The sequence below is a fragment of the Sinohyriopsis cumingii genome, chromosome 10 (genome assembly GCF_028554795.1).
Source record: "Sinohyriopsis cumingii isolate HCF-2022 chromosome 10, ASM2855479v2, whole genome shotgun sequence".
Classification (NCBI taxonomy): Eukaryota; Metazoa; Mollusca; class Bivalvia; order Unionida; family Unionidae; genus Sinohyriopsis; species Sinohyriopsis cumingii.
This window is the reverse complement of record NC_142970.1, coordinates 20659347-20775219: the sequence shown is the minus strand read 5'-3', so window position 1 is coordinate 20775219 and position 115873 is coordinate 20659347. Positions and strand designations below refer to the sequence as shown.

Here is a 115873-nt window from a genome sequence, read left to right as displayed (position 1 = left end):
CTCCGTATAGTTGTTATGTGATCTTAGTGATTTTTTAAAGATCTTAGTAACTTTATTTGGTCTTAGAAGTGGTGTGTGATCTTAGAGGTGTTGCGTGATCTTAATGGTTTTATGTGATATTAGAGGTGTAGAGTGATGTTAGTGGTTGTATATGATCTTAGTAGCTTTATGTGATATTTACGTGGTCTTAGAGGTGGTGTGTGATCTGAGTAGGATTATGTGATCTTAGAGTGTTGTGCCATGTATAGGTGTTGTCTGATCTTAGTGGTTTTGTGTGATATTCGTAGTTTTATGTGGTCTTAGAGTTGGTGTGTGATTTAATCATGTAGGCGTGGAGTTAGTGGTGAGTATAAATAATGTAGATGGAGAGTTAAAGGTGGGAAAATGCTTCAGATTTGGAATTAGTGGGTGTAAATGGTGTTGATGAGAAAATCAGTTAAAGGGGTAAATAGTAAATTATATTAGTTAATTAGTGGTGGGTTTGAATGATGCTGATGAGGAGTTAGTGGGACGAGTAAATACAATGAACATGGAGTTCATGGTGGGTGAAAATGCTGTGGATGGGGAGTTAGTTGTGGGTTTGAATACTGTAAATGAGGAGTTGGTGGTGGGTTCAGAAACTATAGACGCCAGGTAGTGGTGTGTGTAAATAATGTAGATGGTGTGTGTGTGTGTGATTTGGATTTTTAAAGTAGCTTTAACAACTTGTCAGTCATATCGCTACGATGGCTGCAGTGTGACAGTTTATAGTGATGCCTAAGCATGGGGCATCATGCCACAAACATGTAGCATGATATCCCACCCAGTCACATTATCCTGAGGTTAACCTGACGCGAGGATGACCAGTCCAAACAGGAACCTCTTAATGCTGAGCTCCAAGCGAGGCAGTTGTTCGTATCATTTCTTGTAAGTCCTTGCAATGACTCGGCCGGAGTTCGAACCCACGACATCCCGCTTCTGAGGCGGATACTCTAACCTCTAGGCCACCGGAACGGTAGCTTGTGTGTTAGTGGTGAATATAATAATAGTGGAGGTTAGCAATACGTGTAAATACCAGTAATGATTGCTGCTAAAGAATATGCATCTACTCGTATTGATATTACAGTCACAGGTAATGATAATATAATATGTTTAATTTATAGTCGCATTTGCTAAAAATAAACAACTTTATATGCATTAAGTGACCTAGGTGTGAATTAAATGTAATTTAATATTTGAATATTTGGCTCACTGAGACTGTACAACTCTCTGTATCATCAGCAAATGTTTGAAACTTTAAAAACTCTGTGAATTTAATTACCTATGTATCGTCAACTGCACAACTCTCATAGAGTGTTTTTTGTCCTTTTTAGTAGATGTAGGACTCTGCATATTCAGTAAAATGTTATTACATTTATATGCATTGACTAAATAGGAATTTATATTTCATAAAAGTAAATGATAGACTGATACTTACAGAATATATATTAATCCCTTTAAATGCAACTTTCCCAAGTAAACCAGACTGTGTCCTCTGTAATGATTGTCTTGTCTACAAGAAAAGTCTTGTTATCATACACAAAACCATCCAATCATTGCATGACAACAAGCTACGTTATTAAGCGTTGATCTTATCTGGCAAGCTTTTGGCGTCTACAGACAAATACTAAAGTGGCTATTAAAATGGATTTAGTTACTACCACATGTTGTGTATCGTTGCTTACATTTTACCTGTTATACATGTAGTTATTATATAATACATGTATGACAGGTAAATTGTAAGCAACGATACCAGCACCTGCAGTTAAGACATGAATATCTCGCTCTTCAGGTTTACATGAGCAAACAATATGGCTGATGGAGAAAATAAATCTGAAAAGTAATTTCAAATAATAACTGAAATGTGTAGTGGTAGCTTGCAAGTATCCATGTGTAATAGTAGTTACCAAGGTCCATTGGTCTATCAAAGTATGACGGCAATTTATTGTACGTCGTGATTACAGAGATATCTGTTTAATTTTGCAAGGATTAACGTTACTGGGATCGCTAGAAACATATTAAGGGTATGTTAATACGGAATATTAAATACATATGTCAAAACAATGACAAAATGAACAAATGCTAATGATATAATTAAAACACTTATTTATACTTTCCTGAAAATTTCAACATAGTAAATCTGAGGTTTATTTAATATATATAAGTTTAAGTGTTGCGGAGGGCGTGAGCAAAATTTCTAAAAGTCCCTGACTTTTCTTGAAAGGGCACAAAAAACAATAGTTTGTGTTTATTTCTAGTCAAAGTGTACATACTGCACAGTGAACGTACGCAAGAACAAAATACGGCCAAATTGCTAGTGATAAAAGTCATTATTTTTATGTATGTGTACGCTGGGGTCTTTAGCAGGGAGAGGGGTGCCACAAAACCCGGAACCTCCATCACCACAACCCGATCCGGCCCTGATCTATTTTTCCTTGACCTTAATAAGAAACAACCATAATAAAAATTCTGTAAAATACAATGGATAAAATATTTATATAGGATAATACATTTTATTTGCTACAGTATGGATTACAAAACTGTTTACATTCGATGGAACACATGGCAGAACGTTTGGATTCAATTTAATAAGTTTGCATCACTATTCGAGGGAACCCGGTTTATATGAAATTGTCGTTTCTACCCTACTAGCTGTCCTTATTCTTTAAACACAAGTTCATATTCAGGAGAATTTAATTTTTAAACGAATAGAGAATCATAACATTAATATATGTATCTTTGATGTTATAATCAAGGCTACTATGCAATGACACTTTGGCGAAGTCAATTGAATCTTGCAAAACATTAGGGTTAATTAGACAAATAAGAAGAGAGAGAAGTAATCTCAGAGTATATTGTACTAAGTGAAACTGAACTAACTATGTAATAAAGTGCAAATTATTTCAGGACCATTGATTTTACAAACACTTTTTTCCGGGTTTATTTCAAAGTAGATGTACGGGTAAACTATAGTATGTCAATGGTATTAACGTTTTCCTTTATCAAATGAGAAGTAGTCTGGCTATTTACATTTAATTGTTTTGTCTCAATATGAAATAATCATTAAATGCACGCTGACATTATACTTTTAAAAATATAATTAATTATTAAAACCCTTTTTATGTTAAGTGTAAATTGTGTTTAGCGCTTTTTTATGTAATGTAAGATACATATCGGAAATACTTTTTCGTAGGGCTCTTGTATCCACATATCACTATCTCCCGTTACTATCAGACAATGTTGGTGTCCTATAAAATACAATATACTTAGAAGAACGTACAAAACGATTTCTTCACAATGTGGAAGATATAAACCCTGTGGATGAAGAACCCAATAGACAGGAGAAACTTATTAATAATAAATTTGATGAGGTATTCATTTAAAAAATAGAACAGAGGCCAGTGAAAGCATAGTGCAAAGATGTATAGAAAAAGGTTTGCCGTTTGGAAGTAAATTGTATTGCCATTTCGAACGAATATGCCATGTATGACCACATCTTAAAATGATGTAAAGGATGAGAAGAAGCAGTATTATGTCACCAAGCTGATAGAGATAAAACCTTACAGTGGAAAGACTCGAACTGGATATTTTACCACTTTAATAATGACCATACGAACCATAGGATACTCTGTGTATGTAATTGTATGTCATCCTTGTACATTAAAACAATGTATCTTAATGCCTTACAGCAAATATACAGATATTGATTGTATTCGCAATGGAGGACAATAAAAGCTGTTTCATTATTTTCAAACAAATGCCATTGGATATAATGAAGAAGTATATTGTTTTCCTACATGTTCATGCCAACGTTTGTTAAATGTATTTTTCTTTATTTTGTCTCAATGAATAAATTAAACAACTATATATAAATGTGACATTATTCGTAGTCATGCGTTCTGTGTGTGCGTGGAGTAGACATCGTCAAGAGAATATGGTTAGGGACAGACGATCGCCATCAACAAGCGTCCAGACCTGATGCAGATTTCAGGACTGAGTAGACATCGTCACTATTATTTGTTCAAGGACCCGAGGGAATTTGTCAGGTCCTGCTGTCATGACATCACAAGTTCAAGATCATGAAAAGAGTGAGAACGTCATACTATTCTTTAGCATACATTCTGTGAGACTATGTTGCAATAATAAAATATAATGTTTGCATCGGCAAATGTATTTTCTCATCATTTGGTTATGTCAGTAAGGAAACTAATTCGTTTAAAGAAAGAATGTGTCGCAACTCTAATATTCCATTCATAACACAATTAAAATATATATGTGTCTATAAAAAAGCTGAATCATAAATAGTGCATACAGTTAACTAAAATTTTATAATTTAATGGCTAAATATACTTTCTCAGTACGAAATAATTTTGCTGAGAAATTGCAGATATCTCTATATTTGTAATCAATTAAACTATTATGTTACCGTTTGCGAAATGGTACCATAATGTCAAGTCGTTGCCCTCTAAAAAATGCATGCATTAATTCTCAAGCACGTGGAAACAATGATACACTTTGATACTAGAATTTATATTATTCGCGTTTTGTACAAACATTTCTCTATCAGAAAATGCAAAAATGTTGATATCAAAATCTCAAGTCATAAGGTTGGATCTCCATGAACCGGTTCATATATATATATATATATATATATATATATATATATATATATATATATATATATATATATATATATGTATATATATATATATATATATATATATATATATATATATATATATATATATATATATATTGATTGCTAATTTAATGATTGTCCACATACATTTCCAACATCCCATTAATTTTTAGACTATGTTTATTGACACACACACACATACAGATATATATATATATATATATATATATATATATATATATATATATATATATATATATATATATATATATATATATATATATATGATGACTGACGATGGATACAAATATATTCATAATATGTGTACCCTATCCAGTCGTGGAACGAAACTTTAGTTCCGTAAACATGTATATTTGGTCAGCAGTACCATTCATCTATTATTGAAGATATACAGAATACAAACTGGGAAGTAAATGTTATACTGGAAGCATCTTAAATATGGCAAAAGCATCATCTACAACCTGGCCACATGACTGTATCTAAAAAAGGCTGTTATAACGCTAATTAAATACTGGATTATCATAGTAAATATAGGCCGTATGACATGCACTTTTGAAATCCAATCATATCCTACTGATACGGAACAGGCAAAGGGAATATTTGCCTAGACATAAAGGAATGTTCCAACACTACCTGCAAATATTCATTGCAATAAATTGGAATATCTCTTTAAAATCAATTATTTCAGAGTGTAAAGAAATCAAATAAGATCAAACAATTATTACTCATTTGATTGCTGAATTCTGCGAAAACTTTCTGAACCGAGTTACACTGTTTTATTTTTAAAAAATCCTTAATTTATACTAATATGTATTTCTGTGCATGGTTTGTTCCTTGTTATAAATATAACGTTATCACAAAAACACTGCATAAACCGTCATTGTACAATTTTTTCACATTCCATGTCTCAATCTTTTTCAAATATTAAAAGCGTATAAACTAGACTTTAAACAATGTTCTTAGCTCCTAAGGGCAGTGTTTAGTACGCAGAATTATTTGATGTTGGAAGGCTATATCAACCTACAGTTGGTGTTGCAATGAGCAGGACCATTCCATGCTGAGCAACGTTTGAATAATATTGCCCCAACAAGATCATGTACATTATATATCGATCTCAATGTGCATTATATTCCTTATTGTTAAAGTAGTGGAGTAATATCGAACATGTAGATTTAGCTAAAAAACGCCAGTGTGACTTTTCATTATAAAAAGGAAGGATAGTTACTTTGACATATTTATAACTAACATTGTATCCCTCTTGTTGTTTCGCCTCTCCAGTCTGTGTGTATGTTGTCCGATATTGTATTCCATCATTTGAAATAAATCAAATTCATTGATTTATGTATGCAAACAAACTACATGGACAGTCTACTAAAATAAGCTTCAAATCTAGTTACAACCAAGATGCTATTCGTTGGGAGGTCCAAATTACTTGAATATGATCTAAGTATACAGCTCTAAATTATTATGTTTCCCTCTGACTCAAGGACCAATAAACCTTAAAGCAAGAGCATACTAAGCATTTTACAATTTTATTTGTTAGATCACAGACATTTACAAATGCATCAGAGGTTTTAAATCAACTTACATTTTATGACTCAGGTAAAGAATGGTATTCGTCAGTATGTTTCGTACTCAATGTTTACTCGTCCTATAACATCCGTGTTCTACGTGGTTTATTACTCTGTGCAAGATTAAGTTCAAATACTCTTCTGTTAAAACAGGAAATGCATATATAATATATTAAGTTGAATAAGATCTCAGAAAAGAGCAGTTACTCTTGAAAGAAGAAAAGATCAATATATCCCGCTAAAATGTCAATGAAATATTTTTCGAAATAATGAAACGTTCATTTTTTCACGATGCAACTATTTTGCTACCAAGGTTTATATTGTTCTATCTACATTCTTGTTACTCAGTAATCTATGCAATTAATATATTTGATTTTATGTTCCACTCAATTCAGGTATGTATGTATGTATGTATGTATGTATGTATGTATGTATGTATGTATGTATGTATGTATGTATGTATGTATGTGTGTGTGTGTGTATGTATGTATGCATGTATGTATGTATGTATGTATGTATGTATGTATGTATGTGTGTATGTATGTGTGTATGTATGTATGTATGTATGAGCAGCAGAGGGGGCGAACATACCACTTGTCTGAAACATCATTTGCTTAAAATTACAAAATAAACAAAATAAGTTCACTGACGCTAAATCTCTAATTGAATTACTTTTTTTGTCGAAATGTTTGTTTACCCACAGGAGGTCCCATCCCCTCTGCTGCTATAAATGTATCCAAATATTTTATCAGGTTCAATACGATCTTGTTCAATGATCATGTACATTTATTGTTATAAACCTTTCTGGATTGATTGTGCTTGTGAAAATAAATTTCTGAATTTATTTATATCCATGTCACCGCTACACCAAGTTTGATGAATATTTCGCAGCGTATGCGTACCGACTCCATTAAACCTAACTAAAATATTACAGTTATCTCTGATCACTTTTGGTATTTGTGTGTATCGCTGAGTAACATAAATCACATCAGTGTGTTTATGTCTGCCACGTGAACAAATTCTGGCTGGATTTGATTGTTTGTACAGCATCACATCATCGTATACAACTAAGTTATTAATAAATCCGTTTAAAACATCAACATTTGGTGCTTCATCAATATCGGTTATAAACTCGATAACATCGTTATCTTCTCCCAATAATCTTGCGTTTTCATTAAAATCTTTAAATACATCTTAACAGTGATGATCATCAACGGATGATGCTACCAAATACAAGTTATCCCACTTTAACCATCTCATTATCAGATTAAGTAATAATTGCGTCTTACCCGATCCAGATGGACATATTATTATCATTCTGATGGAATCCGGTAGCGCAGGATGGTGTTTAACTGGGTCTTGTTTTCGTGTCGCTGAAAAATCAATTATATCCTTATTATAAATAATATGAATTTATATTGTTTACGTTGTAGAGCTAAAACTCCAACTAATGATCTTCTATCCACAACAACAAAAAATAAAAGAATAGCATACAGTGGAAGATGTGCAGAATGTAATAGGAAGACATTTTCGTTTTTACCCAAAAAAGACGGTGGTGATATTTTACATTAATGTCAATGTTCCCAGGAACCCCATGGGCTAAATACCCTGTAGAAAACGATCTACAAGGATATAATTATTGTGGTCCTGGTACTCGACTTGATATCAGGCTTGACAATCAGAATCAACCACAACCAGGTGAGTATCCTATAAATGATATTGATAAAGCATGTCACGTTCATGATGTGGCTTATAAAAATAAATATCTACAACATAGACATATTGCAGATGTGAAGTTGATTCATTCGCTAGATTCCACAAAAAATAAAAATATCAGAGAATCATTAGCTAATTGGTTAGTAAAATCTGCAATGAAAGGTAAACTCGTATTAGGAGCTGGTAATTAATTAAAAATGGAATCAATTTATTATAGTCCAAGGGGATACTGGAGGGATAGAGCAGAAATTAATAAACTCGCTCAAGCAGCAAAAGTCAAACATTCTACTGCTAAAGCGTGGTTATCCAAACAAGCAATATGGCAAATGTACCTACCATCACCGATTACTCGAACAACCAACATGAAATCTGTTAACGGAATTACCCCAAAAAAAATATACCCGTACAACGACGTGATTTTTCAGAGCAGCCAGTTCTGGGTAATAATACTGTTATATATTTATATGAAACCGGTGAACTTGAAGGTGGTAAAAAAAGGCGACTGATCCTATTTGGAGTATTACGACACACAATATATCTAACATAGTAAGATCTACTGGTAGACCCGCAATCTACAGAATGGATTCAACTGCTCCTCAACACGGTTTTACACCTGAACAATTGCAGGTGATTCATGAAGACACACAATTACCACCACAATTAATTAAATAGCACCGCTACGTCGATTACATTCAAGACAGGTCAACATCGGGTTTTATCGTGTATGGCCATGACGATTATCTTTTGTATCCGCGGTAAATTGTCTTGGATTATTACTCAAATACTGCCACAGCATTATACAATTACAGCTCGCACAGTGATTATTCTGCTGTTGTTTCAGCGCGCTGATGAAATCAGTGTCAAGATGAAAATCACGTTCATTTTTTATCGTAATGTTTATAACCATATAATTTTTTTATTATTATATCGCTGTCAGTATCATCATCATTGATCACTGGCTCGTTCATGATAATCCTTCGTAGTTGAGATATTCTTCTGACTCGAGACACTGCGAGATAAACCAAATCTGACCACTCGGTACGATCATCGACGATCCAAACAACTGTATCAGTAATAGTTAATCCTTGAGGTGAATGAATCGTCATCGCGTATCCTAGCGTCCACGGGGATTTATTTGTTCTCAGAGCATCTTCAACAACATTGACATCAACTGTGCCAATATCATTTAATACCAAATTATCTTAATCCTGCATCAATTGATCTATGATCATCAGTTATCTCCGAGTAATAATCAACGAATTGTTTTAACCAATTACGTGGAGATGATCCAACAAAAGGTGGTGGTTGACCGTGATCTCCACACATTATCGCAGCAGTATTTTTTGTTTAGAGCCAATCAATAAATGTTTTTAATGTTTCTAATTTTATTGTACATATTTCATCCAAAAACGATAATCCTCGGAATATATTTCTCTCCCATTCGATGAGGAGTCCATGCGTCACCCTTCCATCGAAAGAAGCTGTGATAGGTACACGACTGCACTCCTCGTTGTTTCATCTCTCGCGCGAGTCTATGTGTAGGTGTTAGTAAAATCACATCTGAATTCTGAAATAATTCGATTGCTCGAGTCGTCTAACAAGAAACTCCCGGTCCGTTCAGATAAACAATTTTTGTATGGTTATTGGATCGTACACCGATGGTGCAGAAGATAATTTTGATATCTGATTATTTATCAGGTAAATATCTTTAAACGCAATATCAGCTAATTCGGAATAATCGAGTATGTTTTCTTTTTTTTATTCTCCACGAACCCCACTGTGCACAAGTATCGATATGCGGTTGTTCTAGCAATCCTGAATATTTTGTGTTGATACAAAACGAATCCGTAGCAACTCTGACAGGAAAATTTAGAAACCTTATTTATCATCGATAATAGATTTATCGAAACATATGCGAGCATTGAATATCTTAAATGAGTATATTGAGGTAACTCACCGTCCATATAGCTCACAATTGTATCTAGTTTATTTCCATTTGGCTAGATAGCTATTTCTCGATTTATAAACATGTCTCTACTCGTTGTATCAGCGATTATAAAATCTAACTCAGCATCGTCCATGATCAATCTTGTACAATGTCAATGTCGTTTATGATCGTATGATCCTCCCTGAGTGAACTTGCCAATTATTTTTCTGCCAAGATCTTTCGTAATGTTATTATCGTAATCGGTTTTATCCTGGTTTTCATCATTAGAATATTCTTTTTGTTGTGGTAACCAAACATCGGTTTGTTTCCGATATGATATAATTGCTTCACTTACAATCAACAGTGTTAACATCACACAATCATGCATCGTAATAATACTATTGGTGCCCACATTTTTTCTAAAAAATGTTTTCCAAACCAAACATACCAAATTGGATAAAGTCCTTTAGACATTTCGAATGACTTGATACAAGCAAATCCAGTCAGGTCAAAATCCGGTAATGGTCCATTTATCGATACTCGTGTCATCTCGTGCTTCGGATGACCGAATCGCTCAAAGTACATAGAACAATTTCCGTATGCAAGAAAACTTCCCAGATAACACGCGACCAAATCAACTGAAACAACATCTTCATGATCGTATTTAGTATTCCATAGTCCGCCGTGTCCATATTCGACACAACTCGATATTATGTCATTGAGAAAATCAGACCGAGTTGGCTTCCACGGATTTTTCTTTCTAGCAAAATGAGTCGCAACTGACGGAACAGTAAAACAATTGCTCAATAGTTCGTCAGTATCATCAGTATATAGCAGTGCAAGATTTTTTATTTTCTCGTGAAGAAGATCTGTTCGATAAATAACGCCATTTGGTCTTACAAACTGATCAAACTTATTCTTTTCTTTCATATCTGACTCGTCGTTAGAACTCTGAAATAACCATACTGACACAGGATCGATTTTACTTATTTTGTTAATGAAATCAAACATATCTCCGCGATAGTATTTAACAGTTCGATCTCGTGGAAACACTGTTACTGCATTAGTCCAAACGTGTGCGTTATGATCAATAATTTCAATCGAAGCTCCATTTGATTTATATTTTGATTCATACAAAATCTCTCCTGTTATCGTCGCTACATTTATTGGAAATTTTAATCTTTTTCCTAACTCAGCGACATCTTTGATAAACGCTCCGGTATCTTTAACCATTTCTCCCCACGTGTTTATTATTTTACGTCTTTTATCTGTTAAACCGTTTCCACGAGTCGAAACGGTAAAATGTTCTGTTACTCGTTCAGCTACACTTCTTTATTTTTGAAAATTTCATCGACGCCATTTTATCAACGTTGGGTTTTTCATTTGTCACATCGATTCCACAAATAAAAGCAGTCACAGGATATGCTCGTTCATAATACGGTTTGTCAATACCTGTCAATAGACCTGGTTTGGAATCTTCACTTAGTACGACAGCTTTTTTATTACCGTGGACAGGATCATATTTGTCATGGATTATCCAATCGTCTGTTTCTGTCAACACGACATATTTTATTCTGAAAATATACTTTCGATTATCAAGGAATTTAATGATAGTTGTCGCTCGTTTGTTATTCATCGTAGCGTCGATGATATCTTTGTCGCGTATAATCTTGAACTTTGACCAGACATGAGATGCACCATCTGCGTGAAATTCTTTCTTGGCGTCGTGAATTTTATTAATCAAACTTTTGTTTTTCTTATTAACTAGATGTTTTATTGGTAAATCAGGAGATATTCTGTCGAGGTTGAATTTATCTCCGGTCAGGGGCTTTCGGGATAATCTATCGAATTAGTTCATATTATATTTCAGACAAGTATTTAAATAAAAAATATTATATATATATATATATATATATATATATATATATATATATATATATATATATACAATGTCTCAATGCAAATGGCTTATGGTGGGTTCATTGACTCGTTGTTATAAATCCTGTAAAAAGGAATTCTGCGGACAACACATGCAAAACGTTCACCGTGGAAGCTTAGGACCAATACCATGTCTGCGATGTGGTCCTGCAGTACGAATAAAAAAACACAATTGTGTGCGTGTTGTGGTGGTAAACGATACAGATAGCTTAAAAGATATTATGTCCAAAAAAAATGATGCCAATAACAACGCTATAAAATCCGTGGAGGATTATATAACTAATTTTTCAGACAAATTATGATTTAAAAAATGATATTATTGTATAATGGCGCAAAATAACTTTATTCCACATCCTATAATAACAAACTACGAATCAAATATCGATGGCATGATCAGAAATTGTCGATTGAAAAAACCAGTTGGTTATATTAATAATCATGGTTATCTATTGTTTACTGCTGGGAAGAAACCCTATCTCTGTCATCGATTTTTGTATGAATGTCACAAGGGGTTGGTCAAAGATGGTCTAGTGATCGATCATATTGACGGGAATCCTCAAAATAATAGTTTATCCAATCTTCAAACTGTCACACAGAGCGAAAATTCTGCACGGGGACGGACTGGTAAATATGAAAAAAGTTGCAAGGAGGGCGGTAAAATGTACAAACATAGAAACTAGCGAAGAAATTATATTTCAATCAATGAATTCAGCTGCGAAATATTTTGATTTTAACCGGCATGTGGTAAAATATGTCGGAGAAAATATAACCAAAACTAACTTTTCCAAGAAATATAAACAGAAAATTACCTTCCAATATTGTTAGTGAGATAAACTATCATCATTATCAAGTAATTACCATAAATTATATTTATTAATTATTTTTTAACCATTTATTATTTGGGTCCCAGCATGTCCCCCATAAACTAATGATTTTTCGATTATGCGAAAGGGAGATAATTATATCAATATAGCTTTCTTCGTAGATTTCCGATTTGTTTGGTCGTAATTAGTCAATTAATCATCTACATCGCAATTAATATCAATAATTATAGCAAAGAAAGATATTTATGGTTTCTAACTAACAAAATAGAAAAATACACGTATTTTACATCGTATAATATAGCGGGTTGTTTTTAGATCTGTTATGAGAAATCGAGGCAAAACACTGTTTTTTAATGCAGATATTTACAATCTGTTCAGAAATACAGAACTATTTAAACCGATCTGTGGTTGGTAAGACGTTTGATGGTGCCGTGGTAGTATGTAAATATATGTTATCAAGGCAGATACACGCTTTAGTGCAAGATATTTACAATCTGTTACGAAAAATCTTGGCAGAAAACACGCTGCTCATTTACATATTCAGAAACCGCTGTTTTATTATATCCATACAGAAATTTACAATATATTCGGAAACCGCTTTTTTATTATATCCATACTGAAATATACACAATCTATTCAGAACCGATCTGTAGCTATATAATAACTTCTGAAACATGTATTGTTAGTTGATCCGATAGCTGAATTGATAAGGTATCTGATCGTGATACTCACGGCCCCAGGATCGAATCCCATGACTGACAACGTTTGGTGGTTTACGCTTATTAGTAATTTTCATAATTAAATTGGGGCTCCGCCAAATTTCGGTTTGTTTCCGATATGATATAATTGCTTCACTTACAATCAACGATATTATTATTTTACAATCAAGTATATATCGTAATAGTACTATTGGTGCCCAGATTTCTTCTGAAAAATGCCTAGCGAACCAAAAATAACAAATCGTATGAAGATCTTTAGCAAACTTGAGTGATTCGACACAAGCAAATCCAGTCAGGTCAAAATCCTGTAATGATCCATGTATCGATATTAGTGACATTTCATGTGTCGGATGACCGAATCTTTTGAAGTATACAGAACAATCTTCGTATCCGAGAAAACCTCCCGGATAACATGCAAATATATCAACCGAAATAACATCTTTATGATCGTATTTAGTATTATATAGTCCACTGTGCCCGTATTCGACACAACTTGATAATATGTCATTGAGAAAATCAAATCTAGTTGGTTTCCAAGAATTTTTATTTCTAGCAAAATGAGCCGCAACTGACGGAATAGTGAAACAGGTGCTTAATAGTTCGTCAGTATCATCAGTATATTGCAGCGCAAGATTTTTCATTTTCTCGTGAGGAAGATCTGTTCGATAAATAATACCATTCGGTCTTGCAAACTGATCATATTTACTTTTTTCTTCCATATCTGATTCGTCGTTTTCAGAACTCTGAAATAAAAATACTGACACAGGATCATTTTTACTTATTTCGTATTTCATATTTGTCAAGGATAATAAAATTGCTTGTTTCTGTTAGCACGACAAATTTTATTCTGAAAAGATATTTGCGATTATCAATGTAGTTAATGATAGTTGCTGCTCGTTCGTCATTTATCGTAGCATCGATGACACCGTTGCCTATAATCTTGAACGTTGACCATGCATGAGATGCACCATCTGTGTGAAATTCTTTCTTGGCGCCGTGAATTTTATTAATCAAACTTTTATATTTCTCATCAACAAGATCTCGCATCGGTAGGTCGGAAGATATTCTGTCGAGATTAAATTTTTCTGCTTTCCAGGGCTAGATTCTGGATAATTCATCGAATTCGTTCATATTATATTTCAAACAAGTATTTAAATTAAAATATTTTATAAAATGTCTCGATGCAAACGGTTGATGATCGGTTCATTCACTCCTTGTAAGAAATCATGCAGAAAGAAATTCTGCTTCACCGTGGAAGCTTAGGATTAGTACCGTGCCTGCAATATGGTGTTGGATTAGAAGAAAAAACACAATTATGAGCAAATTGTGGTGGAAAATATATCGCGATCTTAAAACATATTGTGTTTAAAAAAGTAATGACAGTGACAGATTTATAAAATCCGTAGAGGACTGTCTGAATAAGTTTTCAGGCAAATTATGATTTAAACAAATACTATTATTATATAAATGGAGCAAAATACGAACAACACGTTTATAAAGCATCCTACAATACAGAATTACGAATCAAATCGTGATTGTGTGTTCAGAAATTGCACGTTGAAAAGAACCAGTTGGTGTCGTTAGTAATACTGGTTATGTAAGATTTACTGTTGGGAAGAAAAGATATCATTGTCATAGATTTTTTCGAATGTTTCTTTGGGATGATTAAAAATGGTCTTGTAATTAATCATATTGATGGAAATAAACTTAATATCAATCTATCCAATCTTCAGGCTATTGCAAAAAATGAGAATTCTACACGAGGAGGGACTGTTAATTATAGGACAATTGGGGCAGTAGGATTAAATCCTTAATACAGAGACTAGAAAAGAGAGAACTTTTCAATCAATAAATTCATCTGGCAAATACTTTAACATTCACCCGTATTCAATGCAAAAAGTAGCAAAAAGTATAACCAAATCCACTTTCTCTAAAAAATATGAACAAAAAGTCATCTTCCAACATCAATAATGGATATAAATTGTCAAGCCAGTAAGTAATTACCTCAAATTATATTTATTAACTATTTATTTATTTTTTTATTATTTTTGTCTGAAATTCACACTCACATACTACCTATTTTTCCGACTTGAGCGAAGGGAGATAATTCTGTAAACATATATTTCTCCGTATATTGTGATTGTTACCCTCGTAATTAGTCAATTAACCATCTACGTCGTAATTAATACCAGTAATGTAAAAGGTAGCAGGATATTTATGGTTTCTAACTTACAAATATTGTTACCGTGTATTGTTCGACTCGATTTTTCAAGTTCGTTTGCCATTCACGTGCTTGATTGTACCTGTAATGTTGCGATGCAACGTCGATTGAGGTACTCAGTATATTTGATACAGTAACACAATGAGGTGTTTCAGCTACAAATTCTAGACACCACCAGTAAGATGTTGCGGTTAGTTTCTTATTAGCTGCTTCCAGAATAAATATGTCTTCGCTTCCTTTATTTAATATGAGAGACACAACTCCAGAAAACGTGTCGGTGGAATGACGCCATGGATACGTTGTAAATATCTCTAATTTCGCAGCACTGAACACTGACAGCCTGTACACGCCAGTGACTGATGCGGTATATTTAATAGTTTTATTTTGCTGTGACCATGTTGCGAATCCAGATGATACTGTGCATACGATATTGATAATATGCCCGGGAGTTATTCCGGCTGGAATGTTAATCAAATTGGTTTTGTTAACAATCTCAGGAATTACACTTACCACATCTTCGAGTGTTTTTTTAATTGCGTCTAGGTTACTTTTGATATCAGAAAGTTTAATGTCAACGGTGTGCGGAGTGCCGAATAATTTATATATGGCTTCATCGGTTTTTTGAAAATTTCTTCGAAATCTTCCAAAAAGCGCCTACGTGCACATCATACTCGGTCCGCAACGTGGATAATTTACCATCTATGGTGCTGTAGCCGACGTTATACTCGGCCCGCAACGTGGATAATTTACCTTCTACTGTGCTGTAGTCGACGTCCACATATTTTTTCGTCGCGGCATCTTCGTCGCATGTTGGATCTCTTAACACTGTTTTCTTGTCTCCGTTCATGCCGAGTTCATCTGTCATTATGTCACCGGTATTTTTTAAGCGATTAGTAACACTTTTTGCAATTTCATTTCTGATTGTTGTAAATGATATACTTGAGTCTCTGATTCAACCGCCGTCAGTAAACACGGGAATGTTATCCGTGACCGCACCGAGTACTCGTTGAACTATATGATTCATTTGATGATGCTCGTTTTAAGTTTTCCGTATCGGTCCTGAAAAAGAACAACTTCATCTCGGTCAACTCGAGACAGGTTCATAATATCAGCTAGCTCATCTTTAGTCGCGTACTTCGACAGATCAATGTCATCTTTCTTTTTCTTGTGATTGATATAAGAAGATCTTCCGTAAATATCAATCATTATATAAGATCTAAGATCTGTTTAAAACGAAGCGGTTACTTGTATAATCATGCACGACTTTATGTGGTGCCGCGGAGGACTTTGATATAGCGTCGAGTACATTAATTACTTCACTGCCGCATATTGAGGGATCCGTCATTGTTTGTGTTGGTAGCGTTTAATACCAAACCCCTGAATGAAAAGGCGCGACATACTTGATAAACTCACGAGGTGGAGATAACCCGTACGAATAAAAAAACACGATTCCACGTGGATCAATTGCGTATGATACCCAATGAGTACCGGGTACTGAATTATCATCGATATCAATGATATCCATTTCAATATTGTTTGGTCGGTCCGCCAATTGATCTCGCATAAAAGCACCTCTGAAGTTTTTTATTTATAGTTGTTTAGCAGCATCAAGTAAATCAAAATTTGATGCTGGAATAATTAATGAAGTGTTCCTGGAAGTCTCAGAACTTCTTCCCAAGGAAATCCCGGTAATCTTAATCCGGTCCCTCTTTTTCCTAATATTCGCCCTGTTGCTTTCTATAATGCCATTTCAGCAGCGGTTCCAACAGCACCTAATGCGGCTGATTTTGTTACGGCAGGTGTGGCTGTGGCAATTAATGCTGGAATAGCCGAGAGAGCTGGAAACATACCACCGGTTTTAACTGAGTCTTTAATCGCACCTGCAGAGAGATTAAGTTTGAAGCCTGTTTTTGATTGTTTAGCGCTGTTGAAATGCATAATCTGACGTTATGATAATGATAATTTATTTTGACCACCCGTGATCTGATGTCGTTTTAGTGATATTTTGATTCGGCAGTTTTTTGCTGAATTTGATTGAAGGCTTTTAATCTGACCAGGAGTCAGACTGACACTAACGTGATGATATAGCATTTTATCATTATACTCGTGTTTTAAAATAGCATGATTAAAGATTTTCTACTGGTACATCAACGACTCTCATTCGAACCACTACCACCTTCAAGTAACATAGCTTTATCGCTGAGTATGACCGCGATTGCTCTGTAGAGGACACCACCACCTGGCGGGTCATTAACACGAGCTCAAAAGTGTATATCAACGACATATTGCTTGGATAAATCAAGATGATCCAGCGAAAAGTAATAAATCGGATACAGATTTATAAAATCTAGTTATGATATTTGCAGCCCAGTATCCACGTTTTGACCACGTTCCATAAATGACATCAACCGATGATATGCATGCGCTACGTGATTTTGATCAAAAATTAACAAACTATCTTCAGCTGGTTCTCGATGTCCATTTATCCGAAAGGAAACTTCATCAACTCCAAGTTTGTCAAATGTCATATGTGAACGTTCTTGATTATTCAACCGATTACTATTTTGCAGCGCAATAATATGTTTTGACGCAGAAACGCCTTGCTGTGATGCTATATGCCATGCAAAGATACATCCAACGGTACTTTGAGCAGCATCTGTGGTTACTGTTAACCGTGATAGCAATGATTTACCGCCTTGATCCGTAAAAGAGAGTAATTTATGTTCTTCAGCAGTAGATGGAATCATTACAGGCATCCACAGTGAAAGTTTCGTTATATTTACTTTGCCAGCAGCAACACCATTACCTCGCCAGATTGCATCATTATCATCACCTTTTCGTACGAGCACAACTGTGTGTTTAGCTCCAAAGATGACCTTTCTAACATTTCTGCAAAGTCCAAAGATGTGAGACCGTGGAATTGCACATGAAAAATTTATATTATCTCCTGACAACGCTGCTCAGCGTGTTGTAAATCCTATGTTGTAATTTGCATTAACGTCTCCTATACTATCAAAAGCAGCACCTGGTCTGACTGCGTGTTCAAAATGTTGTGGATCAGATGCAGTATTGTGTGAGGTCAATATTTTAATATATTGAACATGATCGGCGTGGTTAGTAGTATCCTTAGCAAACATCATTGTTGGACCGGCTGATCTTCTGTAATCATCAGAATATCTCATCATCGACATCATTCTGAATGGATTCAATATATTTTCCATCAATCATATAACAGTGCCATAATCCCGTTGTTGACAAAACCAACACGCAAATTGGCATCATATAGCGTGTTAGCATCAACATTCGTTACAAATTTGCCTTCTACTTCAATAAATGCATCAGCGGGCAAGAAATATCTACTTGTATCATGAACCTGTAATTCGATTCTCCTCCGCTGTTCTGGTTGTTTTGCTTCATATGAATAAAATTGATAATCACGTACTGATTCATCTTTGAGGATCGGTGCATCCATGTCAAATGCTGGGTTAGATATATTCTTGAACATTTTATTATAATTACCCATTTTTCCAAATGGTGTTCTAAATTATCGTTTTCTGACACGAAAGCCACTTCCTGCTTTGCAGTTATATTTATTTATGTTTCTTCAGATAATTCCGCTAGTTTTTGATTTGCGTCTTCATTTATTATTTTACTGACATTTGCAGGCAAAAATTCAGTGCTGGACAGTTTATTTGGTTTCTGCTGTTTTCTTCGTACTAATCGAGATAGTCTGTCCTTGACTGTCGAGAACGTTTTACTGGCAAGATAACCATTAGCGCCAGGAATTTTATCATGAACAGCCTCAATATCCTTCATCCCTAATTGTTTTGCAATCGGTAGTGCTTTTTGAACCATCCTTCTAAACAGACCTTGAACAACATCACAAAATCCATCTCCGTAAATTGTTTTGTAATTTGGCAGTCGTGTGTTTACTACCCTGACCATGATCGGTCCACGTTGAGCAGTGTGTATAATCATTTTTATATACTGATTAACTAATTGTTTAGACGCTGTGTTAATCATCAGTAATTTCATCAATAACGAAAATATAAATGCTGCGATCCATAATACCGCCAGTAAATAATCGTCGACAAATATCAGATATTTCATTAAGAATTTCTGAAGAATGATTTCCTGCACGTTTTCCTCCAATCAGTATTTCTAGTCGTTCTACGTCAGAAAGAACATTGTTAGGACAGGCAGTACGACGACTTCCCAGGCCACTTCCAGTAGCGCCAGGAGGATCATCGACAGGATATCTTTCTTCTCCTGTTGTTTACTTTCCATATCTCTAAATATTTCTTCTTTGTTTCCATTTTTTCTACTTTTTGTTTTATTTCTTCTGCCATGTGTTTCCTTTTCTCTCTAGATGGTTTCAACATCTCTTTCTGCGGTGAAGAAGATTATTGTTGTTCGATTTGTTACAGAGGTGGATGAAGCTGATTTGAAGGTTCCTGCTGGAGGAGTGCGGTGGAGAAGATTGTTGTTGTTCTGCTTGTTTCAGTCTCTCTCTATAAAGTCTTTGTACTTTGTCAAAAAGACCTATATATTCGAAATCATCATTTCTGGCTTGTTTTTTTTTTTTTTTTTTTTTTTTTTGTTTTTATATATACGATATATCCATTTAATAAGCTTATCATCTCTTACTTTTTCAAAACGGTGTTTGAAGATACTATATTTATCAAACATACTAATTGCTACTTTTTTTCAGGTAAATCATCTTCTTCAGTATTTAGAATTTCTCTTATAAATGTTTCATTAAATTTTTTGATTAATTCAGTGTTTCCTTTTATTGGTTTAGATGTAAGTTCTTTTTTCACGTCGGCGATTTCAGTACGAATTTTCCAGCTCCTTCAACTATTTCTACGCCGACGGGTGAAAGCTGAGCTGCAGCTACTTCAGTTGGAAGATCTCTATAAATCCCTTTTATTTTTTTAGTTCTTCCTGCTATTTTGTTATTCTGCGCATCGGTTTGTTTTAATACTTGAAGAATACCATTCTTCTTCTTTTCTTCTCCTCGTCCTCGTCATCTTCTTAATCCTCATCATCCTTAAAATCTCCCCATACAGCTTTTCTCAGTAATTGTTATAATGGGTTTAAATAACTGTTCTGTACCCGTAACAAATTCAACTTGGGATTCTTGACGTTCTTGCAATTTTTGTCTAACATAATCACGAACAGGTAGAATTGTTTTGATTGCTTTTAGTCTCTCTCGACCTAATCTGCAGTGTAAGATTCCTTAACTGGTGGCATTATTAATATGATAATTTTTAATTAATAGCAGCAGGGGGAAGGTTTCTCCGGTGGGTAAACAAAAATTTCGACCAAGAAATGTAATTCAATTAGATAAACTCTCGGCCAAGTTAGACGCTTTGATTTGGCGTCAGTGACCTTATTTGTTTTATTTTGTAATTTTAAGCAAATGACGTTTCAGACAAGTGGTCTGTTCGCCCCCTCTGCTGCTGTATGTATGTATGTACTCTTTACTTCAATCATTGTTATTATCATTATTATTATAACCAATTATCAAACAATCTTAACAAAGATTCACGGAGAAGGTCGCATACTCATTAAATGAATGGCTTCATAGATATATGTTTTTAAACATTTTCGAACCTCTGTCTCTAACAAGGTGTCTCGACAAGTCAAACTCTATCGACACTTAAATCTGAGTCATTTTAAAATGTGAACCATTGCTGCAATATGTGCAAGGAAAATTCGTGAAACTTAATACAACCTGCATGTACATGTCATGATTCAGTAATATAGAAAACCCAAGTACTAAGCCACGTGTTTTGTTTAAACCGATTAAACAATTTGCATCGACTATAAACAGTTTATCTTAGCCAACCTCTTCTTATAATCCAATTAGTTTTGGCAAACTCGAAGTCAGTGGTCCTCAAAATAGTTGTAATGACAACAAAATACTAAACCATTTGCGCCAATGCCCTTCCAAAACATTTTATGAAAACGAACACTATCTTGCGCACTGGTGCTGACATTGTCCTGGAAAACATCTGTTCCTCTAGACTTAGATTGTTTTACGTAAGCAAATTCTAGACCACTGTGTATATGAAAAATATTTTGCTATTCCGCTTGTATAGTGTGCATGCTGATTATTCAGATTGTTTTGTAGTTCAAACGGTTTAATGCAATTGCTTCTTTTAAAATTTGATCGTGTTTAATGTATGCCTGCAAATAATATTTATTTCTATATGCAACTGCATTAGATCATGCACAAGTCAACTTTTTACAAATTGATCCCCAACAATATTTCCAAAAATAGGAATTTATGATATTCGGATGACCAGCACCAGACATTCCTATTTTATTCACAAGCTTATAAATATGTATTAATCTACATATGTATTCTGACAGTTATTTTTTGTATTTCCATAAGGAACCTAATGATAATTAATACTGTAATTTGAAAAGCAGCACACAGTGAAGCTAGATACAAGTTTTAACATATCAAAACTGTACATTAACATTATGAGCGCTGCATAATTAATGACAATTGATTAAAGATATTATTCTGAAATTGAATGGACTTCTACTAATGTTTTCACTCGAGTTTAATTATATCCACCGTGAGTGTGAAGAAAATTCAAAATGCGGGACTACACTAAAACTGTACAAATCTACTTGACTTGAATTTTAGTCATGGACTCGATATATACATTTTAAATTTTGTAAATTTGTATATTCTTTGTTATTATCAGCTCTGCATGCAACTAATACAGTCAGTTATCCATCTGGAGATAACTGGATTGACAATATGTTACCAGCCATTATATATGATCCCTAATTGAGGTCGGTCGATATTGGGCAAGGGTATATACAATATCATTAAGGTCAGATCTCCACTGTCCTGGGTCCCTTATAGTCAAGTTCTGGTGTGTATTATTATAAAAATCGCTAATTTTGTCAGCCAATCAGATGAAGTCTTATATCGTCGAGTGTTGGAGACTGAGCAATGTAATTGAAGAGCATCATCGTGTTCAGAACGATTTGATTCGCTTTCAGATTTTAAAGCTGCATATCTATTGGCTAATGCAAAGTTCACGAGAATATGACCCCTAAACGCATGTTGTCAGTGGGATTTTGATTTAATCAGATTGAATTAGGTAAACCGTGTGTGTGTGTGGGGGGGGGGGGTGAATATTACTTTATGAAATACACATTACCACATTCTCTCTCTCTTGACAGAAGTCTTCCTGACAAGCTTTGGTCCCTTGAAGTTGCTTGTCTTTATATTCAGTATGGCATGTCTAAGATTTAACAAAAACAAAAACATTAAAGATAAATATACAAATCTTACTATCCTACGTCGCGATCATGTGAAAGGCTTTTATTTTGTTGTTTTTTGTTTTTTTTTTGTTGGCACTAGCCTTATGTGGCATTTATTTGCAACAATCTATCGAACTATTTAAAGGCATCTGAGCATGCAAGTTAACCGTCAAAGGTAAATACCAGTCTTTCGTTTCTCGAAATATTTCCTAATATAAATTAGCAGCAATAACATTGAATCGAATCGCATGTCACCGTCATGCAAACCACTTGTTTCAATTTACTCATATTTAATGCAATGACGAATTGTGAAAAATGTTTCAAACGTTATAACGCAGGATGGTTTGAACATATACTGAAACTTCAGTATATCACGTGTTGCAGTAAATGTGTTGAAAAGTGCCATTATAAATAAGGAAAGAACAATTGGTGGTGGTGAGGGTGGGAATCCAAAGACAGTTGCAGAATACTGTGCTTCGAATTTTGTGAAAATAAATATTCCAGCTCCCAAATTACTTAAAATATTCTTACTCTGATTTAACGAAGAAAATAACAATAGTATGTCCATTATATTAGTAAAAAAATAAACATTAACCTGGCATAAATGAAAACAAAATTTAACCCAGCTTGAACATAATCCCAGGCCCAATTCCCCCGCTACAAAGAAAATGAAATGTTCGGTTCATAACGAGATCTTGTAGACGGATCAGATGGTAATCACCTCTGTGGTTCTCGAAGATATGTTACACTTTGAGATGTTTCTCAGTTCTGTTGGCGAATTTGCGTTGTCATTTATGCCACATATATGACTCTGCAGCTTCTATATGCAGCACATTTGCATTGTTCCTTCTTTGTTTTAGTTGCAATTGAATTTGTGACTCAACACTGCGCATTGTTAATTATGAATGTGGAAAGCTTGATATATACTCCATTTTAACGTTATACCGATCAATCAATTTGTTTATATAAATAGCTGCCAGATGTGAACATAGCGTGCAGATAGGATGAAAGGTTGAGTTTTGAAGTTGTTCGATTAGATGATATTGTATTAAATATTGTATAATGAACGTCATTAAAAGTTTAGGATCTCGTAAACGTAGTCATGTTAGCTATCTTATAATTTACACCGATAGAAATTTAGGTTCTCGTAAACGATGTAATCTAAGATGTATGTTCTCGTAAACGATGTAATGTTATCTATCTTATAATTTACACAGTTAGAAATTTAGATTCGCGTCAACGATGTCATGTTATATATCTTATAATGTACATCGTTAGAAATGTGGGTTCTCGTAAACGATGTCATGTTAGCTATCTTATAATATACATCGTTAGAAATTTAGGTTCTCGAAAACGATGTCATGTTAGGAATGTTATAATGTACATCGCTAGAAATGTAGTTCTCGTAAACGATGTCATGTTTAGCAATCCTATAATGTACATGATGGCATCTTAGATTTATGTTCTTGTGAGCTATGTCATGTTAGCTATCATATTATGTACATCGTTAGAAATTAAAGATTTGATTTGACTGTAAAATATTAGCATTTGATAGTGTACAATTTAAAAGAATGTAGGGATCGATTGGACACTATCATATTTAGTTGTTGTGTGATGTATACTTTTCCATTGTTTAAAAAATATGCATTTCTATTATTCACAACATTTGTTTGAAATATGGAAACGGAATCAAATTTTTCAGAGTTTATTATCCCACTAAGTATTATGTTTGATAAACTTCTCTCTAGACACATGATTATTAGGCAATACAATTAATTAACTGTTAATACTAATATCCATCACCATGTACGGATATATCTTGTTACAGTGCTCATGTCGGCAAATGTTGATATTACCACAAGTATGTGATCTGTTTTAAAAGGCAATGACAACAATTCCCGATGAAGCCTCCTGTTCAGTTTGAGTCGAATTAACCACTTTTGTTAAAGAACTTTGAAATTACCTGTTCAATATGAGTATAATGAATTACTTTTGACACAAGGCAGTAAAGCCATGCCGATAATTGGATAATAGGCCGAACTTTTAGACACCCGATATTGAAAGCGCTGGGCAGAAGCCACCTAGAATTTCCTCACACAATTTATTCCATGTAAACCATTGATCCAGATAATATCAATGCGTTTTCAAGTGAATGTGTCACCCTTCACAACATAAAATTATGAAGGATTTTAAGTTTGATGTTCAAAATTTTAGATTTCATTCAAAGATAGAAGGAAAACAATCAGTAAGAGACTATACGAAATGTATGAATGCATACAATAAACGAGAAAGAGACTCAAACAAGAAATTAGCACAGAAAACACGTTAGAAAAATAACAGCATTAGAGGAGCATCAAAACAATATTGTTTCTAGAATGGATTGAAAAATGATATAAAACATTATATCATAGACATAATATATAGTTATGAACCTTTAAACAAAGTTGTTATTGATATAAAGATGGCACGTGTAGCACGGTGGTAGCATGTTTTTTTGCTCTTATGTTGTCCCTGGATCTTTCTATGGCTCCAGCATGAACGCTAACAAAGTGGTTTCTCCACTAAGGTTGTCGATTCTTCGGTTTTCCCAACACAATAAACCACCATACTGCACAATCTGTGTCATGTAAGCGCTTAGTACCAAGTTGTGGCAGCGCTCTAAAGATCTTATTCACTTCTAAGAGACTGGCGGGTGTAAGATGAATGTATTTACATCTGCAACAAGCACATTGAAGAGGCTGTTGGTATACCTCTACGTTACTTCATATAATATGGCAAAAAAAGTTTTGGATATTGTGTAGTGGAAATAACCAAGCACAAGTAGCACTGTATATTTTAGATTTCACATCAAAAGTAAAGCCAGACTCTAAACTCTCTAGCTCAAATTATGCACAACAATCCCACACCAAAATACATAGAATCAAAAGTTGTTTGACCACGTCATAAGATATACAAGGTCTTTTTAAAATAACCAGTATAACCAGTGAGAAAAAACGGGAATAATGTTTGGACTGAAAATCTAAACCGTATGCAAAATAAAACAATTAGAGCGCCACCTTGTGGTTTTGTTTTGTTTTGCTTTTATGACTATGGTAAATTAATATATGAGTCACGAAAGTGCGTTTTTTCAAGTTGGTGTTGTTGTTTTTAATTTTTGTCTTGGTATATTCACGAGATCGTTTGGGGGCTCTGAGCGACCGAGTGGTCTAAAGCGCTCCCAGATAACTGCCATCTCACTTCTGTCTGCGTGGGTTCTAATCTCGGGCTCGGTCAACGTGGTTATTTGGGAAGGAATGCCGGTAGCTTTACCTGCGTCGGTAGTTTTTTTCTGGGTTTTCCCATGGTTCGTCCTCGACCATTTATACTAGCCGCCATGTATAGCCTATATTGTGCTGAAAATTGGCGTTAAACCATATAATAACAACAACAACCATATCGTGTGGTTATGTCAATCGGTGGAAATGGAGTTACGAAGCTTTCCCAAGGACACGGCTGCTATTAACGTACCCGCTACGAGTGGATTACAAGTACGATGCCTGAGGTGAAATCGACCCAAAAAAGAAGTTAAAATATAGCACAATGATATCTAGTTTACTTTATCTCCATTTTTAAAACCAGATATATTAAAGAGATTGGCATACAAAAGTGCATACATATACATAAGACATATTAACAAACCAAATCTCGTAACAATGTACACATAGGTTTATCATCGAGAGTGAACTTTACTAAAATGTCATGATCATTTTCAGATAATATGTTTAGGTGGCCAGAGCAATCTCGTGGTCTTATCCGGTACGGTTATGCAGATTTGACGTAAAGCAAATCGAGTGTCCTACACGTCTTACATGAATAGAGACTTTGTCATTATTGATCGATACAGATAGATTTAAACATTATTATGTCATCACACGAGTATTTGATTTCAACTATACGATTTCCTCAAGTAAATTTAATAATAAATGGGTATCCATTGTTTTATGTTGCTGCATACTGATCTTTACTTAACTCCTGTGCCCTACGACTGCACGGTGGTGAATTAGCCGATAATAATCAACTTGTCTGACTAACAGCTGACATTAAACACCAAAATAGGCACATCACGAATCAAGCAATCACATTCTTCAAAAACTTGAATTTGATGTAAAACAGTAAATGGAATGAATGTGAATCACAAAACATGCACATGATACACTAGAGTGACTGTAAGCAATTTAATGTGCTCTCTCTCTCTCTCTCTTATTTTGCTAACTGTTTGAATAAGCATGTATAATAATGATGAGATAATATATCCTGTCACACAGTTGCAACATCCGGTTATTGTAGTATATCAGCTCTGTGTAAAGCTACCCAAACCTCGTGTAGCTTCTCGGATACGGCTTGGGATCTGTTCACGTTGGCCTTGATGATGCTGTGCTCATCATTTTATTTTTTTTTACGTAAGAAGTATGCATCCATCCACTCTGCAGTTAATGATAGGCTTCTGAAATATTTGTAAGCTACAATTTTTCTCTAATATATTGTCCTGAAGAGTCAACTAAATACACGTAGATTTGTCCAAATTGTAGTGATGACATCGGAACTAGGAGGCGCTTCAGTCTCGCCGATTATTATAATATACCCTCAGTCTTATCTTTAACTGGAAAATCGTTTCAGTTCTCTCTCTTGAGTAGCTGGTAGCGGTAACTACTACAGAGTGATATTTTGTCAATAAAGTACAACGAAATCTGTGACAACACGAAAACGTCAGACTCCTTTGGTAGCAGTTATATACTCACTGAATATAAATATCGTTGATATCGCTACCTGCAACAAGATCAATTGTTTTTATTACTGATACAATAAAGTATCAAACGTAATGTAGTATTAAAAAAATTTACTTGTATATTATACAGATGTGATGTGATTGTTTTCACTTAGAAGATTACGATCACCCCTCTGTATTTTTTTAAAACTTTTAAAATTTTTAAAGCTACCCACAGTGCAATCTTTTGTAGCATCCATCCCTCTGTATAAACAGTTTAATTTGTCTGTGATTTTATCATTACTTTACCCTGTTTTAGAAATAAGTTATAATCGTTATGACACCAAAAATGTCAGCACAATAGAACCATACAATAAAACAAAACAAAAAAATTAATAAATAAATAATACAAATAAAAATTATATACAGTACTGTATTTAACTTTTCATACGAAATATTAGAACAAATAACGTATTTTATGCAAACCTAGAATCATAAGAAATATTTTTTCATGAATTGGTCTGAGAAGATTATCATACAGATATGCATTAATAAGTAACAAGTACGTGGATATTCTCGCTACTATGTCCTTAGATTTTAATGGAAGAGAAAGGAGGTGGCAATTACCAATCCCTTTTGTTTTTCACTTTCACATGAATCAAACATGAATAAAGAAAAACAAATGGTCACATCATTTTTGGATTTAGCATACACCCATAATTGCAAATTCTGAGTAATTAAAACTGCAAAGTCTGGATTATCCAAGGCACATTTCCCTAAACTGACCTTTTATGCACCACACACATTTCCCTAAACTGTCCTTTTATGTACCACACACATTTGTAAATTACGCCTTAAGAGCTCTGATTATATTCAATAGCGACTGTTGCAAGATTTAACCCAAAAAAAACATTCAGTTACCGGAGTGTTATTCAATATATACACTGTCTAAAAATGTTCACTTTTGGTGAATTTTGTTGCAGACAATACTATAAGCTGTATGCACTTGCTGTACGTAAAACCAATGACAAAGATTATATTCTATTTGCTAATTTGTGGATGATTTGACCTCTAGAAAAAAATACTGTATTTTATGAATCTGAGATGAAAGTTTAAATTTGGCTTGTAATTCCTATTTTAAGTTGTAATTCTGGCCACATGAATATATTCCACCTATCCCTTCCTCTTTTCAGAAATGGATCATCCAAATTTGTAAGCCTAACCAGGACCACGAACAGGGTAGAAAAAATTCAGGGGCCCACAACGGTCAGATGGTTCACTGATTTAACAATTTGCAACTCTTGGGGATCTATTGGAAATATTTTCAAAGATCCCGCGTATCCTATCCTTATGGCATTTGCAAATATAGGTGGCACTTGTATATGGTCCTTTAAACAGAATCGCGTGAGAGTTGTGGGAGATGGTGATTACCATTTACGCATTTCAGAATGGACAAATTCTCTCGGGACCTTATTGATTGTAAGAGCCATATATATTCAAGTGGAACTTGTATTTACATATCGGCATAGTGAAATGCAGCTTTGATGGCTTTGTTTAAATAGAGATAAAAACTGAAGCATTCATAACTCATTCTATAAGAATAATATACTTGAAGATTGGTCGGTGAATACAATGCCCTCCTTAGTAATTGTGGAGGAAATAAAGCTGCGTTCGGGTGGTACAAAGATAAGATGGGCTTTATACACAACTCAAGAACACGCGTATGTTCAAACCGGGTACATTGTCATTAACTACATCAAAATATATTCTCTCTCTCTCTCTCTCTCTCTCTGGCACCTACTTACTACTTACGTAAAGAAACTGGCCTAAGGCAGGTCGATCCAAAATTGTACTTGTACCCCTTAATCTAATTAACATTATACTGTCGTGGGGTGATAGAAAGACCTGTACTGGGGTGATGCCAGTATAATCCCTACTTAACAGCTGGATGCTCTAATTCTAATGACTTGGGTGATTCCAAGATCTGTATGGTGGAGATCATAGTATTATGCCTATGTTAGAGCTGCGGTGCTCCTAGAAACTGCATAAGGAGTGTTGTTCCCAGCCTTCCTAGACCCATTATTCTAATATTCTACAAAACTGGGATGATAACGAGGTCTGTACTCGAGTGACGCCGCATAATTCCTACCGAGATATGGGCTGCTCCCAGAGGCTGGACATTTAGGGTGCTCTTCGATCATGAAGTATTTAATAAATCAGTAGGAGAAAGAGATATTAAAACAGGTGCTGAATGCTGAATGAGTAGCCCCAACGACAGTTAAGCCGATGACCGGATACATTTGTTTGTAACGTGCGTATGCCATATAATCAGTTAAGGTGGGGCCAAAGGATGGTAGTTAGTGTTTTAGTTCAAAACATAATCGCTGTAGGTGAAATGAGCACGTACATGTGGATCTTGACTGACTGAATCTAAACATTAACGTCCAGTGCCCAAAAGCCAGAATATTTTCTAAGCTCCAAGTTGGATTGGCTAGTAATACAATCATATACATAATTGTCTATTAGCTAAGTCTCCATTTTGATTGATAGATAGTGATGTCATAGTTACTACGAGTACGCACATTGGGTTGATCACATACATGAATAAATACATAAATAACTAACTGGATTAATTATTCAATGAAGTCCACCTTGATTGATCTTTCACAGAGTAAATTATTCATCGAAGTCAATTCTGATTTGCCATTGAATATATCCTTAATTTGGTAGAAGTTTGGTATGGTAGAGATCATGTCTGCAAACGCTGCCTCTTGTAGAATTGATCAAAACTGCTAATGGGTTTGCTGCCCAGCTTAACTTCATGGCCTCATCTCCATGTTAGCCAGATGTCAAAACAGACTGAAGGCAATATGTTTTTACCTTCCTATAAGTGTCCACTGTCTGATAATACCAAAGCCCTACTATTTAACACGTATGAATCAAGTACGATATTAATGCACACTATATTAACAATGTATACAGGTAACTATGCAGTGAGCCAAGGAGGTATGTAAGAAAAAGAGTTGGGTATAAATCACACTTAATACAATTTCAATCGGTATGGCGGATTGACCTTTTCAAAGTTGACTTCAGTCTGAAATCTCTCCAAAATTTTATTTACAGCCTGGCGTTGTTAATCTTCTGGCAAACATGAACTCAATCCGAAATCATTGGCTGACATATTTATCAAGACTAATTTACTTATGACAATCATTGCCTGACATATTTATCAAGACTAATTTACTTATGACAGTCATTGGCTGACATATTTATCAAGACTAATTTACTTATGACAATCTTTGAACTACATGGCTCAAAATGAAGTTGACACTTTTTCTCCTTTATGCACGCTAGTAAAAAAAATAATGATCCTGGCTGGTCAGACGGTGGGAATCGAACCATCAAACGTCTTTGATAAATTCCTAACAATCACACATAAAGGGAGACGGTTAGAACCTTACGTGTATGAAACTTTTATAATGGCATACACAAACAAAGGACCCATAGCTCACTGAGATGACTACGGTGTGCTCATATCTCTATATATCAAAAGTAACGTGTCATGCTCGTGGATGAAATGGCTATCCGTTTTGAAAGAAAAGTCAATATCATAAATTGTCTCAGGGTGTGAACGTCCATACCGCAATTAATTTTATATTACAGGAAAATTGAAAAACAAATAAGCTACTCTTCACAAAACTAAGCTGGTCACTTCTAACGTTTAAGATGAGACATGCCCTTCCAACGCTGACGTTGCAATTTTCAGGGGTAAATAAATGAGGTGAGTATGTAAACTTGCTGGGCAATTTTGTTAACTTGATACTCATTCGATAAAGGATTTTTGACAGTCGGACTCATTCGATAAAGGACTTTTGACCGTTTGACTCATTCGATAAAGGTCTTTTGACCGTTGGCTCGCATAAAATGAAGGACACGTAAGCTTTCGGCCTCATACGACAAATGACCTTTGACCTTTGGACATCATACAATAGAGAACTATTGACCGTTTGGTATAATACGATAAATGTCACTTAACGCTTGAGACTCATACGACGAAGGACTCTTGACCCTTGGACATCATAAGATAGAGGACCCTTAACCATTAGGCCTGATATGATAAATGATACTTAACCGCTGGGCCTTATAGGATGATGGACTCTTGATCGTTGAGTGTCTTAAGAAAAATAGCTCTTCATGTTTGAAACGCATAAAGTAAACGATTCTTGATGGTCATGTCTCATGCATTAATGACCCCTTGACCGTTTGGACCTCATACTACACAGGGCTCCAGACCTTTTGGATTCATCTAATAATCTTGACCGTCAGACCTTATAAGATGAAGGACTCTTGACCTTTTGGGCCTGAAAAGGTATACGACATTCAGCTGTTTAGCCTCTTAGATGAAATGCTCATGACCATTTCGGCCTTGTAAGGTAAAGAACTCTTAAAGGGAATGAATTCGTGACGGCTGGTACTTACACCAAAGCAGTCTTGACGATTGGAACTCATTAAATGTATGACTCGTGACCGTTGGGTCCCATACAAGAAAGAACATGGACTGCTTGATTTCTCAGCCAATATGAAACGTACATCACAACACACGTTTCCTATTACATATCTAAAAAATTCAGTCATAATACATTACTTCACAAAAGATATTTCAGCATGACTCTTAAAAGCGGGTGTAACTAAGGGTGGCATGGCCGTACAAAAACGTCCATTATACTTTACCGTAAAAATGATGACAAAACATTCATCATGTGTATCTGCATAGCGGGGATTTCATTAATCTCTCTCTCTCTCTCTCTCTATCTCTCTTTATATATATATATATATATATATATATATATATATATATATATATATATATATATATATATATACATACATACATACATACATGCATACATACATACATACATACATACATACGTATCAATACAATCAGGCGATCGGGTATGGAGACTAGACCATTTTGAGTCTAAACCCCTCTACAATAACCTGATTGTTTGTAGGTGACAGTCCTTGCATTTAAAATTTTATATTCTATTTTATGCTATACAGTTGGGATTCCGTACATAATATATTCGTAAAGCATACCAATACGCAGTAAGGTGAGATTTGGTGCATCTGATGTATGTAACATGGACACTTTTATAGCTGAGATTCCGTACATAATATATACGTAAAGCATACCAGTACGCAGTAAGGTGAGATTTGGTGCATCTGATGTACGTTACATGGACACTTTTATAGCTGAGATTCCGTACATAATATATACGTAAAGCATAACAGTACGCAGTAAGGTGAGATTTGTTGCATCTGATGTTTGTTATATAGACAATTTTACAGCTGATATTCCGTACATAATATATATGTAAAGTATACCAGTAAGTTGAGATTTGTTGCATCTGATGTATGTTACATGGACACTTTTATAGCTGAGATTCCGTACATAATATACATGTAAAGCATACCAGTACGCAGTAAGGTGAGATTTGGTGCATCTGATGTATGTTACATGGACACTTTTATAGCTGAGATTCCGTACATAATATACACGTAAAGCATACCAGTACGCAGTAAGGTGAGATTTGGTGCATCTGATGTCTGTTCATGGACACTTTTATAGCTGAATAAGATTTGTTTCGTACATATAACTGTATTTACCATGTGAGTGCTTAGGTGCAATGTACACCTCAATAAACACCCAAACATCATCATTTAAATCTATAATAAGAATATTTTCATTCGTCGGATGTCGGTACAGTGTTAGTTTTCGTTGTGAGGAGTAGCGTTACTGTCTCACCAAGGGCCCAACAGCACAGATTTGTATCGCCCTCCCCATTACTGTCATTTATATTATTCTGGTTGGGTCGGGCCCCACGTCGATCCAGTCACATTGCACGGCTCTACCTGCTACCATGGTACTTGCGCCACCGGTTATGAGCTGACATTTCGTATGTCAAATTTATGTGAAGCGTTACACGAACACTTTTTTCAGCCGAATAAGAGCTATTTTGTACGTCAGATATATGTTAAGTGTGACTATACGCTTTAAGATGACCTTTCCAATGTCAATGTATATAAAGCGTTGGTGTATGTTATAAACTGACATTGCGTAATTCAGATGTATCTAAAAAGATACCTTACACCGTATATTGATATTATATACGTCAGATGACTGTAAAGCATTATATAAACTCTTTTATAGCTGAATAAGAGACATGACGTATCTCAGATGAATGTAACACTTTACCTTAAAACCTTTGCCAATAGTGATGGGAAGCGGAATTTCTCTGGAATTAGATACAATCGAAGGTTCTCTTTCTGAAAACAATGGAGAAACGTTTGGTTTTTTCCCCAATGTTTTAAAGACATTAAAATGTGAAGAAAGCGGGTGTGAAAATTTCTCAATCAGTTCAAGCAGAATACAGTTATTTAGACCATGGGGACAGTGTGACATGAGAGTTCATTACACAGTGCACGCAGAATACAGTTATTTAGACCATGGGGACCGTATGATGTGAGAGTTTATTATACGGTTCACGCAAAACACAGTTATTTAGACCATGGAGACCGTGTGATAGGAGAGTTCATTATACAGTCCACGTATAATACAGTTATTTAGACCACGGGAACCGTGTGATATGAGAGTTCATTATAAAGTTCACGCAGAATACAGTTATTTAGATAAAGGGGACCGTTTGATGCGATAGTTCATTATACAGTTAACTTATAATTCAGTTATTTAGACCATGGGGACCAGAAGACTTACTAAGAGGAAGGCCTTTGATTAAAGATATTTCGTTAGGCGTTAGTTCTATATAACTTAAACTTGCATGGGTACGTAAAGGTAAAACAAGACGGTTAACATTTGTTTAATTTAAAACTGTATTGTTTCTTCTTCTGTCAAACAAAATCATTACATAATTCAGCATTGTGATCTTAATCTGTAATTATCGAACCATTACGTTGACGGTATGGAATAGAATCGCCCCTATAGCTCTTAAAACAAACGAACATAAAACTGTTTGCAGGTTGAGCCAGCTAAAGTTGTAATTTATCATTGTTGTAAATATTTGATATTGAAACGAATTCGTCTTCTCTAAAGGACGTAATAACACATTTGTTGTAAATCTAGTTTTCGAAGAGCTTAGAATTTGATTAGTCAAAATAAATATGTCATTCTAGGTCCACTTTAACAGATTATTCAATTGCTGTACTTGTTCAGATTGATTTTTCATTCATGCATACACATACACAGGGGTAATATTTAAATTCAGGACATGGAAACATTTCATACCATCTCTCCACAATTGAAGTAGTCGTTCATAAAATACAAACCCTGAGGTGGAAGGGAGAATATCCCAAGTTGTTTAAAGCAATAAGGCCATTTTATGTGGGATTTAAAATTGAGTTAAGCAGGTACAAATAATGAGTGGCTTTGGTAACGTGGGCATAGCATGGTAGAGGGTCCTTTATAACGTCAACCTGAGTTTGATGAATCTCCGAAACATGATTTACAACTTGATGGTGCTACTCTTCTGGTAAACAAAACAATTCAATCCACAATCTTTGCACGACATATTTATTTGACTTAAAATAGCCAGAGCGGCTGCCAGACATATGATAACCTTAACAGCTACATTCTGTCATAAACAACTGTATTTGTTGTGTGTTCCTTTCTGCTTTGTCTGGGTTTTTGTTTTTCTATTTGTAGCACTTTTAAGTCATGGACCTGGCAGATGAAAGAAGGTTTACATGAATACAAATTTATGACATTTTTATATTTTCTCCTTTCCTATATCCCTGTCAGCACAATGCAGATATACTTGATTCCGTACAGTTAATGGCACAGCCACATATGACGGTCAGATTGGATATGTTGTTGCCCAAGGACCACCATTGGTCACGATGGTGACAATCGAATCGGCAGCCTTCTAAACATCAACTACTTTTACTTTGATAGTAAGTAAAATAAATTGAATTAGTTGCCAACACTGACGAAACAAAGAGATAAATCTAAATCACACTTAAAACTATAAAGTTAGAAATATGCCTTGATTGACACATTACTAATTCCACTGTTTGGTGGGGGTGGGGTGTGAGAAGAATCAAATATTGAAATTAATAAAATTACAATTATATGATACACCTGGAATATTACCAGTATAAGACAGCGTATGTGGTTTATAGTCCATAGTTCATTACACACGTATTATCCATATAAGACAGTAGATGTGGTTTGCGATCCATATGTCATTACACACGTAGTATATGTGATTTACAACCCATAGTGCATTACACACGTACTACCTATATTAGACAGTATATGTGGTTTACAGTCGATAGTTCATTACACATGTATTACCTAGATGAGACATTATATGTGGTTTACAATCCATAGTTGATTACACATGTATTACCTAGATAAGACAGTATATGTATTTTACAATCCATAGTTTACCAAAGCAGTGTAATATATTCTGTGAAAATCACATTCCATTAATTTGAACGTCTTTTATTATGTACGTTTAAGTTAAACAGTTTGATGGATATGTTTTCTCAGCTACTATTCATTAACTATTTTTCAGTGGGACTATTTGAAGCCTACCACAACATATAAATTACACCGTATTAATCTTTGGATTTCCTTGATTAAGGTTGCATATCGATTCAAACATAACTGAAAATTCATGCACTAAGCATAAAAGCGTAATGAACTTTTATGCTATTTTTATACGTTGAAACGAGCTTTCTTTCCTAGAAAGTCATTACAATGTTACCGACAAAGCGAATATTAATTTTCAAAAATGAATATTTATTACTTATTTAATTTAACTAACCTTACTCTTTGTTTAAAAAGTTCAGTGTAAAAGTGTCTGGTATAGGTCATTGTAAAAGTGTCATTACAGGTCAGTCTAAATGTGTATTGTCATTGGCCGGTCTAAAATTGTATTGTCATAGGTCTGTCTAAAAGTGTATTGTCATAGGTCTGTCTAAAAGTGTATTGTCATAGGTCGGTCTAAAAGTGTATTGTCATAGGTCGGTCTAAAAGTGTATTGTCATAGGTCTGTCTAAAAGTGTATTGTCATAGGTCTGTCTAAAAGTGTATTGTCATAGGTCGGTCTAAAAGTGTATTGTCATAGGCCAGTCTAAGAGTGTGTTGCCATAGGTCGGTCTAAAAGTGTCTTGTCATTGCTCGGTCTAAAAGTGTATTGTCATAGGTCAGTCTAAAAGTATATTGTCAAAGGTCGGTCTAAAAGTGTATTGGCATAGGTCGGTCTAAAACTGTGTTGTCATAGGTCGGTCTAAAAGTGTATTGCCATAGGTCGGTCTAAAATTGTGATGTCATAGTCGGCCTAAAAGTGTGTTGCCATAGGTCAGTCTAAAAGTGTGTTGTCATAGGTTGGTCTAAAAGTGTCTTTTCATAGGTCAGTCTAAAAGTGTATTGTCATAGGTCGGTCTAAAAGTGTATTGTCATACGTCGGTCTAAAAGTGTCTTGTCATAGGTCGGTCTAAAAGTGTATTGTCATAGGTCGGTCTAAAAGTGTATTGTCATAGGTCTGTCTCAAAGTGTATTGTCATAGGTCGGTCTAAAAATGTCTTGTCATTGTTCAGTCTAAAAGTGTATTGTCATAGGTCAGTCTAAAAGTGTATTGTCATAGTTCAGTCTAAGAGTGTGTTGTCATAGGTCAGTCTCAAAGTGTATTGTCATATGTCGGTCTAAAAGTATATTGTCATAGGTCGGTCTAAAAGTGTATTGTCGTAGGTCAGTCTTAAAGTGTATTGTCATAGGTCGGTCTAAAAGTGTATTGTCATAGGTCGGTATAAAAATGTCTTGTCATAAGTCTGTCTAAAATTGTATTGTCATAGTTCAGTCTAAGAGTGTGTTGTCATAGGTCGGTCTAAAAGTGTATTGTGATAGTTCAGTCAAAAAGTGTGTTGTCATAGGTCGGTCTAAAAGTGTATTGTCATAGTTCAGTCTAAGAGTGTGTTGTAATAGGTCGGTCTAAAAGTGTATTGTTATAGTTCAGTCTAAAAGTGTCTTGTCATAGGTCAGTCTAAAAGTGTGTTGTCATAGGTCGCTCTAAAAGTGTATTGTCATAGGTCGGTCTAAAAGTGTATTGTCATAGGTCGGTCTAAAAGTGTCTTGTCATTGGTCGGTCTAAAATTGTATTGCCATAGTTCAGTTTAAGAGTGTGTTGTCATAGGTCGGTCTAAAAATGTATTGTCATAGGTCAGTCTAAAAGTGTATTGTCATAGGTCGGTCTAAAAGTGTATTGTCATAGGTCGGTCTAAAAGTGTCTTGTCATTCGTCAGTCTAAAAGTGTATTGTCATAGGTCGGTCTAAAAGTGTATTGCCATAGGTCGGTCTAAAAGTGTCTTGTCATTGGTCGGTCTAAAATTGTATTGCCATAGTTCAGTTTAAGAGTGTGTTGTCATAGGTCGGTCTAAAAATGTATTGTCATAGTTCAGTCTAAAAGTGTCTTTTCATAGGTCAGTCTAAAAGTGTATTGTCATAGGTCGCTCTAAAAGTGTATTGTCATAGGTCGGTCTAAAAGTGTCTTGTCATTGGTCGGTCTAAAAGTGTCTTGTCATAGGTCGCTCTAAAAGTGTATTGTCATAGGTCAGTCTAAAAGTGTATTGTCATAGGTCGGTCTAAAAGTGTCTTGTCATTGGTCGGTCTAAAATTGTATTGCCATAGTTCAGTTTAAGAGTGTGTTGTCATAGGTCGGTCTAAAAATGTATTGTCATAGTTCAGTCTAAAAGTGTCTTTTCATAGGTCAGTCTAAAAGTGTATTGTCATAGGTCGCTCTAAAAGTGTATTGTCATAGGTCGGTCTAAAATTGTATTGGCATAGGTCGGTCTAAAAGTGTCTTGTCATTCGTCAGTCTAAAAGTGTATTGTCATAGGTCGGTCTAAAAGTGTCTTGTCATTGGTCGGTCTAAAATTGTATTGCCATAGTTCAGTTTAAGAGTGTGTTGTCATAGGTCGGTCTAAAAATGTATTGTCATAGGTCGCTCTAAAAGTGTATTGTCATAGGTCGGTCTAAAGGTTTATTGGCATGGGTCTGCCTAAAATTGTCTTGGTGTAAGTCGGTCTTAGAGTGCAATCTTATACGTCGGTCTAATAGTTTACTGTAATAGGACGGTCTTAGTGCGTCTTGGTATAGGTCGGTCTAAAAGTGCCTTGCCATAGGTCGGTTTTAGTGTGTTTTGGTATTTGTCAGTGTAAAATAGTCTTGGTATAGGTCAGTGTAAAATATTATTTGCATATATCAGTGTAAAATAATCTTGGTATAAGTCAGTGTATAATAGTCTTAGTATAGGTCAGTTTACAATATTTTTGATAGATGTCAGTGTACAATAGTTTGGTATAGGTCAGTGTACAATATTATTGGTATATATCAGTGTACAATAGTCTTGGAATAGGTCAGTGTAAAATATTCTCGGTACATGTCAGTGTAAAATAGTCTTGCTATAGGTCTGTGTGAAATAGTCTTTGTATAGGTCAGTGTAAAATATTATTGGTATAGGCGGGTCAGTGTACAATAGTCTTGGCATAGGTCAGTGTACAATGTTCGTGGTGTACGTCAGTATAAAATATTCTTGGTATAAGTCAGTGTATAATAGTCTTGGCATAAGTCAGTGTTAATATAATCTATGCTGCGGTTTGCACCAAGACAAGAAAATCCCAATCAAGGGGTTACATTATTTGTCTCACCACTAGGAAAGCCTCGTAGGTAGGCCTGTGCTGTAGCCCCGCGACTTTGATTTATTTGTCTCGGTGCAAACCACAACGTAATTTGTTTTTCTCGCCCAATTATTTCCCCTCAAGTGAAAATAATTCGTCACTTTTGTAATATAGTTCACGCGCAAATGTTTGAAAACAGCCCATTAATACAGATACGTTAATGAGGGCTGTGATATGACGTTCCAAACAAATTAGACAATTTTTGCTCGTGACCCAAAACTATAACAACATGTAACGAATATTTTGTCATATGTCCTCAATTCCAAATAAATTCCAGCAAATACACCCTTCCCTCGCGAGGTGTCTTGATGAAGAGAAGAACAAAGTTTTCCTCGCGTAACCGAAGGCTGTCACGCTATGGAAGCGTGCCACGCTTGAGGTACGTTTTGAGATACATTAAATATGCAGTGTCTTGATATTACTATATTTAGTTACCTTGATGTATGCTTTGTTAAGTAATAATATATTTCTTTCACGATTCTTTGATTTTTAACATGTTTAATTCTTGTGAAGTCAGCTGCATTCCAACTCGCTATGTCATTTCAGTACCACACTCGCCAGTGTGGAGAATTTGAAATTCCGTCACGAGGCGGGATGAGTTATGCGTTTTCATTGGTTGACTGAGTTTTAAGTAGCTACCATATTTGTATATAAATACGTCTGAATCGACAGATGAGAGCGGCTCTGATATACATTGAAAGGCCGACTTAAGCGGTTGTAATAAAATAAACGAATCCTTAAAACATGGATATGTCAATGCTTCAGGTATCATTGAAGTTGGATTAAAACCAACCATAACAATATTAAATAAACTATAAATGTATCCTGTTTGGAAATACATTTCAAAGTACCATATGTCTCCATCTATGGAGACAAACTTCTAAACATCTTCTCTCCAATCCTGGGTAACAGTCCCAAAGAATATATAATATATGTAATAATATATGTATGTGCAAATAAGCAAAGTAAGGAAATTATTAACCTTATAAGCCACAAATATGAGATGTTTTGCAATGTATAAACTGTGGGGTAATATAAAGACTTGTAAACTTGTGTTTTTTTCCAGTATTGGGTGCATGTCAATACCCATAGATGGGTAAACCATATGTATATACACATATAATATGATTTTCTGTAGTGTGTGATTCCATTGTTTGTATATATAAAAATCTACTATATTTTATTTATCCTGACTTAGTTTTCTTTTGGTCAAGTGCTAGGCTGGGATGAACCTATTATTTTCTTATGAAAACGTTGACCTTATGTGGATCAAGAGAGCGTTACAAACATAAAACGTTTGATAGTATTGAGGTATTATCACATTTAGTAAATGAATGTTTATGATTTTAACAATAAATAATTCATAGTTATTGCAATAAACTGTTTCATTTTCATCAGTTCTAACGTATAAAATTTGGTAAATAAATAAACGACACTGGGTAAACAGTTCTAAGAAGGCCATAACGAATAGTTACCAATAGCATGAGTGACCCTGATTTGATTAATCATGGGTAATTAGAGATCTGTTTCACTATCGTATATTACTCTCCTTTTCTTTTGAGGAGGTAAACGGTTTGTGACATACCGGTATTGTAATTAATATTGATTGCAAATTTACCTCCGTGTATGAAACACCGTCCAAATAAATGTATGGATCCAACCCAGATGACATGATCCAAAGTAGTGTAATTATGGAGATTTTTGGATTTTTATTATTGTTCTAGGTCGCAACCTCTTTTCCCTAATGTTGTTGTGTTTGTTGTTGTTCAAGGGTTCAAAGCCATTTTTCATCAGGCTATGCATGGCGGTCAGTATTAATGGTGGAGGAAGAACCCGGGAAAGCCTCTGAAAGAACCACCTACCCACGAGAAACTACTGGCAAGCTTTCTCACATACCCACATTAACCGAATCCGATACTCGAACCCACGCAGACAGAGGTGTGATGGCAGCGATTTGTAACGGAGAGCGCTTTAGACTATTCCTCCACTCGGGGCTCCCTTTTCCCTAATGACTTGTGTTTATGTTATACATATGCAACCTGTCGACTATTAATATTAGTAGTCCATGAAATGAATATAGTCATACAGTGATGCAGAGCAGTGACCTACAAAACTACCATTGTCACATTACTCCCGGTGCGAGAGTTGCAATTACTGCATCTGACAGTCATTGCTGAGCATCGTCATTAATGATTTTACCGTAGCAACGTGTGGATGCTGTCGATGACTCGCACTGCAACTTGTTTGGCGACTGGTACAGTGCGCGAGTACAATTCAGAGAGCATATTTGGTACAAATATAAACACTCCACGATTAACGTCACGGAGTCTACTTTCATAATATGTCCCCTACAACACGCACAGGCCTCACATATCCACGTACTATTGTCATCATATTAAGTTAATAGCAGGTCGATCTCTAATATAATGTTGTTATCGTCATTGTTTCATATCGAAGATCTAAATCTTGTCTATCTTGATCTACACGGTTACACGAATATTTGTCAACCGATTATTTTGACATAGCTCTACAGTTGGGGAAGACCCAAACAGTATGTAACTCTGGACAACTACTTATGTCGTTTCAGATCTACGTTCATTAACAACACGGCTGTGGTCACCGAATACACTAATCTGCGTCGTTGAGTAAATTTTGAATACGTCAGGTACAGTATGACATTCAGTCCCAGATGTAATCGATGCAACCATAAATCGTAGAGTTTTAGAAATATCTTTGAGTTCACATTCACGTATATAAAAGTTTGAGTCTTTGACGGTCGACACCGAATTTGATTGTCGGAACCCATCATTGATTGAGGCAATATCATACGCACCTGTAGCAAGCTCAAACATATTCCAAATTCATCCATGATTGGGTGAAAAGAAACGTATTTTTTGAGGGCCGATGGCAAAACGGAGGTGCTATGGTATTAAGCCAGCTGTAGAACTCGCAGCGATGTCAGTGTGCGTGACTTCCCATCGGTAATATGCGTAGGAAACGTCACACTGAATTTCGGATTCGTTGATATGATTGTGATCATAGAGGTCTCGCTATGGGTTGTATTTTCAACAAAAAAAAAATGTTACATCACAGCAGAGATTTCACGTAATAAGTAACCTTATTGACTTCGGATGCGATGTTGCCAGTACGTATTGATCATACGAATGCTTCCAATCAATAAGTGATATCGTTAAGTTCTTCCATTTGCTCCATCAACTTTTTTGTTTGTAGTTCATGCTCCAGTTACTTCAATATTATTTTTTCGTGTATTATTGCATATGTGGATGGATGTGCCGGTTCTATACGACGTAGTCGCATTTATTGCTGCTGATACCACCGATATTCTTCTTCTTCATCAGGTGAGGTTTCATAAAGTCTTTCTTCGTCTGTATGTAGTCCTGAATCCCGTGAGGAAATTTCAGCAATTGGGTCGGTATATGTCTTGTTGGTCGCTGGCAATGCTTTTATCGTTCTTCATATGCATGTGGTCGTTTTCGATCAGTTTCCAAATGTGGTCTAAGTTGTCAAAATATAGTATTTTTGCCCTGGTATTTTGAATGTTTCGTTAGACTATTTCTTTCTTTGGCTGTTTTACCCCAGATTATTTGGGTTTTTCAGGTGGAAGCACAGGATAATGAGAATACTGCTATTTGGATGTCCAATACGGTTGCTACAACAACCTTATTGAAAATCGTGTTGTTGCTACTCTTCCAGGATATATAGCCATATCTTAACATATTGTTATCTCTACTCCTCTCCGAATGGACTACTATATCTAGAGGGGATTTTCACCAATAGACGCCTTATGAAAACTTGTTGATCCTAAATTAAAATGGTGACAATTATACATCCAATAAGGCTGGCATAACAACTATCTTAACAATATAGCTGTAACTACAAAACGGATGATCATTATGACACATGCTTTCGCGTAAAGACTGCTATTATGGATGATCATTATGACACATGCTTTCGCGTATAGATCGCAACTATGGATGGTCATTATACTGACATATGCTTTCACACGAAGACCGCTACATTAGATGATCATTATGACACATGCTTTCACATAAAGACCGCTACATCAGATGATCATTATGACACATGCTTTCACATAAAGACCGCTACAATGGATGATGATTATGACACATGCTTTCACGTAAAGACCGCTACATTAGATGATCATTATGACACATGCTTTCACGTAAAGACCACTACAATAGATGACCATTATGATACATGCTTTTACATAAAGTCCGCTACTATGGATGATCACTATGACACATGCTTTCATGTAGAGACCGCTACAGTGAATGATCATTATGACACATGCTTTCACATAAAGACAGCTACAATGGATGATCATTATGACACATGCTTTCAAAAAAAGACCGCTACAATGGATGATTCTTGTGACACATAATTTCACGTAGAGACCGCTACAATGGATGATCATTATGACACATGCTTTCGCGTATAGACCGCTACTATGGATGATCATTATTATGACATATGCTTTCACATAAAGACCGCTACAATGGATGATCATTATGATACATGCTTTCACATAAAGACCGCTACTATGGATGATCATTATTATGACATATGCTTTCACATAAAGACCGTTACAATGGACGATGATTATGATACATGCTTTCACATAAAGACCGCAACTATGGAAAATCATTATGACACATGCTTTCACATAAAGACAGCTACAATAGATGATCAGAATGATACATGCTTTCACATAAAGACCGCTACTATGGATGATCATTATGATACATGCTTTCAGGTAAAGACCGCTACAATGGATGATGATTATGACACATGCTTTCACATAAAGACCGCTACAATGGATGATGATTATGACACATGCTTTCACATAAAGACCGCTACAATGAATTATCATTATGACACATGCTTTCACAAAAAGACCGCTACTATGGGTGATCATTATGATACATGCTTTCACGTAAAGACGGTTACTGTTGTCCACTTTGTCCTAATTGAGGATGGTACCAAACTGACATCCAATAGGCTACCACAGCAGCTAATTTGAAAGTCGTATTACTAGTGAGAAATATCAGAAACTGTTTCAACACTCGCCAGTTTATGGTGAGAAAAAGTCTTATCTTGAGTTCGTGGAAATTATATTTGCTCAGAAGAGCTGTAGTCCTAGCGATCAGTTAAAACATAGCAAGATACCAAGACACTTGAATTAACATTAAAAATCTAAGACAGTTGGTATGCATATGGGGTATGCAATTTATATCTCAATAATCCAAAATGATGCAAATGGCAGGTAAAATGACCATTACGCCTTAATAAACCAATATATATATATATATATATATATATATATATATATATATATATATATATATATATATATATATATATATATATATATATGGATAGATAGATAGATATCGGTAACATCATTGTATAATGAATATGTGTGAATACGTACGAGTCACGAGTGTGCCTATATAGTGAATAATGCATGGAATACTGGAAAGAATATGAAAATACACGAAAAATTGGTAAATAAAATAAATGACAAACATACCTTTTTGGTAGCCCATTTACTGTCGCAGAAAGGTAAAATGATGTACGCTCGTGCATATAACACCCTTTAGGCGACCGGTCGCCGAATGGTTCATGTGTCGCCCAAAGTTGTAGTATATATCTCGCTCAGGTATAATTTATATTTGTCACCTAACAGTGTTATATACAACGGAATTTTGCTAATACGATTACCAGCGAGACGAAAACAAAGTGATTGCATGCGTTCGATGGTCTACATATCAGGGTATCGGGTGACTCTTTTAGTATACTTATTAAACGGGACTGGAGTAACTGGCCGTAATCCGGAATAGCGTAGTGGTTTTAATTCGAACTGTATAAAGTTTTAATCTCGAAGATACACGTGCTTATTTAGATATAGATCAATATAGTATATATTTTTGTAGGAGAGTGTTTTTTTTTTATTCATATTTTTTACCGTATATAGCATTCGTATTGAACATGAATTTCAGATGATTATAAATATTTTTTATATGCTAGTCTTCGAATCAGTGGATTTTCCATTTAAAATATTGTTTCATAATTCATTAGAGTCACTTATGAATTGGAGTCACGGGTGGCCGAGTGGTCTAAGGCGCTCACCTTTACTATATCACTTTGTAAACGACCCACGGTCCAATATGAAGAAACCGTACACAAAGGTCCCTCTTCCTGCAAGAGGTTTGTGGGTTGGCGGATTGTACGTTCTTTTAAGGTGTCCGCTTAATGAGGTTCTCGTTATCTAGAGGTTAAGCGCCCTCAATGTTATTGCCCGGTTCGAGTAAATATAAATATAAGTGGTGAAGCTTATATGTGGAATAGACAGACATCTGAGCAGATATATAGAACAGACCAGCGTACATTTGAACAACAATTGAATCAATTACATAAAACAACTGTGATAATACATTACATGAGGAATATACTCTGCTTCCAGAAATTAAACTTTCACCGAATTACAAAAACACAATTGTATTTAAATAAAGTAGCCGATCTGTTTTGCTAATAGAATAAGTTCATTATAGGATCGAGTGAACAATCGAAGTCAATGCCTTGTACAATTGTATTACCTGCTTCTCCGGTTCACTCCACTTCCACTGTAGCTGTTGCTTCGACTTCCCTCTGTGTTGCCACTTTCAATCCTCAACTCTTTTCGTGGCACATATATTCACAGATACATGGATCTCAGGGTAATACGTCTCACTATGATACGTCTCGGAATACGTCTCAGAGATAATACTCCAAAGGATACCTCAAAGAATACGTTTCAGAGATAATACGTCACATGAGCTATTTTCTCCCTTTGAGCTTTCAAGCGTTCATCGCTTCTGCCGCCAAATGTATTCCTCGGTTTTCCTCGACAACAGTCCTCTTGGACAAAAGTTTTACGAGAGAATTTCTCCCGTGTCTTCTTACATTTGTTTTCTCTTGCAGAAAAGCTTAGACTGATGTGAATTTCGATGAAGACAATATTGAATACCCAAAGAGTTTCATGTGAAAGACGCGCTCTTAATTTATTTTAACCAATCAGAACCAGATATATCTGTCGTTTTTTTCCAGGGGCGCCAAAAGTCGGGGCCATCTTGACCGTGTAGTTTGAGTAAAAGTGTTCTGGAATCTTTCAATTCTGACATTTACACTAATGAATTGAAGTTAGCTTTTGTCTCCACCATTCTTCTGTTGGCTAAATAAACTAATGTTGAATTAAGAATGAAATTCCCCCCACGAAAAGATATTATCGATCATGGCAGTATGGCGATTTGATACCCGCCTGTCCCGATAAATCTAATTAATTGTTCTCTTGCCCAAGTTAATGTGCAATTCATAGATCGCCAGAAATTTGCCCCTTTACACACTGACACTAACCGCATGGGGTCGAGTCTCGACCCTCCTTACATGGTAGTGTGAGAAAGCTTGGCAGTAACTTCCTGTGGGTCTGTGGTTCTTCCCGGGTTCTTATTCCACGACAAATACTGGCCGACATGTAGAGCCAAATAAAATGGTGGGATACATATACACATACACATACCAACCAATCAACCAACCATCCAATCAAATTAAAATGATTTTATTTTGCACCAATGTGATCGACAGACATTGATAACATTATGACCAAGAAATTTAAATATTATTTTTGTAATAGTCTCAGTTTAATGGTAAACATATCCACATATCACGAAGATGTATCAGGTTAGAATCCAGCAACCTACTTTTTATTTGTCTTTTTGATTTGTTTATTCAACGTTGAGTCATGAAAGAGAACTATGTTATTACTCAGCAGTGACCTTAGCAAACACGGGGACCGATTTGGGTCATTTTAGTGGGACCCTGTATTTACGCGAGGGTCCCCATATGAGAACGGCATTTGGAAATAAATATTTAAACAAGTTTTAAACGATATTGAACTTAAGATTGTCTTCCATCGATTTAAATTTTTCTCTCTATGGATATATTTTTAAAAATTACTAACGCGCAGGGCACCCGGGAATGGGCAGGAGAATTCTCCAATTTATATATTAAAGCAAGAATAACGCAAATCATGAAAGAAATAAGAACAGGAAATAGTAGGCATATGAAGAAAAAAAAAACTAAAATAGATAACGTTACCTTACCTAAGCCAACTCACATAATGGAAGCAACATTACACAAGTATATCACAGGGGGTGAGAGAACGCTTGGAATATACAGGTTTCGCACATCCCCAGGACTATAGGTCTTAATGCGAAAAACTTACAATATCAATTGAAATAACTGCAGCATTCAAACAACTCCATCAAGGCAAATCAATTGGTTTTGGTGATTTAACGACAGATTTATATATTTCTTTCACATATCTCTTAATTCCATTATTAAAGATATTATATGTTAATATTCTATTAAATAATGAAATGACGTCCACTATGAAACAAGGGGTAGAAACAATTGTGTATAAGGGGAAAGGAGACGTAAAAGATCTAATGAGATGGATATTGATATCGCTTTTAAATACAGACTATACAATACGTAGTAAGATCCTTGCTAACAGAAATTAAACATTTATCGGAAACATAATTACCATCATATTCAGAACAAAATTCTAACCGTAAAAACAGCGATTTAATTTTTTTGAAACTAAAGGAGAAGAGGGGACCTTGATTTTATAGATCAAGAAAAGGCTTTTGACACAATATAGTATAGTTACATAGATATAGTTTCTTTAATACGCACGACGAAATTTAATATAGAACGTTCAGCAAGACAGGATTGTTCCTTATCGATGATATTATAAATAGCAATAAAAGCCCTCCGAATAAAAATACATAACAATAAAAATATAAATGGAATTTAACTCCCAAACCTCGGAAAGGATCTAAAACTGATACATCGTGACTATACCAGTTTTACTTCCGATGCCTACACCTTCAAACATTAGGAAAGGAATATATGTACTTTGGGAAAATAATAGGACCTAAAATCAATCATGCAAAAGAACGGGCAATCAACCTATTCATATATAAACACCTACATTTGTATTTATGTGAGTCCACACTGCCAAATAAGAGGTCGCGAGTTCGAAACTTGCTGCGGCATCACAATTCTTTTAAAACTTTATTTTGTATTTCTATGTTCAAGCTTTTTTAAAGTCGCTGATCCCAATTATTTTACCTTTTTTCTTTTTTTTATTCCCGTCTTAGGACGGGCGGTTAACCTAGTAAATTAATACTGAGTGGTCCTGTCCGCCTGCAACACAGAAGTGGGAGGAGGAGGGGCGGGGAATGATGGTTGGGGGTTGGTGCATTTCCGAAAAATGCAGTCAGATATAACTCTTCCAGTAGAAGAGGGGGGCCATAAGATAGGAGCTGTACGGCTTCCCCGCCAGGAAGGGGAGGAAAGAAACACTCTGAATAACAATTTAAGAAATAGAAAAGGACAATAAAGGGCTCAGGTAAAAAATAACGGAATATTCTTACCTCGCTCGCTCCGCATAATTCGAATCTCGGGTTCGGCGAAAATATTTATTTGAGAAAGGTTGCCAGCAATTTCCAATTGTTCGGTGGATCTTCCCATGGGTTTCTCGGGTTGTTCCATCACAATATATACTGGCCGCCATGTTTAGCCTATCATGTGCTGTAAGTGGTGTTAAGCCCATAAGAACAACAACACCAGGAACAACAACGGCAATAATAGGAAAATTGCAGATTCTAGCATAAATCAATACGAACGCTACATACAGGAAACAAAGGAAACACAGATGTGCCCCTTTCAATAAGAAATGATGAATGTGTTAGCCCAACGCTACTGGCTAACGCGCGGTAGTACGAGTTTAACCGATTTTCTAAAAGGGGCATAACAATACACGGGCAGGATCAGGTCAAGTGTTGGAGGGGGACCGGGCCAAGTTTCAAAAGGGCTCTGACCTTCCTCGAAAGGGCACCAAATCAAACGTATATGTGTGCATTTACTCAGTGTGCATAATACCCAATACACGTGCGCAAGAAAATAAAATACCGATGGTAAAATTTCGAGTGACAAGTGACTGTAAATGTATGTGTAAGTTTCATTTTTGCAGCGGGAGAGGATAGGTCCGGACACCACCCCATCTGGCCCTGCCATGTGAAGCACTGCAAACCTAAAAACATTGAAGGGAACACAATCACAAAACTAACTCCTATGTGTTATCAAGATTAAAACGATTTACACGCAAACTTTCATTAGAAAAGCATGTTAGGAGGACCAGTCCACTAGGGGTTAGGTGTCGCATTTGCCTGCCCTTCTAACATCCCACATGCCCGAACTATTCTACCCTCTACTTTCTGCATATTTTGTTCTCCTTCTAAGTGACTTATTTCTTTCCCGCAGAATTAAAATAAGAGAAATAAGACGAATGAAAAGGGTAATCTATGAAGGTCAATGTCAACATAAACACTTATCGGTAAATATTATTCAAAACTCACACATAAATGCACAAAAACCTGATCCCAGGCAAGGATCACATAATTTATCAGGAAAAAGGAACCCCTCTAAGATTATATTGCCTGAGAAGGGGAGTAGAACCCTTGTATACAAAAAATATTTCAGGCATGGACAAGAAACGAAACGAAACCAGGAAACATAAATCCAAATAGAAATCCAACCAGGTACGGGTCCCTCAAAAAGAAAAGATGAACCTGAATTCAAAACAGATCAATGTAAAAATATTCCCTTCAAAATTCGTTTTAATGTTTCAGGAAAAAGAAGACAAAAACAGATACTGGGAAAAGATGAATGTGTAAAATAGCTTTGCAACTTTTGGACATGGGTGGTGGTCACTTCAAGGATATATCAGTTTACATAATTAAGGGTCGAAAGGGTATACACAAATAAAACAAAAATGTTAAAAGAAAAATGACATAATTTGCCAGAGAAAAACGTTCGGATAAGTTTTCTAGAATACGTTCAAAGGATCACCTGAATATGATACAGAAGCTATACTGAGAATTATAGCCTGGCACATAATAAGGCAAGACATAATTTGGTTTCGCCTTAGAACGATTTGATCATTTTTCGTCGTACATGCGTAACACGTTACCTAGGGTGGATAATTGTTTTTGTAGTTAAGCAACTGAACGCGCATGTATCTCGTCGTAGATCGCTTGCGGCGAGAGACATTAAACGCACGGTATTCACGGGCATTTTACCCTTACTAATACCCATTCTCCTGTAGAATTAAGACAAGTTTTTTTTTTTTTTCTAATTGACAAAAGATGTTTTGGATCTTGTTAGGGAGTGCACGTTTTCCATTTTTGTCCTGCAGCCATACGGTTGAGTGCTTCATTTTTACTTTATTTGATACGGGGAGCATATCCAGTTTTTAATGTCGTAGCGTGAAATGACGCCTTTACCACTACGCGGATTTGAAACGTTGTGAAGTTTTGAATTGTTACAAGCTGCTATTAAGAGTTAATTTAGTAGCATGCATCTATATATTTTAATTCCGTACCTGTTATTATGACCAGTTCTTTTATTGTAGCTGTCTGTGCGTATGTATATCAGGCTGTCGGTCTGGCCGTCTTTATGTCCGTATGGGGATGGAAGCTGATGTGACTATCAAGCCCATACAAGGAGAGGACCACTGATTTGTAAACTTGTGCGCATGGTGGATCCAATACAAGTGTGGGCCAATCCAAGAATTCAGGAGAACGGTGTGGTTTATGAGTCATACGGCTGTAAATATGACTGGGTCACAAGTCATGTTTGTTTGAATTGATTATCTTGTTTCATCTGACTGTAATTGAGTCATTTTCATTACATGAAGTTATTTGAATCTTACTTTCATTACATGAGATTATTTGAATTTTACGTTCACTACGTGCGATTATTTGAATCTTACTTTCATTACATGAAATTATATGAATCTTACCTTCATATATGATAATATATGAATCACATTTTTGTTTTCCATTTGTGAATGTTTGTGTGAAGCAATTGAATGAGTCGCTTGTTTAGAGTTTGAAAGAATCACATTGTGTTGTGTTGTCATTTAGTCCAAGCATCCATTTACGTCAAATCATGTTACATGGTCATACTATTTATATTCGTTCTGTCGGTTTTTAATGCAGTTTTCTGCACACAATTTGGGACTCCTGTTCCTCTTACCCTGACCCCAGTGAAGAATCCACATTCTAGAGACTAAGTGTCCAGACCAGGAATGTCAAACTTTTTACAAGCTGAATAGTCGTAAATTTGATTAAAATATATTAAATTCTGTACAATTTGAATAATTACTTTGAAGGAGCAAATTAATAAAACCTGGCCTTCAATTAATAAAACATTTCACGTAGAATTGTGCTAAAGAGTCACGCTGCATAAATCACAGTTCCAACCCAGCAGTAATTTCCAAATTTACAGAGATATGTTAACGAAAATTCCAGAAGCTGCATCTATTTTCACCGGTTATGACAAACTGCATGCGATAAATCTGATCTCAAAATGTCGGGTAATTTATTATTCTAAGACCTAAACGTTTTTTATGAATTCTGGGCCAAAACATTTCATTCATATAGTCATCCTGGCAATTCATGTTTTATTTCATTGTTAAACACAAAGTCAAAACAGGACTTAGAGTGTCAAGAGCTTATACAGAGCTCTAAAACGGTATGTTGTGGTCTGTGTCGAACATTTATACGCTTTCTAAAGTGAAAGTTATCAATACGGCATATCTGATGTATAGAATTTGTGTACAGATACGAACGTAAATATAAATCAAATGTATAAACATAATCACATTTCAGTAAAATTTACCTTGATCCCTAGAGCTTTATTCTCATATCATTACATTTGATTTATGGTAATAACTTCACAACTATATATATATATATATATATATATATATATATATATATATATATATATATATATATATATATATATATATATATATAAATATATATATATAATGTTTAGGAAAGTTGTAACACAGGATCAGGTGTACTGTTAACGGAATTGTTAATTTCAACAACGCTTAGTACATAATAAGAGAGAGAGAGAGAGAGAGAGAGAGAGAGAGAGCGAAAGAAAGAGAGACAGAGAAAGAGAGAGAGAGAGACAGGGAGAGATGGCCATGAACTCTGGCGGTCAAAATTAGTATGAACTGTATTTGTATTATTATGTAAAGAAAAAAGTTTGTTTTATTTAACAAACTATTTTATAAGCTCTTTCAAAAATAATATTCATGAACAAAGACAGTCCTTTTCTTCCATTGGCAATATTGCTAATAGACACAAAATATATGTTTTTTATTTGTTTACTTTTTGAACTATACTGAATATCTTACTGAATATCTTAGAATGTGGTGTTTGTGAGTAACTATGGTTATAATGGTTTCAATTCAATTTGCGCCGATTGGACTTTTCCTTCAGAAGGAGTAAAGATGAAAAGATTATAAAGCTGACAGGAGATCAGATCTTACAATTTCAGTGATTGAATTTTTTGGAGAGCTGTATTAGCCTGTAGTGTATACCCATAGTGTGTGTTTAACTTTTGGTCCATGACTATATATTCTATTATTAGATAGAGCTATAAATATCTTGTTTACTTGTTTGAAACTTGCCCTTGATAATGAACCTGTTTACAGTTTGGGGTAATTTTCTGATTGGATGATTTATTATTGCAAGATATGTTACGTGTGGATGAGTTGTGAAATATGTCACGTAGTGATATATTGCAATAAAGAATATTACTAGATTCGTGGAGATGTATATGAAGACAGATTCGATTATTCGTATTCCTATTATTGTTATTGTTTTAGTCTCAATATGCAGATGTATTTAATGCTGTGTTTATATTTATTTGAGAGGAATCATTTATTTGAATTATTAATTGTCATATGACGGTATGGACTAAAGAAACAAGTTGGGATTATTTAAAACCCATTCAAAGAAATTCTAGACAATGTCACTGTGCAAGATATGTTACGTGTGGATGAGTTGTGAAATATGTCACGTAGTGATATATTGCAATAAAGAATATTACTAGATTCGTGGAGATGTATATGAAGACAGATTCGATTATTCGTATTCCTATTATTGTTATTGTTTTAGTCTCAATATGCAGATGTATTTAATGCTGTGTTTATATTTATTTGAGAGGAATCATTTATTTGAATTATTTATTGTCATATGACGGTATGGACTAAAGAAACAAGTTGGGATTATTTAAAACCCATTCAAAGAAATTCTAGACAATGTCACTGTGATATATATATATATATATATATATATATATATATATATATATATATATATATATATATATCGAAGTTGTAGGCACTTCAGCACATTCAAGATTCAGAGCACATTTGTACATTCATGACCTGGAATTCATTCAGAAGGTTGTATTCTTTTAGACTTGTGATAACATTTTCAGGATTATTTTTATTTAGTTCACGATACTGTAAGTTTTGTCCCAAAAGTTCATTGTGTAACGTAGAGAATTACATTATGTGTTAAGTTTTAAACAACGTGTTGGTTTTGTTTCTTTATGTCACTTATTTTAAGACCAAATAGTCCTAACAAGCCAAACAACTATGAAAATATGACCATTACTTGTGACATGGATAGCAATAGCAAGAATAACAATTTGTCCATATATACAATCTTAAATAATATATTATAATTTCAGTTTAATATTCATGTATAAGAAGTGAAACGCGTTGTGTTCTTTTGGGTTTATGCGTGGAGGTGCTGTTTCCCCAAAGATGTGTCAATTCTTGAAGGAAAGGGCCATATATGTCGGCCATGTTGTATCAAAGGCAGGTGTTGAGGCAGATCCTGCAAGATTGATAAGATCATGAACTGGCCAGCTCCGCAAATTCCGGAGGAAGCGATACAATTCTTTGCATTTGCTGGCTATTACTTCAAGTTTGTGAAGAATTTCTCGAAGATAGCTAGACCAATTTCAGAATTAATGCCAAGCAATGGGAATAAAGCTGGTAAGCGTCAGAAAAAAACAGTCAACACATACCATACCGGAAAATAACAAAGCCGTTCAACAGCTGAATGATGCTCTCTTCACCACCTATTCTAGGCTACGTTGACACTGAGCAACCTTTCGAGTTGCACACAGCTACCAGTCAACACGGTCTTGGTGCGGTTCTGTATCAGATTCAAGATGGCATCAAGCGAGTAATCAGCTTTGGCAGCAGAGGGTCAACAATACGTACGCTAAATTATTCAGTGCATCGACTGGAATTCCTATCATTAAAATGGGTAATCACTGAGGAATTCATTTATTGTGTACAATGGCAACAATCCGCTCACGTATATTCTTATAACAGCCAAACTTGATGCCACTGAGCATCGATGGTTAGCTGCTCTAGCTGCTTACACATTTTACATGATTTACAGAGCTGGATCGAGGAATTTGGATGCGATCGGTCTGTCTCGGTTGGCATGTGTAGAGAGTAGAAGCAGCACCAAGGATATGAAGACTATTACCAAAGAGACCTTACACGTTCTCTGTAAGTTAGCTAGTGCCCAACCATGTGTTGAAAGTCTTCGTCTGTCTGCAGATGTTGTTGAAGACATTGACTCTGTTTCTGGAATTGCCGCAATGACAGATAGAGATTGGTGAGTTGCTTAACCCAAGGATCATGTTGTAAGGAATGGATAAAGCATGTATGAGACATAGGAAAGCTTAATCGATAGGCTCTTCCTACTGCAAGAGATCATTTAGCATTATTTCGGACTTTGACAATGTATGCCTGCGAAGAGATATTCTATACAGGAGGACAAGTGCTGATGATCATGATCAACTAAAGCTGATGCTCTCTAAGTCTCCCCTTGAGGAGGCTATGCACTACTTATATGATGATTGTGGTCACTTAGGCCTCGACAGGACACTTTCTCTCCTAAGGGATAGATTGCATTGGCCGCACATGGCAAAATATGTGGGAATACGGATCAAAAATGTCTTCGTTGCATGCTCAGAAAATCTTCAACGAATGTTAGAGCACCACTCGCCAATATAGTGACCACACAACCATTGGAACTCCTTTGCATAGGTTTCCTGACTCTGCGATGTCCAAAGGAATCTACCAAAATATGCTGGTTACTACATATCATTTTACCAGTTACCATTTCGACAAGAAACCAGACATCCAGGACTACAGCTGAGGCTGTGTTTAATAGTTTTATAGTGCATTATGGTATGTCACATCATTTACATTCAGACAAGGGTGCAAACTTTGAAAGTAAGGTCATCACGGAATTATGTCAAATTTCTGGAATAAAGAAGTCACGCACGACACCCTATCATCCAATGGGCAATGGTATGTGTGAGCGATGGAATAGGACACTGGTAGATATTATGGGAACTCTCAACCCAGATCAGAAAAGGGATTGGAAAAGCTATTTAGGACCATTGGTTCATGCATATAATTGCACGCGTCATGAGTCTACATACCAGACGCCATTCTTTCTGATGTTTGCAAGAAAGCCACGTCTACCTGTTGACCTCGCATTTGGATTAGACAAAGGTAGTGGATCGGGCATTGTGTCCATTTATATCAAATCCATTCGGAATCGATTTAAAGAATCGTACAAACTGCCACATGTCTTGCGGGAAAATCTCATGAAAAACAGAAGAGGGCATACGGAATGAAAGCATGAAAGCAGCTCTTTAGCCTGGGGATAGGGTTCTTGTGAAGATTGTGGTATTTGATGGAAAACACAAAATTGCTGATATATGGGAGACTAATGTTTACATTGTGGATTCCCACCAAAACCCGGATATCCCATTATATTTTGTACGATCGGAAGATGGCAAAGGACCCAAACGCACTCTTCAGTCATAATAATCATAAGCAAGAGAAACCATCTTTCAACATCCAAGATTAGAAATCCACCCAAGAATAATTTCAGGGAAACAGATTCAGACCAGGATGAAAATAACCCTATATCGCTTTATCTTCCTATTGATAATGAAATTATTGGTATATCAGGTGGTTCCGAAACAGCAGATACGGGATATATGTCTGTCAGAAACAGTGTTGAAGATGATTTAGCCGGCACAAATTAGATGACAGACTCCTCCAGTGAGAATCTTAGAGTGGATGATGAAACCTCTTCAAGCTAGGATGTTGTTTATCTCAGTGTGGGAGAAGAGTTGGTTTCAGCTAGTGCAATTGATGATAATAAGCAGAGTGTTCATACTGCTGAACAGTCTGGAGGTATGAATCAATAAGACAATGTGATCAACATTGATAATGACTGTGCAGTACCAGGTCACACCAGGGTTGAGAGCCCCAGTAACGTAGTAGTTACTAATCAGTTACGAACAGAGAATTGTTCTTTGCCTGTTGCAACACCACGACGTCCTAGTCGAGTGACGCAAGCACCTTCATGTATGCCCTCGGGATTATTTGATGCCCCAAGCCATTAATGAGCGAGACTGAATAACAAAAGTCCGTGTCTTCCAGTCATTGCACACTAACGGAGCTTTTTAACAGTATGCCTGAAACCATTTCCAAAGACATAATTTTCATTATGGTGGATACCCTTAAATGATGAGTACATCATTTGAATATGTGGAGGGAAGTGTGTAGCAGGAGCAAATATTTTATAATTTTATATATTCATGTTTTAATTAGGCAGAAGTAGGTATTGTATTGTTTCATATAATTAATGTTTATTGACGAGTAAAATAATGTCATCGGTTGCAATTATTGTGTTATTCTCATTTTACAAATATCTAGGCATTTAGGCAAATTTGAACCAGGATTACATGTTCGAGTTTTGTTCACTCTGAACAATAAAGTTACCCTGATTGCTGTTCATGCTGGATTATGTTGTATGACAAGTGGTAAGTAACTTTCTGATTGGTTAGTTTGCTACCTTGTCTGTATAAACAACATATAATGAACAGCATACTAGAGGTAGTCATTCCATTGGAGCTTCTGAAGCGTGCTGGTCTTGGGATTGCAGTAAGAAAAGTGTCTGATGATTATTTTGCTTCGAAGAAAATGTGAATTGACCTTTTTCCCATATGGTAAGGTAAATAGATTTATAATATGGTTAATGTAACAGTGTATTTTATATGTACTCTGTATATTTCTTTGAAATGTATGTTGATGTATTTTAGTACCTTTAATAGGAAAATCAAGCTGCATATTCTTTTCTTAGCATATCATTCTGTCGATACGTTTGTATGTCTGTCAGTCTGTCTGCTCTCTACGTTTGCTCTACACACTGATTGTTTTGTGTTTATGTTTATTTGGTCCACTATCTCTCTATATGGATAACTAATAAATATATGGGGCAGCAAGTCATTTGTATTGAACCTACTGCAAACATAATAAATGTATACATGCAGAACAATAATGTACTGATGACGGTATTGTTATTTATAGTTGTAGCAAATGTATTTTTATTGTATTTGCAGGGTGTAAGAAAGCAGGAGAAATGTATCTCCATTTACCAACCTCATGCACAATAAAACCTAATTTCTTATAACAAATACTGGACTTGCTTTTGCTATTCTCTGGTAAGAAAGCAAGTGCTATAATACTTGTGTATATGTATACATGAAACTATTTTTTTTATATGTAGCTACGTAAGGTTTCTCTCAGATACCTAACTAGATGCATGATGCAAAATCTTTTAAGGGAGGAAATACAGATTAATGAGCGAAGACATAGACTGTACATTAATATTGTTAATGTCAGATGTGTTAGAAAGAAACGTGTCGATACGACTATTATTTTCGGATGGTAGAGACAATATCATTTCTAAAATATCTTCCCTAGTGACCATATCCGATGGATATTATTTCTGTCCAGAAATACCTAGACATCAATACAAACATTATAGGTAAATTAATTACGTTTTACCCATGTATATTTTATTCTTGTGAATTGGCCATTTTTGTCTGCTGCAGCTGGGTTAGGATGTAGTGAAATGTGTTTGGGTACGAGTAGGGATTCAATTTAGGTATAGATTATTTTTATAATGACTTTTATTTCTCCCCCACCGCAAAACCTTCCAACCCCATCTCTTTCTATCCGAGTTTGAGTTGAATCTCTTTTGATGGAAGTCCTTCCAGGTTACCTACTGGATTGTTTTATAGGACAGTTTACATAGCACATACAATCCAGTCACCCCTCTCAACCCCCCGCCCTAATATATGTTGGTCATAGCTTTAACGTTTTTGCAGTGCATAACATAAGCGTGTTAATCAACAACATTACTAACTAAAGAATTGTTGATTATTAGAAATTACAGACAATGAGGTTACTTCCACTGATGTCTAAACTCTGCTAATAACCCATCATACCATTTCTATATTTCTTAAAAGTTACAAATCGGAGGTCACGTCTGAGTGGTATGGTATTATGACGTAACAAAATTGTCTCTAATACATAATGCCAGAGTCAATTAAGAAAGGAACCCCGATCATTAACGCATGTTAAAGCACTTTGTTTCTTTGTTTTTGTTGTTGTTGTTGTTGTTTATCTGATTCGACGCGTTGGTGGACTTAAGGATGGATAAGTTTTCTGAAATGATTTCAGGCAAACAGATTCCATATATCGTCTTGACCTTGGTCTCCAAGTCAATCATACAATGTACTAATAGTTTGAATGCAATCGGATCCCTTCTGTCTTGATCCTTGATCATTATTTAGTGGCAGATCTGGATAATCCCGAGCTCATATGCTTCTAATGTATTTAGGCCTTCTAAATCCAAGACTTTAAAATACTTGAAAATTAAGTTTAAGTGCCCTGAAATGTCCTTGAAAATCAAGATCAGTCATGGGGATTTGTGTCACTTATATATCAATCAAGTGTTTTTAAACCCCTAATAAATCAATTCAAGTTTATTTAGTCACTGACAACTCAACTGACAACTCATTCAATGGGTCTTGTCCATCACAACCAATCAAATGGGCTTTTTAGTCTTGACAGATCAATCAGTGACACACTTTACATCTGTGACGAGTCAATGAATGGACTTTATATCCTTGACAAGTCAATCATGAGGCTTCACATCCTTGACAAATCAATGAATGGAATTCATACCTGTGACAAATCAGTTGGGGTGGGGTTTCTTTATATACATGATTTAATCAAATGGCTTTATGGCCTTGACAAATCAATCAATAGGCATTATATACTTCATTAATCAATCAGTGGCTTCAAACCATTGGTATTTGGGATCATGACATTTGATCTAGGCATAAAACACATTGTAAAATGACTGTTGACTGGAATAGTTGGTTGACTACTTTATTCCCTAGGCAACACTTGGCCAATGAATAGAATATTTGGTTGTCTGCTTTATACCCTAGGCAACACTTGGCCAATTAATGGAATATTTGGTTGTTTGCTTTATACCCTAAGCAACACTTGGCCATTGAATATAATATTTGGTTTTCTGCTTTATACCCTAAGCAACACTTGGTCAAGTGACACTTTCTTGACTGGGATACTTGGTTGACTGAACTTTATCCTGCACAACACCTGTAACCTTCAATAAGGATGAATTTTCTATTTACCTCAGTCTTATGTTTGGAGTCACTGACAATTTTTGTGACAGATACTTGTTTGACTTTTTTTCTTATCGTACATGCCATATGTTCAATGACAATGTCTTGACAGTGGTTCTGTGCGGACTGATTTGTATCCTACAGAAAACTTGTTCATATGACATTTTGCTGACAGGGATACTTGACTAACTTTTCATCCTACTCAACACTTGGTCTTAGCCATTTTGTTTACTGGGATACTTGGATGACAAAACTTTACTGATATGTCATCGTTTGAACAGCTCATTTGGTGAACGTGTTCTTTTGAACCTTTTTGTATGTCTCTTTCAAGGTGATATGTGCATGTTAAGCACAGTGTCTAATGGACATGTCATGAATGGTGAGCACAGTGTCAACGGGACATGTCATGTATGGTGAGCACAGTGTCAAATACACATATCGTGAATGTCGAGCACAGTGTCAAATGGACATGTCATGAATGGTGAGCACAGTGTCAAATGGACACATCATGAATGGTGAATACAGTGTCGAATAGACACATCATGAATGGTAAGCACAGTGTCAAACGAACATAGCATGAATGGTGAGTAGTGTCAAATGGAAACAGCATGAACAGTGAGCACAGTGTCAAATGGATATGGCATAAACCTTGAGTAGTGCCAAATGGACACTGCATGAATGATGAGTAGTGTCAAATGAACACAAAATTAATGTTGAATACACTATCAAATTTACACAGCATGAATTGTGAGTGCAGTGTCAAATGGTCATACCATGAATGTTGAGATATGACAAATGGATGCAACATGAATGATGAATGGCGAGTACAGTGGCAATGGACATGTCATGAATGGTGAGCACATTGTCAAATAGACACAGCATGAATGATGAATGATGAGTAAAGTGTCAAGTGGACACAGCATGAATGGTGAATGATGATTATAGTGTCAAATGGGCACAGCATGAATGGTGAATGATGAGTACAGTGTCAAATGGACACAGCATGATTGTGAATGATGAGTACAGTGTCAAATGTACACATCATGAATGGTGAATGATGAGTACAGTGTCAATAGACACCATATGAATTGTTCGCATGTGTTAGCTAAATGATCAACATATTCATACATTTAACTTTATGGGCAAATCTCATCGTAGGTTGAACACATTTAAGTGTACAAAAGAAATCAATAAAAACCTTCAACTTTAAATGTATTTGCTAAAAATTTAACAATAAATATACAAACAAATATATTGATTCTTCGAAATGTGATACTGACTCGAAATGAGAATGAAAGCAATAATAGACTATAAGACAATTAAATAAATTCAATAAATATAAAGACATGTTGATTTCTCAATGGAGAAACGAACATTGAAGGTAGAAAAACACCATATAGTTATATATATTAATTAGGGCATTCTTGATAAACAAAACAAATCAAATACAGTCTAGCCAGAGCTGAAAATCTTAACTATTTATTATTCAGAATATATGGCAAGAGAACACAGCAAATGTTCAAAGGAAATTACGATTTGTATCAAAATATAATTAGTTTTTAATATGTAACTTGTAACTTGTTCATTTCTGCATACGTTCATTCACACATGTGTATATATAGATATCAAAGTTGTTGACAATCACAATGAAAAGAACAACTTCCTGTTAGTCATCTATTGATCTCAATGGTGAAGTAATGCCCACAAAACATTGCAAGTCTTTGGCCAAGGAAAGTATGAAAATGTCTAATTTGATAGACTGAAAATACGTTTTCTATCTGAATTTTCCATATTTTCTATTGATTAAGGGCTAACTTTATAACAAATAGAGTGTAATTAAAGACAATCCTTGCCAACGTTGATGTAGACAACACTTTTATGTCTCAACTTTGCAAATTGCAGACTGATAAAGGGTCATGATCCTGTAAGAAATATAGCAAGTGTCAGTGAAGACGGTGTATGTCTGATTCTATATAGACACAAACTATTTTAAATGATCGACTTTGAATATTAAAGATTTCTAAAGGGAAATAACTCTTTAACAAATGGGCAAAAACCTCCATTCAGTACTCACAGAAAAGAGTTACAAGTCAAAATTCTTTAAGTCAAAGAGTGACAAGCCCAAACTTCTTTAAGTCAAACACATAACTGCAGAAAAAACTTAAACAAGTAAATTAGGGTGGAGAAAGAGATGGATACAAAGAAGGACACACGAATCAATGAAATGCATGGATAGACACCTGGTATTCTGTGTCCACTCACGAGGCACCAAGGGTATGAATAGGGCTTTTGTGTGTTGGCTGAGATGATATTCTTATGGTTTAGTGCTACACAGGCCCATACAAGACTAAACTGGGAACAAAACCTCCAAAAAATGAATCAAATTCAATCAAAACTGAGACAAAAAAATAAAGTTGAATCATAACTCCAACCTTGAATATCAAGATAACTACTAAGAAGTTTGTCTTTAATATGCAAGAATGAATAAAATAATCATGTGCCAATTAAGTATCATTACCTCCTTAGTCTTTTATTTATTCAGGGTACACCATTACAATAATAATAATAATAATACTAATAATAATAGTATACTAAATTAGTGACATTTTAAGACCTTTTTATAAGTCCTTTATTTTGGTCGGGGGTACACTAGGATGAAGATAATAATACATGTAATAATAATTATTAATAAAAATAACAATAAACCAGTGATATATCAATAATACCTCATTCGGAGTCCTTTGTTTGGTCGGGCCACATCAGTATAAATATTAATATGTATAAACCAATGATATACCAAGACATCATTCTAGAGCCTTTACTTGGTCAGTTGACACATCAATATACCATCATGAATATAATACTTATAAACCAGTGGTATAACAAGACCTCATTCGAAAGCCTTTACTTGGTTAGTTGTCACTAGCATACCATCACGAATAGACTACATATAAAGCCTTTACTTGGTCATTTGACACAAGTATTCCATCATGAATATAATACAGTATAATCTGTCTTGAAAGATCGCCCCTTCTGCCAAAAAAGTAATGTTCTCTCAAGACATGTGGTCTATCATGACAGGTCATACCACCATATAACCAATAAATCTGTGCAAGATGAACATAGTCTTCCAAGACAGATGGTCTTTCATAGCAGTGGTCTCATAGAACATCTTTTACTGTACTTATAAACCAGTGATATATCAAGACCTCAGTCTAAGGCCTTTACTTGGTCAGTTGACACCAGTATGACATTATGAATATAATGCTTATAAGCCAGTGATATATCAAGACCTCACTCTAAGGCCTTTACTTGGTCAGTTGACACCACTATGACATGAATATAATACTTATAAACCAGTGATATATCGAAACCTCATTATAAGCTTTTTATTATATATATATAAATATATAAAGGGATATTACTCTGTAATAGTAAAGATATTTCTTGCCAAATTTTATATAGACTACTGACACTTTAATTAGGTTAAAATGCCTGGACATTTAGACCAAGATGTTAATCCCTGCCAGATGTAGAGTATGTAATTGGTATGTCTGATAAAGTTATATATCGTTCCTAATAACAGTGCTACTGGAAAGCTCTGGATCAGATTTGATAATTTGTATTATCTGATATTTAACACCGTCTATGTTGTGGTCAGATAAATTAAAATGCTTAGACACCAGGGAATCTTTGATTATTGACATCCCTCAATTGCTTTTTTATTCTAAGTTGGAATTCTATTTTAGTCTCATCTATGTATGGTTTACCACATTTAGTGCTGGTGAGTAAATGGATAGCATTATGTGGTATGTGTGTCAGACAACTATTGTACAGCCTGGGAATTAGCTTGCTGGTGTGTGGAACGCAAAAAAGAATCCTAAATATCTTGAGATGTGATATTGGCAAATAAATAAATCGGTTGTTTTATTTGCTTATCCATTTCACAAACTTCAGTCTATGTACAACATTTAGTTTTATTTGATTTCTTATACTTTATTATCTAATGACAAAATACCATATGAACTCTTAATGAGAGACTACATTATTATGTGCAAAACAGGCAGCCACCCTGCATAACATCATGAAGTTCAATAACATGCTGTGAAGCACCTGTTATTCAAGGCTTTACAAAATTGCCTGACTCCAATGAATGAAGTTTTTATTTTTTGATATATTAACATTAAGTTCTGTGGGAAATGAATCACATTTAATCTAATTATTTAACCTTGTCACATACTCAGAATAACTGCAAGCAAGGAAATAAAAGAAAGATAAATAATATAAATGATATTGCTGACTATATAATCATAGTTGATATTGCTGACTATATAATCAAGGTTGATATTGCTGACTATATAAACATGGTTGATATTGCTGACTATATAATTATGGTTGATATTGCAGAAAGTAAATCCAGTTGCATACTTTCGACAGCCATGCTGTAATACTATATTGTTGGTCAAGCACGCCTCTAAAGAAAAAAGAGTTTAAAACATCAGTCTTAAAAAATACTGAGAAAATGTACAACTAATAAAATCTTTAAATCTACATAATGTAATATTTAAAAGCAAGCAATTCTATTTTCTTCAGTTATTCACTATTTCCATCAATAGTCAACTCTATAACTGTCATGTGTATTAACAAAGTCAACACTATACATGTATTGTCTATATATGTATATAACACAATAACTGTCATGTGTATTAACAAAGTCAACACTATACATGTATTGTTTCTATATATATATATAACTATATATATATATATATATATATATATATATATATATATATATATACAACACAATAAGTGTCATATGTATTTCCATAGTCATAACTGTAATTGTCTTGTTTCTTCATAGTCAACATACAAATTGTCTTGTTTATTTCCAAAGTCAACATTATAACTGTCCCATGTTTCTCCATATTCAACATCTGAACTGTCTTGTGTTTGTTTCATATTCAACATTATAACTGTCTTGTGTTTGTTCATATTCAACATTATAAATGTCTTGTGTTTGTTTCATATTCAACATTATAACTGTTTTGTGTTTGTCCATTTTCAACATTATAACTGTCTTGTGTTTGTCCATATTCAACATTACAACTGTCTTGTGTTTGTCCATATTTAACATTATAACTGTTTTGTGTTTGTCTATATTCAACATTATAACTGTCTTTTGTTTGTCCATATTTAACAGTATAACTGTATTGTGTTTGTCCATATTCAACATTATGACTGTCTTGTGTTACTCCCTGACAGTCAACATAACTGCTTTCTTTTTAACCATAGTGAACACTATAACTGTATTTTATTCATCCAAAGCAAACACTACAACTGTATTGCATTTCGCCATAGCCAATACTAATTGTCTTGTGTTCATCCACGGTTAACACTATAACTGTCTTGTATTTCTCCAGACACTGCATATGTATTGTTTCTCCATGGTACTCAGCCTGTAATTATGTTGTGTTTCACAATAGCCAACATTTGTTTTAGTTTCTCCATAACAATGGTGTCACGTGTTGCCGTCCACAGAAATAATTTGCCCCATACAATAATGAGTTGATTCATGACAAGGAATGACTTGTCCTGGGATGTTTCTGCTGGTACATAGGAACTAGTCAAGCATTCATTCCTGCTCCACAACTGAAGTAGCCTTTGAATGGACAATGCTGAAAAAGCATACAGATTTTATCTTAAACTTTAAAACTCCCATGAGCTGAATCAATTAGTCAGGAAATTAGTCAGCTGATTATGTATGTCATTTAAGCATTAGAACTTTACTACAGTGCAATTTACAAGTGTGCAATAAAAATCATGCATTTTTATCACATATGAAAAATATACATTTTTTCTATTTAATGTTCTATGTCATAATCCAATAACATGTAAACAGTTACTTTAAACTATTACAAAATGCACTCTCATCATGTATTTGTTTTTCTTACATATGTATCATTTGGCAAAATGTCCAATGCCACATATATCTAAATAATAGAGGTTATACAAACATACAGATCACTTGGAAAGCCCCTATGGTCAAGAAGATATAGATGTTTGTAGTCTATAGGGGAGACGTTGATGTCCCCGAAATAAATAACTTTATATTCATTTCTATATGGCAATGAGGTGCAAAATGACATATACAAGTTAAACAAAATCATTTTCATGGAGGTAATGCAAGTAGCTTTAATTTTAACAATAATGCGTGCTTTCATCAAGGAGTAGAAAATATAAGAAAAACAATAGCTTATGATCATCAAATTGTGATGTGATTATTGCTGTGACTCCATCAAATTTTGATTTAATTATTAGTGTACATGCTGTGCAGACAGATTCCATCAAATTTTGATAATTTTTTTTGTGTGCATGATTTGACACCAAGTGTAAAAAACTAATGTAATTGTTATGTGTACATGATATGATGACACTGTATTTAAATCAAGACTGAAATTGTTTTGAAAATCATGTGAAAAGTCTCCAACCTGACACTGTTTTGTCATGAATTGCACACTACATATTGGCGTTCACCTGTTCAAATGTACCAGTATGTATCCCGATAATTGTATTGCCTAAACTTCAAAGAAACCAGAAGGAGGGGATAGCTAAAACTAAATTTTTAACTACATTTTTGAGGATGGGGTACATGTATGTTCTGCCATCATATTATACACAAAATATTTTTACTTTGTACCTGTTGCATCTCCATTATCATTTGTTATAGCTACCAAGCTTGATATATGGAGATCACCTGACTCCTTTGCTTTGCCAACTCTGGTCTGTATACCTGTCTGCCAATTACAGATTCAATGTCACAAAGTACCATATCAATGTTGTTCCAGTAATCCTCGAATTCTTTTTGACTGACTTTTCCATCTGCGGAATGACCACTGATATGATTTCTATATGAACGAATTCGTTCCACACTAGCTCCTAGAGAACTGTCCCTTGGTTGATTTTGTGGATCATTTCCCCATCCTGTCAATGGAACGGGAACTGTACTGACATTTCTGATCAGAGTATATAGCAACGAAAGGTCAAACTGGTCCACCGTTCCTGTTTTCTGTCCTTGAGGATCTGGGAAAACCAGCTGAGCTTGATCCGAATTAAGAAGAGGTTTGCCCTGCTTCCTGGTCAGTGTGACTTTATTGGCCAATATAGCTTGGTAGATGTCTTTGTATTGCACAGGAAATCTGCTAAGGAGAATTTCTCTCATGGCATTTCCACAAACAGTTACTAAAGCAATACAGAGTCGAGCATGATTCATGTGTTCCGGTGTTATGGGTGAATCAGGATCATGCTCCTAAATGAAATGGAGGACCAATATTATTACATATATCAATGACTTCAATGATTAAACATACAATAATAAACAACATTACAGGTTGATGCCAGTAATGTAAACATCGTGATGAAAAGTGTTGTACTATTTTGTTCTGACAGAAGAAAAGAACATGTTTTTCCTTTGACCACATGTTAAGGAAAACCAATTAATAAAACAAGTTTAATGACAATCTGATTTTGACTCAGGAGTGGCAAAACATTCAGTGAATTAGTTGCATTATCACTTCTTTAATATGCACGGAATGCCACCATTATCAAAGTCATCTGAGTTCGTCATTGGATATGCTTAAAGGTCAAATTGTGATCAATTGTATAAATACAATGGCAAAATAGTTAGCCAATATTATGCAACATCACCTCATTAATCTGTTAATCTCCTATTCTCTCTCTTATACCATATATTGACATTATTAGCCTGCGTTAATAGATTGATGAATCGTAAATACGACTTCCTGAGTAGTGGAATGTGAACAGTGGAACACAAAGACGATGAATGCAGAGCCATGCTACAAGCTAACAAGGCTTTATACCAGACAAACTGAAACTGATGTTAAAAATATACATAAATTAAAGTATGCTAAATAAGGAATAATACAAGTACATGCATTCCACTGATTAGTAAAAATATATAATGCATACAAGTAAACAAAACAAATGTGATCAAATTGTCACATTATATAGGTTTGGATTTGGGTTGGTTAATTAAAGGAATTTATCTTAATACAGTGCACATTTTTAATTTACTCGGGCATCTGACGATGACTATTACAGTTATTCAATAATGTTGCATTATGTCAGGTACTGGACTAGATGTATCGGTGTATTCTCTTTTAGGAAATGCTAGTCTATAGTGTCATTTGGTGGGATATCTAGTGACTTATCTAATCCATGGACTTTTATTCCTAGCCAGATACCAGAACAAAGGTGTTATTTGGTGGGATATAATGACCAATATCTGCTCATATACTTGCATATCCAACCAGATAACATTATGGGAGAACAGAAGTCTCAGGGGAAGTCAATATTAACACATTATTTTCCCTTCAGTAATGGTCATAAACAATCTACCTCATCTGTAAACCACATCTGAAACATGCGAGCTTCAGGGACACATTGGGATGGTGGACTCTGTACATGCAGTGCATAGTGTAGGTTCTGGCCAAGGTAAGAGATAATCTTGGAGAGATTCAATGTAATAAACTTTCTAACTCTGCTGCAAAGCTTTGCATCAGGAGTCCTGACTTCATCAATCACCATTCTCGTTATTCTTGCACATATCACATGGTTCCTGTAGTAGAGAGTCAATCTGTGGAACAGGTCAAGATCAAACACACAACTGCCACAGAACATGAGACTTTTGGAGGTTTCTTTATTCTGGGCGACTGGCCAGTGAGCAACACAGGCGGCAAGAAGCCTATGGAAGATGGGAGGTGGCAAAAACTTCCCTGTAAACTCACAGCTCAGGTCTAACGTGCTCACAATCCGGGGATCTTCATCAGGGGAGGTAACTTCTCTCGAAGATTTTTGACGAAGCATACAAGGTGTCAGGAAGTAGTTCTCCACCTAGCAGTAATATATATATATATATATATATATATATATATATATATATATATATATATATATATATATATATATATATATATATATATATGAGAGAGGCACACATATCAATAAAGATAGCATAAGTCAAACATGCTCCATTCTAGACTTAAATACACAACTGAAGGCCATAAGCAAATAAAAATTTGGATAGAAATTAATAATTTGCAAAAAGATTATTATACAAAAGTATGCAATTGAAATAGAATTTAGCTTTGTTCATATAGATATTTGATTAGTCTCAGTTTAAATGCATGCGTATAGTTATTTATATGAACTTCTCCCCAATTAAATTCTGAAATATAGCATTTATTTGTTTCATAAACTAAAATATGTCATCAGTACCGCAATATAAATCTTTTTAAGAATAAGGATGTAGCATAAATAGTTTTCTGGTGAAAACATAATTTTCCATTCAACACCTTTGTCACTAAGTAAGAGCCTCTGCTATCTAGTGATTTACTATAAAGTTTAGCGTGATAACTCTACACCAGCAAAACACATATGTAAGTTAATAGTTTAAGACAATAGGTGCCAACATTTGATCCATTCATGTACATTGTTATGGTGACTTGGGAAAGTCAGTCAATGTCATGATTGTTTTGGAATTTGTTTGTACTAGATAAAAGTTCTGGTGAAACTATGGTAACACTTTTATAAATCTTTTCAAAAAGGGTTGCCGCAACTAACTGGAACATCTCTTTTTCAAATCTTCAGTTTCAGAGCTGTGTAGGTTTCACATTGTGTGGAATAGTATCAATAAAAAGATTTTGTGAAGATGGCTACTTTGTGACCATTTTAAATATGATATTTGCACGAATTTAATTTAGACGGACTGGACATAATGAAAAGTACTTTACTGAAAACCACATCCTGCTACGACTTTCCATTCAGATGGATTAGAGAAGGAAACCTTTCAAGATGACTGACACGAAACTCTATTAAATCTTCTCATGAAAGATCCATATTAACAGGATGGATTTATAAAAAGGAGCATACTTAAAATAATTGTATATTTCGGGGGAGGGGCAAATGTTTTTAATGATGCAGTTCTTACCTGTTGATATTGCATAGTATCAGGCTGACTAGTCCAGGATGAAAATTACCCTGTTCTATACGATGAGTATTTGTATTCCCAGACAATGACTTTCTAGAAGATTCTTAAAGCCAATCATGTGGCCTAACACGTGTCATGATGTCATTATATTTTTGTTTAAGGACAAAACTTAAGCAGTTTGGTTTAATGACAAAGCATTATTATTGCATAATACAAACTAGTTTTGTCCCCTAGTCCCCATTTTAGTATCAGCAATACAGCTAAAGATTGATAATGTGCAGCTGAATTTGCCTGTTTGGTAAAAAGGTGATGACCCCTTCCGAAAACACTGGAAGGATAAAAGCAAATAATCAACCATATGGCAGGAATGTCAATTAATGTTTGCGGGCATTCACTTGGGTAGATTTTGGAGTCTTAAAAATACTGCTGTTTTCGTGCACCAAGAATGAAAACAGAACAAACAGGAGGTAGCACGAGAATGTCAAAAGGTGCATTTCTTTACATACTCTTTTGACAATTCAGTTCAGTGAAGTAGCAATAGCATGAACCTCATAAATCCTCATAAATTTAATCCTCATAAAATAAATGTTCCACTATGTAAGGGACACGTGCGTCATTATTATCATTATTATTAATTTTATCATTATTATTATTATTTTTATTGTTGTTGTTTTTATGTGCACTTTATGATAAAATCATAGCTATGTGTATATGTTCTTTCACAAATCTGAGTTAATCTGTGACATACGCATGGATTTATGAACTCATCCTGCTATGGTTCCACATCTAGCGTCATAACATTGAATTTCACAGAAACAGTATTCACAAACACGGCCCATTAAATGCATTAATACTTCATAAAGATGGACCTCATTTACGACTCTCATAATCTAACCTTAAATAGAAAATCTGATAAAAATGTCATCTTTATAGTATTCATCAGTTCCATTATCAAGTCCCCTTATTAACATGTGTGACTGTCACTCATAAATCCACTGAGGTCTTCATGATATTAGCGTATAAACCAAATTGGATAATTATGCCCTTTAGCGTGTTCTGCAGATCAGCCTATACACTGCAGTAATGTCATATTAATATGTATCAATGTTGTTTGTAATCACACCTATCCAGGATATTGATGCTCTCATCCTACATCTAAAATCTGATCAGAAATGAAGCTACTACTACATTCATAATCATATGTTGATAGATCGATTGAAGGATGCCTCATGAAACCTAACAAATGAACTGAACAAATGACCATACCATAAGCTTGCGTGGCTTCTGACCAGGTGAGTTCAAATAATGAGGAAAAGTTACCTCTCTCCTTGAAAAGAAGGATGGGAATTGATTGGATATTGGAGGGAGATAACGAAGAAATAAAAGAAGAGTCAGCAAATATTATGTATGTATGCAAATAAAATTGTATCATGCAATTTTATTTTTAAATCATTCATTTTTAAAGTTGTTTACATACTTGTTAATTTTCAGAAAATTAAAAAAATATTTGGTATGCCTATTTATTCAAGCTGATGTTCAAAATTTGTGTGTATGTGTGTGTGATTTGGATTTTTAACGTACCTTTAACAATTTGTCAGTCATATCGCTGTGATGTCAGCAGTGTGACAGCTTAAAGTTTTGCCTAACACTGGGGCAACATACCGCAGATATGCAGCATGACGTCCTACCCAGTCACATTATCCTGACACCAAGTCGACCAGTCCTAACACTATCGTCTTAATGCTGAGCGCCAGTGAGGCAGTGTTAGTAGCATTTTTGTAAGTCTTTGGTATGACTCTGCCCGGAGATCGAACCCTTTGTTTATTATTTTACATGTAACATGTTATACAGATCCAATGGGCTAAGTAGTAGTTAAAGCATCAAATCAGAGCTGGGGTTTGCAAGAAAGAACCACAGCACAGGTCATAATAATGACTAATAAAAGTGGTAGTGGCATCTGCCTCACTTGGCTCTCAGCATTAAGAGGATAGTGATAAGACTCGTCGGCCTGGTGTCAGGGTAATGTGACTGGGTGGGACATGATGCTACATGTCTGTAACATGATCTCCCAGTTCTAGCTATCACTATAAATTGCCACACTGTAGACATTGTAGCAGTATGACTAAATGTAGTGAAGCTACATTAAAAATCCAGATCTCACACATAAAATTTAAAGTTGAAATAACCTTCTCGCCAGTCTCAGTGAATGACCTTGGCCTGGCAATTATATTTAACTGTTCCATTAACGACAAGATGTGATCTCGGTTTGCATGTAGTTCTGGATTATTCTCCTTTGTCCAGACAGCATCTGTAAAAGCAACAAAACTTTAAATTAACTGGAAAAATTTTAATAATGAAATGGGTTTTAAGATACTGATAAAACATCTTTTAGTTATTCACATGGATTTGGAAATGTAACTAGTACTGTAATTTCATGACGAACAGTCATTCCATTAAGTCCTTAAACATGCAGAATCCACAGTGGTTGTAGCTAAGGTCATTATCCTAGATATAAGCACATTTAAGTCCAAAATAAGGCTGAGGTTTTTCATGACAGATTATAGCCCAATGAAGGAATTCATATATGTCATATATAGTCGACTGAATGAATTCATGTACATATGTAACATATACTCCAGTAAATGTATTCATGCAAATATGTCTATATAATCCATTTAATGATTTAATGAAAATATGTCCCATAGAGTATAGTGATATCATTCATGTAACATCCGATATAGTCAATTGAATGAATTCATGAAAACATGTCCTATACAGTCCATTGAATGAATCATGACAACATGTCCTATATAATCCATTGAATGAATTCATGAAAACATGTCCTATGCAGTCCATTGAATGAATTCATGAAAACATGTCATATGCAGTCCATTGAATGAATTCATGAAAACATGTTCTATACAGTCCATTGAATGAATTCATGAAAACATGTCCTATACAGTCCATTGAATGAATTCATGAAAACTTGTCCTATACAGTCCACTGAATGAATTCATGAAAATTTGTCCTATACAGTCCATTGAATGAATTCATGAAAACATGTCCTATACAGTCCTCGCTTTATGGCACAACTCACTTGAGGGTGAATTGTTTGACAAATTAAATGGAAAATGTACTCTAAGTTTAAATCACCTCTATTTTAATTAGGCATGGTATTCTGCCTTTTCTTCATTGAGTTTGAAAATACAACATAATATCAAGCGTGTACTACAGAATGGTAAATACGATCTCATTCGAGGCTCCTATAATCTGATGCACTTCAAAACTTTGAAAATCATTATCATTGCTATCATCAGCCAGTGTTTGCCAAATTTTAAATGGTATAATCATTCAGGTCACGCCAGCGTATTTAAATGTGTTAACATTTGCTTGCCTGATAAAACGTTATGTGGTATGACATTATACTGGATATGTGAATTATGTTCAGACGAGCACTTTAAGGGTTAATAGTTGACTAAAATTTTGAAATATTTGTACATCTTCGCTCTCTAAGTAAGCAAATTTGTAAACACGTGTGCACACTTTACATATTTTGACATACCTGATGTGGCATGCATTTATCACTTATTGTTCTAACTTACCATTGAAGAATTCAGGATGGTTACATTTTCAGTCAATACCATCCATTATGCTGTCTAGTGCTCTGTGTACATTATTGCCTTTATAATTATACTGGGCCCATTTTTTCCATTTGTATCCATTGGAAATAAAAATTTGATGTAAAATATTTTGAAACAATATAGGTTTCTTCGATAACACATACCCAACGATAATGCATTGGTGAAAATCTAATACCACACAGTCCGAGTCATTTAAAGCTGGATTAGACATTTACAAATTATTTTGCTAAAAAGGAATGTTACAAATTTAGATGGGTATCAGATGGGAGTGCTTAGCCTTTGATGAATCATTAGCGCTAAATCCCATTAACTGTCAGTTATTACTGGAGTAGAAGTGTATGGTCTTCATAGGAATTAATAGTGGAGACTATTACAAAAGGAAGAACTTTTCCTTGGTATTGGCTTCTTAAACATTATAAGCATGAAAGGCTGAACAAAATGTCAGTGTCATTATGTAGGCTTACTTACTAGACTAAATACAGTACTAATTGTAGTTCTACATTTAATTTAAAATGTTTAATCAAAGTCTATTCAATCTTGATTGTTGAATCTTCTGCATCTTAAATGTCATCAAAAACATTTCGGATCAAGTTAATTATTGTTATAGAGAGTTATAATGATAGTAAGATACTAAACTGGGTCATAACAAATAACTGAGTAGTATAGATGTTTTCAACATTCACAACATTTATTAAGACGTCACAGCGCACGACATTCAATTTGATTTTTACTGGATCGCACATTTAAGTAGATCTCAGTGAATCCAAAACAAAAGCTTGTAATTGCCAATTTATTATATGTATTATCGACTTCGAAAAAGTGACACCATTACTAAGATAGCCGCTTGTGAATGCCCATATAAGTTTCTCCAGGTTGCATTGAACTCTTAGATAAGAAAAGTCTTTAAGGAAAATCAGAAGAATGTAACCCTGATCCCCTTTACCCAGTTAAATTGATCCCAGTAAGTGAACAGTTTTTCTGGAATGCTATAAGGGTGAAGAACACATGCACATAAGAAAATGGTATTAGGTCAGTCCCTTGTAGACTGAGTGGATCGATCTAACTTGATGAACAAGCGCAAATGAGAATGATCATCTCATCTTCCATTTTGGACAAAGGCTGATTTGGCTGAACACCAAATGGTGAATAGATCGTTACGCTGTAATCGGTTGATTCAATGTCCGAATAGCAAGATGTGTTGTGTAGTATACTGAAATGTGGATTCTGATGATAACCACACCACTTAAGAAAATCTCAAACATGATTCATTAACTTGGTTTTCCCTTGCTTTCTAAGATAAATGACAACAGTTGAGTTATGTAAAGAGTCACAATGACCTTTCTAAATTGTATATCCTGCCAAATTTAAAATGCATTCACTATATTTTTGTCTTGAAGAGGTGTGCATGTATGATGCAATTTTGATGGGAATATAGAAACAGGATATGATCTGGTCCACACTAAGATGCATGTAAAGTTACTATGGCTACTGATTGTACATGATCTGTGCACCCCACTCAGTTATGCTGCCATCTCTGCAGAATGTTATTACTCATAGCTTATACTGAATACAGATGTGGTGGTTTCATGAATAAACGGTCTGAAACAATATCTGTGTTCGCACTGGGCAGAACAAAAGATAAAGAAGCATTACCAGGCTTAAATTTGTCTCCTCCATTGGATGGAAGGTAGCACCAATACAATTTTCAATGTTATTATTTGCAGGAATGTTGCTGGGACAAACCAAAACCTAACCCTCTCTACAAAACATTTTCATCAGTTGTTTTGAGAACTGGGCTGTCACTATGGAGTACATTTTGGAGGAGTGTTTCTCCTCTTAACATTGCATTGAGAGGTCCATCCCTTTTCTATAGTTCCTCATGCGAAACAAAGATGGGGATATGGGTCATTTTCCTTGTACAATATTTGCCTCTTTGCTGTCCTTCACTGAACTCCTGTATGTGGCTCTGGAAAATAGTTCATTGCTCTTCATTTCCTAATATATTAAGCATTCACTCAAAGAGTTCAAGCAACATAATCATTGTTGCATGTATTAGTAGTGCTGGTTCCCGATATTTGATTCCAATTAACCTCTAAAGCTTACAATATATATATATATATATATATATATATATATATATATATATATATATATATATATATATATATATATATATATATATATATATATATATAAGAAACATTGCTACGGTACAAAGTGAAGTGTATATGGCAGGTCACAACAATTACTGATGACAAGCAGGCAAGAATGCAGGCATCATGAACATAAAACATCAGAGAAGACAATAACAGTACAGTTCTAAATAAACTTCAAATTTAGGTGAAATCACTGCTTGACATAGAAGATTTAGCAAGACAGTCCTTTATGGAAAGACATTTCATGATTTTGAGCAAAGACCAGGATGTCCTAGGATCCTCAAATATCTCAGGACTTAAACTACTGAATGCATAATTACAGGAGATGACTTTTTCCCAAAAGCCGAAAGAGGACATTCCAGCAGGAATTTAAAACTTATCTTTAGCACTTCAGAATATAAAAGAAGGCAGGCCAACTTTCTCTCATTTTCTTAAGTTGTAGTTTGCAAAGAAACATGTCTCTGGTGATGGCTATAAACTTCAATGCTTCACAATGCCATTATTCTTTGGTGGAATATTTGTCATGACTGACACCTCACAAGTAAGCAAATATTATTAAATAGTAAATGTTGAGCCACATAATGAACATATCTACAAAGAAAGAGTCCCTTCAAGGGTAAGATGCTCTGTTAGGTGAACATAATTGTCAGGAATTCAAAAAAGACCATCTTATCCTTGGAAATATTGAGTGTTGAAACCATCTCTAATGGTCCTGAGCTCTAGCATGATGTTCAACACTGACTGCTCTTGTGGCCATATTGAACATTATATTTGCACCCTTTTCATTTACGATAAATGAGATAGTGTAAGAAGTCCTTTGATGAAAAAATTACATCAGTATTATACTTTGAGCAGTCGCAGCAAGATTTGCAAGATACTGACCATTTCGACATAGGACCAGATAGGTATCATACGAAAGTTTATCCATAACATCCTTATGTTGACACAGGCATCGATCTAGGAGAGGTATTGACATTTTCAAGATGGCTACCATGATGGCTAAATGGGGTGGGGGTCATTATCATTTAGTACTAACAAGGCTCCATAAGGACTTTCTTTATTTAAAACCAAAGTCAAAATGATTTTACACCGAAGAGGATTAGCGATATGATTTTCAAGATAGCTGTTCTGGTTTCCATAATGGCATCAGACTGGCTCCATTTTAATCCAGGACCAACATGACATTGCTAGAATTCTCTTGGCAAAATCTCAATGTTGATATGGCCATACATTCTGGAGAAGCAGCAATAACAATGCCTTGAAGATGGCCTTTGTGGTTACCATATTAAACATCAGTTCAGCACCATTTTAATTTAAGATTAACTAGACATCATACAAAAGTCTTGTAGTGGAAACCAATTGTCATCATGACTTTCCATTGAAATCTACAGTTAGAAAGAACTAGGCATCATACTATTATTGAGTGAAAATCTCGGGTTAATATCACCATCCATTTAGGGGAACTCACGATAACAATTGTTTTCAACATAGCTACTGTATCAGGCATATTGGATTTGTGAGTGACATCTCTTTCATCATTCAAGTTTCAAAGTCAGTATGTGATACTTCCTTCAAAATTCCTATTAAAGGCTTTGAAACAAAACTTGCAAACCAGTCTGAGATGTTTCATTTACAAAACCATTTCATGTACTTCTTTTTATAATAATCACTTTGATGCCAATTTGTTAGTACGATCAGAATGTTATCTGGATGGAGCCAAGTAAAAGTTGCAGGCGATCCAAGAGTAACGATAGAGTTGCAATCCATGTAGATGGGTTGAACAGTTTAACTAATGAAAATTAAGAAAGAAGGTTTATATGACACATGAGATGTGAATTATCATGTACAAGATGTTTAAGAATCCATTACTAGCCAGCCTCCTAAATATCTCCAATCATAGCATAGATCATTAATGTACACTAAGTAGCCATAGTAACAACTTTACATGCATCTAAATGTGGACCAGATCATCCCCACTGTTAAGCAGGTCATGATTTTATTCTGAGAATCAGGACATCCCCACACTTGCCAGAATATGCAAGTATATCCCAAAACATGCTGGAATATTACAGGACATTATATGCCTTCCCAAAATTAACATGAGTTGTCTTAGTGTGTTTTGTCCTAAGGTTGCCCCATTCCAATACTATCCAGGTTTATCTTCATGTTTGAGCCTGACGCAGACCAGGACAAATCTCATTACACAGCTTTACTTCTACACATGACTGTCAAGGCACTAGTATCCAAGGACTCTCGTTTATGGAAATTATTCATTAGTTAAATGTGACACAAGGACTAAGAGCAAATGTTACGTGAGTTAGTGCACTGCGAGCAGATGTCCAAAGTAACCAAGACACACTTAATTATAACATGCAAATGGGTGAAGGGATCTAAGGTGTATTTAAGATTCCTGCAAACCCTTTAAATCTGATTTCTACGACTTTAATACTGTAATAAGTACACCAGCTTGGGACTAACAATGATAAGCAGCTTCTATACAAATCAGGCTCTGCAAGACCAAAAGCATATTTTCCTTTGTATGAAGTCATTATGTTGCAAGCTTATTCTTTTTATGTAGTCCATTGTGACAGATTAGGTTAAGTCTATGTCTTCATGACATATCTGGTATACTTCAGTTCATTGTGACAGATTGTTATACTCTAATCTTTTTTGACATATTTTGTATACTCTAGTCATTTTGGGACATATTTTTATATTCTTGTCCATTGTCACAGATTGTTATACTTAAGCCCATTGTAACAGAGTGGTATAATCTAATCCTTTGTGACAAATTTGCTATACAATAGTCCTTTGAGACCAATCTTGTATATTATAATTATTTCTGACCAGTTTGGTAAACATTAATCATTAGTGACACATTTGGTATGATCTAATCCATTGTGACTGATTGGTTATTCTCTAGTATTTTCTGACAAATCACGTATACACAAGTTCTTTGTAATACATTCTGTATAATCTAATCATATTTGACATATTTGGTATATTATAGTCACTGTTCCATCTTGAATTATCTTTTGGTATGTTGCTAATCTGACTTGCTTATGCATATCTTAACAATTACCTTCACTTTGGCCTTTACACCTAGAGTCCGGTCTCTCTGATAAAATATGTAATATGGTTATCATATTATGAAAGGGGCCAACATAATAATAGACCATATTGCTAGACCCAAACTACACATCATTTTGTTAAAATATTTCTGCAGTTAAATCTACAATCACAATGTATTCTAATATTATGTGTTCCACATAGATCTGCAATCACAATGTAGTCTAGTATTTTGTGTTCCACATAATGTTGCATTCTCAACCTATCTTTGCAAGTCTGACTCATTTACTTTATAACTCCACGCCCAACTTGTCATCTTGGTCACAGTAATATTATTTTCATAATGACAAAACATGCTTCTAAAAGTATATATGCCGAACATCATACAATATGGGGCAATGGATCTGGCTGTACCTGTACACTGTTTCCATGTATCCTATTATATCCTTAGCTGACAAGACATTTTCTTGGCTATATAAATATTCTCTATGCTTTATTAAGTTTCCAACCTTATGTAATTTAAGCAGTCAGCACTACCCTATGTGCAATTCTATTGAAGTTGTCTCTCTTGCCTCAAGCTATACTGTATGTAGTGACAGTGTTCATTTTGGTGTGCAGATATCGACAATAAATCTGATACATTATATGATGACATATGTACTTTTGTTACTGTTGGATTGCAGTCCTTAAGATGCAATCACATTCCAGCTTTTTTATCAGTGTAGGTGAAATGAGATAAAATAAATTGTTGATGAAAAAAAAAACAAATACCTAAATGATAAGAATGATTCATGAAACCTAGGTCAGATGGGTCTAGTTTTTGCAATATCGAGTTACTTTATACGAAATGCACTTAAGGAACCAATTATTACGCGTATCATAAAAAATTAGTTCCAAAATAAAGGAACCAATTACAAATCGGTGCAAATAATCAAACAAAATTAATTATCTGAATTGTGTCACCTTGACATAGTATTACTATCAGTGAGATAATCCTGATAAGATGCATCTGCATTCCCGTTTGATGAATCCATGTGAAATATGATAGAGATATTGCAGGTGTCATGAACATGTATAAGTCAATTAACCATTCATTTAAGTTACAATTAGCTAATTCTGGTATGGTTTAGTTACTTTCACTTTGAAGTATCCATATACCAAGTATTGCTATTGTAGGTTAAGTAGGGTTCAATATTTTGAAAATGTAATGAACTATAGAAAATACATTTATTTAGTAGAGTGTCATTATAAATATGTAGTCACAATGACCTAGTATTGTTAATCTTGCTTTAGTTGCAATGTATCTTCATAGCAATTTGCATAGCATCCATGAAATATGATTCGAGCTATTTAGGGAAAAACAAGCAAAAAGCTGAAAATATACAAAATAGGCCACAGTGATGATGATCAAGTATGGTTAAGTTTTGAGGAGATGTATCCATATACCACATTTCTCGTGAGAATGTGGAATATGGACTGATATATTGCTATGCATGTTTAAATTGCATTGTTTGTTTGTTAGGTTTTACTTAGTATTTTAATTTCATTACCTCCAAATGTAATGTAACATCTACGTTGGACTTAACCATGTTAAAAATCAAGTTTATTTTCCACTTCATCTGAATTATTTATTTTTATGTTTTATTTTGTAAAGAACTAAGACATAAATAAACTATTCGCCGTGTCTGTGCTTATTATCAGGTTCATTCTTAATAAAAGTAAATATGTTTATTTGGATATGGGTCTAGGTTATTGGAATTCCCCTACAATTTACCTGGCATAACTGACATTGTCCTGGTGCTATATCATAATTTCAATAATATATTTTAATTAAAACTACAATTTTATCTTGTAAACATTATGATTATGTTTATCTTCCATCAGGAAATGTTCTTGTTTAGAAAATGCCAATTGTGTCAAGTAGAAGACTATATAATCTTGTTTCCGGAAAGATCTAGCAGATTATATGCATATTACTGTTGTGTTATTAAGTTCCTTTGGGCTCGAATTTATTTCTTCAAATTATTCAAGTGATTTTTCTCTGGAAATACAAAGTGGTCTGATAACATTCTTGGAAATATAGAGTTGGATTTATAGTGAAATACCGTATTTACCGCCTTTGTTGGGACACAATTAAGTAATATTTTTTTCCTGTCCCAGAACTTATGCTGAAACATTTTTTAACATTGGTCATATGTCTTAAGACTTAAGAAACGAAACAAATTTGTATTGCATGTGTGCCTCCTCCCACTGCACGTTGCAGTAAAAAAGATAAATAAAACGCTTAATTGATAATAAAAAGAAATAAACTAACCTTAAAGATCATCATTTGAAAACACATTCAGTTGAGTGCACGTGACAATCTTTTTGCCGGCACGGGTTACAAAAGTATCATTACTATTTACCCGCAGACATCAGTGCACCTTTGTATTAATTATTACTACAGATGCCAATCACTTAGAAGCCCTGGTGGTAAATGAATACAACTGGCAGCCCGCAGTAAACTTCTTCGTTAAACATACCGACAGAATATCAAAGACAAAGGTTATTTTTGTCACAAATCAAGCCAACATCGGAAGCCAACTTTGGACTCGGAAGCCGATTTGTTTTAAAAGATATAAATACAAAGGTTGCTTTTTGTTGCAAAGCAAGCTCAGAATTTGAAAGCTGACCATGGATTCTTTTAAGTGTGCCGATTTTTTATTTTTTCGCTTTGAATATACAAAGACGGCTGAGATATGGAAGCTAACTTTGGTTCCTTTTCACCAGTATTCACGAAAATTTTGAAAATAAAGTGAAACAATGGAATAGTTTTTAAAGTTACACAAAACAGTGCTTCGTGTGCAAATATCGATGACCCAGCACCATCCAAAAGATTTGGAGAACATAAAATCACGTGATGAATTCGTGAAAACCAGAAGAGAAACATATCGTTTCACCAACAATATGATCATTAACATGGATGAAACTCAAGTGTACTTTGATCGCATTCCTGGATGGACTGATGATAAGATGGGCGTCCAAAAGTGTGAGAATTTGAAAGACTACTGCAGATTTGAAAACATCTGACTTTTATCCCTGCAGTTTCCGCTTCAGGCGGTGTGTTGCCTCTAACAATTTTTAACGTTATGAGAAAGCTAAAAACAATATTCATGTACCATAAGAAAAGATTGTATGTGTGCAGGAAAAGGGTTGTGTTGATGAGATGCTGATGCAGTGGATTAAAGAGTTTTATCTCAGATGCAGTTTTATATTTGTTAAAATAAAATTTCAGTTGGCGTGCAATTTCCGACATGTAGTTTTTGAATGATTCAAAAGATGTCCCACAACTTGCGACTTGAAAAAAAAAACGATGTGTCCCAGGACATACAGGGTACAAAAAAGTTACTTTTAAAATTAATATATGGTGTCCCAACACATACGATAAATACGGTACAAACAAAATTATATCTTGGCGGGTCAATATTGGACTTAATTTGGATTTCCATTAAAGTTTATTCGAAAATTTAAATTATTATTTTCAGTTCTGCAATTCTAGGATTATTTTAGGATTTGATTCACAATAATGTAAGCTCTTATTTTCATTTTCACTTTGTATTATAGGGATACAAATATTGCTGAATGTTACCAAAGCTTGTTGTGTTTCAATCTTTTCTGTTACTTATTTATCAAGCATAGATTCATAATAATATTGTGTGCATAATACAGAAATGGATTAAAAAATATGAAAGGAACAACTTTGTTGTTGAAGTAGATAAGGAAATATATATTCTAAAAGCTGGAAACAAGGTAAGATGTGTACTAACCGACAAGTTCTAAAGTAAGAATTCCTTTATCCTTGAAGTCAGACCATCTTTGTGTGATAGTACTGCCAGTAGGGCTGACAGACAGACCGCCACTGGCAGCAGAGCATTTTGGCTGGATAGGGTGAGCATTGATGAGGGACTTCAGCGCATCAATCAAAAAATTTGGGTCCAATACAATATTATCTCTCAATACTTCAATGCTGAAAAGTAACAAGACTTCAAAAAGACTTAAAGTTAAATAATTTCTTCTGCAAAATCTAAAGTTCATGCTTAAGTCACTAAATCACTAAAATAATCTAAAATTCAAGTGCTTTTATAACACTACAAACAAAAATTCAAAACAAAACAATACATAAAATGCAAGTAAATAAAAACTAAATGCATTTGGTAGGTACCTCGAAATATTAAAGAGTTCCAAAAATGGCACATAACATACCTACAGTGCTTGGTAGTCCCTTATCAATTATGTGAATACACCAGTGTATTCTTTGTTAATGACTTTAACCTCAAAGCTTCTTCCTTACTACAAAGTCATCCATAAAAATTTGTGCTGGGTATACGATGCAGAGCTAATGCCATTGTTTAGAAACTATTCACATTATTTAAATCACAGTAATCTTTAACTTTGACTTTTTGACACTGAAATATATGGGGATCTTCTTGATGCCCGTAGCAAGTCATCAATAAGGTTTTGTTTATATAACTTTGGAAAACTCAAATTATTATGCAAAAAACATTTTCCTTTTATTAGCTAAAATGAATTTGATTTGTTTGATCACCAAAATGTTAAAATTTGTCTTGCCCATGTTCAAGTCAGCCACATGGTTTTGTAACTGTAAATTCTTTATTATACAGACATTACTTCTCTCCTCTCAGTCACTGACTTTGATCATTGGCTCTGTGCCCCCAAGTTAATATCTATCTATCTATATATATATATATATATATATATATATATATATATATATATATATATATATATATATATATATATATATATATATATATATATATCTCTGTGTGTGTGTGTGTGTGTGTGTGTGAATTTTATCTTACCCAAGTGCATTCCAGCCATACATTTGGGTAACTTTTGTTGGTGGGATAGTTTAGTCACTATTAAGGTAGCCCTGTTTGTTTTGTTCAGCCACTGATCTTGACTTTTGAGTGTTTTTTTCCCAAATAGACTTGCTACATTCTCTAGTATTAATGCTGGCATCATGTATGTTTTTTCCTTGACCATATACACATAATGACTTTCTCTGAATAAAATGGACAAGTCATGTATACAATGAACACTGTCTACTGAATCTCATAATCATACCAGGCGGACTACAGTCTCATATATAACTTAAAACCTTTTATAACCTCTACCCTAAAAGTGTATACAGGACATTAATCATCAGCTCATCTGTGCACTAAGCAGATTGCTTTATATTTCTCTACCCCCAGGCATGCCTCCCTCTTTTGTAAACTCATTTTACAAAAGTACTGTCAACTTATCAAACTCAATTTACGAAAGTACCGTCAACTTATCAAACTCATTTTACGAACTTATGAAATTATTTTACAAAAGTATAGCCACCATGATATAACCATATTATGAAGTTCTTAAATACAAAGTTACAAACTTGACCAAACTAATCTCACCTGAAATAAATGATTGTGCCTATTTCATGAAGAAATCTAAGAAACAAATCCAGTTCTTCGCTTTTTTCTATTCGGACAGATCCATTCTCGATTATATTTTCCACGACATTTCGAGAAATTATCTGCAATTATAAGTTTGCATAGTCTTTAAGTTCTTAACTTTGTACAATAACATTTATCTGCATCAATCGGCTGATATATCATTTTATATAATATGTTCACCATACAGCAACATACAGTAATCTTAATTTGATCTTAACAACTTTACGCGTAATTATGGAATGACTCAATGACTATAGTTATGTGTAACGCATCATACATCAGCAATATCATGTGTTGACCTGCATGGCAAAAGAAGGAAGATATGAAATTTCATAATGCTAGTCCATCTTAGAAAGACAAGGGGCCCATGTGGGCTAATAGTGCTCACCTAGCATATATAGCTGAAAAGTTGATGGTTGCATAGCTATCATTATGATGAATCAAATGTCACGCACACATTAATTTTCAGAATGAAATGAATTGTGCACACATCATTTTATCTAAGGTAATGATCCATATATAAATGCAACACATCACTAAGCAACATAAACCTCAGTTATATATTGAACAATTATGTGGTCAGGTAGAAGTAATTATCAGATCTGTGAATAGAGCCTTTTGTGAACATATAAAAAATGTGAAACATCAATGAACGAATCTCAAACACTGCAGCAAAAACAAAATAGAAAGCGTCTTTGATGGATCATACAGATCTAAGCAGTCTACGTTCATGGATTTCATACATATCGTCATGTGCAATGTGAGCTAATGCGACTCTGCCTTAAGTATGGAATGCATGTACATATAATAACTCATCAATTCATACCTGTCCTTCCGTTGAAGCGACTAAAATATTTCATAGGTCGTGTAAATGCTTCCTGTGTTGGCATTCATAGCTACAATAATGTAACTACTTGTATTTGTGTTGCAGCTAATATCTGCAGTTTGTGACTATAGTCTTACAATACCTCCTTGTTTATTTGTACCCCACAACCAATTTCTATAACATAAATCTTGAATATGATAAAGAGTGTAGTAAATTCATTTATTGATTTATAATTTCTAACCTGACTGTGACCAGAGTAGTCCTAATACTGTCATCTGTTCTGCCTTTCACGCTTAAAGGTAATTCCATGCTAACATGGCACCATATTGCATACACTATGGGCTATTTTGTTTTCCTCAGAAAACATAAAGGCATAGTTCATACTATTCGTTAGCTGCCGGATAATTTTGTAAATTACCATAACATTGAAAATTTTGATTTATATCCCTTTGCACTCATGAATCTAAAAATAACACTTATTAAATCCCATGTGAAAGGCATATTTGTAGTTGCTATTGTTTTCCTTTGTGTGTGTGTATGTGTGTGATTTGAATTTTTAACGTAGCTTTAACAATTTTTCAGTCATATCGCTACGATGTCTGCAGTGTGACAGTTTAGAGTGATGCCTAGCACTGGGGCATCATGCCGCAGACATGCAACATGATGCCCCACCCAATCACATTATCCTGACACCAGGCCGATCAGTCCTAACACTAAACTCTTAATGCTGAGCGCCAAGCGAGGCAGCTGTTAGTACCATTTTTGTAAGTCTTTGGTATATCTCTATGGGGGATCGAACCCACGACCTCCCGCATCCGAAGCAGATGCTCTAGCCACCAGGCCACCAGAACGGTTTATTTCCTTTGTTTGATTCGACACTGTAATATTGGAAATAAACCACGTGAATTTCCTTCTTTGTACATTCATGGGTAGTCGTACAAACACCAATCCATTGAAAATGGAATTGTCCAGGAACTGGAAATAACTGGGCAAGCAGGTTAGTCTTTTACAATGACAACTTCCATTTATAATGAAACATGCAGACGATAATGGCTTTAGGGTCCCCTCTGCATAATCAGGTAGGAAATAACAAATCTTAAATTAACTGAAGTTTCATGCATTTTTATCAAATATGTGGTTTTCTTTTTTTTTTTAATTGATAAGGGGGTATAAGCAAACCGGGAGGTATGTTCAGACTATAATTGTACGTATTGTGTCTGATTTAATAGCTACAATAATGCGACTGTTTGAATATATGTGAATACATTTGAGACAATATCTTATGAAAGGATGCAAATAAAACTGATCCTAATAACTACAGAATATTTGGTTCAGCTAGGAAAGGATTAAGAATAAGAAATTTAAGCATTTGGCATGCCTAAACTAGATGGAAGTTTGAAAAAATTGCATAGTTGAGATCAGCTTATATTTGGGATTATGTGAGACCTTTTTGAACTAAGCAACTCCTAATAACACATTTAATATGTGATTATTAACAGGGGTTGTTCTATTATACATTATTTAGTGACTAAACTATATAGATGATGAGAGGGTTTAACAGTTGGTAACATTGAAAAATAAGGACTGACATATCTCTTCCTCAATCTAAACCAAAATGACAAAAATATGAAATATTTAGCGTAAGTTGTTTTCTTTTTTATATGTTGAAAGATCCCCCTCAGGCATGTATTGATTCACTGCACAATCTAAATTATGGTTGTCTAGATACAACTTACCCTAACATTAACCTGTCATACCTGCCATGTCTGTGTCCAAAGAGAAACTGAGAAGATTTGTTTGTAGTCAAGCAAACTGTCAACCTTGAGCAACCACTGTGTATTGTACTATTCAACACCAGTAGGACAACAGTACACATGCACATACATATCTGCCTTTATCAACAGAGTATAGAAATACCAATATCATAAAACCTGATTATTCTCAGAGATTTTAGGTTTCACTTTGACCCTCCTGAAAACCTATACATAATTAAACCTCCTAGATTCTCTACACACATGCAGTCTGTTAATCAGTTTAGCCAACTCTCCCATAAACGTGCATCACATTTTAGACTGGAATCTTAATAGAGCAAGTGATATATTATACAGCCCTCATTGGTATCATTGAATACAGTAGATACTGATATGATATAGTACTGTACCATCTCCAGCCTGTATTTGGTATTGGCGCTACAAACATACTATGGCTCAAGTCCAAAGTAGTCAACAGTACTCAAATCGAGTTCATAACTGGAAGATAGTCCAACTTAGTTAATATATGTGTTGGTGTTCCATATGGTTCTGTTATTGCCCCATTATTTTTATTATATACACTCAGTCACTTTCAATACATTCGATGTAATACCAATTATAAGCTGAAGACACTCAAAGATACAAATCAAGTTGCCGAATCTGGAGCTAAGACACTTCAACTCCATTCACAATTTTCTTTCAGTTGATGCTACTAAGGCATGTATGTGCTCCATCAGTAGTAATAGGGGGTCTTATAGGGCAAATGAGAACAAAGAATTAAAATCAGCCTGTGGTAATATGGGGGACAATGGGAATTTAACATGCGAAATGTTAACATGGGTGGGCCTATAGAGGGAAATACAATATTGGGCCCATATAGGGAAAAGAGAAATGGAACAGGGAAGGTAACATGATGGTACTGATGATGAAGAACACTGTTGAAAGAAGCTGACTTCAATCGGGACCAAAGAGTGGTGGGGAAAAAATAGAGTAGATACCGGTAATGTCAAAATACGACTTACTGACTGGCAAATAGTGAGGATGTACAAATTCACGGCGAACGTTATAGGTGTTTCCACCTTCCTCGTCAGTGACCATGGCATAATCTACTTTGAAAGGAATGGCATGTATTAATAGTACGAATGTGTGTCCCACTACATTATATTCCACAAGATCGGAGTACACATGGATCAAATTGAGTCCTTGGTTCAATTCGACAGGGGAACGAAAAAAACTTGTAAAATTCTGTATTGCTGTTGATCTTCAATTTGAAATTCGGAGACATATTTGTGTCTCCACCTTAAATGTCAAGCAAATCACGATTAAAACTGATGGACAACGTTTTGATATCCTGAAATTTCATCAGAAGGCGATGAGCCACTTCATGGTACTCGAGGGTGACACCTTTTTGTACTCTGTTCAGAGCGCTGCTAACTCAAACCTGAAAGCAATGGTCTCCACCAAATATTGGCCACTATAATAACAGCCTGCCAGAATGTTCACAGTGTAGTTGCTAAATAATGGATTGTTTACTGGCCTTGTGTCAGCTGAAAATCCAATTTCATTCATGACTTGTCGCAATTGTTCGTTCGGGATTTCGGCCTTCAGTGAAGTTTTGGATTTGTGGAGGGTTATGATTTCCACCAAAGCCACTTCCCAATTGGCATTGTTATCTAATTGGATGGCCTGAGGTAATTTGACCATGTAACAACACAAGGTATTGTTGGGAAACACCTCCATGGAACTGTCACTGGGTACGGTTAAGTAAAACTGGTTGTTGTGGTTCATAATTCCAGATTTCTGCATCTGTCTGAACGGTCACTGGAAGTCAGGGGATTGTCTCCGTCCAAAATGTGGCTGTTGTTGGGGTGGCGACTGACACTCGACGTAAGATTTCCATTGTTCCCATTCGAGGAGTATTTCAGAGAAGGATTGGGAAGAAGGTAACCGATATAACTGCTCAGTAAAAAGGTCCCACAATTGTTTGTCTCTCTTTCGCAAACTCATATTGGCAATGGCCGTACCGATGACACAATAGACCTCAAAGATTTGTCAGATAAAGACGGTCTGAGTTTTAGGCACATGTTCCCCACACCACAACCTAAAGGATTGTTTTGTGTAGATCTTGCAGAGAAGAACTGGGTGAAGGAGAGGTCACTGCAGTATCAGCGGTAGCTGAGGCTGTGTGGAATGGCACAACGGCAACTTCATTTTATAGTCGATGGCTTGCAAAGCGTAGATCCAATAATCAAAACTGGGTGGATATTTTTTCCAACGTACGTTGACTTCTCTGACACGGCGTTTTCCCACTTTACGGCTTCCTTCTTCGAGAATGCTTTCGACGTCGTATACATAGTCCTCTTTTCTGGTGACACGTTGTAACTCGGGCAAGTAAAACGTGATTTTGGACCCGTTCATGTCTTCCAATTTATAGTTGGCAGGATGACGAACATGTACTCGTCCAGTGACACGAGACAATTTTCGGTGGTCCAGTTGGGTAAGTAACCTTCGTCGAAAGTGCGTTTGCTTTTGCCAATGCGCACCCAACCTCCTACTGCCAACACTCCACTTTTCTTTGGGACAGCCACTGTCAGGGACATACCAAACAGGTGCTCAGAAACCGTCACTTGGTTGTTGGGAGTCACTTCTTCGGGGGCATGTACGATGCTTCGATGGAAAGATTGGTTGTAAGCTTGAACCAGGTGTGGTAAAATGTTGATGTACTTGAGAATGTGGTGATGTGTACAATATTTCCACATGCGTTCTTCCATGCTATGTTTAAAATGTTCCAGGATGCTAGCTTTGGTTATGGGAATCTCAGTGGTAAAAAATAAATAAATATCGCGTTTCTTTCGCTCTTTCTGGAAAGCTAAGTTCAGAAATCCGGTGCCTTTGTCGGTTTGCCTTAGAAAAGGATGACAACCGCTTTGTTTCAAAACCAGTTGGAGGTCTCACACTATTTCACTGCTTGATTTGGAAGTCAATGTCAAATTTCGAAAAGACATCGGTGACACAAAACATATTTGTAGCCACGATTGTAGGTGGCCAAATGAGAGACATCGGCTAAACCGGCTTGCCATTGATGATCGATACCTTCCACTCGGGTGCGACTTCTGGAAAATTTTCGTCAAATGGGTTTGTGTAAAGTGTAAATTAATTGTTCTTGTAATTGTCGTTGCACATAAGGTAATCGGAGACTTTTCAGTCGAGTTTTGACAGCACGAAACAATTTCTAAACTCCTCCACAACCTGCAGGATGGGATGGATTGTAGTAAATGCTGGCTAATACTTTATCCATGTTTTTAATAAGTCACCCACTTGAAGCTGATGCTATCTTGGACGGGGCGAACGGGTGGTTTGGAAACGGATTTACGTTTCCGATGGGCCACGGGAGTAAAAGTTGTAAAAGTTGAAGGTAGTGGTGGAGTAGGTAATGGAATGGATTTGGTCTTCCTTTCTTTCTTTTACTTCTTTGTTCCCTACTTTCTTTTTCACTTCTGTCGAGGGAGGACTAGACATCGTTTTTTTAACCCAAGCTTTAAGTTCTTATCATTGGGGCTTAGGGGAAGGGGTCGACAATGACGCTGCAATCTTACTATGAATGGGTGCTGCTGACGGTGTTTGAAAGACTTCTTGTACCTCTTCTTCTTCAGGATTTCGTGGGGTTGCATCTGCCTTGACTGATGGGGGTGGTGGTATTGGTGGTGATGGATGTTTTTGTCAGGGTCTTCAAATCTATCAGAGTGGCTTGAGCTGTTTCATCTAAGGCTTTCTGGTGAAAGAGTTGTAGTCGTTGCAGGAGTTCACCGAACTTTTGCAATTTTTCTGTTTCAGACAAATCGTGGCGATCCATCAACGACTGCACTTCGTGTTGTAATTGGTACATCTTGGTCAAATTCGGATTGGGAGGCAAATGTGGGGTCCTTTGTTCTTGCAAAAGATGTTATTCCACTAATGGTAAGGCACTAAAGCTAGTTTTGTCCTTCCATTCGATTTCAAGGGTCACGTCTGATATGTTTGGACACCAGAGGTCCCTTTTATCTTGCTCACATGAGCCCTCCCAGCATGGATCCCAATACTCATTTGAGCATGGGTCCTAACAACAGAGGCAAAATTCCTCCGCATTGTACCAACATCTTTTTTTGATGAATGGATATTTTCTTTTGACCCGTTTGGCGAGGGACGTGATGATGTTTGGCTAAGCCTTTGTTCTGGTGCTGAGACAAAGGTATTGTGCCTTTCAAGATGTTCAAACAGCATTCACACACGGTATCGATGACATCTTTCAATGCTGTTTGAATGAGTGTTTTCGCATGAGTGTAGAAGCTTTGGACAGGACGGACATGTCCCCATGTTTGACTAAACGAGGATGCAGCCCTTTCCTTTTCTTTGCTTTGTGTTTAGAAGAGTAATGGATTCCGGAGGGTGACATCTTTGGGTCTTCAGGAAAACAAAAACACTGATGCCCTTGCTTTGCCTCAGGTCTATTTTATATTGGAACACGTCACCACTGATTGTCTTTGTGGCATATCAACTTGATGACAGATACCACACTTCCTGGAGGGGATCGCAAAGAACTAAATTGGGAGAGTTCTTCCTTGGACAAATCCAGTAAACTCTGTAACATGCCCGATCTCTCTTGGACTTTGATGTTGGGAGCAGGCACTTTGTAAGCAGCTACCACTGCAAATAAATAGGAAGACGGTGTCACCACTGGAGTAGTTTTTGGAGCTGCGGGTTTCCATTGTTTCATCAACTAAGGAAGAACGTTGTGTCAAATTTTGTTTGGCTGATATCCCCAACAATGGAGAAGTGGAAGAGCCTGAAGCTATTGGAGACTTGGTCACTGTACCTGAAGGTCATGGTTTGCGAAAATAAGGTTGTGTCCTGGTCGAAGTACCTCTCTTGCGGAGAGAAGCTGTTTTCTGCAGAATTTTCTTGTTCTGTGGGCTTTTCTTTTTCTGGGGTTGTGACCTGGTCTTGACACCGTTGCTTTTTTTAGTGTCTTGTATAGTTGTTTGTCTGTTATCTATTGCCTGTGTTATCCCTGTCTCGGTTCCGTCAGTCATGTTCCCGCCAAGCATTTTAGTTTTTTTCCTGCTCTTTGGTCCTGATTGAGGTCAGCTCCTTGCAACATTGTTGCTCATCGTCAGTACCATTATGTTGCCTTCCCTGTTCCATTCCTCGTTTCCCTATACATGCCAAATACTTATTTGTCCCTCTATAGGCTCACCCATGTTAAAATTTCCTATGTTAAATTCTCATCGTGCCCCATATTACCCCAGGCTGATTTTCCTAGTGTGTTCTTATTTGCCCTATAACTCCCCCTACTACTACTTCCACGGTACTTTCAAGACTGGACTATTGTAATTCACTTCCATCTGGTTTGTACCATTATCTGTTACAGAAACGTTTAACGTTTAAAACGCGGCAACTCACATCATCTTTTGAATAAGAAAACTGAACACACCTTCCTTCTTCTCCATAAGCTTCTCTGGCTACCAGTTCGATCCAGAATCAAACACAACATTAGTTCACTATGCTACATTCCGATGACTGCCTCCAGTACAATATACCTATCTCACTTTACCAATGTGTACCCCCAATTTAAAAACTTTTGCTCCATGTCTGATAATCGCTATCTTATTTTACCACCAGTAAAATTAAAGTCATGCATACACTGTTCATTTGCTTACCAGAGCCCAGCTATGTGAAACAAATTGTTCATAGATCTGCAACACAAGAACGATGTAGTCTAATTTCAGAGTAGTCAGAAAACTCATGCATTTTGACTACAAGAACAGGCTTAATAATGTTTACTTCCCTCATTATCTTTAGCATTTACATGTTTAGTAATTTAAAAGGTTTAATGTTGCAATCCTGCATATCTGCTAATGTGTTATCCAATATTACAAAGTTCTTAGAGTTTCTTTGTGTGTGTATGGCATATATTAGCAACAAGAACACTTCTCCCTTCTCTTATCATATATTTAAGAATATTTCAATGTAATTCTTGCATTGAAAGAGGAGGGACTGTAATTATATATAACTATCTAATAATAATAACAGTAACAAAGGAGGATATGGTCTATTAAAAGTCAATGCCGATATTTCAAGCTAATCATTGCTGATCATAATAAACAAGGCACACTGATACCTGAGACATTCTATAAAAAGTTGGACTAGTTATTACATCCTTAAGGAATATCTGTTAGTTGCCTCCCTTTGTCATAGTCCTCTTGATATGTAAGGAAATGCACTAAATGGGATACTGCTGTCTCATTGGCCAAATGAAATGGCAACTATTTTAAACACGATTTTCTGTATTGCTTTAAATATTTCGAGATATCTTGGGTGTTTCCAGTACGATCACAGGTTACAGTATTATATCAAATTGGCACTGAAAAAGGTACTAAACGAATAATGTAAGTAGGATAGGAAATAGGAGGAAAAGTAACAACCATAAGGAAAGTTTCATGGAATGGCTATGCTAAAGTTCTATTGCATTCAGGTGAGTTAATTATTTAAGATGAAGATCATTAATGATGATATATTATATACTGAACGAAAAACAGTTTTCGGTTTTTAAATGATAAATTATATTCATTCGGAGGAGTAGTGTTGACCAGATTTCAAACGGACAATATAGTGCAACACTGGATGTCCAAACAACGCTAAGTTTGCTTACTTAGACTTCCGATGTAATGAATGAGTGTCTAGTATCATGACAGTCCTCCAAAGAGTAGAGGAATAAAATATGCTTACCTATGATCAGGAGAACTACACATGAGCCAAATGCTATATCCTCTTGGAACTTCATACAAAAATGTACAGAACATAGGTCAGTATGTTTCAAATTTGTAATCCATATACAATTTGATATTTATTATGACAACCATCAACAAGAGATCCTGACCTATATCACTATGAACAATGAAAACATGCAATCAAATGCTTTACATGAAAATCCCTGTTGAACAGTATTTATTAAATTTTGTACAAAATAAATGTGTACATGATTTTTTTTTAAAACCCATCCTTTATTTCAATAAATACATTACTTCATAGTTTCATCACAGTCTCTGTTCCTGATCATCAGATACATTTGCATGTCATAATCATGGCTTCATTTACTATATAGTAAACATTCTAGGTACATTATTTACATGCTTAACATATCCAACTATATTCAAGATATTTCTGATGTCACATCCAAAGTAGGAACTCGTGGTTTGAATTTTGTCATAATTTACTTGTTTTCATGTGATAGTTCCAACAATCAAATCTGTTCAGTTTTACTCGGGTTATAATAAGTTACAAATTTAAGATTTATTGGCAAAAGTAACACTTGGCAGAATTAAAAGCAAATTGCAATTTTAATTGTATACAAATCGTTTAATTTTGGCCATAGCCATAGCCTGATAGTGCATTCAGCACGGTATTGAATACAAACCAACATCCTGACACCACAAACCATTCAGAGATCCTCTGATTTTTGTATATCATACAGTTTACCTAAACTGAAATATGCAACATGTTACATGATTAGACCTCAAGCAGACAAAACCTAGCACCACTAATAAAATATGTTTATATTTTCATTTGACATAAAAATCTTCCATTGTGCACAAAACTGTATGGACAGCTTTTATGTAGCAACTTATGCATTATAATTTTCCCTTCCTTGTACCTTGAGGCCAGAGTCTCTTAGCTTCATAAGCGCTTCTTCCAATGGGAGCCAGCTAGCAGGAACTTCCTCTCCCCAGTATGGTTGCTTTGAAGCCACTTGAAAAATCCGCTTTTTTAGGGTCTCTAACTCAGGGTCAACATGGGTGTTGTCAATAGCAATAAAGTCAACCAGGTGTTGTAATGTTGGTTTATCCTTCAGAATGCAGCGAATCTGCTCAAAGTAGTTGCTGATGACTTTCTTACGCTCGTTCTAAAATGGAAAGGCTCAATAATGTTGAACAAACACTCACTGACTAAATAAACGAGATTTTAAGTGTATATGACAGGTTAGGATTGCAATGTACACCAAATAAATACAATACACTCCCATAATGACAATAACACTTGTTTCTCACAATTCTGTTTCTGAGATTTAACATACAAATTGTACCACATAATGACCACAATGCATCATTATCAAAATAACCTTAAAAAATCACCAAATAGGTGTAGAATGTTTCTGATTCAATTAATTTTAAAAGTTCTTTAAGATGAACCAAGCAAGTTGTTGTTGTTGTTGTAGCGTTTAACAATATTTTCAGCACATTATATGATGTACATGGCAGCCAGTAGAGATGGGGGAGGATGAACCTGGGAAAACCCTGGAAAGAACCACATACCAATGAGAAGCTAGCAGCAAGCGTTCTCACGTGCCCACAATGGCTGAGTCTGAGCCTCGAACCCACGCAGACAGAGATGTGATGGCAGTGATCCGTAGCGGTGAGCACTTTAGACCACTTCGCACTTGGTCCCCCTCCGTCAAGCAAGTTAAGAATGCACCAAACATAGATAACTTGAAAATGCATCAACTGTGTTTAAAATGAATTATTTAAATTTAAAACAACTTTAAAATGAATCAAGCAAGTTTGAATTGCATCATTTATTGAGACTGGTGGGTACTGTACATATCTATATGCAAACCTTCTACATATTCATTTTAATCACGCGAACTGAATTCAATGAACTTGAAATGATCAGGCACTTGTCAACTAAAGTGTAATCAGTAACAATAAAAATTCATGGAAATAAAAAGCGTGAATGCCTGTGTTACAACACTCAATTCATGCCAAGAACATAAATAGTATTATTCAGCTCCGCTTTCCTTTACAAGTGTAGTTCATTGTAATAGTACAATATGTTCGTGAATGTAGAAAGTACCATTGTAATGGCATTTAAATCTTCCTGCATAATTAAAGCTTGTCAGTAATAATCAGATCAGTGTAAATGTTATCAGTAGCTTAAGAACATTTGTTTCATTCCAAGTACAAAGGCATTTCAGGATGGGACACCTGAAACATGTCCCTAGTTCTATCCATTACCCTCTCTACAGCCGAATCCCTAGAGACTCTGACCCTGGTTACAAAATGGAAATAGCTGAACTATTCTCCTAGTTACTCTGACCAAGAGATCAATCATTAATTCTCATGGGACTGAGATACCTGGTTATTTCTTGAAAACTCTTGCAAACACCATAAAAGCCACTGATACAACTACAAGGTATGAAAATACAAATATTAATATTCAGCTTATTTTTCTGGTCATAGTCATTGCCTTGTATTATAACAAAAGTTCACATCTTAAATTGAAGCTTTATCTGAAGACAATATGTAATTCCTTTCTTCAAAGTATTGTCTTATGTTTTATCATCATCCTGATCATTGCAAAGGAAACTCTTTCAAAATGAATCTAAACATTTGTTTAAATTAAGTCTTTAATTATTCAAATAGTAAAATACCATTATTGTAGTAAGAAGAGTTTTCATGTATTATTTATGTTTCCATTGTTTACAAAGACAATGTCTGACTATGATAAGGTCCTGTAGACTCTATTAAGGTTTCCTAAATATTTGATCCTAATATGGTTCAGCTAAATAGTGTTTGAGCTATCGTTTCCTTTCAAGACTGTTTGACAGCCAGCAAACACTACAATGAACATTTACATAAAGAAGCAGAAAAGCGATATGTCTGCCTACTTTGGTGAATAAGAGCTGTTGCAATTGCTAAATTACGGTGATATAAAACAGGTATTCTACATCCCCAATAAATCCTTACTTCCAATTATAAAAAAGAGGAACATGACAGTGTCCAGTGAATCAAAATTAAAGAAAGTTACCTTTCACTTAGTTGACAACAGTCAAATTAGCACTCTATAATAACCAAACAAGGAACATTTTTGCACTTAATCTACCTTTTGTATTTTATCCACATGTGTACCAACAATAATCACAGGTGGAGTGACTGGGATGCCAACATCTTGGGATGTAATTAAGGTACCAGCTGCAGAAGACGGTGCACAGCAATGTATTGAATTGAGCCAAATTTCAGCCATATCTGGAAAGAAGCAAAGTCAGGTTTAAGTACATTTTATAATAAGACAATAATAATGAGAGGAAATAGTGGTTTTCCTCCTATAAGACCAGCACTCCTGTACCAGGAAAGTGGACTTTCTAGAGAGAATTCCCTCGGATGTGAGTAATAAGAATGAAAACTACAAGCTTTAACCAATTTTTCAATTGTTCTTATTTTCATTTAAAATCACATAAATGTTACGGAATCAATATCAAGATACCATTTCAATTTATTGACGTTATTTCATATAATAATGAACTATCATCAATCTTTGTTCAAAATAACCTTGTTAATACGACTGTGATACAACCCTCTGGATTGAATCATAATTCATTCTGTTTTCCCACTACATTAGAATGATAATTACTAGACGAAAGTAATTATCAATGTGACAAAACCTTACATCTGAATAACACACAGCAGAAAGGGTAATCCAGTTTAATGGATCTGAGGACCATACATCAGTAAGGGTAATCCAATTTAATGGATCTGATGAACACACAACAGTAAGGGTAATCCAGTTTAATGGATCTGAGGAACATACAGCAGTAAGGGTAATCAAGTTTAATGAATTTGAGGAACACACGGCAGTAAGGATAATCCAGTATAATGGCTCTGACGAACACACAACAGTAAAGGTAATCAAATTTAATGGATCTGAGGAACACACAGCAGTAAGGGTAATCCAGTTTAATGGATCTGAGGAACACACATCAGTCAGGGTAACCAGTTTAATGGATCGGAGGAACACACAACAGTTAGGGTAATCAAATTGTATAGATCTGAGGAGCACACAGCATTAATGGTAATCCAGTTTAATGGATCTGAGGAACACAAAGCAGTAAGGGTAATCCAATTTAATGGATATGAGGAACACACGGCAGTAAGGGTAATCAAATTGAATGGACCTGAGGAACACACAGCAATACGGGTAATCGAATTTAATGGATCTGAGGAACACACATCAGTCAGAGTAATCCAATTTGATGATCTGAGGAACACAGCAGTAATGGTAATCAAATTTAATGGATCAACCTACTGAAACAAATATCAATGTATTCAAATTAGAAGTCTACCAATATTCATGAGATTACTTTTTGGCTATTTGTGCTAGGTAAAGTTAAGTTTCTGCACAAATATATCCATGTAAGAAGGTGGGCCATCCTAGCAATTACCTTTAAACATAAACTCATTGGTGTCATATTCGAATTCTTGCCATCTGATGTAGGTGGCCTCTAGTCTGATGGGGCATTCAAGAGGGAGGCCACTGTATTGTTATATTAAACAAAATGCAGATCCCTCTACTCTAAAAGAAAGTACAATTACAAATACGTGAACAGCATTAATAACGACCTGCACAAGCCAACAACTGGTTACACTGGGTTTCACTGCCTGGACACATTTTAAACAACTTTTAGAGTACAATAATGATTTAAAAAAATGCCTAAGTGTGCTTGAGGTGACATACTGTTATTCTTTTGGCCAAATAACTGAACTGAAGAGTGATTTGCCTGACATCCTAATTGCTAGGCTTCTTTCTGACCATGAGTCGGTTAAATTAAGCATTTTTGAAGAAAAACAGTAAAAGACATAACGTTTAAAGTTCTTTTCTTCAGTGACATTTGCTTTCTTTTTAGGATGATTCACATCAAAGGCCTTGTTTCTTAAATACTTCGAGTACTAGTTGAATAGCACATATTGTCAGATGAACAAAATAAGGAGGAAGCAGTATTTTAATATGCATGCACCTCTACCTCCCAGAGCCAGATTTAATCATTCTTTATCTAGGCACTAGCAATGCATGGTGGCTTGGCAGTTCTGTTTTGAATTGCACTTTGGAAACATGATTAATGATATGATCGACGGAAATTGAAATCAAAGGCAAGTACGTTTCCCATGGACACCCAAGGAATGCCAGCCCTGAACTGGCCTCAGAAGTACTGAACTTCTATACCTACAATGCTCATTAAACTGAACTATCCCAACTCATAAGTAAGGCATAGGTAACTCTAGAAAGTTTTGCCCAATACATCAGCTGCAATTGCAATGTAGTTTGTATTGTGATAATAATCTTGATGCTATATAATTTACCTAACATCAGTTTCAACAAGCAACTTGTTATGCAGTACAATTACAAGGACGAAACATATGTTACGTATGGACAAATAAGATAAGAGCATGATAAACTCTGCCTGACAATCATGTTTTACCTTGAAATAAGTTATACAGATCAAAGTAGAATATTTTTTGCCATAAAAAACATCCCGCATTAAGTATTTTGATTTTCTCTGGTTTGGAAGTGCAAAACCATTTGCACTAATCATGTTAATAAATGCAATACTCATTTAATTTCTATTATTCAAAGTTTCAGTTTCCAAAACATGGAGTTATAACACTACCTTGAACATGACAGCGTTGTACTCCCTCTGTATCAAAATAGCATTCATCATCTTTCACAAGACCTGTGACCTGCTGACTAAGATCTGTGACCAAGAGATATATTGCACGACACGTCAGAAATGTCTGGTGTGTAGTGTAGAATACATACTGGCCTGCAAAGTCCCACATTCCCAATACTGCATGTTCAACTATGGTCTTCTCTAGCTTGTCTGCCTTCTCATTGACCAATTTAAGGAATTCCATCACTGCATCTTTTCTACTAGTTACATGACTTTCACCATCCTGAATCATAACACTGCTTGCCTCCAAAGATGGAAGTCTCGGATCTGCCTTGACAGAAGATGATCCTTCTGGTTGGTTTTTAGTAACGTCTTCTTGGTCAACATCCATCTCTGAACTAACACTAAAATCATTGATATGGATTACCCCTCTATTGGATGATATATCGGCATCACTGTCATTATAATTGACTGGACCATGCGAATTTTCAGATGTCTCTCTTTCATAAATAACCTCTGTGTGTCCTTTCTGCTCACCACGGTCCTCAGTACTCTCAGTTTGATCAGCCAGTAGCTTCAAGAGGCGGCGAAGTCGAATCAACTCATCTGAATCTTAAAAAACAACAGAAAGATAACTGTTTTATAGCCACATATATAGTGTTTATTGTTTTGCACACGACATACAATACAAAGCAAATAAATACTTGCACAAAGTAATTTTCACTGCTGCAGAACAATATATCTTGTAAACTGAGAATGGATATTACTAATTGTTGTGATTCTTCCTTAATGTGAAAACTTTTTTGTTTGATAAAACAATATATTTATTGATGAAAGTGCATTAACTTTACACCATTAATTTTTATAACTCTCTCATAAATGCACACATAGTCTTTAGACACATTCTGATTCTACAGATTATAATTCTTCCCCTCAACCAAATCTATACAGACATGTATATTACAAACATAAACATCAATGAAGTCTGTCATAATTCAACTGTCCATAAAGGGTCTGATATCTGCCAAAACCTGTGCAAGTCAACTACCTCAATATGTCCTTGGAAGAAGCACTTATTTAACCTTAAAATTTAAATACGGAATGAATATATTAATAATAATGATAATAATATTATAATAAATGTCTAACTTTGCATATGCAAGCTGACCTTAAGGCTCAATCTAACTTTACCTTTTTGCACTATTATTCTCTCTCCCTCTTATGCAGTGTACATAGACATATACAAATACACAGTGTAAATATACCTATACAGTGCACATATACACATACACAGTGTACATATACATATACACATACAGTGTTACATACATGTATACATACACACACTATTCATGTATATGTATATAATGTGTCCAATACTAAATACGTATATAATGTATCCAATGATATCCAGTAGTATATAGGTATATAATGTATCCAATACTATATATGCATTCAGTTTGCAATTGATTGTCACATGGATAGAGATACTTTTAAGTAACAGTTTATTTTGTTAGCAATAGTAAATTCCTGTAGACGTGTTTGCACAAAAATTTATGAGATGTGTTAAATCTACCATTTAACAAATTTCAAATGAAAAAATAGTTTTGTACTCTACTCCTTTAGCTTGAGATCATGGCATAAACTGTTTTCACAACAAAACATAATTAATGTAATTGTGATACATGTACAATACATGTCATTAGCATTTTACCTATATCATTACAACAGGTAGTTCTTGTCGAGCCGTTAGATAAAACATATATTTTACATGGAGTCAATTTGTGAACACTTTGTACAGTTTCACCCAAATCATAATATAATTACCAATTGTAAAATATATGAATTTCGCTCAGAACAAACATAAACGGTTGGGGCACTTAAACAGTCATCATTGGTAACATGGTCATGCAGAATGAAACAAAACAACCATATAAGTTCCATTCGTACATCATGATGATACAAGCCCCTATTTGTACAGCATGATAAAATATCTCATTTTTACAGTATGATACAACTCCCATTTTTACAGCATGATATGGCCAAAACTGATCAAAATGCAATTCAAATTCAGCTTACCAACTTGTTTCAATACAAAAACTAAATCATCCAATAACGATTATTGGGATCGTACATGGTTATTTGGTGACGACATTTTCTAAATTCTAGATTCCAAGACGAATGGTGAAAATTGAGCTCAAGGAGTAAGGACATCAAAGCATCAATAGCAATGAGTAAACACTGATACCATAAAAAGGCTATCACACACCCATGGTCCTGGGTAAACCGAGATACCAGAAAAGGCTATATACACATCCAAGGCACAGGATGAACATTGACACCTGAAAAGGCTATCAACACACCCATAGCACTGGGTAACACAGACACCAGAAAATGTTTATCTACACACAAACGGCAATAAGTAAGCACTGATACCATAAAATGACTATCAAAACACCCAAAGCACTTGGTGAGCACTGATACCAGAAAAAAGGCTACAACACATTCAATGCACTAGGTGAAAACTGATACCAGAAAAAGGCTATCAACACACCGATGGCCCCGAGTAAACACAGATACCAGAAATAGGCTATCCAAACACCCAAAGCACTGGGTGAATACTGATACCTTCAAAAGACTATCAACACACCGAATGCACTGGGTAAATACACATACCAGAAAAAGGCTACCAACACACCCATGGCACTGGGTGAAGAATGACACAAGGAAAAAGCTATCAACACACCCATGGACTGGTTAAACACAGACACCAGAAAAAGGCTATCCAGGCACCCATATGATTGGTTGAACACTAATACAAGAAAGGGAAAAACACGTGCATGAAAAAACATTTCCATATTATCGCATGCAATTCTTGTTTTTCTAGTGAAGATTGATACAGTACACTAAATTTTTCTTTTCCTTTTGTCAGGATGGCATTCCCATACAGATGTTGTTAACTGGTGAATTAACAAGAGATTCAAACAAGAGACCCAACTGTGAAAATGTATTGAGAAATAACCACTTTAGCAAATTGTTCAAGATAAAAGCAAACTTTTGCCAATGAACAGACACAGGATGATGGATGAGAGATGATGGACAATGGACCATCCCATAAACGCCTCTGGTCAATAACTGGTGGAGCTAAAATCAGAGCAGCATGTAAAATGCAAAATCTTTCATGCACCAAACATTTGTATGGCTGCTCAAAAGACAACCAATCATGCTAATGACTACTCAAAGACAACCAAGATGACTGCTCAAAGACAATAATGACAACTACTCTAAGACATACAAAGTTGCTGGGACTACTTCTTCTGTGATGGAGCCCCGAGTGGCAGAGTGGTCTAAAGCGCTCACAGTTACAAATCACTGACATTTCATCTCAGTCTGCACGGGTTCCAGTCTCAGGTTTGGCCAGTGTGGGTATGTAAGAAAGCTTGCCAGTAGCTTCTCGTGGGTCGGTGGTTCTTTCCGGGTTCTTCCTCCACCATTAACAGTGGCCGCCATGATTAGCCTATCCAAGAACAGGCACAGAGTACACCAAAACTGAAATTTTAAAAATGGCGTTAAACCCTACAACATCAACTTCTGTGATGAAAACATTGTTTCTACTTTGTTCTGCACCTCAAGAATATATGCTTCCAAGAACACGCACAGAGTACAACACAACTTAAATTTAACAAAAATGTATATTTTCATAAAATACCTATTTAAAGAGAGGTAAAATCTTCTGCAATGGTAAACATGAACAAACCGCCCAAAAGTCCACATGATATACATTTTAAATGCAGTTCCAAGGCATTAATTGTAAATATGCACACTTAGAAGAATAAATATAGCAAAGTCTATAAAACGTAAAACAAAAAAAATTAAACATTTTCTCATTAATGTCAAGGGACAATACAGTCACATCCTCTCACTATAGAGCCAGGGGACAATACACTCACATTCTTTCATTACTATCAGGGGACAATACATTCACATTCTCTCACCATAGAGCCAGGGGACAATACAGTCACATATCTCATTATAGGGTCAGCGGACAATACAGTCACATCACTCCCTATAGTGCCAGAGGACAATACAGTCACATTTTCTCATAAATGTCAAGGGACAATACAGTCACATCATCTCACCATAGTCCCAGGGGACAATACAGTCACACATCGCACTATAGGGTCAGGGGACAATACAGTCACATCCCTCACTATAGAGCCCAGGGACAATTCAGTCACATTCTCTCATTACTATCAGGGGACAGTACAATCACATCTCACTATAGGGTCAGGGCAATACAGTCACATCCCCTTGCTATATGTATGTGGTCAGTGGAGGAATTATGTCCGAAAATGACCTCAATCCTATCCCAAGTTTTAAATTCTCTATATGCACACAAGGTGAGGAATTATGTATCATTACTCAGAATGGCCCCTGCCATATGTCAATGTTTATGATCTATATTTGTACACTAGAAGAGGAACTATGCATCATTTCTCATACACTTTCAGCCAGGGAGAATCTTATAACTCATGTATTTTCATTGTAAATATTAGGGAAAATGACGGCCTACCTCCATGTTCTACTATCCATTCCCCAGTGTCCAGAGAGATTTTGCAACAATGTTTATATACATCGATTCCCTCTGTACTTTTTTTTTCAGATATATTAACTTGCTTTCCAAGGAGGCGCTTGGTTAATGTTGTCTTTCCAACTCCAAACTGACCAACCACCATGACTCGTAGGTTGTAAACCTTCTCCTTTCCATCGCGCAAAGCCTTTTTGTACAGCTGAATGGATTTATCATCCATACGAAGAATCTCCATAGGAATGATATGGCCTGAAATCAGTCAATGCAAAGAACATATTGTTATGCACATTTGATTTAATTCGTATTTGCTTTAATTTAATTTTTTCGTTTGTTAGTTTTATTATTTTGTATTCCATTATTTTAATATAATTTTATTTACATGATTTGACATTTTCCAGAAATTCATTTTCCAGAAATTCAGTTCAGTTTTTAGTAAACACTAATAATAGAACTTTGTATCTTATGCTGGCCTAGTTTCTGACCTTGATTCATCAGTTGAAGTAAACAAACTTTTAAAACAATTCTTTCTTAAGCAAAATTGAGGCCATACTTGAAGTATGCGACAAATAACATGTAGCAATTATTCCCAATATGTGGTTTAGTGGAAGCTTGACCTTCATCCAGGCATTTTGTTTTGTGAAGTAGCCAGATTTAATATTGATTTATTCTTGCCTTAACCCTGCATATGTTCAGATGGTTTTGTTGTGACCAGTTTGAGTTTAGTTTTTAATCTTTCTTCAGATTATTTAGATTCTATGAGATTATTTTTCCCTAGAAATACTTATGCTCTAAATAATTTCTTGGACAAAGACAGTTATTGAAATTTACAGAATTCAAACACTGGAATATTATGTTCTGTCGTTCAACAAAGAACTGTTGACACATCAGTACAACACTGACCACATCAAAGTCATCGCATTCCAAATGGATTTAAACAGTATTTGAACTCAATTTCATTATAACATTTTATTACTAGGACATCTACATTTTAATTCTTGGATTATTTTTGGATTTGATTCTTGAAACCATTAATTATTTTTTCTAATGTTCACCTGGCTTCTAGGGAAATAAATTAGTTGTTAAATTTTACAAAGCTTGTTGTCTTCACTATTTTCTTGTTACGTTTTGTAAGAGCCGAAACTTAACGAAGAAATTGGGTGCTCATCCCTGGGATAGATGAATTTTGGCTAAAATATTTCAGAAAACTTTGAATTCCCCACGGTTTTGAAATTATTTTAAATCCCAAGTATTATAATTTTACATTTTTGTAATTTTTCGTGAAATCGGCAAGCTTTTTTACAGTGTCTTCAAAATCTTTATTTCAAATCCTGCCCAAGAACAATTAGAAATGAGGCAAATGCTTCCTTAGCGAAGCAAGGAATAGAAAATATTTGGTCCAGTATTGTGTAGACAAGAATGTTTTGGGTAAAAGTGCATCAGTTTTGATTAATAAGTCTGTAGCAGACTCTGACATAAAGTAAAAGACTTAGAATTAAATTACAGGAAGGAATTTGGAGTTTAGGAAGCTGTACCTTCAGAAAGATAAAGAAGAAAAACAAATGCAGTTGCTATTGGCAAAAGAGAAAGAACAAAGGCATTTACAAATGGAGAAAAGGAAAGATAAAGATAAATGCAATTGCAGAAAGAACAAATTAAGTTACAGGAGAGAGAAACACTGCAGTTTTGAAAGAAAAAGATGAAGAACAAATGCAGTTAGATAAGGAAGAAAGAGACACACAGACAGATGGAAATAAAAATGCAAAGAGAGAAGGACGAGAAGGAACATCAATTTAGAATAAAAGAAATGGAACTGGCAAGTAAAATGCACATTCCCATTTCACATACAAATTCAAGTTTTGATGGTACAAGGAAAGTAGGTTAGTGCCCTCTTTTAGAAAAGAAGATTTAGACAAATGGTTCCCTTATTTTAAAAAAGTTGCTGACAATTTGAAATGGCCAAAAATTTGGACTAAATTTTTACTGTATGCTTTTTGGCAAAGCGCAAGATATATATGCATCACTGTCAGTACAGCAGAGTGCTGACTATGATTTGGTGAAGGAATGCATCTTAAAGGGTCATGAGTTAGTCCCTGAGGCTTATCAGCAAAAATTCAGAAACTATAAAAAGGTTGGACAGACTCATGTCGAATTTGCAAGAGAAAAACAGCAGTTATTCTACAGATGTTGCTTAGCCAAGAAAATTAATCAAGATTATGAAAGCTTCATACAACTTGTATTACTTGAAGAGTTTAAGAATTGTATTTTATACTAACATTACAACTTGTTTTGATGAACAAAAGGTTGAAACCTTGGAAAATCCAGCTAAATGTGCTGCTGACGAGTATTCATTAGCTCATAAAGTTTCTTTGGTAAATGAGACTTCCAATCAGCAATCTTCTGTCAGGAAAGTATTTCAGCCTAACACAAACCATTATAAATCTCAGTCTGGCACAACTTCTAAACATCAAGCTTCAGATAAGCTTGATCAAAGATTCTTGACTCTTCCTACGTGTACTTGTTGTAAGAAGAAGGACACGTTATTTCTTATTGCTACAAATTGAAAAATAAGTATCTGAATCAAGACAGACCTACTCTGAATGCTCTTATTTCTTAGAGGCATGGTCACGGTCATGTATTGAAAGCAATACATGTGTTGGGTCTAATAAACTCCAGTCTTATTTTATTATGGAGAATTATGAACCATTCCATTCTAATGGTTCTATATCACTCTTGAGTGATTCAGCCAATCCCATCCCTATTAAAATTTTAAGGGACACAGGAGCTTCTCAGTTTTTTATTGTCAGGTACTTCGCCTTTTTCTGAGAAGTCTTCTTCTAATGAAATAATTCTTATTCTGGGAGTAGAGTACGGCTTTATTAATGTTCCTTTCCACTGTGTACATTTGTCATCAGACTTAGTCTAAGGACCCTTGACAGTCGAACAGTGTATACTTTACCCATTGGGGGCATTCATTTATATCCAGTCAACGACTTAGCTGGATATAAGGTTGTGGCTAATTCATTTGTAACTGACAAGCCTTCCTTGGATCAAAACGTCGATTTTATTGAAAACGAATTCCCTAATTTATATCCAGCTTGCGCAGCTACAAGTGCTATGGCAAAGAAAGCTCTTGAGAATGATGTTGATCAGGAACGTATTCCTTTAGCTGACACAGGTAGTGATCAGACTTTTGATGAGGTCACTTTGAAAATTGTGAAAGCTACGTTAAATTATCCAAATCAGAAGTCTTGGTGCTTCATGTCGTTTGCCATGTAAAATAAACTATTCCCTAAGTCTTGTTTTTTTCATGCTGTTGATATGTATAGCATGCCACTTCCCTAAACAAGTCTTGTTATTTCATGATGTTGCTACGTATATGCCACTTCCCTACCCAAGTCTAATTATTTCATGTTTGGCGTTTAATTAGATTAGTCACCTCTCTAACTGGTACAACCATTATGATGTGTATATAATGATAATAGAGCAGGGGTATGGGCATAATGTAAAATACAGTATGACAATTTATCAAGGAAGAATCCTGTCATCATTTATTGCCAAGTCACACACACACACTTTCAAACAGTATTATCATACAGGTTAGAGAATGTTTGAATTCATACTCTATGGGGATTATGGCACTCATTTCCTTGCTTGCATGCATGAGCCTATATTACCCTCGACAATCCACACATCACTATAATATGATTCTACAATGTCACTTGCATATGAAATGATGATTAGAGGACATATTGACCTAGTAATTAATTCCCATCTAAGTACAGTCACTACAGATACCAGTGACATAAATCAAAATATATAGAGGTTATTATCTTTTTTATGAAGAAATAATATTATCATACAATTTAGAGAGTTTTGTATGCAACAAACAGAGTGGAATGTGCTATTCCTGGATCCTACAAAATAATACTTGATAACATGAAGCAAATGTCTATATATCATGTAAGTTATAGAATTTTCAATGTTTCAAACTGGATGGTAACATCTCTTCCTATTTTAAAATGCATCAACATTCTACTATAGGATCCAGGTACTGTATAATTCTCTCTCTCTCTCTCAGTACAGTTGTTTTTATACAAACAGGAATACCAAATACCGAAATGATGGATGTCAACACATTTACAAATGTCTTTATTATCAGTTTAAATTTCATATGATGGTCATTTGCAATAAACACTATTTGTGTACAGCAGTATGTCATTATTTATTGTTGTTGTTGGGTTTAATGCCATCTGTTTAGCACAATATAGGCTATACATAATGGCCAGTATAAATGGCGGAGGAAACACCCGGGAAAACCCCAGAAAGAATCACTGACTCACAAGAAGGTAGTGAAAAGCATTCTCACATACCCACATTGGCCAAACCTGAGACTCGAACCCACGCAGACAAAGGTGAGATGGCAATGATCCGTAATGGTAAGTGCTTTAGACCACTTGGCCACTCTGGGCCCCACAGTTTATCATAGGAATGTACCTAATATAAACAAACCTTTACGATTCATTGCAGCCTAAATCTACAGAGTCCAGCATGTGTGCCTGTAATAACGTTTGTAGTTACCATTACCTTGTTTGTCATCTTCAGATTCCCAAGGGACCAGTCCAGATGTTGGCAATTCTGTCGCTACACTTGACTGCCCTTGATTTACCTAGACAAATGGAAGAAATTCTTGGTAAAACATGGCAAAACCTAATGAACAAAATAACCATGATATGTGATACAATATTGGAGTCAGCATCAATAATTTCAATTGTGCTCATATAAATGACTTGAGTCACAGGCATTTATGAGGAAAAACAATAGAGTATTACTGTACTATAATTGAGAAAATCAGTCCATGGCATTTACCTCTGCATATTTCAAGACTGAATTAAATTAAACTGGCTCATTTCTACACAAAATGACATTGTTCTATAATTGCAAATCAGTGTTAAAGATTTTTTAAATTTGAGTTTGAGATTTAACGTCATACCTTAAATACTTAGAGTAGTCCGGTAGTTTTATGTTTTTGCTTCATCGAAGACAAGTTTTTTAAAATGGCGTATCAAATGTTGTATATTGTTCTGGTTTGAGGGTATCTTAGAAATAAACTTGCGGAAGGTAAAAAAAAAATTCAGTGTTGAATAGGTTTAGATGAATAGAATAATGACATACCTTTATGCATGTGCACAGTGACTAATACGCTTGTGAATTTGCCCCAAAATGGCAGACCTTTATTTGTGTGTACAGTAAATAAGTGTGAGTTTCAAATGATTCACGTGTGAAAGTACCACAAAAACGTCATAGTCTACATCTGGCACGTGTCACCAAAGATACCAATATGTGTCCTCTTCATGACCATCATAATCATACAAATTACAATTTTACCGACACTAACTAAAAGGGACATAACTATCAATTGTGCTTGAAATTGTTTTCCCTAGATGTGAATTTTTAACCTACACCTGGGTCATCTCATGTTTTTTTTTTCCATATCATGTGCAGCAGTGAAATAGCCGAGTTTCAGAAGCATGGTATGAATGTTCATGAGAAATCTATCAAGTAATATTTCTGCTCCTTACACAACGACTTGTGATATATTCAATGTATCATTTATGGATACTCAGCAAATGCAATGTAGTAATTTTATTTTAGTGGGGTTGGGAATTGCTTTTCACTTTTAAGACATTATAATTATTTTAAACATAAGCATATTCATCAGGAAAATCCGGGCATAATGCATACAGGGTAGTTTCTGTTATCAGAAATATTAGTTTAATTACAGAAACAGAAGCTGTTTCCATTAAGTAAAAATGAGTTCAAGAACTACTGTATAAGTGGGGCTTTTTGTACCATAACATCGCATAAAATTGTATCACATTAGTAATTTAACACTGATATTCATGAACAAAGGCGCCTTTTACAACCCTATATTGTACTATGTACCTAGTAGGCAGCCGTCATGCTGAAATACGTGTTCTCCAATTTAATGTTTATACACATGACATACCGTTATGTCTCTATGCGTCCTCCAGTCAGCTGATTTTAGTCACACATTGTTATTGTTGTAGTGCTCATATATTTTGGGTCTCGAGGTGACACCTGATAAATCTAAATGCTCCTCCCCTTTAGCCTGTTTTTTACAACAATGCAAGAGTGTCAGATAAAAGTACCTGCTCAAGCAGTCAAAGACTGCATCCATATATTCGGATAAGGTTGTCATTACAGACGTTGTCTCCGGTTATTGAATGAATTTCGCTTTTTTCAAATAACAGGATTTGTAATCAACTCGCAAGGTCACCAACAGCAAGGTCGTTTTGGATTGGCTGACGGATTGGAATGCACACAATTTCATGCTTCGTTTACCACAATATTTGCACATGCTTGCTATCTAGCTAATCAGTCTTTCAAAATTTCCCCCAACGTATGTGTATCGACCTGTAAATAACTCTTCAACCCCAATACTGCTTGTATGCAGTGTCAACAAAACCTGTTGACTTCCCAGTGATGTAGGCATATGTACAATCTGTCCTGTATTGTTGTCATCTGTTAGTCTCGAGAGACGATGGAACTGCGCCCATGAGTGATGTCCCGGTTTGTAGTTGTGCAGCGTCTGCTGTGGCTATGTAGTCAAAGACCGGAGTGGCAGTCCTTGATACACTTGACAAATAATACACTACTTAAATATACCTAGTGCCTCGTAGATGTATACCCCATTACCGGTATGTTAACTAAAGGTTGATAGGTTAACAGGTAAAAACATTACACATCTTTCATTATAATAACCAATGAGAGGGTTGTTTACTCAATCTTTTGATAAAAGTCTGAAACATAATATGTTAAATTTAGACACACTGGAAAGGACGAGGATGCCATAAGCCCAATTACACAATGGAGTGATGAAATCGCTGTGTCGTTAATGCAGCAGATATCCAACAACCCCATTGCCTGGACTGCATCCATATATTTTCGGACCCCAGATATACCAGAAATCATGACCAGAGAGAGATTTGACAAAAGTAGGCAGATATTTTCGTGCTAATGACAAAAGTGTCAACCCACCTAGAGGCCAACCAGAACAGGACAAAATTTGCCACATAAAGCTTTTCTATCACACAATCTTGGAGAATAACTTGAAGGTTATGACCCTTCAAAAAGTCAGTCAATGAAGGAATGAATGTGTGTAAAGGAAGAATATCATTCAAACAATACCTGCTGGAAAAACCCAAAAAAATTCAGCATTACAGTCTGGGATAGAACCCATCCCAAAACCAGCTATGTCCACGAATTGTATGTATATGTTGATAAACCTAATAGTTCATAGAAAAGGAAAATGATTGTATTATGAACAAGAGTAGTGAAAGACCTTACAATAAAAATGAAAAATAACGTGTGTGTGGACAACTTGTTTTCAAGTCTTCTGTTATCTGAAGATTTACTTCAGGATAGACTAAGGGTGGCCTAGTGGTTAGAGCATCCGCCTTGGATGTGGGAAGTCGTAGGTTCGATCGACGGCTGAGTCATACCAAAAACTTACTAAAATGGTACTAACAGCTGCCTTGCTTGGCGCTCAGCATTAAGATGTTAGTGTTAGGACTGTTCAGAATGGTGTGAGGATAATGTGATTCGTTGGGACATCATGCTACATGTCTGTGCCATGATGCCCCAGTGCTAGACATCAATATAAACAGCCACACTGCAGACATCGTATCCATATGACTGAATTTTTTTTAAAGCTACATTAAAAATCCAAATCACACACACGCAATGTTGTGGCATAGTCTCAAAAAATAAAAAAGGAATGTAAGAAACTTAAACAAAAACAGGCTTGAAAAGCAAGGGGGACATAAACATTAAGCAAAACTGAAGATGGTCTGATCTGCATTGAAAGACAACAAACAAAAACTGCCCATATATTGTTGAATGGCATGGATCCCATATTGTACCATTCTCCACTACTGTTATGTAATTATAGTGCATTTCATTCCTACTTTATGATGGATTTATTTTGTGGAATATTCAAATTGTATTGTTTGTTATATTTTCACCATGAATATATGTTATGTTTAAATTTATTTTGGACTTTACCATGTCCAAAGTCAAGTTCCATGTATACTTGACCAGTCACTTTAATTTGTTCCTATTTGTGTGGGTTCAATATTAAGATCATTATCAATCAAGTTAAACATGTTTATTTGGTTCTGGGTCTGGGACATTGTTATTTTCCCATGAAGAACCTGAAGGACCTCGTGTTTTTCACATTCTTTAGTATAACATATTTTAGTACTAGATTGTATATGTTTACTCCTTAGAATTGTATATGCAAAGAATCATTTCAATTCATCTTAGAATACCAAGCTAAAATAGCACACAAGAAAAATAAAAAATGAAGGGACAATAAATAATAACAGTAAAAATGTAAATAATAAAAACACATGCATTAACACTGTGCAACACATATTTTTAAATTAAAAGTATCTCTATATGGGAAAGCCTAAGACAAGATTTGATTTGGACAACCCCATCCCCTAAAAGAACAAAAGAGTAAAGAATGTACAACAAATGCAATACCACAAACACACATCATGGGGACAAAAGTAACAAAACTTAACAGACCTTTCGGCAAAAGATCACTTATTGATTTAAAAGGGAAAACGATAAGGATGCCAGCTAAACGGGATCATGCATGAACGAAAATGAGTATGAACCTAGAAGTCTATGCAGATTAGCCATATAACAAAAGATAAGGAAACCAAAATAAAACAAAGAAAAATCTAGATTCAAAATTATGTTTTCCAAAGTATTTTTACTTTTTCAGATACAATACCCAATCATCAAATAATGGACAGGGATAAACATACATAAAAACCTTTAGTTTTAGAAAACACCAGGATAGCAACACTAAAGCTTTAAGTGTTGGGATGGGGATGTGTGTTGCCTAGAGCTAAGGAGCTAGCAGAGCTAAAATCTGAAAAGGAAATTTCATCTACAAAATTTCATAATAATTCAGTTTTGGAAACTCCTAATTTCTCATTACTAAAGTAGATGGGCTCTTCATGTGAATTTCGAGTTAGGTATTTGGTACTTTAAACTACTTAGGTACAAAATTATCTCAGATTATTAACTATTTACAAATAGGCCAATTTTGTTGTATGAAATATGAATCCATGAAACTTTAGAAACTGTAGCGATATACCTGATAAGTTATTATACATAACATCTAACAGTACTCATTTGTATTATTAGTATTATTTACCACTATTTTAGCCTAGTGGTTAGAGCATCCACCTCGGATGCAGGAGGTCGTGGGTTTGCACCCTGGCCAAGTTATACCAAAGACGAATACAAATACGGTACTAACAGCTGCCTTGATAGGTGCTCAGCATTAAGAGTTAGTGTTAAGATTGTTCAGCCTGGTGTCAAGATATTGTGCCTGCTATGAATATTATGCTACACGTCTATGGCATGATGTCCCAGTGCTAGACATTACTATAAACTGCAACACTGCAGACATCGAAGTGATATGACTGCAAAATTGTTAAAGCTACATTAAAAATCAAAATCACACACATACATTATTATTAATTATTTACTTATTTATTACTATTATTATTACGATATATATGTTTAGCTTAATCGCTTGTTTGTTAATTTTTTTAATTCATTTATATTTTATTGTAATGTAACAGTGTTTACTGAACGTGACCTTGTTTAATACTGAGTTCAGTTTGATCTGATTGGCTTTGTTTTTAAAGGTTTTTATTTATTTTAGGTAAACCACCAATAATAGCTTCATCATATTCTATGTGTGTGAGCTCATTGACCAAAGTTTTATTCACATAAACAAGAAGGCATAAAAATGTTTATCAGGGCAAGAATTTGGAGATCCCCAAGTGAATTTAATCGGTTATTGTGTTGTAAGTAAACAAAGATCATCCTAGTAAGTTATGTTCCATTAGGTGATAGTTGTTTGTAGAAAATGCTAATATGACCTGAGGTCAAGCAGAGAACTTATTATCTTGAGACTGACAATTGTACTAGTTGTGCTTTAACAGATCTCCCAGCAGAACTGATCCAAGCTGGGCGAGTAGCACTGCCTTGCTCCCTCCAAATCATCCTCGACAAGATCTGGCAAACAGGAGTATGGTCATCGCTGTGGTCCCAATCACTAGTCATCACCCTGCCCAAGAAAGGCAACATGCACAACAGTGTCAAAACCACAATCAGTCTTATAAGCCATACGTGAAAAGTCATGCTGAGGATACTGCTGAATAGACTAAAACCACGGGCTGAAACGATCATTACCGATAGGCAGGAAGGTTTCAGAGCAGTGCGCAGCACAACAGAGCAGATCTTCAACCTCATGATATTGTGTGAGAAGTACCTCCAGCACCAGCAAAATCTGTACCTTGTCTTTGTGGATTCCAAGAAGGCATTTGACAGGGTAGAATTGTGGGCGACCATGAGACTGTACAACATCAATGCCAACCTCATCACAGTAATCGAGTACCTCCATGACAAGACCACCAGTGCAGTATGATTCAACGCCATCATAGACGACTGGTTCAGAATGAAAGTCGGAGTCAAACAAGATTGTCAGCTTTCTCCCACACTATTCAACATCTTTCTGGAGAGAATCATGGCTGACACACTTGAAAAGCATGAAGGGAGTGTCAGCATCAGTGGCAGAACAGTCACTAACGTACGTTTTGCCGACTACATTAATGGACTAGCAGGAAATGAGCAAGAATTAGCTAGCTTAGTAGAGAGCTCGACAAAACCCCTGCAGCCTATGGCATATAAATTAGTGCAGAGAAGACCAAAATGATGACAAGTAATATCAAGAACACCAGCACTAACGTAATAGTCAAAGGTACGAAGCTATAACCAGTCCAAATCTTCAGTTATTTGTGTAACATATGAAGGATTAAAGCCTGAGGTACTCTCCAGGAGTGCATAGACAACAGCAGCGCTGATAAAACTGAAGTCCATCTAGAACGCCAGGAACATCGCACTCAGTTCAAGGGTCAGACGTATGCACTCCTGGTGATCTCCATATTTCTCTATATCTACGAATCATGGACCATAACATCTGACTCAGAGGAAAGGATACAGGCCACAGAGATGAGATGTTTCTGAAAGACCTTCGGTGTCACATACATATACTGTGTCACCAATGAAGAAATACGACAAAGGATCAGACAAGCCACTGGGCCTCACAATGACCTCCTGATCACGGTGTGAAAACGTAAACTGCAGTGGTATGAGCATGTCTCACAATCATCGGGACTTCCTAAGACAATCCCGCAAGGCACTGTACAAGTAAGAAGAATAAGAGAGGCAGGCAAAGAAAGAGGTGGGATGATATAATTGAAGAGTGTTCAGGCTTGACATTGAGTGACTCACTGAGAAGGACGTACAATCAAGAGGAATGGAGGAAGCTGGTTGTTTGGTTATGTGCAATGCCCCAACAGTCCAACAGACTAAATAACTGATGATGATGCTTTAACATCTAACACTGTAAGTTGTGTTATCTTGTGACAAGTGAGGGCTGAATTTTATTTTCGTCAAATTATTGAATTCAAGTGATTATTTTCACTGGAACTATTAAAGTGACCTGATACAATTCTGGGATAAAGACATTCACTAGATTTTATGCTGAATTCAAACTTGGAAGAATATTTCAGGAATTTAGCAAGAGACTGTTGACACATTACTTTGCTGACTATAAGAGCCATCATCACCTTTCATTTTCAATATCACTGGGACTTGAACTCAGTTTTATTCAGGACTTTTATTACTAGGACTTGTGTTTTTAATTCTTGGTTTAGTGTTGGATCTAATTTGCAATACCGTAAGTTCTTTTTCCTCATTTTTCACTTTGTATTCTATGGAAATAAATTATTTGTT

General features: G+C 35.3%; 1 protein-coding gene across 1 annotated transcript; it reads right to left on the bottom strand.

Annotated features, from left to right (window-relative positions):
• Positions 1-64734: 64734 nt before the first annotated feature.
• Positions 64735-114399, bottom strand: LOC149789692 (uncharacterized). The gene is made up of 13 exons (XM_089973094.1): positions 114348-114399; positions 112484-112491; positions 108551-108632; positions 103949-104215; positions 99376-99987; positions 96816-96958; positions 94591-94839; positions 84282-84403; positions 82635-82834; positions 72149-72270; positions 68372-68866; positions 66654-67262; positions 64735-65631 (listed from the first exon to the last, which is right to left on the bottom strand). The coding sequence occupies exons 1-12, from the start codon at positions 114397-114399 to the stop codon at positions 66684-66686; spliced, it is 2931 nt and encodes a 976-aa protein (XP_089829220.1). The 3' UTR covers positions 64735-65631; positions 66654-66683.
• Positions 114400-115873: the final 1474 nt, after the last annotated feature.

Coding starts and splice junctions, on each gene's coding strand:
- LOC149789692 (XM_089973094.1), bottom strand. CDS start 114,399: ATGCCTTCTTGGAATCCACAAAGACAAGGTACAGATTTTGCTGGTGCT. Junction 104,216..108,550: donor ATCTGAAGATGACAAACAAG/GTAATGGTAACT, acceptor GACTGATTTCAG/GCCATATCATTCCTATGGAG. Junction 94,840..96,815: donor ATGTGGATAAAATACAAAAG/GTAGATTAAGTG, acceptor TTTCCATTTTAG/AACGAGCGTAAGAAAGTCAT.